Below are 125460 nucleotides of genomic sequence, written 5' to 3' on the forward strand. Positions count from 1 at the left end.
GCCCCCAGGGCACTTTTCCGACGTTTCCCGGTGTGGGAAGGAGTGAATAAAAGCTCCCCGTCAGTATATGGCTTTAACTAGGAGCAGGGCGACAAAAAAGGTGGTGGTGGAACAGAAGAAGGGAGGGAAGAAGCACAAAATGGCGGCGGGCGGAGACCAGGCAGCGTGGAGGCAGTGGGCGGAGGAGCAACAGGAGGGTATCCAGCGCTGCCTCAGAGAGATTGAAACGGACCTGCCAGAGCTGATGAAGGCTTCGATTGATAAACTGCTGTAGACACAGACGGCCCAGGGGATGGCGATCCGAGAGGCTCGACAAAAGATCTCTGACAACGAGGGCGAGATCTTAGGCCTGGCAGTAAAGGTGGAGGCGCACGAGGTGCTCCACAAGAAATGGCAGGAGTGGTTCGAGGAGATGGAGAATCAGTCGAGAGGAAGAATCTGCGGATTCTGGGCCTCCCGGAGGGGCTAGAGGAGCCGGGCGTGGGGGCCGATGTGGTCACCATGTTGAACTCGCTGATGGGAGCGGAGTCCTTCCAGGGGCCCCTGGAGCTGGAAGGGGCCCATAATGTGTTGGCGAGGAGGCCCAAGGCTAACGAGCCTCCGCGGGCGGTGCTGGTGCGGTTCCATCGGTTCGTCGATCGGGAGTGTGTGCTCAGGTGGGCCAAGAAGGAGAGGAGCAGCAGGTGGGAGAACGCGGAGGTTCGGATATATCAGGACTGGAGTGCGGAGGTGGCGAAGAGGCAGGCCGGGTACAATCGAGCGAAGGCGGTGCTGCACAGGAAGGGGGTGAAGTTTGGCATGTTGCAGCTGGCGCGACTGTGGGTTACCTACAAGGACCGGCACCATTATTTTGAGTCTCTGGAGGAGGCATGGGCCTTTGTTCACGCCGAGAAGCTGGATCAGACTGAGGGTCGGGATGGGCGATTGGGGACTGCGGTGGATATATTATGCCTATTTTTGGTTCGTGGGGGTGGGGGGGGGCCTTTGCATTGTTTTGGGTTTCTTTTTCTCTGTGTTTTTCTCTTTCGGTTGGGGAGGGTGGATGGGGCGAGTTGGCCAATGTTTTGGTTGGTGGCGGGGCCTGGTAGGTGGAGAGCGCGGGCTTTTTTCCGGCGCCGAAGACTGGGGGGCGGGGCCCGGCGGGGAAGTGAGGATTGTTTCCCGCGCTTAGAATGGAGGGGGGAGGGGGAGAGCCTCTTGATGGGGAGCGGGAGAGGAGGGTGTGCCACACAATGGGAGGAGTCGAATGGGAGGCGGGAGTGGCCGGGGTCAGCAGGAGTCAGCTGACTTGCGGAAGTGCAATGGGGGGGGAATAAACCTGCTAGGGTGGGTCCTAGCCGGGAGGGGGGGGCGGGAGGGTGGGGGGGGGGGGTGTCGGGGGGTGTGGGGTGGGGGTGTGGGTGGGGGGGGGGAATCGATTTGCTGCTGCTAAGGTCAGCGAGGAGCTGGAGCGAGTGGGGGGGGGGGGTCGAGACGGGGGTATGCCACTGTGGGGAACGGGCCGGGTGTGGGGCGCGTGGCTGGCCGAGGAGGGGGTCATGGTTAGTCGGCGGGGGAGGGGGGCGGGTAGCCCCCTGATCCGGCTGATAACCTGGAATGTAAGGGGACTGAATGGGCCAGTTAAGCGGGCCCGTATGTTCGCGCACCTGAAGGGGCTTAAGGCGGATGTGTTTATGCTCCAGGAGACACACCTGAAGGTGGCAGACCAGGTAAGACTGAGCAAAGGGTGGGTAGGTCAGGTGTTTCACTCGGGGCTAGATGCCAAAAATCGAGGGGTGGCGATCTTGGTGGGAAAGAAGGTGTCATTAGAGGCGTCGAGCATTGTGGCAGATAATGGCGGTAGGTACAGAATGGTAAGTGATAAGTTGCAGGGAGAGAGGGTGGTACTGGTCAATGTGTATGCTCCGAACTGGGACGATGCGGGTTTTATGCAGCGTATGTTGTGTCGGATCACAGACTTGGAAGTGGGGGGCCTGATAATGGGGGGAGACTTTAACAGGGTGTTGGATCCGGCACTGGATCGCTCCAGGGCGAGGACGGGTAGGAAGCCGGCGGCTAGAGTGTTGAGGAGATTTGTGGACCAAATGGGAGGGGTGGACCTTTGGAGATTTGCAAGGCCTGGGGCTGGGGAATTTTCATTCTTCTCACATGTCCATAAGGCTTATTCTCGAATCGACTTTTTCATTTTGAGTAGGGTGCTGATAGGGAGAGTAGAGGATACCGAGTATTCGGCAATAGCCATTTCGGATCACGCCCCGCATTGGGTGGACTTGGAGATGGGGGAGGAGAGGGACCAGCGCCCGCTGTGGCGCTTGGAGGTGGGGCTGTTGGCGGACGAGGAGGTGAGCGAGCGGGTCCGAGGAAGTATAGAGAGGTACCTGGAGGCCAACGATAACGGGGAGGTCCAAGTGGGGATGGTATGGGAGGCACTGAAGGCGGTGGAGAGGGGAGAACTGATCTCCATTAGGGCCCTCAAGGAGCGGAGGGAGCGGGGTGTGGGGGGGGGGGGGGGAGAGGGAGAGGCTGGTGCGGGAGATGGTGAGGGTAGACAGGAGGTATGCGGAAGAGCCTGAGGAAGGATTGTTGAGGAAGAGGCGCAGCCTCCAGGCCGAATTCGATCTGGTGACCACCAGGAAGGCGGAGGTGCAGTGGAAGAAGGCCCAGGGGGATGTCTGCGGGTATGAGGAAAAGCCAAGCTGGATGCTGGCGCATCTGGTTCGGAAGTGGGACGCAGCTAGGGAGATCGGGGGAGTTAAGGACAGGGGAGGGAGCGTGGTGCAGAGTGGGGTTGGCATCAATGGGGTCTTCAGGGACTTCTCGGAGGAATTGTACCAATCCGAGCCCCCACGGGAGGAGGGAGGGATTGGCCGTTTCCTGGACCAATTGAGGCTTCCAAAGGTGGAAGAGGGACTGGTGGCGGGACTGGGGGCCCGATTGGGCTGGAGGAGCTTATCAAAGAGATAGGAAGCATGCAGGCGGGGAAGGCACCGGGGCTGGACGTTTTCCCGGTCGAATTCTATAAAAAATATCTGGACCTGTTGGGCCCTCTGTTAGTTAGGACCCTTAATGAGGCAAGGGAGGGGGGGGAGCTTTACCCCCGACGATGTCCCGGGCACTGATCTCCTTGATCCTGAAGCGGGACAAGCATCCCCTGCAATGTGGGTCTTACAGACCGATTTCCTTGCTAAATGTAGATGCCAAGGTGCTGGCGAAGGTCTTAGCCATGAGGATTGAGGATTGTGTGCCGCCGATCATCCATGAAGACCAGACGTGGTTTGTAAAGGGGAGACAGTTGAACGCGAATGTGCGGAGGCTTTTGAACGTTATCATGATGCCGGCGAGGGAGGGGGATGCGGAGATAGTGGTGGCGATGGACGCTGAGAAAGCCTTTGATAGGGTAGAGTGGGGGTACCTGTGGGAGGTGCTGAAGAGGTTAGGGTTTGGGGAGGGGTTTGTCAGGTGGGTTAGGCTGTTGTATGAGGCCCTGATGGCGAGTGTGGCCACAAATGGGAGGAGGTCCGAGTAGATTTGGTTGCACCGAGGGATGAGACAGGGGTGTCCCCTGTCCCCCCTGCTCTTCGCACTGGCGATTGAACCCCTGGCTATGGCATTGAGAGAGTCGAGGAACTGGAGGGGGTTGGTGCGGGGTGGGGAGGAGCATAGGGTGTCGCTTTATGCGGTCGACCTGCTGCTGTATGTGGCGGACCCGGTGGGAGGAATGCCAGAGGTAATGAGGATCCTTAGGGAATTCGTGGACTTTTCGGGGTACAAGCTCAATATGGGGAAGAGCGAGCTGTTCGTAGTTCAGCTAGGGGACCAGGAGAAGGGGATTGGCGAGCTCCCACTAAAAAGGGCGGAGAGGAGCTTCAGATATTTGGGGGCCCAGGTGGCCAGGAGCTGGGGGGCCCTGCATAGGCTTAACTTTACAAGGCTGGTGGAGCAAATGGAGGAGGAGTTCAAGAGGTGGGACGTGTTGCCGCTGTCCTTGGCGGGTAGGGTGCAATCAATCAAAATGACGGTGCTCCCAAGGTTTTTGTTCCTGTTCCAATGCCTCCCCGTGTTTATCCCGAATGCTGTTTTCAGGCGGGTTAACAGGAGTATAATGGGGTTTGTGTGGGCGCGAGGGACTCCGAGGGTGAGAAGGGTGTTCCTGGAGTGGAGTAGAGATCGGGGGGGGGGGCCGCCCAACCTCTGTGGGTACTACTGGGCCGGCAATGCGACGATGGTGCGCAAGTGGGTGATGGAGGGGGAAGGGGCTGCATGGAAGAGGGTGGAGAAGGCGTCCTGTGTGGGTACGAGTCTGGGGGCGCTGGCAACAGAGCCGCTGCCGCTCCCTCCAAGGAGGTATACCATAAACCCGGTGGTGGTGGCAGCCCTCAAAATTTGGGGGCAGTGGAGGCAGCATAGGGGGGAAGTTGGGGCCTCGGCGTGGACCCCATTACCTGGGAACCACCGGTTCGCCCCAGGAAGAACAGGTGGAGGGTTTTCGGGGTGGCACAGGGCAGGGATACGAAAGTTGGGGGACCTGTTTGTGGACGGGAAGTTTGCGAGCTTGGGTGAGCTGGAGGAGAAGTACGGGCTCCCCCTGGGGAACACCTTCAGGTACTTACAGGTAAGGGCGTTTGCCAGACGGCAGGTAGTGGAATTCCCGCAGCTACTGCCACACACAGTACAGGACAGGGTGCTCTCGGGGGGGGGGGGGGGGGGCGGGGGCTGGGTGGGTGGGAGTGGCGAAGATCTCGGAAACTTACCAGGTGATGCAGGAGGAGGAGACCTCGGTGGTGGAGTTGAAAGGTAAGTGGGAGGAGGAGTTGGGAGAGGAGATCGAAGAGGGGACGTGGGCAGATGCCCTAGGGAGGGTGAATTCTTCCTCTTCGTGCGCGAGGCTCAGCCTCATACAGTTCAAGGTGCTGCACAGGGCACACATGACCGGGACAAGGATGAGCCGGTTCTTTGGGGGGTGAGGACAGGTGTGTTAAATGCTCAGGGAGCCCACCAAATCACATCCATATGTTCTGGGCATGCCCAGCGCTGGAGGAATTTTGGAAGGGCGTAGCGAGGACGGTGTCGAGGGTGGTAGGATCCAGGGTCAGACCGGGCTGGGGGCTCACAATATTTGGGGTGGCAGAGGAGCCGGGAGTGCAGGATGTGAAAGAGGCGGGAATTCTGGCCTTTGCATCCCTGGTAGCCCGGCGAAGGATTCTCCTTTAGTGGGAAGATGCGAGGCCCCCAAGCGTGAAATCCTGGATCAGCGATATGGCAGGGTTCATAAATTGGAGAGGGTGAAATTCGCCTTGAGAGGGTCGGTACAAGGGTTCATTAGGCGGTGGCAACCGTTCTTAGACTTTCTGGCAGAACGATAGACATTGGTCAATGGCAGCAGCAGCTCGGGGGGGGGGGGGTGGTGGGGGGGGGTTTACTTTATTTTTGTTTATGTTATTTACACTGGAGGGTCTGAGGGATTGTATGCACGTGTTGTGTTAAGTCGGGGTGTTAATGTTAATTTATTATTTAGGTACAGGGGGAGGGGGGTGGGGGGGAGGGGTTTGGGTGGTTGCTTTTTTAGATTTTGTTTTGTACTTAACCCTGTTGGGTTCTTTTTTTCTTTCTCATTTTGTTATTGATATTTTATGAAAACCTTTAATAAAAATTATTTTAAAAAAAAAAGATTATCCAGAGGATTGGGATAAAGGAATCCCATTAGTAATGTTTACAATTACGGATGCACCTAATGAGTCTACCAAATTTAGTCCTTTTGAATTAAGTTTTGGTCATGAGGTAAGAGGATCACATAAATTGATTAATGAAAAATTGGTGGGTGAGAAATCGGAATTTACACTGTTGGATTACGTGTCAAATTTTAGGAAACGATTAAATAGGGCACGTGAATTGGCTAGACATCATTTGAATGTTGCACAAATTGTGATGAAACGGTAGAGGACAAGAAATCCAAAGTACGTAGTTTTGCCAGTGGGGATAAAGTTTTAGTGTTGTTACCAGTGGTAGGGGAGCCTTTAAAAGTTAGGTTTTGTGGACCGTATCAGATTGAAAGGAAATTAAGTGAGGTGAATTCTGTGGTTAAAAACACCAGATAGAAGGAAGACTCACCCCGTGTGTCATGTGAATATGCTTAAAAGGTACTTTGAAAGGGAAGGAGAGAAAAAGGAGGTTTTAATGGTTCTAACTCAAAGTGACGAACCAAATCCAGATGACTCTGAATTTGACACACCTCAAATTAAATTGGAAAATGAGGATGTATTTAAAAATTGGGACAAATTGTTAAGTTACCTTCCAGAGAAAAAACGAACAAAGGTGAAAGAGTTATTGATATCACATGGGCAAGTTTGTGGAGATAATTTGGGAAGTACTAAAATAGCTATACATGATGTTGATGTGGGAAATGCTGTTCCTATCCAGCAACATCCAAAAAGACTTAACCCTTTAAAATTGACAGAGGTTAACAGAGAGATCGAGAGTATGTTGACGAATGTCATAATTAAAGTGGGGTGCAGTGTCGCCACCTGAGTTGGCCAAGTCCCGATTTAAAATAGAGAACAGCAAAGGCTGTAGGGAAATTCAGCCAACACAGGCAGAAACTGGCAGGTGCAAGTTACTATGTATTAAATTCTGCAAAAGCCCCGACAGCATCGATACCAGCGGCCATCGGCATAATAATGTAGCAGCCATCTACATACTAATGAGCAATCCCCGGGAACAATCGAAACATTTGGGATAAACAAAGCCAAATCAGACTCCCCGGCGCCAGCAGGAGCCAACACAAAAGAGGTTAACGGACACCTCAAGACCGCCCATCGATCAGGGAACCGCTCCAGTATTGGAGAAATCGAACCAAGCGATTGGAACGAAGTCCAATCACCAAGAACCAGATACAAGGACCGCCCCAAAAGGCGGTAAGCCCCTGGGGACTATAAAGTTAAGCCCCCAAGTTGAAATCGTCCTTCTTGATAGGGTCACTCAGCAACGCGAACAAACCTTTGAGAGTGAATTGTCCAAGCTGCCGCATCACTGAAGTAAGCCTCAAGTATTTGCTTGCTACGAGATCGGCGCTCCTAGCTATCAGTCCATACCGGCCTTGAATCCCTCAGTTTCAGAATCCGAATGAAAGGGCATTTGTTCCCCTGACCTGGTGGGCCATTCAAAGCTAAGTATAGGCCTGTTTGTTGTAGAAGTAGCTTAGAAGTAGAATTTATGCATGAGTAGCGATTTGCTGTGTATAATAAATTTTCTTTGATTTGAATCTTACTAACTGGTGTGTTGCGTTATTGATCATTAGTTGAACTTGAACCTCGTGGACGTATCATAAAGGGGCAGCACGGTAGCCTTGTGGATAGCACAATTGCTTCACAGCGCCAGGGTCCCAGGTTCGATTCTGGCTTGGGCCACTGTCTGTGCGGAGTCTGCACATCCTCCCCGCGTGTGCGTGGGTTTCCTCCGGGTGCTCCGGTTTCCTCCCACAGTCCAAAGATGTGCGGGTTAGGTGGATTGGCCATGATAAATTGCCTTAGTGTCCAAAATTGCCCTTAGTGTTGGGTGGGGTTACTGGGTAATGGGGATAGGGTGGCGGTGTTGACCTTGGGTAGGGTGCTCTTTCCAAGAGCCGGTGCAGACTCGATGGGCCGAATGGCCTCCTTCTGTACTGTAAATTCTATGATAATCTATGATAAGATACCTGGTGACTCGAGAGCAAAGGTAATAAAACAGAGCCAATTGAACCAACCAAAAGTTAGCAACATATTACTGACGACATCTGACGGGACCCGAACTAGAAGTGGCTTAACCACTCCGGGAGAACCCAAAAATTTGAATTAGAATTCCAATTGGGAACATGAACCCACAAGTGTTCAAGCAGGTCTGATCAATCCTCATAATTCGGAAGTGTATGTATGCCTGCGTAACTAACAGGACGATAAGGTAATACTGATAGATGTTTGTTGCGACATAACTGTTGGGAGTTTGTATTTCGGAAATTAGCGAAAACCGTACCCGTAATTACTGCACCGCCTTAGTCCCCCTTGTTCCAAATTTAAAAGAAGCATTCAGATAAGAAAGATGGCAATGCAACGCCTCATGAACCCGGGGGAATTTGCGGTCGCAGCGACAGCAGCAGTAGAGTAGGACAGTGTCCCGTATGGGAAGAAGAAATAAGGAAGTACCTCAATGGGAAAGGATGGCCCCTTTGCAGCGAATTCTGTAACAACGAGGAAACAGGTCCCGGCAGTATAGGACATACTTGGTGGGAGAACCTGAGCGAGATTCACAAGAAGAGCTTAGGAGAAGCTCGCAAGCCGATGGCAATCATGTCCTGCTTGGCACAATTGCGAGGCACAGAGAAGGTCATTAGGATGCTCCGGAAAGAGATAGAAGGCATACATCGAATGAGCAAGGTCGATGTTAGTGCGGTAGAAAGAGAGAACGTAGAATTGAGGAGGAAGTTGGCAGCAAAAGACGGAGAGGTGGATGATGCCAAGTGGGCACACCAGTCTTGTCTTGCGCAGTTTATAAATTATCATAGAATTTACAGTGCAGAAGGAAGCCATTCGGCCCATCGGGTCTGTACCCGCTCTTGGAAAGAGCACCCTACCCGAGGTCAACACCTCCACCCTATCCCCATTACCCAGTAACCCCACCCAACACTAAGGGCAATTTTGGACACTAAGGGGAATTTATCATGGCCAATCCACCTAACCTACACATTTTTGGACTGTGGGAGGAAACCAGAGCACCCGGAGGAAACCCACGCACACACGGGGAGGATGTGCAGACTCCGCACAGACAGTGACCCAAATCGGAATTGAACCTGGGACCTTGGAGCTGTGAAGCAATTGTGCTATCGATAATGCGACCGTGCTGCCCTCACAATATCCTTCCTGTAATAGGGAGACCAGAACTAAACATTACATGTGTGGGCTGACTAATATCTTGTACAATTTCAACAAGACGTCCCAACTCCTGTATTCAATATTCTGACCAATAAGACCTTAAGCAGCTTCCAGTCGCAGTATGAAAAGGCCTATCAGGACACGCAACATGCAGTCTTGGTACGAGAGGAAACCGAGAAGCAGGTAGAGGCAGTGTAGTGGCCTGAAGGCAGCGTTAAGAGCACTCCATGCTGCCACCACAGAGCAAAGACAAAGCTCACGAGACCACGCAAAGTGCCGGAAGCAGATTGCAGAGCTGCAATCTCTGCTTTCAGTTCAGAAAGGATTCCAGGAAATCTTTTGAGCAAAGTTAGATGAGGAAGATGGCCCTGATTGGGAAAAATTAAACGAGACAGCGCAGAGATATGGTCAAGGAACATGTGCGCAGGGAAAGCCACAGAAGATGAAAGCACCCCAACCCCCCACTGAGCACATAGTTCAGGCTCCAATTAACCCTGTAACCAACCACCGCACAGCCGCATTGGATGACATGGAATTTCTGTACACCACCCCTTTAATAGTGACCCAATTACGGGATGCGTGCGAGAAAATCACACCGTTCCTCGGCACCTCAGACCCCCACCACTTCTTTGCCAGAGTAAAGAAGCAGGCGACCACGTACGGCCTGGATGAGCGAGAGCACGTAAAGCTCACAGTTTTGAGTTTAGACCCTTCGGGCGTAGCAGCTCTTCCCGACCCACAGAATGTAGGAGGAGGCACCCTTGCAGAAATGCATACCGCGGTCCTAGATGCAATCGGGTATAACAGGGGTGACCTGGTAGATGGCCTCAATAAATGCAGGCAAAAGAAAACCGAGCACCCCGCAGCGTTTGCTGGACGCCTGTGGATCCATTTTGCAGCGTTTTTTGGAGACTTAGACCGCTCCCATTTGTCCCCAGCCAACATGGCCAAATGGACCCGCACCCTTATCTCCCATGCCACAGAAACAGGACAAAAACCTTGCGCGAATTATGATCCCTCAGAGGAGGCTCATAACGAGAAACAGGTCGTAAAAAGATTGTCCCGCGCTTGGGTGCAGTCGGTACAAAACAAACCCGCAGTTAAAAATCCCGAAGAAAAGCAGGCAGAAGCAGACATACAAGCAGTTAAATCACACCAGAAGCCCGCATGGGTAAATGAAGGGAAGAACAGCACACCACAAAAGTCACAGGAGTATTACAACTGTGGACAGTTGGGACACTTTGCAAGAGAGTGTCAGGCCCCACGAAAGCCACAGAGAGCCCAACAGATGGGCACTCTAAGTAAGAATAAGAAAGAGCCCATACATAGTGTGAGCAACCGTTTAGATCAGCCGGACTTGAACGGAACGGACTGACGGTGTTCGGGCTCCCCCAGTTGGGTATGCAACACCCTTTGGGATAGGTCCGGACGACCGGTAGTTGCAGCAAGAATTCGGGGAAAGCCCATCGAATTTCTATGGGACACAGGAGGGTCCTGCACCACAATAAATTCCTCCACCATGTTCCAAAAGGACACGTGGCCCACTACAGCCACTATCACCCTCAGCGGCTTTACAGGCCACTCACAGCAGGGACACATCACAGCCCCTGTACCCATTCAAATCGGCACCATCACCACCAAGCACCCCGTAGTCTTAGTCGATCTCCCCCACACAGCAGAACACATTCTGGGAATCGATTTTATGAATTCCCACAACCTATCCTTTGATCCAGTCAACCAATGTGTCTGGAAAATGGCAAAATCTGCAAGGGTCCCCGCAACGCTCAACATAGATGAATACGCCAACAAAACTAGCGCAGTAGGCGAATTTTGGTTTAACCCGACCACGCTTAGCACGGACAAGCAGGTTAGGGCAGTTCAGCAAAAGAACAGGACAGCATTCGCGACCCACAAACACGACTGTGGCCAGATGACTCGTTCAGTACAAATCACAGGACCTCACCCTCGACCCCAAAAACAATATGGATTTCCCCAAGAGGCAGAGGGAGAAATCGCAAAAGTAATCGACAGCTTATTAAAGCAGGGCGTACTTTGATCAGTAGCCTCCACTAATAATGCCCCGATTTGGCCAGTGAGAAAGCCCGATGGGTCATGGCGACTGACCAATGATTACCGGGAACTCAACAAAGTCACCCCCGCAGCAGCCCCCACGGTAGCCACAAGTCGCGAGACCATGCTCAAGCAGGGACTCAATTCCCGATACTTCACGGTTTTGGACATGAGTAATGGATTCTGGTCCATTCCATTGGCAAAGCCGTACCAATACAAATTTGCCTTCACCTTTAAAGCACAGCAGTACACGTGGACATGCCTCCCACAAGGATTCCACAACTCCCCCTCCATTTTCAACCGACAGCTGGCAAATGGTCTAGCCAAATTATCTTGCCCCGAATGTCTGGTCTAGTATGTAGACGACCTGCTACTGCAGACAGACACGAAGGAAGAGCACATCGAGCTTCTGGTTTTGCACTGAGTGCTGAATTTGGTGCATTTTGAGTGCTATAGTAAGAGTTTGGTGACCGAGGGAGTATAAGGCTTCATTTTTATCTAACGTTTAGTCTTTCTTTTATTTAGTTAATTAACTTAAAAGTTGCTGTTTGGTTTAGAAGAAGGCGAATTTTCAATCAGCTTTAAACAGGCTTCTACTTGTAGGCACTTGCAGCTGGAGCTTGTTAATTAGTTAATTGGATTAGGCCAGTTTTCAGAGGCTAGATTCACAATATAAAAGTGATCCCCTACAGTGCAGACTTTGTTTGCACTGAGTGCTGAATTTGGTGCTTTTTGAGTGCTATAGTAAGAGCTTGGTGACCGAGGGAGTTAGGTGAGGAGGGAGTAAGGTGCTCCTTTCATTTTGTTTCCGACATTTCCGCAAAGAGTGAGAAGAGAGCCAGGAGTTTACAGAAAGTGTAGCTAACTGGGAGCAGAGTCGGAGGGCGGAGATCTAGTTAGTCCACAGGGCAGCTATATTCTGTCAGGTAAGAGGGGATGGAGGTCAGGCCAGTTGCATGCTCCTCCTGTAGGATGTGGGTGGTGAGGGATACCACCGGTGTCCCCGCTGACTATACCTGCGCGAAGTGCACCCAACTTCAGCTCCTCAAAGACCGTGTTAGGGAACTGGAGCTGAAGATGGATGAACTTTGGATCATCCGGGAGGCAGAGGGGGTGATTGAGAAGAGTTACAGGGAGGTAACCACACCCAAGGTACAGGACAAGAATAGCTGGGTTACAGTCAGGGGGAAAAAAACAAACAGGCAGACAGTGCAGGGTTCCCTCGTGGCCATTCCCCTTCAAAACAAGTATACCGTTTTGGATGCTGTTGGGGGGGATGACCTACCGGGGGAAGGCCCTAGCGGCCAGGTCTCTGGCACTGAGTCTGGCTCTGGGGCTCAGAAGGGAAGGGGGGAGAATAGAAAAGCAATAGTTGTAGGAGATTCAATGGTTAGGGGAATAGATAGGAGATTCTGTGGTCACGAGCGAGACTCCCAAAAGGTATGTTGCCTCCCGGTTGCCAGGGTCAGGGATGTCTCGGATCGTGTCTTCAGGATCCTTAAGGGGGAGGGCGAGCAGCCAGAAGTCGTGGTGCACATTGGTACCAGCGACATAGGTAGGAAAAGGGGTGTGGAGGTAATAAACAAGTTTAGGGAGTTAGGCTGGAAGTTAAAAGCCAGGACAGACAGAGTTGTCATCTCTGGTTTGTTGCCGGTGCCACGTGATAGCGAGGCTAGGAATAGGGAGAGAGTGCAGTTGAACACGTGGCTGCAGAAATGGTGTAGGAGGGAGGGCTTCAGGTATTTGGATAATTGGAGCACATTCTGGGGAAGGTGGGACCTGTACAAGCAGGACGGGTTGCATCTGAACCAGAGGGGCACCAATATCCTGGGAGGGAGGTTTTCTAGTACTCTTCGGGAGGGTATAAACTAATTTGTCAGGGGAATGGGAACCGGATTTGTAGTCCAGCAACTAACGTAGCCGATATTCAGGACGCCAAAGCGTGTAATGAGGCAGTGGGGAAGGGAACACTGACAAAGGAGAGTACTTGCAGGCACGGCGATGGGTTGAAGTGTGTATACTTCAACGCAAGAAGCATCAGGAATAAGGTGGGTGAACTTAAGGCATGGATCGGTACTTGGGACTACGATGTGGTGGCCATCACGGAAACTTGGATAGAAGAGGGGCAGAAATGGTTGTTGGAGGTCCCTGGTTATAGATGTTTCAATAAGATTAGGGAGGGTGGTAAAAGAGGTGGGGGCGTGGCATTGTTAATTAGAGATAGTATAACAGCTGCAGAAAGACAGTTCGAGGAGTATCACCCTAATGAGGTAGTATGGGTTGAAGTCAGAAATAGGAAAGGAGCAGTCACCTTGTTAGGAGTTTTCGATAGGCCAATCAATAGTAGCAGAGATGTGGAGGAACAGATTGGGAAACAGATTTTGGAGAGGTGCAGAAGTCACAGGGTAGTAGTCATGGGTGACTTTAACTTCCCAAACATTGAGTGGAAACTCTTTAGATCAAATAGTTTGGATGGGGTGGTGATGGTGCAGTGTGTCCAGGAAGCTTTTCTAACACAGTACGTAGATTGTCCGACCAGAGGAGGGGCAATATTGGATTTAGAACTTGGTAATGAACCAGGGCAAGTGATAGATTTGTTAGTGGGGGAGCATTTTGGAGATAGTGACCACAATTCTGTGACTTTCACTTTAGTAATGGAGAGGGATAGGTGCGTGCAGCAGGGCAAGGTTTACAATTGGGGGAAGGGTAAATGCGATGTTGTCAGACAAGAATTGAAGTGCATAAGTTGGGAACATAGGCTGTCAGGGAAGGACACAAGTGAAATGTGGAACTTGTTCAAGGAACAGGTATTACGTGCCCTTGATATGTATGTCCCTGTCAGGCAGGGAAGCGATGGTCGAGTGAGGGAACCATGGTTGACAAGAGAGGTTGAATGTCTTGTTAAGAGGAAAAAGGAGACTTATGTAAGGCTGAGGAAACAAGGTTCAGACAGGGCATTGGAGGGATACAAGATAGCCAGGAGGGAACTGAAGAAAGGGATTAGGAGAGCTAAGAGAGGGCATGAACAATCTTTGGCGGGTAGGATCAAGGAAAACCCCAAGGCCTTTTACACATGTGAGAAATATGAGAATGACTAGAGCGAGGGTAGGTCCGATCAAGGACAGTAGCGGGAGATTGTGTATTGAGTCTGAAGAGATAGGAGAGGTCTTGAACGAGTACTTTTCTTCTGTATTTACAAATGAGAGGGGCGATATTGTTGGAGAGGACAGTGTGAAACAGACTGGTAAGCTCGAGGAAATACTTGTTAGGAAGGAAGATGTGTTGGGCATTTTGAAAAACTTGAGGATAGACAAGTCCCCCGGGCCTGACGGGATATATCCAAGGATTCTATGGGAAGCAAGAGATGAAATTGCAGAGCCGTTGGCAATGATCTTTTCGTCCTCACTGTCAAAAGGGGTGGTACCAGGGGATTGGAGAGTGGCGAATGTCGTGCCCCTGTTCAAAAAAGGGACTCGGGATAACCCTGGGAATTACAGGCCAGTTAGTCTTACTTCGGTGGTAGGCAAAGTAATGGAAAGGGTACTGAAGGATAGGATTTCTGAGCATCTGGAAAGACACTGCTTGATTAGGGATAGTCAGCACGGATTTGTGAGGGGTAGGTCTTGCCTTACAAATCTTATTGAATTCTTTGAGGAGGTGACCAAGCATGTGGATGAAGGTAAAGCAGTGGATGTAGCGTACATGGATTTTAGTAAGGCATTTGATAAGGTTCCCCATGGTAGGCTTCTGCAGGAAGTAAGGAGGCATGGGATAGTGGGAAATTTGGCCAGTTGGATAACGAACTGGCTAACCGATAGAAGTCAGAGAGTGGTGGTGGATGGCAAATATTCAGCCTGGATCCCAGTTACCAGTGGCGTACCGCAGGGATCAGTTCTGGGTCCTCTGCTGTTTGTGATTTTCATTAATGACTTGGATGAGGGAGTTGAATGGTGGGTCAGTAAATTTGCAGACGATACGAAGATTGGTGGAGTTGTGGATAGTAAGGAGGGCTGTTGTCGGCTGCAAAGAGACATAGATAGGATGCAGAGCTGGGCTGAGAAGTGGCAGATGGAGTTTAACCCTGAAAAGTGTGAGGTTGTCCATTTTGGAAGGACACATATGAATGCGGAATACAGGGTTAACTGTAGAGTTCTTGGCAATGTGGAGGAGCAGAGAGATCTTGGGGTCGATGTTCATACATCTTTGAAAGTTGCCACTCAAGTGGATAGAGCTGTGAAGAAGGCCTATGGTGTGCTCGCATTCATTAACAGAGGGATTGAATTTAAGAGCCGTGAGGTGATGATGCAGCTGTACAAAACTTTGGTAAGGCCACAATTGGAGAACTGTATACAGTTCTGGTCACCTCATTTTAGGAAGGATGTGGAAGCTTTGGAAAAGGTGCAAAGAAGATTTACCAGGATGTTACCTGGAATGGAGAGTAGGTCTTACGAGGAAAGGTTGAGGGTGCTAGGCCTTTTCTCATTAGAACGGGGAAGGCCGAGGGGTGACTTGATAGAGGTTTATAAGATGATCAGGGGACTAGATAGCGTAGACAGTCAGAGCCCCGGGTGGAAGAAACCTTTACAAGGGGACATAAATTTAAGGTGAAAGGTGGAAGATATAGGAGGGATATCAGAAGTAGGTTCTTTACCCAGAGAGTAGTGTGCGCATGGAATGCACTGCCTGTGGAAGTAGTTGAATCGGAAACATTAGGGACCTTCAAGCAGCTATTGGATAGGTACATGGATTACGGTAAAATGATATAGTGTAGATTTATTTGTTTTTAAGGGCAGCACGGTAGCATTGTGGATAGCACAATTGCTTCACAGCTCCAGGGTCCCAGGTTCGATTCCGGCTTGGGTCACTGTCTGTGCGGAGTCTCCACGTCCTCCCCGTGTCTGCGTGGGTTTCCTCCGGGTGCTCCGGTTTCCTCCCACAGTCCAAAGATGTGCAGGGTAGGTGGATTGGCCATGATAAATTGCACTTAGTGTCCAAAATTGCCCTTGGTGTTGGGTGGAGGTGTTGAGTTTGGGTGGGGTGCTCTTTCCAAGAGCCGGTGCAGACTCGGGGGGCCGAATGGCCTCCTTCTGCACTGTAAATTCAATGATAATCTATGATTAATCTAGGACAAAGGTTCGGCACAACATCGTGGGCCGAAGGGCCTGTTCTGTGCTGTATTTTCTATGTTCTATGTTCTATGTTCTATGTTGTCCGAACTCCTGCAACTCTTACATTCAATTGGTTGTAAAGTTAGTCCCAAAAAGGCCCAGATTTTGGAAGACAAAGTGATATATTTGGGTACAATTATCACGCACGGTAAACGCGAGATCGAGCATAAAAGGATTGACTCGATTGCTAAATTGCCCCTTCCCCAGAACGTTTCAGCTCTCCGGTTGTCTTTAGGACTGGTTGGCTACTGCCGAAACCACGTTGACAGTTTCGCCAGCAAGGCAGCACCCCTCTCAGACCTCCTAAAGAAAGGAGCCCCCTGGAAATGGCTTCCGCAGCATACGGATGCTGTGGACTTTTGAAACAAGCAGCCCCCGCACTCGGGCAGTATGGTCGGCACGGGCTTGGAGGGCCGAAGGGCCTGTTCCTGTGCTGTACATTTCTTTTTTCTTTGTTCTTTGTACAAGTTCCAAACGCGCTTTCCACTTACGCTACAGAGGTAGCAGGCACAGACCGCACCCTTTCACAGTGCTCCTTCAGGAACGGCACGAAAAGTTAAGGCCCGTGGCTTATGCCTCCAGAGTTTTAGATGCTGTGGAGCAGGGATTTTCAGCCTGTGAGAGACACCTGCTCGCAGTTTTTTGGGCAGTACAGTATTTTTCGTACATAACCGGACTGAACGCCATCAGAATCCTCACAGAAAATACCCCCACCCAACTTTTACTGGACGGGCGACTTAAGGACGGTATAGTTAGTCAGATAAGAGCAGCGAGATGGTCCTTTCCTTTGCAGGGACCGGACATCACTGCTAAAAGGACAAAGACCCACACCTTTTTAGCGGACAACCTCCAGTACCCCGAAACCCCCCATGAATATGAAATTATCTCTCCACACCACAACACAGGCCTCTTTATTGCGAGAACACCCCCAGAAAGATAGGTAGTTCAACCGCGAGCATCAAGCACACAGACACGTGCGAACCATTAGAATATATGTGCATGGGGAACTTCCGGGTGCGGCGATGACAAGCTAAGTCGTACTTTTCGGCACCTCCCGTTTCAATGGACGTTTGGGCTGTTATCGGGAGCCCCAACGGAAATTTTCAAAGGCTAAACCCAGTGTGAGGCGACATCGGAAGGGGTCCCCCCGAGTGTGGATGGAAAGAAGTGATAGTCGTGGCCAGATTGTGGAGGATCCTCTGGAGCAGTGGCAGAGAAGAGAAGGGAGAAACAAGATGGCGGCTGAGGGAGCCCAGTTGGTATGGGGACTGGAACAGCAGGAGTTCCTCCGGCGATGTGTGGAGGAGCTCAAGAAGGAGGTGCTGGCGCCGATGCTGCAGGTGATTGAGGGGCTGAAGGAGACGCAAAAGACCCAAGAGATGGAGCTCCTTGGAGTGAAGGCAAAGGCTGCCGAAAATGAGGACGAGATACAGGGCCTGGTGGTGAAGACGGAGACACACGAGGCGCTACAGAAGAGGTGTATAGAGATTTTGGAAGCCCTGGAAAATAGCTCGAGGAGGAAGAACTTAAGGATTTTGGGTGTCCCCGAAGGGGCAGAGGGAGCGGACGTTGGGGCGTACGTGAGCGTGATGCTCCATACCTTAATGGGAGCTGAGGCCCAGGCGGGCCCCCTGGAAGTGGAGGGAGCGTACCGGGTCCTCGTGAGAAGACCAAAGGCAGGGGAAATACCGTGATCAATAGTGGTGAGATTCCACCGCTATAAGGACAGGGAGATGGTCCCGAGATGGGCTAAGAAGACACGGAACAGCAGATGGGAGAACGCGGTGATCCGAGTCTACCAAGATTGGAGTGCGGAGGTGGCGAGAAGGAGGGCGAGTTTCAATCGGGCTAAGGCGGTGCTCCACAGGAAGAAAGTGAAATTCGGAATGTTGCAGCCGGCAAGACTGTGGGTTACACACCAGGGCAAACACCACTACTTCGAGACAGCAGAGGAGGCGTGGACATTCATTCAAGAGGAGAAGTTGGACTAGATTTGGGAAAGGATGTTTGGAATGAAGTAGCGAGGTGCTGGCAAGGAATTGTATATCAGATCGTGGAATTTTTTTGCCCTCGAAGGGGGGGGGACATGAAGAAATGTGGGCGCCAGTGGGGAAGGGGATGGGGAAGGAGAAGGGGAGCTGCGCCATTAGGGGCGGGGCCGAGAGGGAAGCGCGGGCTTTGTTCCCGTGCTATGGAAACTGTGGCGGGAAAAGGGGGCGTAGGAACGAGGGGGCCTCACACGCAGGGAAGCTAAGGATAAATGGGGGAAGCCGAGGTCAGCCAGAGTTTGCTGACTCCGGGAAGCAATATGGGGGGTGCAATCAAGCTAGAGCGGGATCTAGCGGGGACAGGGGGGGGGGGGTAACTCGGTTGCTGCTACTATGGGGAAGGGGGAGCTGCTGTGGTATGGGATGGTTAGGACGGGAGGGCGCCGTCTGGGGGACAAGCGGTTGCGTGGGAACCAGGTGAGGAGATGGTTTAAAAAAGGGGATGGCTAGTCGACGATGGAGGGGGTAAAGAGCCCCCCAACCCGGTTGATCACGTGGAACGTGAGTGGGTTGAATGGGCCGATTAAGAGGGCAAGGGTATTTGCGCACCTAAAGAAGTTAAAGGCAGACGTGGTTATGCTTCAGGAGACGCACCTGAAACTGGCGGATCAGGTCAGATTAAGAAAAGGATGGGTGGGACAGGTATTCCACTCGGGCTTGAATGCGAAACACAGAGGGGTGGCAATATTGGTGGGGAAACGGGTATCGTTTGAGGCGAAGACCATAGTGGCGGACAGTGGGGGTAGGTACGTGATGGTGAGTGCCAGATTGCAAGGTGAAGCGGTGGTGCTGGTGAATGCATATGCCCCGAACTGGGATGATGCGCCCTTTATGAAGCGTATGTTGGGGCGCGTCCTGGACCTGGAGATGGGAAAGTTGGTAATGGCGGGGGGGGGGGGGGGGGGGGGGGGGGGAGGGGGGGGGACTTCAATACGGTGCTGGACCCAGGGATGGAGCGGTCCAGATCTAGGACCGGGAGGAGGCCAGCAGCGGCCAAGGTGCTTAAGGGCTTTATGGAGCAGACGGTAGGAGTGGATCCCTGGACTTTTACTAGACCGAGGAGTAAAGAGTTTTCCTTCTTCTCCCACGTCCATAAAGTGTACTCCCGGATAGATTTCTTTGTCCTGGGAAAGGCGCTGATCCCGAAGGTTGCAGGAGTGGAGTACTCGGCTATAGCCATTTCAGATCATGCCCCACATTGGGTATATCTGGAACTAGGTGAGGAAAAGGAGCAACGCCCACTTTGGAGATTGGACATGGGACTGTTGGCGGACGAGGGGGTATGTGGAAGGGTGAGGGGATGTATTGAAAGATACCTAGAGGTCAATGATGACGGAGAGGTCCAGGTGGGAGTAGTCTGGGAGGCACTGAAGGCGGTGGTGAGAGGGGAGCTGATCTCCATAAGGGCCCATAAGGGCAAACAAGAGGGTAAAGAAAGGGAGAGACTGATTGGGGAGATTCTGACAGTGGATAGGCAATACGCAGAGGCTCCGGATGAAGGGCTATACAGGGAAAGACGGAGACTACACACGGACTTTGACTTGTTATCCATGGTTAAGGCGGAGACGCAGTGGAGGAAGGCACAGGAAGTACAGTATGAATACAGAGAGAAGGCGAGCCGACTGCTGGCCCAACAACTTAGGAAGAGGGGGGTGGCGAGAGAGATCGGAGGAGTTAGAGACGAGGAGGGAAGGATGGAACAGAGAGCGGAGAGTGTGAACGGGGTATTTAAGGTATTCTGCGAGAGGCTGTCTAAGGCCCAACCCCCGGAAGGGAAAGAGGGAATGATGCACTTCCTAGACCAGTTGGAGTTCCCGAAGGTTGAGGAGCAGGAGAGGACAGGACTGGGAGCGCAGATTGAGGTTGAGAAGGTGGTAAAAGGAATCGGGAGCATGCAGGCAGGGAAGGCCCCGGGACCAGATGGGTTCCCGGTGGAATTCTATAGGAAATATGTGGACCTGTTGGCCCCACTCCTGACGAGAACCTTTAATGAGGCTAAGGAAAGGGGGACACTACCCCCGACGATGTCGGAGGCGACAATATCGCTGATCCTGAAAAGAGACAAAGACCCGCTGAAGTGCGGGTCATACAGGCCTATCTCCCTCCTGAATGTAGATGCCAAGTTATTGGCCAAAGTGATGGCGACAAGGATAGAGGACTGTGTCCCTGGGGTGGTGCATGGTGATCAAACAGAATTTGTTAAAGGGAGGCAATTGAATACCAATATACGGAGGCTGCTGGGGGTGATGATGATGCCCCCACCGGAGGGGGAGGCGGAGATAGTGGTGGCTATGGATGCGGACAAGGCATTTGATAGAGTGGAATGGGACTACCTGTGGGAGGTGCTGGAAGAGATTTGGATTTGGAGAGGGGTTCATTAGCTGGGTTCGGCTCCTGTACGGGGCCCCGATGGCAAATGTGATTATGAACAGGTAATGATCCGACTACTTCCGACTATATAGGGGCACAAGACAGGGGTGCCCCCTGTCCCCGTTACTGTTTGCGTTGGCAATTGAGCCATTGGCCATAGCGCTGAGGGGCTCTAGGAAGTGGAGAGGGGTACTTAGAGGAGGAGAAGAACATCGGGTGTCACTATACGCGGATGATCTACTGTTATATGTCGCGGACCCAGTGGAGGGGATGCCTGAGATATTGCAGACACTCAGGGAGTTTGGAGAGTTTTCGGGATACAAACTGAATATGGGGAAGAGTGAACTGTTTGTGATGCACCCCGGGGAACAGGGCAGGGGAATAGATGAGCTGCCGCTGAGGAGGGTAACAAGAGTATTCCGGTATTTTGGGATCCAGGTGGCCAGGTACTGGGGAACCTTGCATAAGCTTAACTTGACACGACTGGTAGTGCAGATGGAGGAGGACTTTAAGAGGTGGGATATGGTGCCCCTGTCATTGGCGGGCAGGGTGCAGGCGGTTAAAATGATGGTCCTCCCGAGGTTTCTTTTTGTGTTTCAGTGCCTCCCCATACTGATTACAAAGACCTTTTTTAAGAAGGTAGACAGGAGCATCATGAGCTTTGTGTGGGCCGGAAAGACCCCAAGGGTAAAGAGGGGGTTCCTGCAGCGCAGTAGAGATAGAGGGGGATAGGTACTGCCGAGTCTGAGTGATTATTATTGGGCCGCTAACGTGTCTATGATATGTAAGTGGATGAGGGAAGAAGAAGGAGCGGCGTGGAAAAGGCTGGAGATGGCGTCCTGTAGGGGAACGAGCTTAAAAGCACTGGCGACGGCGCCGCTGCCATTCTCCCCGAAATGGTACACCACAAACCCAGTGGTGGTGGCGACTCTGAAGATTTGGGGGCAGTGGAGATGACATAGGGGAGTGACGGGGGCCTCAGTGTGGTCCCCGATAAGGAACAGCCACAGGTTCATTCCGGGAAGGATAGACGGGGGTTTTCAATCTTGGCAGCGAGCAGGAATTGCGAAACTGAAGGACTTGTTCTTGGACGGGACGTTCGTGAGTCTGGGAGGACTGACAGAAGAATATGGGTTGCTACCTGGGAATGCATTTCGTTATATACAAGTGAGGGCATTTGTGAGGCAACAGGTGAGGGAATTTCCGCAGCTCCCGGTGCAAGGGAGCCAGGACAGAGTGATTTCGGGGGCATGGGTGGGAGACGGTAAGGTGTCCGATATATACAGGGAAATGAGAGACAAGGGGGAGATGATGATAGAGGAATCGAAGGGAAAATGGGAGGAGGAGCTGGGGGAAGAGATTGAGGAGGGGCTGTGGGCAGATGCCCTAAGTAGGGTAAATTCCTCGTCCTCGTGTGCCAGGCTCAGCCTGATTCAATTCAAGGTACTACACAGAGCGCATATGACGGGAGCAAGATTAAACGGGTTTTTTGGAGTGGAGGATAGGTGCGGGAGGTGCGCGGGAAGCCCTGCGAACCACACCCACATGTTTTGGTCATGTCCGGTATTGCACAGGTTCTGGGTGGGTGTGGCAAAAGTGATTTCAAAGGTGGTGGGGATCCGGGTCGAACCAGGCTGGGGGTTGGCTATATTTGGGGTTGCAGATGAACCGGGAGTGCAGGAGGTGAGAGAGGCCGATGTTTTGGCCTTTGCGTCCCTAGTAGCCCAGCGAAGGATTCTACTTATGTGGAAAGAAGCTAAACCCCCGGGCATGGAGGCCTAGATAAACGACATGGCAGGGTTTATAAAATTGGAGCGGATAAAGTACACACTAAGAGGTTCGGCTCAAGGGTTCACCAGGCAGTGGCAACCGTTCCTCGACTATCTCGCCGAGCGATAAGGGAAAATAGGAAAGACAACAGCAGCAACCCAGGGGGAAGGGGGGGCAGGGTGCATTCAGGTCTTCGGGTTTTTTTTTGTGTGTTGTTATATATTTGCTGTTCATATTTATCTTTTCAATGTTAATATTTCTTTTTGTTTCTTATTTGTGTTGGCACTTACCGTTAGTTAATATATTATTTTAAAAAACGATCAATGTATATACTGTTACAAAGTTGTAAAAATGGAAAATTCCTGGTTGATCGAAAAACTTTAATAATATATATATTTTTTAAAAAAAGAATATATGTGGATGGATCTTCCACAATCTTAGAAGGGAAGCGCATAACAGGATGCGGCATTTATGTCGAGGACATGCAGGGATGCGCCCGAGAAGAAAGAGCAATAAAACTTCCAGGACACTTAGGCTCGCAGGCAGCAGAACCTGCGGCCATCGCATACATAGTGGAACACCCAGATTCCTTCCCCAGCCCGGCAGACATATATTCGGACAGCCTCGATGTCTGCAACAGCCTTACGGAATTCCTACCTCTGTGGAAAGCAAGAGGATTTGTTTCCGCAGACGGAAAACCCCTCCCCTCAGCCCCATTGCTCCGTCATATTTTAGAGAGAGCACAGAACAGGACTTTTGGAATAGTCAAAGAACGAAGTCGCCATCGTTCCCCCCCCTGGAAATGTAAAAGCCGACGCACTGGCTAAAGCAGGTTCCAGGCACGGATATTTTTGGACACCCCCCGAAAGTGCACCAGTGAATGCAGTTCAGGTCTCGCAGACTAAGATCGAGGATTTAGTGCAGGCCCAGAAGCAGGACAGCAATCTTAGGGAGATTTTAAAAGGAACATTCCCAGCACCTTTTGATAGGTTTAAGAATGCACTGACCACACATGACGGTGTGGTGTTAAAAGACACCCTTAATGTGGTTCCTGAACAGGACGGGAATCAACTGATTTGTTGTTTCCACGACAGTCATGGACATCAGGGAATCGATCCCACTACAGCCCACCTCAGGCAGCTCTGCTTGTGGCCGCGTTTAAAAGAAGATGTTCCTCACTACGTTGAGAATTGTCTTATCTGTGTCCAGAATAATCCGGACAGATATGCCAAAAAGGCTCAACTCAGTCACACCCGACCCGTTAATGGCCCGTAGACTAACCTCCAGATTGATTATATTGGACTATTGCCCCGTGCAGGAGTGTTATAAATATGTACTCGTGGTGATAGATACGTTTACAAAATGGGTGGAAGCATTCCCATCCAGAACAAACACTGCAAAGACCACAGCCAAGATTTTAACCCACCACATCTTTATGAGATGGGGACTCCACCGCAGCATTGAATCCGACCAAGGTTCCCATTTTACGGGACATGTCATGAAGAACGTCCTCACGATATTTGGCATTACCCAAAAATTCCACATCGCATACCACCCCCAGTCGAGTGGTATCGTGGAGCGCATGAATCGGACCCTAAAATCCACCCTCAGAAAAATGGTCCAGCAAAACAACACCACTTGGGACTCAGTCCTCCCTTTTGCGCTGATGTTTTTGTGAAATACAGTTTCAACTTCTACAGGTTACACCCCACACACCCTCATGACCAGACGCCCCATGAAAGGCACAGCATTTTTATTAGTTTTAGATTTCACCAGCCCCGAAGTGACGGCCCTCACACACGAGAAAACAGTAGAACAATTAGTGGCGAATGTTAAAACGGCTCAGCTAGCAGCCGCAGTGAAATTAGGCTCAAGAAAGAAACAGAGCAAGGTCTGTTTCGATAAGACAGTGCATGCGACTGAGTTCAGTGTAGGACAGTAAGTCATGCTCTCCGTATACAACCCCAGCACATTCCTGTCACCTAAGTATTTGGGTCCGTACTCCATTGCGGACAAAGTAAGCCCTTCCATCTACAAAATAAAGTATCCCAACGGAAAGACTGCGTGGTTCCATATTAAGGACATATGAAGGCATATGGAACACAGTCTAACCACGCACACCACGTCATGCTCGACGCAGCATACCACACCCCGCCCACAGCCAACGTAACCCTCCCCTCCCCAACACGTCCAGCCCAGCCACGGACTCAACCCCGACTCCACCCGCGAACTATAAACACCACCCTGGAACGCCCACAGACTGCAGCAGCAGAGACAGCGACTGCGACTCGGAAGATAGCCACAGCACGCCTCCCTATTATCCCCATGCAACAGGACCCACACCCAGCGAATCTGACCACGACTCGAGTGATCCCTTCACGATCACTTTCCTAAACACACCCCACCTCCGACCACCGACCTACAATTACGATCCCGATTCCATCCCCACACAACTAGACACCACCTTTTGGCACCGAGATAATTCGTACAAACTCGTCCGGAATGATGAGAGCGATCCAAAATCACACCAAGTAGCCCTATCCGCCCTGATACATTCGAGAGTTTGGCACCCGGGAGAAGATGATGACTTTGAGTCTGACTCCCAAAACGAGAACTACTTTGCGACCCTATTCCCAACCGATAACTAAGGTGTCCAGATGATGTTTTAAAAGGAACCGCTTGGGAGAAACGGTGTCCTTTCTGATGGAACCTGCAGCATGTTTGATGTTGTTTGTACTTGTTCTGTTAAATGTTGTATGTCAGACCGGAATTTTTTTTCCCGCGGCCCCAAGCCCTTTCGGCCGAAACCTCTGAGAACTTGCCCGCAGAGACTTGTTAATGTCTCAGACGCCAGTTCAGAGGAACTCGTCTGTCGATTGAAACGCAGACGCCCGTTCGTAATTGCCCTCCTGGTTCGAAGGTAGAACCAATACGGCAACCCCCCACGATGACTACATTTCTTGCCCGTTCTTGTCGGTTGCTCAGGCAGTGGAGAAACGGCATTGGGACCCGCCCTGACTGGGCACACACAGCATTGGTCGCTGCCCTACCAGGGGCCTCCATCCAACTCTTCCCCGTCGCGGCCCATACGCACCTCATTTTGGAAAGTTTGGTACAAAAAGTTTTGTTTTGTTTCAGGTAACTCTTAGGTTGCCAACCTTATGCTATTTACATCCTCAAACATTTGTATGGTAAACCGCACAGCCTGCGAGACGGCTCGCACTGGTTCAGTATTTGTACGTGTGTCTTGTCCTGAAATTCGGTTTTTGAAAAAAAAATGAGGGAGTCACACATAGTGACCAATTATAATGGGAGTAATTGGCACTAAAGGACAGAAAGGCTATCATACGAGATCTTAAACCAAGATAGTAACAGACACTATGCCTGATTGCACAGAACTCCAGAATCTCCACGACTAGAGAACTGAAGAGAAGAGAAGTGAAAGAAGTAGAACCATGAGGACATCTCCACGTTGCTCATCGTTATAATGGACATTTCTTTGCGCGCGAACGTGTACCCCCTGACCTCAACCCCCCCCCCCTCAGGCATTAATGATTCACTTCCCCACAGTACCCAGAGCCCAGTCACAAGCAACACCACACCATCTTGGTGTGACAGGTTTATAACCTGGTACTCCGTGTCCTACGTAATAGAATCCCTATTGGTATTGGCGATACTCTGCTGCATCGTGCAGACTATTCATCTGATAAAATGGAGAAGGAGAGCCTACCACGCTCGCACCCCGGTATATAGGATCAGATCCCCTATTTTCGGATATGACCAGACCCCCGACCCCCACGATCTATAATAAAGAGCATTCGTTTGCGATTTGTTATAAATAAAGAAATCTTCAAGAGCAATTGTACAATCCTGAGCTTGACTGCCAAGCCAGAAAAATGTGTATAATACTGGTATGATTTTGTTTGTATGGTTTAGGAAGTTAGTGTGATGAAATGTTTAAGTGAGTGTAGTTTATTAAGGATAGTTAGAGGTTCTGATTTTCTTGTTTTGTATTGCATGTCCCTGTTTGACATAGCGCCCCTTAGAATTGTCAGTTAAAATTTTTTGCATAGTTATGGTCAGTGTAGAGGCCATAGAAGAGTGCTCGCCGGGTCAGGGAATGAAAAACCACACAGTTATGTGATCCTTCACGCTTCGCGTTAGGATCCCAAGGAGGGTGTGTAGCCACCTGAGTTGGCCAAGTCCCGATTTAAAATGGAGAACAGCAAAGGTTGAAGGGAAATTCAGCCAACACAGGCAGAAACTGGCAGGTGCATGTTACTGTGTATTATACTCTGCAAAAGCCCAGACGGCATCGATACCAGCGACCATCGGCATAATAATGTGGCAGCCATCTACATACTAATGAGCAATCCCCGGGAACAATCGAATCATTTGGGATAAACAAAGCCAAGTCAGACTCCCCGGCGCCAGCAGGAGCCAACACAAAAGAGGTTAACGGAGACCTCAAGACCGCCCATCGATCAGGGAACCGCTCCAGTATTGGAGAAATCGAACCAAGCGATTGGAACGAAGTCCAATCACCTAGAACCAGCTACAGGGTCCGCCCTGAAAGGCGGTAAGCCCCTGGGGGCTATCAAGTTAAGCCCCCAAGTTCAAATCGTCCTTCTTGACAGGGTCACTCAGCAACGCGAACAAACCTTGAGAGTGAACTGTCCAAGCTACCGCATCACTGAAGTAAATCTCAAGTCGACGCTCGCTACGAGATTGGCGCTCCTAGCTACCAGTCCATACCGGCCTTGAATCCCGCAGTTTCAGAATCCGAACGAAAGGCCATTTGTTCCCCTGACTTGGTGGGCCAGTCCGAAGCTAAGTATAGGCCTGTTAGTTGCAGAAGTAGCTTAGAAGCGGAATTTATGCATGAGTAGCGATTTGCTGTGTATAATACATTTTCTTTGATTTGAATCTTACTAACTGGTGTGTTGAGTTATTGATCATTACTTGAACTTGTACCTCGTGGCGGTATCATAAAGATACCTGGCGGCTCGAGAGTAAAGGTAATAAAACAGAGCCAATTGAACCAACCAAAAGTTAACAACAGCAGCCAATGGAGTTCAGCCATAGTGATGGTACCTAAACCAGATGGTACCCAACGGTTGTGTGTGGACTACAGAAAGGTGAATGCATTTACAAGAACGGACTCTTCTCCTATCCCACGTTTGAAGGATTGCATTGAGAAAGTGGGACAATCTGCTTTTATATCCAACTTCCAGACATGGAAAGAACATTTTAAACATCGTATGGAGTTCTTCGATCGACTTCAGGAGGCGGGTTTGGTGATGAACCTAGCCGAAAGTGAATTTGGAGAAGCCCGAATCACTTACCTTGTGGAGTGTCCAATACCCTCAAGACGGAGGGAAATAATGCGATTTCTTAGCATGAGTGGATTTGATCGAACATTTGTGCAAATCTTTTGTGGCATGCTTACTCCACTGATGGAATTGCGAAAGAAAGCTAAAAACATTCAATGGACAGCGGACTTTCAACAGGCATTTGACTGCCTGAAAGCTGTGATCACCAATGTTCCTGTATTGGAGAATTGCAAGGGACTCTGTGGTCAGATTGAACTACAGTATCTGATTCTAAAGAGAAATCCCGAGGAGTAGAGGAATGGATGGATCGTGCAGAGACTTTGTTCAAAGAGACTGGCAATCGAGAATGATTTCGGTTGGAGGAAGAAGAACAAAGAAAAATGGACTATATTATTATACCTGTTTCAGTGTGTTGTTTTCTTTCAACGAAAGGTATATTTACTCTGTACATTTCTTAGTGGATGGTGCAAAAGTGAAAAAAGAAACCATCTTGAAGTTGATGGTTTATTTTGTTTTCTTGTCGGGAGGTGTCATGTGAGGGTACCTTTAAGACATGGATGTTTACGAAATGTACCTTTAAGAAAACAGCGATGTCATAGAGTGGGTGGAGCTTCACTCAGTTCAGGCATTTTGCAGTTTTGATTTTGCAGTTTGAAAAGTGCCTGGCTGGTTTTGCTGAGAGCAGCTAAAAAGTGCCTGGCTGGTTTTGCTGAGAGCAGTTTAAAAGTAGAAAGCCAGTATGAAACAGCAGCTTGAGAAGTTCTGGTTTGTTGTGATCTGCTGCAGGGGGAAAGCCAGGTTTGAGAAAGCAGCTTGGATGTGTCTGTGTGTTTCCAGAGAGTTTGAAGGAAGAAAGCAAGGTGCTGGAGCTGAAGGCAACCAAGCTAATATATCTCTGCCATTCTACAGAAAAAATATATATCCTTTAACCCGATGTGATACTGTTTAAAGGTGTTAAGTCTCTTGGAAGTTTGAAGGAACATTTTAAGGAGTTATTTGCTGTTGCAATATTTTCTGAGTTATCTTTGAATTGAGGAGTGTTAAGAGATCCAATGTTTATTTGAAATGTTAAGTTGAGTTCATGGAATAAACAGTGTTTTGTGTTTAAAAACCCACGTGTCCATAATTGCAATCCCACACCTAGGGAACAAGCCGTGTGCTAGGAAAAGCAACAAATCCATTAAAGGGAGAGGTTGGTTGAACTCCATGATGCATTTTGGGGTTCTGAAAACGCCTCGCCCATAGCATTTCAAATCTTTGGACTCTGGGATGAAATCGGCGCACCCGTAGGAAACCCACGCGGACACAGGGACAATGTGCAACATCCACAGAGTCACACAAGGCCGGAATTGAACCCCGGTTCCTGGCGCTGTCAGGCAACAGGACAAACCATTGTGCTACCTTGGCGGACATATCCTTGTTTTCTAAGAGGATTTAAGGCCAACCAATGTAACCTTGGTGGTGTGAAAGCTTGAAAGGGACAATAATTATGGACAGAATTGCAGTCACCTGGATAAATGTGTATCAATTAAGATAAATAAACCTGGATTTGTTAAAGGAGAATCCTATTCAACTAATCTTATTGACTATTTTCATGACGATACAGATGGTTGATGAACATAATTTGGTTGAGGTGGTGTCCTTTAACATCTAAACCGCGTTTGGTGAGGTGTTACATAACATACATGTCAGGAAAGTCAAAGCCCATGAAATAAAACGGACAGCCACAGTATGAATACGAAATTGGGTGGTTAAGCAGCTGGTTTTCGAACAGGAGGATAATATGTAAAGTGTTCCCCAGAGATCGTTGTTCAGACCCCTGCTTTGTATAGTCTATATCAATGATCGCGATCTGTGTGCGCGTGCCATAAATAAAACATTCTGATGACACAAAACGTGCAAACATTGTTAACTGTCCTGAGGATAGCCAATGTCCTCTTCAAATATTATAAGAGGATGAATGAAATTGATGCCGAGAAGTGTGAAGTGAGAAGATTTTGTTGGAAGAATGATGGAGTCAATTTAAAATAAAGGGTGCAATTCTAAAAGGGGTAGATCATGGAAGGTAGCATAATGGATTAACAACGCCAACAGGATCCTGGGCGTCACAAATTAAGGCATATAATTCAACCTAAAGAATGCTGAGCATTTCTAAATAGCTGGTTTGAGATACACCGGAGCATGGTATCCATTTCTGAGGCCAAGCTTTAGGAAAGATGTGAACGGATTAGGGCGGGTGCAAAAATCATTTATCAGAAGTGTTCGTAGCTGAGGACCTAGATGTGCGGGCAGGAAAATGTAGCGTCTGAACCTCTCTCCGTAGATAACAGGCGACTGAGAGAAGATTTTGTACAGCTGTTCAAGATTATGAGGGCACAGAAAAAGCTGTAAAACACTGTTCCCATCGGCTGAATGGTGGAGAACCTGGAGACATTGATTTATGGGAATTGGGAAAGTACCAAAGAGAAATCGAAGATGAACATTTCAGAGAGCGAATGGTTAGAATATGAATGACCTCAACGAATGAAAAGACAGATGAAATGAAATGAAAATCGCTTATTGTCACAAGAAGGCTTCAAATGAAGTTACTGTGAAAAGATCCCAGTCGCCATATTCCGGCGATGTCAGCATTGCTTTCAGAATTGGAAAGGAATGTGAATCGGGAAATATTGTAGATTGCTGGGTAACGGTAGGCAGTGGGACTAACTGAGTTGGAACTTGGCGAGCCGGCATGGAGACAACCCGATTAAAAGCTTCATGCTATTCTCTAAGCACTCTTTGCTTCTGCCATTGGTCCAGATGCTGATACTTCCTATAATGACACATCAGAGTCACGTGATGTTGATGTTGATCCTCTAATGTCAGAATAGGAGATGACGCAAAATTATATCGAGATATGAACAGTTCCACTCCGTTTGGGGCATGAGACTGAAGCTTTTTAAGCTGAGAGACAGAATTTCTCAGAAACTGCCTATACATCGAGTTCATCAACGATCATGAAATAAAATCATCCACCCCCACCATTAGTCTGAGTCTGGACTCCTGCAGTGACCTCAGGTCTCTCTTTCCACGTGCACTGAATTGATTCCCCCACAGCCTGGAACACATGAAGTAGAAATAAAACAGGTTTCACAACAGCTTAAATAATAAGGAGAGACGATTTTAGTACTATAAAAAGAGTTATAGATTAATATTACTCATCAAAATGATGTCTCAAACAGAATTATTAAATACTGACCCCACCCGCTCCAGAATCCTGCAGGTCAGTATGAGACGGCGGAGAGCGGGGATAGATTGGTCTGTGAAGAAGTTTGATTCCAGGGACAGCAACTTTAGTGACTGGTTTGTACTCAGAGCAGAGGCGAGATCCTCGGCACAAGAATCTGTGAGAGCGTTTTCATCCAACCTGGGATCAAAGAAAGAAAAGTAACATGAATCCGTGTAAATGATTGGCAAGCGTTTACAAGTGCATAGTGAAAGCAGTGTGGACCAGGTACAACATTCACTGCAGGAACTCACCAAGGTTCCTCCCACAACACCTTAAAAACCAACGCCATTTTACACCTCGAACGCTAAGGGCAGCGGACATGTGGGAAAACAACACATGTCGCCTTTCAAGCCATGCACCATCCTAATTTGGAACTAAAACGCCGTTCCTTCACTATTGTTGTGTAAACATGCACCAGATGTGCTGCAGCTCTCTAGGTCGGTAGCTCATTACTGCCCTTTTCAAGGGTGTTCACCAGTAACCAAAACGTTCTGGCCGTCCCTTGACTGAATGAAAAATTCGGCAATGGTTACTCATGGCGCTATTATTCATAGAAAGGTAGAATTTACAATGCAGAAGGAGGCCATTCGGCCCATCGAGACTGCACTGGTCGATGGAAAGAGCACCTTTCTTCACCCACGTCTCCACCCTATCCCGGTAGTTCAATATCCTCACCTAACCATTTGGATGCTAATGGGCAAATTATCATGGCCAGTCCACCTAACCTGCACATCTTTAGACTATTGGTCGTGGACTTTGGATTTTGGTGCTGAAAATAATGCAAATGGCGGGTTATTCGCGGGTAACCAGAATGCTGTAAAGAGATCTGAAAGCGTATCTATTATCAAATATGCTCCCCATTTATAGACCTCTCCTGCATCTCCCGTCTGTCCTGGGGTATGTGCGATTTTAATCATGCATTGGTGTAAGGATCCTTCCTTTTGTACTTGTTTATTCTCTCTTTCTTCCCCTTTTCCCCCTTTCTTTTACTTTTGTTGTTACATTTTTGAACTTTGGATGATTTATGAACATATATCTTTAAGGCAGACTAATTCTTTAGTTCAAGCTGAAGGAAGCAGTGCTTTGTGCCTTTAATTAAAATAGAACCTTCAAGAGGACTGTGCTTCTTTTAGATTGGCGATTGGTGATGACTGGACTTCATTGATTTGGCTGGTGGCCAATGAATGGGCCCAGACTATCTGTCTGGTAACAGGCGGTTATTGGATATTAACCCACTGGAATATTTTAGGTATCAAGAGGTTCCATTTTGGTTTCACATTTGATTCTGCATTTTGGATGGAGGAAAAAAACTAACTCTCTCCCAATGTGATCAATTAAACCTCTCCCTAAGGATACTTTGAGGGCTGCCTTTCTCTCCAGAAAATCTGTGTGTCGTTCTCTTCAGACTGCAAAGGTTGGCAATCAAACCACGAGCTGAATGCAAGGTTTAATTTGAAATAAAGTCTCTCTGCAGAACGATAAAAGCCTGATGGCGAACCTTGAGCCAAAGACACAGCTTGATAAGAAATAAAGTGTCTCCCTAGAAACCCTGCCACCTTTACGTACTGTTTGTTCTAACATGTGGGGACTCTGAAGTAATGATTCGTTGTAAACCAGAGATTTTGATCAACCAGCATACTGTGAACAAACACTCTTAACATATGACCTCCATCCTTATTATTTTTCCGCATTTTCACCCCTCTGTGTTTGTCTGTCTTGCGTGTGGGTAGAGGGTGGGACTGTTAAAGGGGTAGTAGGTATTAGCATGTTCTTATCCATTTGTTTTTACCTCATATTTCACGATAGTGTTTGCTATAAATAAATAGTATTCGTGCTTCAAGTCACAAACCTGGTATCTGTGATTATTGGGCAGCCAAGGGCAAAGACCTCGCACTTTCTAATAAGAGTTCTTGGTTAATTAATTTGTGTTGTGACTCCAGGGCATGTCGGGCGGAATTGGTCGCGCAATTGCCCAGGATAGCAATTGGTGTATTGATTTCTTCTGTCCCATCTATTGGACATTAAATGGCTCTCAAAGTGCTCTTAACATCGCTGCAAAATGGGCTCATTATCACGATAGTGCCATCCAAATATATTAGTGGTGTCCACACCTAGAAAGACCGATTCACAGAACCCAAAGCTTTGTTTGAAGATATGAAATCTTCCTTTTCTGCACATATTTCTAACTCTTATCGAACGCTGCCCATCAATTATTTGAGAGGACTCAGATTGCTTGCAATGCATAGCAGGTTCATTCCAGGCAACGTTTGTGACCTGGTCACCAGGGTATGCAAGTGGTCTATTGTGGAAGGAATGTTTATTTTTAGGAAGCTCTTGGATATTCGTGTCGTTTTCATCAGAGCAATCTTGATTTATTCAAGTTATGAGGCCAGCTAATTCTGTAGGGGCAGGTTTCAATTCATCTCACTCTTCTCAGTTAATTACTAACTATTGTTACACTACAACAGGAGACATTTGTTGATTGTGTCAAGACAACCAGGTGAGTTGGCACAAGCTGTGCTTGGGCCGTCTTTTCAAAGCCTGATTTCATTTGGAGACAGGAGTGCTATTTCGAGGGGAGGCTGCTTGGCCACTTATAGATATCGCAGATTAACTGGCAAAGAACGCTTGCTGCTGAATCCCACACGCAAGATTATCATAGCATTTACAGTGCAGAAGGAGGCCATTCGGCTCATCGAGTCTGCACCGGCTCCTGGAAAGAGCACCAGATTGACTGTGGTTGGTCAACACCTCCACCCTATCCATATAACCCAGTAACCCCACCCAACACTAAGGGCAATTTTGGACACTAAGGGCAATTTATCATGGCCAATCCACCAAACCTGCACATCTTTGGACTGTGGGAGGAAACCGGAAAACCCGGAGGAAACCCACGCACACACGGGGAGGATGTGCAGACTCCGCACAGACAGTGGCCCAAGCCGGAATCGAACCTGGGACCCTGGACCTGTGAAGCAATTGTGCTATCTACAATGCTACCGTGCTGCCGAAGAGTGAAGTTGCAGCTGCTACTGGCAGCTTGCTTGTCACACTTCCGCCTCTCCCATCCACTGAAGAATTTATATTCCCATCTGCGCCGGGTCTATTAAAAGTGAAAGTCAGACTAATCCCAGAAGGGCGATTTTCCACATCAAGGGATCGCTTCAAACACAAGGAACTGTTAGTCACATTTGAGCAAATAGCCGTTCTACCTTGAGGGCAGACTCATAACTAAAGGCAAGGAGGCGGGGACTCCGACAAAACATCTCTAGCTTTGCAGTTACTGTTGCCTCCTCAGCCTGCTGAAACACTGTGAAGAAACAATTAGCCTATAATAATAATGTATTATGCTTACTGATGACATATTTCCAGAAACTAATAAGAATGTTTATTGTCAGCTATCCGGTTGCTAAAAACGAAATCACTCTCATCTGGTACTTACCGCAGATCCTGTATCTTGCATTTCGGGTTCCTCAGAGTTTCAGACAATAATTTCATTCCTGAATCTCGCAGTTTATTGTAACTCAGGTTAATAACCATCAGTGACATGTTTACGCTGAGAGCAGAGGCGAGATCCATGGCACAAGAAGCTGTGAGACCAACCACAGTCAATCTGGATATCAGAGAGGGAGAGAAATAAAAACCAGTAAAATCACATTGCTAATGTATGGTTATAACACTATTCATAATGCAGTGACACACATCAGATCACTGTAAATGCACATTACAGTTTATCACTTACTGCAGGTCGTGTATTTTACACTTTGGGTTCCTTAGAGCCCTAGACAATGCTTTCACTCCAGAATCTCCGAGGTTATTATTACTCAGGTTCAGATCAGACAGCGACTGGTTTGTACTGAGAGCGGAGACGAGACCCTCAGCACCAGAGTGTGTGAGAGCAACAGCTTCCAGTCTGTGAAGCAGCGAATTGGGAAAATAACACAAATATTACGAAAGCAGCGTTTAAATACTTATAGTATACCGTGTTAAATAATCGATTTACAAATTATAATAACAGGAGACTGTTCTAGGCAACCAGTTATAATAAACACTATCTGACTCAGCATGGTACTTACTCCAGTTTCCTTATTTTACAATCAGGATGCCTCAGAGCCGCAGACAGTACTTTCATTCCCGCATCTCCCAGTTCATTATTACTCAACCTAAACACAGACGAACAATTTGCATCAACCCTCCAGTCACCTGAAAAGATCACTGGCTCCGATACCACAGGAAAATTGGAAGAAACATCGGGAAATCAACACAATAAATGTTCAACTCATGAACTGTTATCAAATTGCTGGCCTGGGGACTATCAGATCAACCTCCCATCATACACTGCATGATTAGCCTCTTGGTTCCACATTAGGCAATATAATCTTATCCACTACAAACCGACTGACAGACAGTTCACACTCGCAAGTTATTAATGGAGAACAATTTATAAGCAGGTTAGAACGATTAGAGAGGAGTTACCTACAAAAGTGTTCAGTCACCGGCGGTGGAGGTTTAGAACTCTCTGCCTGAAAATCGTGGCGAGGGAAGAAACCCACACTTAACTTAAAGGAGGACTTGATATGCAATTGAAGTGATGTAACATTATTGTGGGGCAAACACTAAAAGCAAGTCGCGGTTCGATAATTATTCTGGCTAACACAAACGCAAAGCATCATACAAAACATTTTCCGAGTTCTAACTTTCAGTAGTTCTAAATGTCGGCTGCATGAAAGCTCTTCGCTGATGATCAGAATTACCATCCTGCAATATTAGTGACCAGCCGTGTTATAATTCTGCAACTTTACTTAATTTCGGCTGTGAATTTGGGGGAATTGGGCGATTGTCAGTGAATCAAATGAGGAGCTGATCAGTAATTTACGAAATTAGTTGTGCATTACATGAATCTTTATCTTGCAAAGAGTTATGTCGTGAAGTAATGCCACATTTGGTGGCAAACTTGTCCTGCGACATTAAATGTGGCAAGGAGATTTATTTTGTCTGGCTACATGTCTTTATTGCCATCGAGCCCTCGATTTATAAGGAAGATGAATCTGTCAGTTTATCTCTTGTTGAAGTAGCTGGACTTTTATTAAAAGTCAGGCAGATTCGTGTTTAAAAATAAATTTAGAGTGCCCAATTTATTTTTTTCCATTTAAGGGGCAATTTATAGCGTGACCAATCCACCTACCCTGCACATCTTTGGGTTGTGGGGGTGAAACCCACGAAAACACGGGGAGAATGTGAAAAGTCCACACGGACTGTGACCCAGAGCCGGGATCGAACCTGGGACCTTGGCGCCGTGAGGCAGCAGTGTTAACCACTGCGCCACCGTGCTGCTCCGTCAGATTCTTTTAAAGGAACTTTAACGTGTTCTCTTCCTATTACTTTGCTCCTGGTGACTCATTGCACAAAAAAAACCAGATGACACGTGTTCACTCACTTCCACTCCAAACCTCATTTCATCTACTACATCCGTTACTTTGGGAAGATAATACTTGACAGCACATTGGTTGAATTTAATATTCCTTCTCCTTACAACAAATGTGAGCGAAGTAAATTACGGCTTTACAACAGGATGGTAGCTACATAAACAAATAAATAGTTACCTCAAAACTTGACACTTGTACAGTACTGATTCCAGCCGGTGGAGTACTTCATGCTGAATGTAGCAGTTCTGCAGATCAAAGTAACTGAGGGTATCACATAATCCAATAATTGGGGCCAGCACTGCACAGTCAATAGGGGTGAGTCGTAAAGATTTGTGTGGGTCTGAGTCTCCAAATTTAAGCATTTGTATATAACCCACTACGGCATGAGCCAGGGCATTGTTCTGAGACTCGAATAAGTAGTGCAGCGCATTCAAGAGGTTCCTTTTCCCGATTTTACTCTCTGCATTTCCCATATGTGCTACAAAATTCTCCTTCACCCAGTCGATCACTTCACAGGTTGCTTGGTGTAAAAAGGGACCCAGAATTTCTTCCAGAGGCCAAGCTGACTGTGATGAGGAAAGGCCAGCAGCGAAACGAAGAACGACCTCAAACCGTCCATCAGGCTTGCTGTAGGATTCACGGAAGAGGTGCTGGATGTCTTTGCGATCTGTGGCCAGGAATTGTGCGAGTGCAGCTACAAACTCCTGGATGGTGATGTGTGGGAATGTGTAAACCACACTCTGACCAGAATCATCTCTCTCTAAAAGTTCCATCAGGAACCCAGATAGGAACTGGGAAGGTAGCAAATTATTCTTGATAAAATCTCCATTTCGAAACACAACCTTCTTTTCGGAGACTCCTGTGAAGGCCATCTTACCAATCTTCAAAAGCATATCACGGGGGTTTTCAATCTTTCGGCCGTGATTTTTCAGAATGTTGTAAATGTAGTAGGAATACAGCTGGGTGATGGTCTTGGGAACTCTCTGTTGTTTCTTGTCTCCTTGTGTAAAGAAGGGACCCAGTGATAGTCCGAGGATCCAGCAGTAGGAAGGGTTGTAGCACATGGTGTACAGAATCTCGTTCTCCTCCACATGTCTGATAATTACTTCTGCCACTGCCTGGTGTTCGAAAAACTTCTTAAAATATTCCTTCCGTTCCGCACCAACAAATCCTAGGATTTCAGCCCAGACACTGACCTCAGCCTTTTCCAATAAATGGAGTGCAGTGGGGCGGCTGGTCACTAGCACTGAACATCCTGGGAGCAGCTTATGCTGTATTAAACTGTACACAATGTCAGACACTTCACACCAGCATTCGGGATCTGTGCACATGGACTGAGGTTTTGTATTTTTCCGATTTTCATCAAAATTGATGCTGTCCTTGAATTCATCCAAACCATCGAAAATAAACAGCAATCCCTCTGGGTTCTTCCAAAGGTCTTCCAGAACATCCCCAAAGTATGGGTAGTGATTCAGTATCAAATGCTTTAGGTTCGTTTTACAGTTAATATTGTTCAAATCCCGGAATTTAAAACTGAAAACAAATTGAAACTGTGGATATATTTTTCCAATAGACCAGTCATAAACAATCTTTTGAATCATCATTGTTTTTCCAATCCCGGGAATTCCACTTAATGCTGCTGAACTGCCAGAATTCGATCGATCAAAGAAATGTTTCATTTTCTGGAGCAAACAACCAAATTGAGAAAAACTGCTCTGGAACAATTGATCAATTCGGATTTTTTCCAGTTCTCTCCGGAGATGTTTCTCCCTCCATTCTTCATGGTCTCGGCCTCGTGCCAGAAGCTCGTGTTCTACAAGTGTCCGATCTCGAACAGTAGAAATAACCGTCAGTTCAACATATCGATCAATCAACTTGAAAACTTTAACCTTCGCTTTTATTAGAATAGTGTTCATTCTCAGTGTTTCAGTTTGTTTCCGCAGTCTCTCCTTGTGTTCTTGTTGAACATCTTCAATTGGAACAGAAATATTTGTTACGCTATTGCTTATAATATCATATAATATAAATGAAAGAAAATAATTAAATACAACTTTTCAATACAAGAAAAACATGATACAAATTATTTCTTGGTTTTAATGGAGGCGAGTGCAGAACCTTAACAGGCAATGGAAATGAAACTTTGGTGAGAGACTTGGTATAATTTAATTGCAAGACCGTGAAAAATGGGACATATTGTTTGGCACCAGTTATATTCCACTTCCACGACTCCAATTAACATGAAAGAAGAAATGTTTCAACTCTTCAGATGATGCAATTACCTGCTAAAAGTGAAGAGATGGGCAATGCCACATTTCATAGAATTTACAGTGCAGAAGGAGGCCATTCGGCCCATCGAGTCTGCACCGGCTCTTGGAAAGAGACCCTGCCCAAGGTCAACACCTCCACCCTATCCCCATAACCCAGTAACCCCACCCAACACGAAGGGCAATTTTGGACACTAAGGACAATTTATCATGGCCAATCCACCTAACCTGCGCACCTTTGGACTTTGGATTTCCATCTGAATGCAATAATATATTTTTATTCATTTACAGAATGTGGGCGTTGTTGTTATTGCCCATCCCTAGATGCTCTTCAGAAGGTGGTAGTGAGCTGCCCTCTTGAGACAATGCAGTCCCTGAGGTGCAGGAACACCTACAGTGCTGTTATGGAGTAAATTTCACGATCTTTCCCCAGTGACAGTGAAGGAACTGTGATATATTTCCATATCAGAGTGGTGAGTGACTTGGAGGGGAACGTCCAGGTGGCGGGGTTCCCATCTATCTGCTGCTCTTGACCTTCTGGATGTTAGTGGTCGTGGGTTTGGAAGGTGCTGTCTAAGGAACCTTAGTGAGTTACTGCAGTGCATCTTGTAGGTGGTACTCTGTTCGTCAGTGGCGGAGGGGTTGGATGTTTGTGGAATGGGGAGCAATCAGTTGGGCTGCTTTGTCCTGGATGGTGTCGAGCTTGTTGAGAATTGTTGGAGCACTACTCATCCAGGCAAGTGGAGAGTATCCAATTAAACTCCTGACTTGTGCCTTGTAGAAGTGGACAGGCTTTGGGGCTGAGGAGGTGAGTTACTCGTCGTAAGATTCTTAGACTTTGACTCGCCTCGGTGGCCACTGTATTAATATTACCAGTCCAGTTCAGTTTCTGATCAACCCCAGGATGTTTATTGTGAGGGATCCACTAATGGGAATGCCATTGAATGTCAAGGGACGATGGTTAGGTCCTCTCTTCTTGGAGCTGGCCATTGCCTGCCACTTGTGTAGCATGAAAGTGGAAACTTGCCACTTTTCAGCCCAAGCCTGGATATTGTCCAGCTCTCATTGCATTTGGATATCAACTACTTCATTATCTGAGCAGTCGCGAATGGTGCTGAACATTGTGCAGTCATTCGCAAACATCCCCACTTCTGACCTTTTGATGGAAGGGACGTCACTGATGAAGCAGCTGAAGATGGTTGGGCCCAGGGCACTATCCTGAGGAACTCCTGCAGTGATGTCCTGGAGCTGAGATGATTGACCTCCAATCACCACAACCATCTTCCTTTTTGCCAGGCATGATTGCAAGCAAGAGAGAATTTTCCCATTTACTACAGTTTAGCTAGGCTCCTTGATGCCATACCCAAATGCTGCCTTGCTGTCAAGGGCAGATATTCACACTTCACTTCTGGCATTCACCTCCTTTGTCCATGTTTGAACTAAGGCTGTAATGAGGTCAGAAGGTGAGTGCCCCTGGCGGAACCCATTGCAGAAGGAGGCAAATCAGAGCTGACCCTTGGAAAGAGCACACTACCTAAGCCCAACCACCTGCCCCGTAATCCCGGAATCCACCTGATATTTGGAGACCTAAGGGAAAGTTACCGTGTCCACCTGACCTGGACATGTTTGGACTGTTGGCGGAAACCCAGGCAGACAAGTGGAGAAAGTGTGAACACAGACAGTCAACATAGTTTTGAATCGATCCCGATTCTCTTGTATGGGGATGCAGCAGTGCTAACCACTGTGCCACCGTGCCGCCATTACTTTCCATCTACAATATATTCTGACTTGTGTTGGTTTCCTTTGAACGCTTCACTGACCATTGACACAGTGACTGTTCCATTTGAACTCTTTGGTCCAACTGTTCCTCTGTTTCAGTTTGATTTTCGTGCTCCATGCAGTAAATTAGTTTTTTAAAATCTTGGTGAAGTAAAATATACCTATGTGATCAAATTTATCGTTGGTTGTATGCCCATTCTGTTAGTTTTGTAACATCGTTTTACAATGCGTTGCAATTCTCATCAGTATAGATTACCAGCCAAACAACTACATCGCCAATCTGAGACAGTGTTCAAATTTAAAGATGGTGCTTCTGAATTCAAAGTTCAAATATTAAATATAAATTTTGAGCAACATCAAGTATTTTTCTTCATAAGGCCTGGGTCCTTATTGTCTACTGCTCTGGATAACTAACTTATACTCCTAACTTTGCATTCACTGCAGCCAACAAGTCTGTTACCGTGTGACCTTACCTTGTTCATCAGCCTAGAATGTTGGAACTAATCGATGACCACTCAGAAGTAAATTACATCAGCAATATTTTCCTTATCTGGTGTCTCTCTTTTTTAACCTTTCAATGAGCCTGGTCAAGCAAGAACTTTCCTTTTGAATGATAAGTTTTCTATCCATTAATATATTTCGCTTCAGAAATATGATTACAATGTTAGCTTTCTGAATTCCTCCGGCTGCGTGCAATTTAACAAATTATTTCATATGTATCATATTGTTTTTCTATTGATTTGCGAGAATCTTGCAGTCAGGCATTTCCTCCTCTTTGAGGTTGATTTATTTAAACACAAAGTAGCCTAAACACTATGAACAGGACTATGCCATGCGGCGCATGGAGCCGATTCCTTGGTTCAGGAATATTATGGTTTCTACATCAACTGCACTGTTTGGTGGCTGACTGGGATTCTGTGCTTCCCTTTATACCCAAGCCTCTTACGACTTCAGTCTTGAACATACTTTGCGTCTCTACTCATCTCCCTGGTAGAGAAGAAAAGGGATTTTTACCCAACTGAATGAAGAAGGTTCTCCTAAGACGATCTAGATTCTGCAGAAAATCACAATACTCTTTCAGCACCCACTCTATCAAGCACTTCAACAATTTTCCATGACTAATTTGCACAATATCCCACAACGCCAACTTAAATTCACAGATATTTGTTTAAAAATGCCTACACAGCGTATGATGGCTATCTGTCAGTTGGTTGAAATGTTGTTTTTTTTAGGTTTAAGAGATTCGTTTCTAGATTTATGTTGGAGTTCAGTTTGTTAGCAATCTGACAGCTCTGTATGGGGATATGGGCCCGTGTGATTGAGGATTCACAGTTTAGAAAGATGCTGACAGGTTTGACAGATATATATGCAATTCCAAAATGTGCCATTACTCTCACCACAGATAGATCAATGCATCTGCATTAACGGAGTAATGATACATCTGCAAATTTACTATGAACCTCTGAAATGCCTGTGCATTGGGAATGAACTCTGCACAGAAATTTTGGTTTGACATCAAGCTGTCTTGATTCAAGCCCTTGAACTTTGAACTCAAATATTTTGTCAATCTTTCGGAAAACGGACAGGTTCACTCATTTGGGTCCTCAGAAGTAAAATATCATGTTCAAAATGGAATCACACCACTTACCTTTCAATTGTTCAGAAACTTCCGATAGATTTTCATTAATATTTAAGTTTTCAAACGCTTCAAAACCTGATAAGACCAATTAGACCTCACGTTACAAGTTATAGGCAATAGAATAGCAATGGCATACATCAAATCTAAACCAATGGTATTTCACAGTACCAATTTCTTCCAGTTCGTTCAGTATTTTGTCCAACTTTGGGACTCCCTGGCGCATTTTCACAAATGATTTCCACATTACCCTTCTGGCCCCAGAGCCTTTCTCCATCACAAGCTTGAGGAGAAGTTTGGAACTGTCCGCTCTGTTTGTCTTCTCCGCGAGCTCTGTGATTTTCTGTAAAGAGCAATGGTAATATATTAAGGAGAGAGTAAAGAAAAACAACCGAGCGTAAGAACGAAGGGATGTGTACCCTGACTGGATTTCTCAATTTTTCAATCTGTAGAGAAAATGTTGAAGGAACTAAATAGTACATGACCACTGTTTTGTACTGCACGTTCAAATAATTAAGGAATGCAACGATCGCTGGTCGGCGTTGTCCAAAGTACTCAGTGCAGAATCACATGATCTCAGTTGTGCAAAACACACTCACTTAAGGCAGAACAAAACAATCTTCTTCGTCGATCATGCACTAACGGGTATGGTTTTCCACCTCAGAAACTCCGTGTTACTGTTCAGTGGGTCACTGAATGGCAGATCAGCCGATCCTGGAGCCGCGTCTTCGACCGCACACTTGTGTTTCCGAGGGGTGTGATTGGTCCTCAGGCTGCAGATCGCTGGGATTCCTTTCTTCTTTTTCAGGGCCTCGTCTTGCCGTCGGGTGTCCTCAAAGTATTGTGTCCCTTAAATCATAGGTTCGGCCAAGTAGATCTATTCTGAACAAGGGTCTCCAGGCGTTGACGTCCATATTGCATTTCTTGAGGTAAGCTTTCAGGACAATACCGGTAATTGATATTCAGCTTAACCAAAGAACTAACTCGATAATCATTTCGCACTGTACACTAAGCTATGCTAAATAATGGCCGCTGTTCTGGACTGTAGATGGTGACACTACTAAAATCGGTGATGGACAAGGGACAAAGTTGAAGGAGCGAAGAAATGTGGAAGTTTGCGAAATCGGAGAGGTGACAAAAACAGCAGTGGCAGCCGATGTCCTGCAAGATTTTTAAAACACGAATGCACCTGTTCAACTAAAGGGATTGTACAGCCGATGCAGCCAATATAAATCAGTGGCCACAGCCCTGATAGCTGAACGGAACTTGGTAAGTATTTTGATATGAGCAAGAGTGTCCCGGATGAGCTTTAATATATGAAGGCGATGATTCTCTTCAGCGGAAAACATTGAGAAGTGACCTAATTCAGACATATGCAATTCTACTTTGATGGACAGGGTAGATGAAGGAGCGACACAGTCCCAGGAAAATTGACAGTTCATACAGAACTGAGATAAGAAGGAATGTCTTTACTTAGAGGGTGGTGAACCTTTGGGATTATCTGTGCCAGAGGCAGTGATCGCACATTCGTTTAACTTGTGCAAGATTGAGGCTGATAGATTTCCACATATTACACACATCAAAGGATACCAGGATAGTGCAAGAAAATGGTGTTGAAGGAAAAGATTAGCCATCATCTTGGCTTGGATCATGGCGATAGTACAGTTGAACACGTGGCTAAAGAGCTGGTTTAGCAGTGAGGGCTTTAGATATATGCATCGCTGGGATGTCTTCTGGGGAGGTTGGGACCTATACAAGAAGAACGGGTTGTACCTGAACTGGAGGGGGACCAATATCCTGGGCGGGAGGTTTGCTGGCGCTGTTCGGGAGGTGTTAAACTAATGTGGTAGAACATAGAACATTGAACATACAGTACAGAAAGAGGACATTCAGCCCATCGAGTCTGCACCGACCCAGTTAAGCCCTCACTTCAACCCTCTGCCCTTAACCCAATAACCCCTCCTAACCTTTTTGGATATTCAGGGCAATTTAGCATAGCCAATCCACCTAATCTGCACGTCTTTGGACTGTGGGAGGAAACCGGAGCACCTGGAGTAAACCCACGCAGACACGGGGAGAACGTGCAGACTTCGCACAGACAGTCACCCAGCAGGGGGTGGAGGAGACCGGAACAGCAGGCCTGTAAGTGTAGAGACCGTGAAAAAAGTGAGACTGAGATAAACATAGCGCAAAGTAAAAGAAAGCTGAGGGACTGTAGGCCTGGAGTGCGTTTATTTCAATGCAAGAAGTATAACAGGTAAAACAGATGAACTGAAAGCCTGGATTATGGCATGGAACTAAAATGTAATTTCAATTACGGAGACATGGATAAAAGAGAGAATGGACGGGACAAAAGTGGAAACAAAAGAGTTGTGGGAGTTGCATGGCTGATTAGGGAGCAGATCACAGCGGTAGTGGGGGAGGACACATTGGAGGGATCTTGTAGTGAGTTATTATGGTTGGGGCTCAGGAATAAAAAGGGAGAAATCACAATGTTGGGTGTGTACTACAGACGTCCCAACAGCCCACAGGAGACAGAGAAGCAGTTGTCTAGTCTGATACTGAAAAGGTCTGAAAAACGCAGGGTAGTTGTGATGGGCGATTTAAATTTCCCCCATATTGACTGGGAATTATAGGCCTGACATCAGTGGGGGGGAAACTTTTGAAAAAGATGCTGCGGGACAGGATGTATGTACATTTGGAGGAAAATGGAAGAGTTGTGACAGGCAGCATGGTTTTGTACGGGGAAAATCATGTTTCATCAACTTGATTGAGTTTTTTTAAGAGATGACAAGGAAAATTGATGAGGGAAATTATGTGGATGTAGTTTATATAAACTTTAATAAGGCGTTTAACAAGGTCCCACATGGCAGACTGGTACAAAACTAAAATCTCATGGGATTCGAGGTGGGCTGGATAGATGGATGCAGAACTGGCTTGGTTACAGAAGACAGAGTAGCGGTGGAAGGGTGTTTTTCTGAATGGAGATCTGTAGCTAGTGGTATTCCACAGGGTTCAGTGCTGGGCCTCTGCTGTTTGTAGCATACACAAATGATATGGAGGAAAACGTGGGTAGTCTGATTAGTATGTTTGCGGATGACACAAAGATTGGTGGAGTTGCTGATAGTGCTGAGGATTGTCAGAGGATGCAACAGAGTATAGATTAATTAGAGACTTGGGCACAGAACTGGCAGATGGAGTTTAATCCAGTCAAATGCGAGGTGGTGCATTTTGAAGGGTCAAATCTAGCTATGAATGATACTGTAAATCACAGAACCCTTAGGAACATTAACACGCAGAGGGATCTGGGTGTGCAGATCCACAGTTCCCTAAAAGTAGCAACACAGGTGGCTAAAGAGATTATGAAGGCATATGGCATGCTTGAATTCATCAGCCGGAGAATTGAGTGTAATAGTTGAGAAAGCATTTTGCAACTATAAAACCTTGGTTACGCCGCATTTCGAATATTACGTGCAGTTCTGGTCACCCATTATCAGAAGGAGGTGGAGCTTTGGAGAGAGTACAAAGAAGGATCACCAGGATGCTGTCTGGTCTCGAGGGTGTCTACCATGAGGAGAGATTGAATAAACTGGGGATGTTTTCACTGAAAAGAAGGAGGCTGAGGGGAGATCTGATAGAATTCTACAAAATTATGAGAGGCATAGACAGAGTGGACAGTCAGAGGCTTTTTCCAAGGGAGGAAGTGTCAACTATAGGGGAAGGCAGCAGTAGCCAGGTTCATGGCACCGTGGCTGGTCTGCTGTACAGAAGGACAGGAAATAGAGTGGAAGGGCTATAGTCATAGGAGATTCAATTGTAAGGGGAGTAGATAGGCGGTTCTGTGGTCGAAAACGAGACTCCCGAATGGTATGTTGCCTCCCAGGTGCACGGGTCAGGGATGTCTCAGATCGGCTGCAGAACGTTCTGAAGGGGGAGGGTGAACAGCCAGTCGTCGTGGTGCATACAGGCACCAATATGATCGGTAAAAAACGGGATGAGGTCCTACAAACAGAATTTAGGGAGTTAGGAACCAAGTTAAAAAGTTGGACCTCAGAGGTAGTAATCTCAGGATTACTACCGGTGCCATGTAATAGTCAGAGTAGAAATGAAAACATGGGCAGGATGAATGCGTGGCTTGAGAGATGGTGCAGGAGGGAGGGGTTCAGATTTTTGGGACATTGGGACCGGTTCTGGCGGAGGTGGGACTACTACAAATTGGACGGTCTACACCATGGTCCGGACTGGAACCAGTGTCCTTGGGGATGCTTTTGCTAACGCTGTTGGGGAAGGTTGAAGCTAATGTGGCAGGGGGATGGGAACCAAACGAGGAGTTTAGTGGACAGTAAGAAGGTAGTAACTGAAGCCTGTAAGGAACCAGATCATGAAGTCAGCGTGACTAAGGGGAAGAGTAGGCAGGGAGCAGATGATGAACGCAAAGGGACTGGTGGTCTGCAGTGCATTTGTTTTAATGCAAGAAGTGTAGTAGGTAAGGCAGGTGAACTTAGGGCTTGGATTACTACGTGGGAGTATGATGTTATTGCTATTACTGAGACTTTGTTGAGGGAGGGGCATGATTGGCAACTAAACAACCCAGGATATCGATGCTTCAGGCGGGATAGAGAGGGAGGTAAAAGGGGTGGCGAAATTGCATTACTGGTCAGAGAGGATATCACAGCTGTGCTGAAGGTGGGCACTATGGAGGACTCGAGCAGTGAGGCGATATGGTCAGAGCTCAGAAATAGGAAGGGTGCGGTAACAATGTTGGGGCTGTACTACAGGCCTCCCAACAGCGAGCGTGAGATAGAGGTACAAATATGTAAACAGATTATGGAAAGATGTAGGAGCAACAGGGTGGTGGTGATAGGAGATTTTAATTTTCCCAACATTGACTAGGATACACTTTGTGTCAGAGGTCTAGATGGAGCAGAATTTGTTAGGAGCATCAAGGAGGGTTATCTGGAGCAGTATGTAAACAGTCCAACTCGGGAAGAGGCCATACTGGACCTGGTGTTGGGGAATGAGCCCGGGCAGGTGGTTGAAGTTTCAGTCGGGGATTACTTTGGAAATAGTGATCACAATTCCGTAAGTTTTAGAATACTCATGGACAAAGACGAGAGTGGTCCTAAAGGAAGAGTGCTAAATTGGGGGAAGGCCAATTACACCAAAATTCGGCAGGAGTTGGGGAATGTGGATTGGGAGCAGCTGTTTGAAGGTAAATCCACATTTGATATGTGGGAGGGTTCTAAAGAGAGATTGATTAGAGTGCAGGACAGACATGTCCCTGTGAAAATGAGGGACAGAAATGGCAAGATTAAGGAACCATGGATGACAGGTGAAATTGTGAGACGAGCTAAGAGGAAAAAGGAAGCATACATCAGGTCTAGGCGACTGAAGACAGACAAAGCTTTGGAAGAATATCGGGAATGTAGGACCAATCGTAAACGAGGAATCAAGAGAGCTAAAGGGGGTCATGAAATATCTTTACCAAACAGGGTTAAGGAAAATCCCAAAGCCTTTTATTCATACATAAGGAGCAAGAGGGTAACGAGATAAAGGGTTGGCCCACTCAAGGACAAAGGAGGAAAGTTATGCGTGGAGTCAGAGAAAATGGGTGAGATTCTTAACGGGTACTTTGCATCGGTATTCACCGAGGAGAGGGGCGTGACGAATATTGAGGTTAGGGATAGATGATTGATTACTCTAGGTCAAGTCGGCATAAGGAGGGAGGATGTTATGGGTATTCTAAAAGGCATTAAGGTGGACAAGTCCCCAGATCCGGATGGGATCTATCCCAGGTTACTGAGGGAAGTGAGATTGGAAATAGCTGGGGCCTCTTTGCAGCATCTTTGAACACAGGTGAGGTACCGGAGGACTGAAGAATTGCTAATGATGCCCCTTTGTTTAAGAAGGGTAGCAGGGATAATCCAGGTAATTATAGACTGGTGAGTCGGACGTCAGTGGTAAGGAAGCTGCTGAAGAAGATACTGAGGGATAGGATCTATTCCCATTTGGAAGAAAATGGGCCTATCAGTGAAAGGCAACATGGTTTTGTGCAGGGAACTTACCAACTTAATAGAACTCTTTGGGGAAGTGACCAAGTTGATTGATGAGGCAAGTGCTGTGGATGTCATACACATGGACTTCAGCAAGGCATTTGATCAGGTTCCCCATGGTAGGCTGATGGAGAAAGTGAAGTCCTATGGGGTTCAGGGTGTACTAGCTAGATGGATAGAGACCTGGCTGGGCAACAGGAGACAGCGAGTAGTAGTCGAAGGGAGTTTCTCAAAATCATAGATTATCATAGAATTTACAGTGCAGAAGGAAGCCGTTCGGCCCATCGAGTCTGCACCGGCTCTTGGAAAGAGCACCCTACCCAAGGTCAACACCTCCACCCTATCCCCATAACCCAGTAAACCCACCCAACACTAAGGGCAATTTTGGACGGCCAATCCACCTAACCTGCACATCTTTGGACTGTGGGAGGAAACCGGAGCACCCAGAGGAAACCCACGCCCACACGGGGAGAATGTGCAGTCTCCGCACAGACAGTCACCCAAGCCGGGAATCGAACCTGAAACCCTGGAGCTGTGAAGCAAGTGTGCTAACCATAATGCTACTGTGCTGCCCAATCCCAAATCCTGGGTATGTCCTGATTCACCGGCAGGATAGACCCAGCAGAGGTTGTGATACAGTGGTATACAGTCGGGAGGGCATTGCCCTGGGAGGCCACACCATCGACTCTGGACCACGTGAAGTCTCATGGTGTCAGGTTAAACATGGGCAAGGACACCTCCTGCTGGTTAGCACATACTGTCCACCATCAGCCAATGAATCAGTACTCCTCCATGTTGAACATCACTGTGACTGCAGCAGGTGGTGAGGGAACCAACAATCGAGAAAAACACACTTGACCTCATCGTCACCAATCTGCCTGCAGCAGATGCATCTGACCATGACAGTATCGGTAGAAGTGACCACTGCACAGTCCTTATGGAGACAAAGTCCCATCTTCATACTGAGGATACCCTCCATCGTGTTGTGTGGCACTACCACCGTGTTAAATGGGATAGACATAGAACAGATGTAGAAACTCAAGACTGGGCATTCATGCGGCTATGTGAGTCATCAGCAGCAGAATTGTACTCAGCCACAGTCTGAAACCTCATGGACCGGCATATCCCCCACTCTACGATTACCATCAAGTCAGGGATCAACCCCGGTTCAATGAAGAGTGCAGGACATCATGCCAGTAGCAACATCAGGCATAACAAGAAATGAGGTGTTAACGGCGTTAAGCTGCAACACAGGACTACTTGTGTGCCAAACAGCATAAGCAGCAAGTAATGGACAGAGCTACGTGATTGCACCACCAATGGATCAGATCTACGCTCTGTAGTCCGACCACATCCAGCCATGAATGGTGGTGAACATTTAAACAACTGGAACACCCTGCCTAACAGCACAGTGGGTGTACCTACACCTCAAGGACTGCAGTAGTTCAAGAAGGCAACTTACCATCACTTTCTGAAGGACACCTAGGGATGGGCAATAAATGTTGGCCTAACCAGCGACACCCACATTCCGTAAATGAATAAAAACAAATGTGACAGGAATCACTCCGCTCATCTAAATGATACTTAAATGTTGTGAGAGTTCCCATCTCTCCCACCATTTTAGGCAGTGAGTTCTAGATTACCATCAACCTGTGGATGAAAACTTGTTTTGGTCAAATCCCCTCTAAATCTCCCGCCTATTATCTTAAATCTATGCCCCCTAGTTAGTGACTCCTCAGGCGAGGGGAATGTTTCTATGTCCTTTCTATGTCTTCATTATTTCTACAGTTCAACCAGGGCCCTCTCAGCCTTCTCTACACTAAGGAGAAACCCCCAGCCTAACCCTCCTCTTTTTGCAGCTGAAACTTTCCAGCGCAGTCAACATCTTGGTGAAACTCTTCTGCACCCTTTCGAGTGAAATCACATCCTTCCTCTAGAATGACGACCAGAACTGCACAAAATACTCCAGCAATGGCCTAACGAGCATGTCATACAACTCCATCATAACTTGCCTGCGCTTTTATCCTATGCCTCGGCCAGTAAAAGATTCAGCGATGAAGGAGCTGCGGTCTGAAAGCTAGTGACTCCAAACAAACCTGTTGGGCTTTAACCTGGTGCTGTCAGACTTCTTACTCGTCTAATAAAGGCAAGAATCCCATTTGCCTGCTTCACCGTCTCTTGCTTTCGCCAGAGGTCTATGTACGGGCTCCCCAATGTTCCTCTGATCCTCTGTACTTCCTAGTGTCCTACCATTCATTGTGTATTCCGTTGCCATGTTAGCCCTCCCAAGCTTCAACATCTCACACTTTTGTGGGTTAAATTCCATTTGCCGCTGGCCATTTGACCAGCCCGCTTATATTATCCTGGAATGTAATGCGTTCCTCCTCGCTATTTTCCACACCAACAATTTTTCTGTCACCTGTGAACATACTGTTCATGCCACACACTTTCACACCTGAAAACAGCAAAGGATCCAGCACGCATACCAGCGGTACACCACTGTACATAGTCTTTCATTCACAAAAACAACCTTCATCCAGGGCGGCACCGTGGCGCAGTGGTTAGCACTGCTGTCTCATGGCGCTGAGGACCTGGGTTCGAGCAAGGTCCCGGATCACTGTCCCGGTCTCTGCATGGTTCGCACCTCCACAACCTAAATAGATGTTCAGGGTAGGTGAATTGGCCACTCTCATTGGAATAAAAGTATTGGATACCCTAAATTTTAAAAAATTCTTTTAGAGGGTCGGTGCAGACTCATTTGGCCGAATGGCCCGCTTTTGCACTGTAGGAATTCAATGATTCTATGAGTTGCACCAGAGTGTACAATATGCTCAGAGGCTGATGGATGAGCACATACCGGAAAATGCTAGGCATCTAATTTGTGAGGGTAATGTTTACACGTGTGTATCAGGGGAAGTATCATAAGGGATACAGGAACAAGTCAATCTTTAATGATGAAAGATAAGGAGATATGTAATTTCGAAGGCGTATTGGCAAAATGGTGCTAATATGTGACATTCATAGTGAGAGCCTGAGTGTGCCACTATGCAAAGTAAGATTAGAGAGTCCTCTGAAAAGTGGTAGTAGTACGAATAATAGCAAAACTACCATTTTCAGGGGAACAATTTATCCTGGTAATGATATAGCAGGGAGTGCAGCATACTGTGATTGAAAAGCCAGTGCAAAATTAGAGTGAAATGTTGCAAAGGTTATATCCAGGAGTGTTTGCAGATTGTGCGGCAACCAGATCACAAAGCCTCTGTCTGAGACAGGGGAAAGAGAACTTGAGGAATGCCGATAGGGAGGCTGAGGTTCACTTGTCAGAAACCTTGTTTGATCAGATGGTCAATTAAGACAAAGAGCAGGTGGATGAATTGTCAGAAACCATGTTTGATCAGATGGGTAATAAAAAATGAAACCAGATGGTGGATGAAGTGGATAAGGCGTGAATTGGCTTTGATCGATTGGGACACTTCAAGTGATGACGGTGGATAGGCATTGGCAAACATTCATGGAGAGCGTGGGGGAACTGCAACAATTGCTTATTCCTGTCTGGCACAAAAGTAAAATGGGAAATGTGGCCAATCCACGGCTTACAATGGAAATGAGAGATAATATTCGATCCAAGGATAAAGCATACACATTGACCAAGAAAAACAAGAGTCCTGAGGGCTGAGAGCATTTTAGTATTCAGCAAAGAAGAATTAAGGGATTGATTAAGAAGTGGAAAATAGAATATGAGAATAAGCTTGCAGGGAGCATAACAACTGACTGCAAACATTTCTATAGAAACGTGAGGAGAAAAATATTGGTGAAGATAATTCTAGGTCTCTTACAGTCAGAAATAGCAGAATGTATAATCGGGCACAAATAAACGACTGAGCAACTAAACACATACTTTGATTCTGTCTTCACAATCTTCACACATCAGATGCCAGAAATGTTGGGGAACGCAGGGTTTAGTGAGAGGGAGGAACTGAAGGAGATCAATACCACAAAGCAGGACGGTATCACAGTGGTTAGCACAGTTGCTTCACAGCTCCAGGGCCCCAGGTTCATTTCCCGGCTTGCGTCACTGTCTGTGTGGAGTCTGCACATTCGCCCCGTGTCTGCGTGGGAACCTGGGTGCTCCGGTTTCCTCCCACGGTCCAAATATGTCCAAAGATGTGCAGGTTAGGTGGATTGGCAATAACAAATTGCCGTTAGTGTCCAAAAAGGTTAGGTGGGGGTTACTGGGTTACGCGGATGGGTTGAGCTTATCTCGGGTGTTCTTTCCAAGGGCCGGTGTAGATTCGATGGGCCGAATTGCCTCCTTCTGCACTGTAAATTCTATGACTCTATGAATATTAGTAGATCCATGGTGTTGGGGAAATTGATGGGATTTAAGCCTGCTCAACCCCCAGGCCTGATAATATACATCCCCGAGCACTTCAGGGAGTTGGTCTAGATATAATGGATGCATTGGTGGTAATCGTCCACGATTCCATAGAATCTGTAAACTAATTCCACTATTTAAAAAGGGAGGTGGAGAGAAAACAGCGAAGTATGGATCAGGAAGCCTGATGTTGGTAGCGAGGAATATTTTAGAATCCATTATCAAAGATTTTGTAGCATTTCAAATGTAATGCCATTTTCACATACACTGAGATTCCATTCCACCATTTGAACTCTATAACTGCTTTATCACTGAATCATTTTGTTGTATCAAAAGTAACTCAATGAGATCAGGGATCCAATTTTGTGTTGAAGTAATTCAAGGAATATATGGATAGTTAGGAATAAAGCAGTTTAACTCAACTGACATGCCATTCGGAATCACAAGGGATATTAGAATGGTGCATCAAATGAATGGTATTGTTACCAATGGTAGGGGAACCAGTAACAGTAAGGTTTAGTGGGCCTTATAAGATTGAAAGGAAACTGAGTGAGATGAATGATTTGATAAGAACCCCACAAGGTGCACTCACAGAGCGTGTCACGTTAATATGCTCAGAAGGCAATTTGATAGAGAAGGAAAGAAGGAGGAAGTCTTAGTCGGTGGAACTCATTGAGAAGAGATATAATACAATCCCCACAGTGTGGAAGGAGGCCCTTCGGCCAATCGATGGTACACCGGTCCTCTGAAAGAGCACCTTATCTAGGCCAACTCCCCCGCCATATCTCTGTCACCACACGCCCTTCCCCCTTACCTTTGGAAACTAAGGGACGATTTAGCATGGTCAATCCACCTAACCAGCACATGTTTGGACAGTGGGAGAAAACCGGAGCACCCAGATGAAACCCACGCAGATACAGGGAGAACGTGCAAACTCCACCAGGTCGGATTCAAACCTGGTCCCTGCCGCTGTGAGGCAGTGGTGCTAACCACTGTACTATTGTGCCACTCTATGATGTAAATATCAGAAATGATTTTCCCATTAAACAAAGCCCATGCAGGCTCAATCCACTAAAGGTAGCATAGGTACAAACAGAGATGGCTGATTCATGTAAACGCAAAACGGAACTCTTTGACGGATTTAATGAGGAACTGAAGGCTAGGAGGCAGCTGGCATGGGAACGACATCCAACGGAAGATATCACTGATGGTTACATGGAAGAGAAAGCTAGCTTGGAAAGACAGATTTGGAAGAAAGCTGAGATCCTGCATCAAATTACGCAGAACCCCCAATATGCCATCAATCATCTGCATGAGATTGAAGACGCTGTCTCACCATTTCACAGAGTGAGTGGTGGAATACGGAATCTGGAGTCTGAAGAGCTGGCACAAATTTAGCCAGAATATCCCGCAAGCATTTAACATGCAATGACTGGTGTTTTACATTGTCTACCTGCATCACCTGTTACCTTTTACTTTTGGCTATCCACAGCAGAAAGCAAAGGAGGCAGAATACAAAACAGTTGATAAATGTGCAGGACTGATAATGAATGCTGAACCTTCGATCAGCAATCTGCCTTACAATAAAGTGGAAAACTCTGCGGGTAAAACCAGGCAACTGCATGTAATTTAATTGTTGATGAAGTTTTCTGTTGTGCAACAATCTGGAAACTATTACAGACACAACTTTTACGTTTAATAATGCCAGGACTACTTGGATTGAACTAGTACAAATGATTGTCCGAAAGAGAATGTGATTGTTGATGCCTTAACACGACTGCGTCATGGGACAAGACTACAACGGATTATATTCATGTGATGTTTGCTTGTTTAAAATTGTAAAATGATATATATTGTACAGAATGTAAATTGTATGTAATCTTAAGAAATTTTTAAAGTTGGAAAGTGTTCTGAAAATGAAGCCATTTGTGTATATTGACGTTTCATTGTTTTCTGTAGGCAGAAGGTCTTATTACAGGGAGATGTGAGGAAATTCGATCCAGGGCTTCACAGACTGAGGGTAAAACTGCTAGCACTGATCCAGAGGCATATACCCACACCTGGCCTGAGTTACATTGCCCATTCAGGCTTAAACTCGTTCATGGGAATAAACAGGGTAACCTAGTTCAGCTGAGGGGATTCACCCACGCTCTGTGTCCTCCAGAACACGCAGATCTGACCAGCTATGGGTCCATTGCAGAGTCTGGTGGCATATTTTGCCCGTAAATTTGAGTTTAATTGCATATTCATAGCATAGCCCTGTTCATTTGTGTAAATGGAAGTGAGTAATCAACAACCCAGATAGCAATGGTGAGGTGAAGTCTGGCCACCCAGGACACAACTATTGTTTGAGGGGCCGGGTGGAGTTTAGAAAGAGAAAGGAATCCTGTTCGAAAAGGTGTGGGCAAACGGATTTGAAAAGCCTCCAGAAGAAGGAAGAATATGTTCTGTGAATGCAAGTAACATTTCTGTCTATCTCTGTAAGTGGAGCATAGGTCTTTATGTTCATTTTACGTACTGTCTAATGGGAAATCTTTGGTGGGGTAAAATACATATAAGTGGTTCTTGTTAGGTTCGAAGTTTAAAAGTTTATGCATTTTTTTTTGTTTAATAAAGTTTCGTTCGTAAAAATAACCAAGCTCTATTTTTTATGCAATCACTCCTGGAGAGAACTGATTTTTCTGCACAGTCTTTAAAATAAAAAAACCCACTGTTGTTCTGCTCAAGCACACATGGCGCCGAGTAGGAGGCCACAAGTAGGGGAACCGCTGAGGTTGATGTTGGTGATGCTGTGTCATTTTGCCGATAAAGAGAAGATTATGAGGTGGGCGAGGAAGCCAAAGAAGTGCACATAGGAGGAGAACGAGCTGCATATCCATCAGGACCTATAATGAATAACGGGCTGTCGGTGGGAGTAGCCGATTCAAAGTATTTGGCAATCGTGGTCTCTGAGCATCACACTGGGTGGACTTGCGAGTGGCACAGGGAGAGGCCCAACAGCCACAGTGGAGATTGCATGTGGGATTTGTGGTGGATACGGTGGTGTGTTAAAGGTGAGGGTGGCCATCCCAAGTTATATAGAGCTGAACGACATGGAACACGTCACGGTCACCACACTGTGTGAGGCACTTAAGGGGCGAAGTTCTCTCGTTTCGGGCTCACAGCAAGATGGTGGAACGAGAGGAAGAGTGAGGCTGGTGGACGATATTTTGATAGTGGAGTGGAGTTACTCGGCTGCGTAAGATGAGGAGTTATTAAAGGAGAGACAGAGGCTCAAGATGGACCTTGGGTTGGTTTGAAAGGTGGTAACGAAATTGCGGAGGCCAGCGGGACAGTGTATGGGTATGGGGAAAAAGCGAGTAGTATGTTGGCGCACCAATTGAGGAAGCAAGGAGCGACGAGGCAGATTGGAGGGGTGAGGGATGAGTGAGACAAGATGGTGTAAGACCAAGAGTGACTGAATGGGGTATTTGAGGCCTTTGACAGAAGACTGTATGAGTCGGAGCCTCTGCAATCGTTGTTGGATGGGTTCCCAGGAGTGCATGAGAAGATGCAGGGGTTTGCGGCCCCAATTGGGCTGTGGGAGGTGATGGAAGCGTAAGCTCGATGCAGGTGCGAAAGGTCCCGGGGCGAGATGGGTTTCCAGCTGAGTTCAATAAGAGGTTGCTGCGAGTCAGGGACACCTGATGGTGGGGATGCATAATGAGTCGAGGTTAAGGAGGTTGCTTCCCCATACATTGTCGCAGGTGCCCATTTCGCTGGATTTAAAGAAGGATAAGGACCCGGAGCAGTGTGGGTCACACACCTGGTTTCGCTGTTAAATGTGGATACGAAAGTGTTAGTGTCGCAGATAGAGGAATGTGTACCCGGGCTGATAGGCGAGGACAGGGCGGGCTTTGTGAAGGGGATGCACTTGCTGACAAATGTGCACATTTTTCAATGTCATTATGAAGCCCTCGGAGGGACAGGAGGCGGAAGCAGTGGTGACAATGAATGTGGAGAAGACTTTCGATCGAGTTGAATGGGCGTATTTGATGGAGGTGCTGGAGTGGTTTGGGTTTGGGTTTGGCCAGGGTTTCATGGATTGGGTCCAGCTGTTGTATAGTATGCCGATGGCTAGTGTCTGGACGAATAGGTCTAATTCGGGGTAACTCGGTTTGAATCACGGGAAGGTGAATGGATGCCCGTTCTCCCTGCTGCTTTTTGCTCTGGCAATAGAGCCAGATAGGTAATGGCACTAAGGCCGTCGAGAGGTTGGAGAGGGATTAAGAGGGAGGGGTCGAGCACAGAGTTTCATTGTATGCAGATGATCTTCTGCTTTTTATACCTGGGACCCAGAGGAGAATTGTGATAGGATTATGGATATCCAGCTGGACTATGACCATTTCTCGAGTACACATTGAACATGGGGAATAGTGAGGTGTTCCCGATTAATGCCAGAAGGCAGGAGAGGAGGCCAGGGTAGTTGCCGTTCCGGGTGGTGGGCATGAGCTTTCGGTATCTCGGGATACAGGTGGCATGGAGCTGGGCCCAGCTTTTCAAATTGAATTTGAAGCGGTTGGTTTAGAGTTTGAAGACGGTCTTCAGGAGGTGGGATGCGTTGCCTTTGTCATTGGCTGGGCGCATGCAGACGGTTAAAGTGACAGTGCTGCCCAAGTTCCTGTTTGTGTTCCAGAACTTCACTATCTTTCTTACAAAGTCCTTTCTTAGGAAGGAAAATGGGATAATTTCGAGGTTTGTGTGGGCGGGGAAATCCCTGCGGGTGAGGAGGGTATTTTTGTGAGGGGAGGAGGGAGGCTGATAATGCCTAGTTTGCTGAATTACTATTGGCCCACAAACATTGCAATGGTCAGGAAATGGCAGTCGAGGAGGGGTCGGGTTGGGGCTGGATGGAGGCAGCATCATGTAGGGGAATGAGTCTGAGGACACTTTTATCGGCGTGCCTCCCGTTCTTGGCAGCCCGATATTCTGTGAGCCCAGTGGTTGTCTGATCGCTCCAGTCTGGACCCAGTGAAGGCAAACATCGCGCATGACCCTGTGGGCACCGATATGTGATATTCATTGGTTTGTGTTGGCTGGGCTGAATGCGAGGTACGGGGATGGTGGCCGTGGGGATAGAGTACTTCTGGGATTTGTTTGGAGGCCTGGAAGAACTTGAGGAAAGTATCAATTGCTTAAGGGGAATGGGTTCAGGTGCCTGCCAGTGAGGGATTTTAAGAGGAGAGAGGTACCACCCATCCTGGGGCTGCCACCTCCGGTGTTGCAAGATAAGATGATGTCCAAAGAGGACATTGGGGAGCAGAGAGTGACAAACATTTATTTTTTTGTAATATAAATTTAGAGTACCCAATTGTTTTTTTTCAATTCATGGACAATTTAACCTGGTCAATCCATCTACCCTGCACATCTTCGGGTTGTGAGGGTGAGACCAACGCAGACACGAGGAGAATGTGCAAACTCCACACAGACAGGGTCCTCAGGCCCTGCTAAGCACTGCGCCACCATGCCGCATTTATGGAGAACTGATGGAGAGGGAGGGTGGCAGGCATCCGGCGCAAATGGGAGGAGTTAGGTGGGGAGGTGAGGGCCAGGCTCTGGAAGGGAGCCCTGCACAGGTGAATGCATTCTCATCGTTTGTGAGGTTAAAAATCATCTAATTTAAGGTGTTGCACAAGGCCCACATGCCGGGGATGAACCAGCTCTTTGCAGGGGTGGAGGATCGGTGTGGGCGGTGTGCGGGGGCGGGGGGACGGGAGGGGAGAGGCGGGGATGGTCGGCCACGTATAACGCCCACTCGGCTTGTCCAAAGTGAGGAGGGGTTCTGGGATGTTCTGTCCGAGATTTTGTGTGTAGCGGCGGCCCCTGGTCCAGAGGTGGCGATATTCAAACGAGGCCGAGAGATGCCGATGTCTTGGCCTTTGCCTGCTTGATAGCCCGGAGACAGATTCTCTCGAGATTGCGGGACTTGGAGCCGCTAAAGGCGGAGGTGAGGGTGAGCGGCCTGGTAGAATGCCTGCACTTGCAAAAAGGTAAGCTCACCTTACGGGGAACGGAGGAGGGATTCACCTGGAGGTGGAAACCGTTTATCGGCTTATTTAAAGTGCACTAAAGTATCAGCGGGAAGGGGGGTTACTAAGGATTTTTCATCTTTTCTTTGTTTTGGGTGTGGATGGGGCGCTATGGAGGAAAACCTAAGGGGGCGGTGTGACGCGTGGGCTTGTTAACAGTTGCTGCAGTTTGCTTGAGTTTTTGCGTCTGGGTTTTTGGGTTTCTGATATTTTTCTGTATGTATGCAAAATATCTTTAATACATTTTTCTACAGAAAAAGGTTTATACCAAAACAGTTCCCTCAGATACCATGAGTACTTATGCGGTTGCTGGGTATTTGCACTGCTTGTATTATGTCAGGTTTACACAGCACAATTCTACAGTCCTTGTATCCTATGTCTTGTATTCCTGATGAAGCTGCCTGAACTCTGTCTATTATAATATTGCTAAAAACAGAGATGGCACAGAAATTATCTTTTGAAACTTGGCATTCTTGCATTTGTCCTGATGAGTATAAGTCACAAAGCTTTGTCAAAAAGTATTTTGTCTGCAATATTGGCACCATTTCGTTTCACCTCCTACTTACCCGATGTTCTTCTCCATTGAATTGATTCTCGTATGTTAACAATGAGCTGACTCCATCCACTCCCATTTCAATCGCCTGTTCCAGTCTGTCCCGGTAGAATTTCGTCAACTGGGAGAGTTGGTAATCGTTGCACTTTTTGAGGATTTCACTGATTGAAGAGATTCGCTCTGAGCAAACAAAATGAAACGAATATACAACATAGAACATTACAGCGCAGTACAGGCCCTTCGGCCCTCGATGTTGCGCCAACCTGTGAAACCACTCTAAAGTCCATCTACACTATTCCCTTATTGTCCATATGTCTAGCCAATGACCATTTCAATGTCCTTAGTGTTGGCGAGTCCACGACTGATGCAGGCAAGGCATTCCACGCCCTTACTACTCTGATTAAAGAACCTACCTCTGACATCTGTGTTATATCTATCTCCCCTCAATTTAAAGGTATGTCCCCTCGTGCTAGACATCACCATCCGAGGAAAAGGCTCTCATTGTCCACCCTATCCAATCCTCTGATCATCTTGTATGCCTCAATTAAGTCACTTCTTAACCTTCTTCTCTCTAACGAAAACAGCCTCAAGTCCCTCAGCCTTTCCTCATAAGATCTCCCCTCCATACCAGGCAACATTCTGGTAAATCTCCTCGGCGCCTTTTCCAATGCTTCCACATCCTTCCTATAATGCGGCGACCAGAATTGCACGCAATACTCCAAATGCGGCCGCACCAGAGTGTTGTATAGCTGCAACATGACCTCATGGCTCCTAAACTCAATCCCTCTACCAATAAAAGCTAACACACCGTACGCCTTCTTAACAACCCTCTCAACCTGGGTGGCAACTTTCAGGGATCTATGCATATGGACACCGAGATCTCTCTGCTCAGCCACACTGCCAATAATCTTACCAATAGCCCAGTACTCAGTCTTCCTGTTATTCCTTCCAAAATGAATCACCTCACACTTTTCTACATTAAACTCCATTTGCCACCTCTCAGCCCAGCGCTGCAGCTTATCTATGTCCCTCTGGAACTTGTAACATCCTTCCGCACTGTCCACAACTCCACCGACTTTACTGTCATCTGGAAATTTACTCACCCATCCTTCTACGCCCTCCTCCAGGTCAATTATAAAAATGACAAACAGCAGTGGCCCCAAAACAGATCCTTGTGCTCCACCACTAGTCACCGGACTTCAGTCTGCACATTTCCCATCAACCACTACCTTTTGTCTTCTTCCAGCTGGCCAATTTCTGATCCAAACTGCTAAATTACCCTGAATCCCATGCCTCCGTATTTTCTGTAGTAGCCTACCGTGGGGAACCTGAGCAAATGCTTTACTGAAATACATATACACCACATCAACTGCTTTACCCTCATCCACCTGTTTGGTCACCTTCTCAAAGAACTCTATAAGGTTTGTGATGCGCGACCCACCCTTCAGAAAACCGTGTTGACTATCTCTAATCAAATTGTTCCTTTCCAGATGATTATACATCCTATCACTTATAAACCTTTCCAAGATTTTTCCCACAACAGAAGTAAGGCTCACTGGTCTATAGTTACCGGGGTTATCTCTACTCCCCTTCTTGAACAAGGGGACAACATTTGCTATCCTCCAGTCTTCTGGCACTATTCCTGTAGACAAAGATGACTTAAAGATCAAGGCCAAAGGCTCAGCAATCTCCTCCCTAGCTTCCCAGAGAATCCTAGGATAAATCCCATCCAGCCAAGGTGGCTTATCTATTTTCACACTTTCCAGAATTGCTAACACCTCCTCCTTATGAACCTCAAGCCCTTCTAGTCTAGTGGCCTGAATCTCACTATTCTCCTCGACAACATTGTCTTTTTCCTGTGTGAACACTGACGAAAAATATTCATTTAGCACCTCTCCTATCTCCTCGGACTCCAAGCACAACTTCCCACTCCTGTCCTTGACTGGCCCTACTCTTCCCCGAGTCATTCTTTTATTCCTGACATATCTATAGAAATCTTTCGGGCTATCCTTGATCCTACCTGCCAAAGACTTCTCATGTCCCCTCCTGGCTCTTCTTAGCTCTCTCTTTAGGTCCTTCCTAGCTAACTTATAACTCTCGAGCGCCCTAACTGAACCTTCATGTCTCATCTTTACATAAGTCTCCTTCTTCCTCTTGACAAGTGTTTCGACTGCTTTAGTAAACCACGGTTCACTCACTCGACCACTCCCTCCCTGCCTGACAGGTACATACTTATCAAGGACACACAGTAGCTGTTTCTTGAATAAGCTCCACATTTCCATTGTGCCCATCCCCTGCAGTTGTCCTCTCCATCCGATGTATGCTAAGTCTTGCCTCATCGCATCATAATTGTCTTTCCCCCAGATATAACTCTTGCCCTGCGGCATATACCTATCCCTTTCCATCACTAAAGTAAACGTAATCGAATTGTGGTCACGATCACCAAAGTGCTCACCTACCTCCAAATCTAACACCTGTCCTGGTTCATTACACAGTACCAAATCCAATATGGCCTCGCCTCTCATTGGCCTATCTACATACTGTGTCAGGAAACCCTCCTGCACACTTAGGACAAAAACGGACCCGTCTAATGTACTGGAACTATAGCGTTTCCAGTCAATATTTGGAAAGTTAAAGTCCCCCATAACAACTACCCTGTTGCTTTCGTTCCTATCCAGAATCATCTTTATAATCCTCTCCTTTACATCTCTGGAACTTTTCGGAGGCCTATAGACAACCCCTAACAGGGTGACCTCTCCTTTCCTGTTTCTTTTTTTAAAAAAATAATTTTTATTAAAGGTTTTCATAAAATATCAATAACAAAATGAGAATGAAAAAAGAACCCAACAGGGGTAAGTACAAAACACAATCTAAAAAAGCAACCCGCCCAAACCTCTCCCGCCCGTACCTAAATAATAAATTAACATTAACACCCTGACTTAAGACAACAGGTGTATACAGCCCCTCAGACCCTTCCAGTGTAAATAACATAAACAAAAATAAAGTAAACCCCACCCCTCGAGCAGCAGCCGCCATTGACCAATGTCTAGTGTTCTGCCAGAAAGTCTAAGAACGGTTGGCACCGCCTAAAGAACCCTTGTACCAATCCTCTCAAGGCGAATTTCACCCTCACCAATTTAATGAACCCTGCCGTATCGCTGATCCTGGATTCCACACTTGGGGGGCCTCGTATCTTTCCACTGAAGGAGAATCCTCCGCCGGGCTACCAGGGACGCAAAGGCCAGAATTCCAGCCTCTTTCGCCTCCTGCACTCCCGGCTCCTCTGCCACCCCAAATATTGCGAGCCCCCAGCCCGGTTTGACCCTGGATCCTACCACCCTCGACACCGTCCTCACTACGCCCTTCCAAAATTCCTCCAGCTCTGGGCATGCCCAGAACATATGGGTGTGATTTGCTGGGCTCCCTGAGCACCTAACACACCTGTCCTCACCCCCAAAGAACCTGCTCATCCTTGTCCCTGTCATGTGTGCCCTGTGCAGCACCTTACACTGTATGAGGCTGAGCCTCGCGCATGAAGAGGAAGAGTTCACCCTCCCTAGGGCATCTGCCCACGTCCCCTCTTCGATCTCCTCTCCCAACTCCTCCTCCCACTTACCTTTCAACTCCACCACCGAGGCCTCCTCCTCCTCCTGCATCACCTGGTAAGTTTCCGAGATCTTCCCCAATCCCACCCACCCCCCCGAGAGCACCCTGTCCTGTACTGTGTGTGGCAGTAGCCGTGGGAATTCCACCGCCTGCCATCTGGCAAACGCCCTTACCTGTAAGTACCTGAAGGTGTTCCCCGGGGGGGAGCCCGTACTTCTCCTCCAGCTCACCGAAGCTTGCGAACTTTCTGTCCACAAACAGGTCCCCTAACTTTCATATGCCTGCCCTGTGCCACCCCGAAAACCCTCCACCTGTTCTTCCTGAGTGGTTCCCCCGTAATGGGGTCCACGCCGAGGCCCTAACTTCCCCCCTATGCCACCTCCACTGCCCCCAAATTTTGAGGGCCGGCACCACCACCGGGCTCGTAGTATACCTCCTTGGAGGGAGCAGCAGCGGCGACGTTGCCAGCACCCCCAGATTCGAACCCACACAGGACGCCGTCTCCAGCCTCTCCCATGCAGACCCCTCCCCCTCCATCACCCACGTGCACACCATTGTCGCATTGGTGGCCCAGTAGTACCCACAGAGGTTGGGCAGCACCAGCCCCCCCCTATCTCTACTCCGCTCCAGGAACACCCTTCTCACCCTCGGAGTCCCTCGTGCCCACACAAACCCCATTATACTCCTGTTAACCCGCCTGAAAAAAGCCTTCGGGATAAACACGGGGAGGCACTGGAACAGGAACAAAAACCTTGGGAGCACCGTCATTTTGATTGACTGCACCCTACCCGCTAGGGACAGCAGCAACGCGTCCCACCTCTTGAACTCCTCCTCCATTTGCTCCACCAGCCTTGTAAAGTTAAGTCTATGCAGGGCCCCCCAGCTCCTGGTCACCTGGACACCCAAATATCTGAAACTCCTCTCCGCCCTTTTTAGTGGGAGCTCGCCAATCCCCCTCTCCTGGTCCCCTAGCTGAACTACGAACAGCTCGCTCTTCCCCATATTGAGCTTGTACCCCAAAAAGTCCCCGAATTCCCTAAGCATCCTCATTACCTCTGGCATTCCTCCCACCGGGTCCGCCACATACAGCAGCAGGTCGTCTGCAGAAAGCGACACCCTGTGCTCCTCCCCACCCCGCACCAACCTCCTCCAGTTCCTCGACTCTCTTAGTGCCATAGCCAGAGGTTCAATCGCCAGTGCGAAGAGCAGGGGGGACAGGGGACACCCCTGTCTCGTCCCTCGGTGCAACCGAAAGTACTCGGACCTCCTCCTATTTGTGGTCACACTCGCCATCGGGACCTCGTACAACAGCCTAACCCACCTGACAAACCCCTCCCCAAACCCGAACCTCTTCAGCACCTTCCACAGGTACCCCCACTCTACCCTATCAAAGGCTTTCTCAGCGTCCATCGTCACCACTATCTCCGCCTCCCCCTCCCTCGCCGGCATCATGATAACGTTCAAAGGCCTCCGCACATTCGCGTTCAACTGTCTCCCCTTCACAAACCCCTTCTGGTCTTCATGGATGATATGCGGCACACAATCCTCAATCCTCGTGGCTAAGACCTTCGCCAGCACCTTGGCATCTATATTTAGCAAGGAAATCGGTCTGTAAGACTCATATTGCAGGGGATCATTGTCCTGCTTCAGGATCAAGGAGATCAGTGCCCGGGACATCGTCGGGGTTAAAGCCCCCCCCCCCCTCCCTTGCCTCATTAAAGTTCCTAACTAACAGCGGGCCCAACAGGTCCATATATTTTTTATAGAACTCGACCGGGAAACCATCCGGCCCCGGTGCCTTCCCCGCCTGCATGCTTCCTATCCCTTTGATCAGCTCCTCCAGCCCAATCGCGTGCCCCAGTCCCGCCACCAGTCCCTCTTCCACATTTGGAAACCTCAATTGGTCCAGGAAACGGCCCATCCCTCCCTCCTCCCGTGGGGGCTCGGATCGGTACATTTCCTCGTAAAAGTCCCTGAAGACCCCATTGATGCCAACCCCACTCCGCACCACGCTCCCTCCCCTGTCCTTAACTCCCCCGATCTCCCTAGCTGCCAAAGCTGATGCGCCAGCATCCGGCTTGCCTTTTCCCCATACTCGTAGACCGCCTATGGGCCTTCCTCCACTGCACCTCCGCCTTCCTGGTGGTCACCAGGTCGAATTCGGCCTGGAGGCTGCGCCTCTTCCTCAACAATCCTTCCTCAGGTTCTTCCGCATACCTCCTGTCTACCCTCACCATCTCCCTCACCAGCCTCACCCTCTCCCCCCGCTCCCTCCACTCCTTGTGGGCCCTGATGGAGATCAGCTCTCCCCTCACCACCGCCTTCAGTGCCTCCCATACCATCCCCACTCGGACCTCCCCGTTGTCGTTGGTCTCCAAGTACCTCTCTATACTTCCTCGGATCCGCTCGCTCACCTCCTCGTCCACCAACAGCCCCACCTCCAAGCGCCACAGCGGGCGCTGGTCCCTCTCCTCCCCCATCTCGAAGTCCACCCAATGCGGGGTGTGGACCGAAATGGCTATTGCTGAATACTCGGTATCCTCTACTCTCGCTATCAGAGCCCTACTCAAAATGAAAAAGTCAATTCGAGAATAAGCCTGATGGACATGTGAGAAGAATGAAAATTCCCTAGCCCTCGGCCTTGCAAATCTCCAAGGGTCCACCCCTCCCATTTGGTCCATAAATCCCCTCAACACTCTAGCCGCCGCCGGCTTCCGACCCGACCTAGACCTGGAGCGATCCAGTGCAGGATCCAACACCGTGTTAAAGTCTCCCCCCATTATCAGGCCCCCCACTTCCAAGTCTGGGATCCGACCCAACATACGCCGCATAAAACCCGCAATGTTCCAGTTTGGAGCATACACATTGACCAGAACTACCCTCTCTCCCTGCAACTTACCACTTACCATTATGTACCTACCGCCATTATCTGCCACAATGCTCAGCGCCTCGAATATCACCTTCTTTCCCACCAAGTTCGCCACCCCTCGATTTTTGGCATCTAGCCCCAAGTGAAACGCCTGACCTACCCACCCTTTCCTCAGTCGTACCTGGTCTGCCACCTTCAGGTGTGTCTCCTGGAGCATAACCACATCCGCCTTGAGCCCCTTCAGGTGCGTGAACATGCGGGCCCGCTTAACCGGCCCATTCAGTCCCCTTACATTCCAAGTTATCAGCCGGATTAGGGGGCTGCCCGCCCCCCCCCTTCCCCGCCAACTAGCCATGACCCCTCCTCGGCCAGCCACGCGCCCGCACCCCACACCCAGCCCCTTCCCCACAGCGGCATACCCCCGTCTTGACCCACCCCACTCGCTCCAGCTCCTCCTTGATCTTACCAGTAGCATCTCGATTCCCCCCCCCCCCCCACCCCCACCCCCACCCACCCCCGGCTAGGACCCATCCTATCTGGTTTGCTCCCCCCATTGCACTTCCACAAGTCAGCTGACTCCTGCTGACCCCGGCCACTCCCGCCTCCCCTTCGACACTTCCCATTGTGTGGCACACCCTCCTCTCCCGCTCCCCATTCACAGGCTCTCCCCCTCTGTTTTAAGTGCAGGAAACAATCCTCGCTTCCCTGCCCCTGTCCCGTCCCCCCCAGTCTTCGGCGCGGGAAGAAAAATCCCACGCTCTCCACCTACCAGGCCCCGCCACCAACGAAAACAGTGCCCAACCCGCCCCATCCACCCTCCCCAACACGAAAGAGAAAAACACAGAGAAAAAGAAACCCAAAACAATGCAAAGGCCCCCCCCGAATCAAAAATAGGCATAACATATCCACCGCAGTCCCTAATCGCCCAGCCCGACCCTCATTCTGTGTCCAGCTTCTCGGCCTGAACAAAGGCCCATGCCTTCTCCAGAGACTCAAAATAATGGTGCCGGTCCTTGTAGGTAACCCACAATCGCGCCGGCTGCAGCATGCCAAACTTCACCCCCTTCCTGTGCAGCACAGCTTTCGCTCGATTGTACCCGGCCCTCCTCTTTGCCACCTCCGCCCTCCAGTCCTGATATATCCGAACCTCCGCGTTCTCCCACCTGCTGCTCCTCTCCTTCTTGGCCCACCTGAGCACACACTCCCAATCGACGAACCGATGGAACTGCACCAGCACCGCCCGCGGATGCTCGTTAGCCTTGGGCCTCCTCGCCAACACTCTATGGGCCCCTTCCAGCTCCAGGGGCCCCTGGAAGGACCCCGCTCCCACCAGCGAGTTTAACATGGTGACCACATAGGCCCCCACGTCCGGCCCCTCCAGCCCCTCCGGGAGGCCCAGAATCCGCAGATTCTTCTGCCTCGACCGATTCTCCATCTCCTCGAACCGCTCCTGCCATTTCTTGTGGAGCGCCTCATGCGCCTCCACCTTTACCGCCAGGACTAAGGTCTCGTCCTCATTGACAGAGATCTTTTGTTGAGCCTCTCGGATCGCCACCCCCTGGGCCGTCTGTGGCCCCAGCAGCTTATCAATAGAAGCCTTCATCGGCTCTAGCAGGTCCTTTTTAATCTCTCTGAGACAGCGCTGGATACCCTCCTGTTGCTCCACCGCCCACTGCCTCCACGCTGCCTGGTCTCCCCCCGCCGCCATTTTGTCCTTCTTCCCTCCCTTCTTCTGGTCCACCACCACCTTTTTTGTCACCCCGCTCCTAGTTAAAGCCATATACTGATGGGAACTATTATTAACTCCTTCCCACACCGGGAAACGTTGAAAAAGTGCCCTTGGGGGCCCTGAAAAGAGCCCAAAGGTCTCGAAAGGGTATCCTTTTGGCAGTATTCGCTTCACCAATCTGCCCCAAAATGTCCGTGGAAACTCCTGAGAAAGGTCTAAGTGTCCGTTCCAGGCGGCAGCTGCCGAATGCGTGACCTACTCCTCCATGGCCGCCACCGGAAGCCTCGTCCCCGCTTCTTCAGTGGCCCTGGTGAGATCTTTTCACAGTTGTTCCCTCTGCTGTTAGAATTCACCTGTGATAAAGGTCCTCAGGACTGTTTGTAGCTTTAAGCTTGCCCTTCCCCCGCTTGCATGCTGCAAACTGCTGCAAATGCTATTTATCCTGTTGCTGCCGAATCTTCCACTGCTTCTGCCGGGCCTGGCAGCCAAAATACACAACACTCTTGGGGGACACCGTCAGGGGAGTGTTGCAGTCCTCTTGCCACACCGGGAAATGTCAAACAAATGCCGTGGGGTCCCTGCAAAAGAGCCCAAAAGCCCGTTCCAAGCGGGAGCTACCGAATATGCGACCTAGCTCTGCATAGCCGCACCCGGAAGACTCTCCTTTCCTGTTTCTAACCTCAGCCCATACTACCTCAGTAGACGGGTCCTCATCAAACGTCCTTTCTGCCACTGTAATACTGTCCTTGACCAGCAATGCCACCCCTCCCCCTCTTTTACCACCTTCCCTGAGCTTACTGAAATATATAAATCCTGGCACCTGCAAAAACCATTCCTGTCCCTGCTCTATCCATGTCTCCGAAATGGCCACAACAAAATATATTCTTCAGCTGATTTTTTAAGGATGTGGATTGGAATGCAGCCTTTTCATTTGCATTCCAATCCACATCCTTAAAAAATCAGCTGAAGAATATATTTTGTTGTGGCCATTTCGGATATGCATTTGCATTTATCAATGTCAGGCCTGGGGCTGTAAAGTTGCCCAAATTCTTCCATCAGTCTTCCCTCAAAGCTTTTCGTAAGCCAGACATCTTTTCTTATCAATTGACAGGTTGATTCCTGTATTGTATACAATGCTGTCAATATATACAACTGACTATTCGCTCTGTGTCCGTCTATCTCTTTATCCACGTCGGGTTGAAGAGCTCAACTCCGCAGATCCAGACTGAAAAGTGGACAATGCAAATGAAAAACATCGTGACGTGCACGTATCTGAATTACGGGGTGTACAACAACAGGGACAGGAATGGGAATACAACACTTCAGGTGAATGTAAACTCTGTGTCTGCGAGTGCTCATGTCCGTTAAAGGAAACTCGAGGAGTCGATCTTCAAAAGCTACTGTGTAAGAGAAAATGTAAGACATATTGATCATCTTTCGTAATATTTGGTATATCGTGCCTGAGAGCAGTGACGTGTCTGCTGCCAGCTGAACTGGCTCTGTACACAACCCTGTGTATTCTGAAATATCTGCCTTAAGCTGAAATGGTTCTGTCCGACAAGGCTGAGAGGACTGAACTATCTGCCTTGAGCTGAAGTGGCTCTGTCCGACACGGCTGAGAGACTGAAATATCTGCCTTGAGCTGAAATGGCTCTGCCCGACAGCATGGCGCTTTTCGTCAGTTCGTGGCATGGTCATTATGTCACTGCACTCACAAAACAACTCTCTGAGAACATTGGTTCAAATTGCACCACGGTAGATGTTAGAGTTAAAATAAAATCTTTAAATAACGACTTGACAAAATAACCTTGAAACTGTTTTTCAGTGTTGAAAACCACCGAATCTGGTTCATTACATGTGACCGCGGATCTACGGCCACGTGGCTAACTCTTATTTGCTCTCTTTAATCGCAAAGCAATCCACTCTTTTCCAGAACAATTAAAAATTGTCACATTATTCCGGCCCCATCAGCGACGTCCATGTCGCATGGAATAATTAAAAATACTACGCAGTCTATCAATTGCTGTTGATCCCTATGTGAGCGGTAATTGAGCTTTGGATTGCTGGTGGTGATAAAGCTAATATTTCGGTCTTATTCTTCTTACCTGTGACTTTTTTTGTTCTTGAGAAAAATCTTGCATTATCGTTCCGATTCCGACCTTCAGCCATTGTCGCAATAGACCGTATATTCCAATCGACTGAAATAAATCAAAGTTATAGGACGCTTTGATAGAGAAATTAAAATCCCTATCAATGGAGAAACAATTGGCGCGGTAGAGAACCTCCCGGTCGATAGGTGACTAACCCACTTTAGGTGCGTCCCAGCAAACCGCAGAGTAAGAATATCCCAGAAGGGAACCTTCAGATACAAGGCATCGTCACTAGCAGCGGAGTTCTGTGACATTTTCTCCTGGAGTACAGCCAACATCACCACCCCCCCCCCCCCCCACCCCGCGTCCCCCACCCCACCCCGCGCCAGAACTAGTAAGTGTTCCGTGTTCGCCACTGAAATATGGTCAAATATCATGGGCAAAATACGAACTTTTGTGACACCATAGATAACTCACTGGAATCAATGGGTCTGGAATCCATTTATTACCTCTTGTAGGCTAAGGTTGGGAAGGCCATTCACAAATATCAACAATGTTAAAGTGTGTGTATAGACTGTTTGGAAGCACGGTAACACAGGGCGGCACGGTAGCTTCACAGCGCCAGGGTCACAGGTTCTATACTCGTCTTGGCCCACCGTCTGTGCGGAATCTGCACGTTCTCCCTGTGTCTGCGTGGGTTTCCTCCGGGTGCTCCGGGTTCCTCCCACAAGTACCGAAAGACGTGCTACATACAGTGCAGAAGGGGGCCATTCGGCCCATCGAGTCTGCACCGACCTACTTAAATCCTCACTTCCACGCTATCCCCATAACCCAATAGCCCCATCTAACCTTTTTTTCGACACGAAGGGCAATTCAGCATGGCCACTCCACCTAATTTGCCCACCTTTGGACTGTGGGAGGAAATGGGAGCACCCGGAGGAAACCCACGCAGTCACGGGGACAACGTGCAAACTCTGCACCGACAGTGACCCAGCGGGGAATCGAACCTGGGACCGTGGCGCTGTGAAGCCACAGTGCTAGCAAAGTGTGCTACTGTACTGCCATCTTTTTTTTCTTTTTGATTAGGTGATAAAATGCTGTTAGGTGAATTGGACATTCTGAATACTCCCTCAGTGAACCCGAACAGGCGCCGAAATCTGGCGACTAGGGGCTTTTCACAAGAACTTCATTGCAGTGTTAATGAAAGCCTACTTGTGACAATGAAGATTATTAGAATTAGAAAATTCATCCCATTATTTCACCTCGATCTATAAACGATTGAAATTCAAAATCTCCGCTAACCTTCTCAAACATTTGCTTTCTCCGTGAATCAAAGGGTTTTATCTATAGGATACTACTGATGCAATTAGAGCCGAAGAACCCTGCACTCCAATACAGAAAAAAACGACATTCTCTGTCAGTGTGGAAGGGATCCAAGATTCGATGTGTTGATAGTTGTATTGCCAGAGGAAAGTGGAGCGAAAGACACAGGACAAACTACCGGAACAACAGATGACCTTCTCAGGAAGAAATATTTCATATGCAGGCTCGGTGGACTGCAGCAAGAATGAAAGCCAAGGGAGACTCAGGGATCGAAGAGCGATTCCCCTCCCCTGCCTGCCTCCCTTTTCCAATTCCTCCACCCCTCACTCGCATTCCAAACTTTGTATTGCCCTGCTGGAAAGGGATTGTGCTGAACCATTTGCTTAAAATACATTAATTGGGGTGCATTTTTGAGAGTCAAATGATATTTAAATGGTGCTGTTCCAGAAGTTAATTTTTGGATAAAATGACATTTTTCTGATAGTTACAACATTGAACAACAGTACTGAACAAATGCACAAATAAACGGTGATGGGCCAATTCCGATGAGGTAAAATACTGTAATTCTGCTCAATATATTTATCGTCCTTACCTTGCGTCTCAGAATTCGGTGAATTAGCGTTGTGTGCCATTTACACGCCCTGGTCAAAGATCAGTTACGAAATACACTCATAAACACGACCTTCAGACTAATCATTGCAACCGCAATTCGCCCTGCAATGTTGGAGCAAGGATAAATCTGAACCTGACACTGTCTCCTACACGCTAAACAGCCTTCATAAATTACGGTATCCAATGTCGTTGGATCGTTGTATGGTAAAAATGACTCACTTCCACATCCACGCCCAGCCCTAAATCTTCCACCTGTGTTTTAGTGGACTGCAGAAAATAAAATCCCTTCTATACTCAGATGTACTTCCGTGTCCACAACCCGATTTTTAAAAAAAAAAAACTTTTTATGACAGGACTATAAAATGAGACATTCAGAATGGGGCAAAAATCTCCTGAACAAAACCTGAGAACAAAGGCCGAGTTAACTCTGTTCGTTAACAGTATTTCCTTGAAATAGTCTACGTTGCAACCAAAGCTGCCTCTTTGACCTGGATCTTGTGTAAATGTGATTCCCATCTACTAGACAATCAGTGAAGTTAATGTAGGAACAAAGCTGTAGTTTAGGGTTTGGGATCAAGGAACGTTAGGAGGGAGCTGAAGAGACTAACAAATTATCAGAGGAAGAAGACTAAAAGATTGGCGAGGAGGAAGAGAGAGGAATATAATAATAGTGATCTTTATTAGTGTCACAAGTAGGCTTACATTATCAATGAAGTTACTGTGAAAATCCCCTAGTCGCCACACTCTGGCGCCTGTTCGGATACACAGAAGGAGAATTCAGAATGTCCAAATCACCTAACAAGCACGTCTTTTGGGACTTGAAGGAGGAGACAGGAACACCGGAGCAAACCCACGAAGGGGTGCACCACCTATAACAGTTTACTCAATGGAAGATCCAAAGAGAAAAGCATCCTGTGTCAGAGACTCGAAAAAAGAAAAGAAATTAGGTGAATCCTGGTGTTTACTGAGGGAGAGGGAATGGGATCAGTAAATAAACAATATATGGGGCTTATTATAGAATCCCTACAGTACAGAAGTGTGTGTGTGTGTGTGGGGGGGGGGGGGGGGGGTCATTCGGAACATCGAGTCTGCACCAACCCTCTGAAAGAGCACCCTACCCAGGTCCATTCCTTTACCCCTTCCCCGTCGCCCCATAACCACACCTAAACTTTGGACACTACAAGGAAATTTTAGCATGGCCAATCCACATCGTTGGACGGTGAAGGATAACAGAGGCGGTCCGGTCGCCGAAGCAAAAAAGGTCAACAAAGCATTCAAGGCCTTCTAGCAGATGCTTTATATCACCTAGCCCCCTGGCGGGGACTCTGGGATGAAAGGACATGCCAGTTGTTTGGGGAGATAGGGGGAGGGAGCTGGAGGCACCACCGGGACTGGGAGAGGTCATGGAAAGCGTCAGCTCCATGCAGGTGGGTAAGGTGCCAGGACCCGATGGGTTCCCGGTGAACCTCCACAAAAACTTCACGACCGCACTGGCCCCACACCTGCGGGAGATGTTCAGAGACTTGATGGCGATGGGCATCCTTCCTCCAACGCTAACACAAGCCACTATTCCGCTGATACCCAAAAAGGACAAAGACCCAATGAAATGCAGATCATAAAGACGCATGTTGGTGCTCAATATGGACGCGAATATACTTGCAAAAACTCTTGCTCAGCTGGTAGAAAGCTGTGCAGACGGACGTTGACAATGGTAGGCACCTAACAACGAACATCAGCCGAATGCTGAATGTGTTCATGACTCTACCCAGGGAAGGAGGACGAGAATTGATCATCTTCCTGGACGCAGAGAAGTATTCAACAGAGTCGAGTGGAGGCACCTCACTGAGGTACGAGAGCAGTTTGCGCTAGGGACAGGGTTCACCTCATGGGTGAAACGCCTGTACAACGCCCCCAAGGCGAGTGCACGGACTAACACCACTAGATATCAATACTTAATTGCACAGAGGCACAAGGCAGGGATGCCCGCTGTTTCCACTCTTTTTCGCCCTAACAATTGAGAAATTGGTGATCGCCCTCAGAATGGTGAGAAGCTGGAACGGAATCCGAAGAGGAGACAGAGAGCACAGAGTCTTCCTCTATCTGGATGACCTGCTCCTCTACATCGTGGACCCGCAAAGCTACATGGAAGGGATAATATAGCTACACTGAGAGATGTTGGAGCCTTCTCGGGTTTCAAGCTCAACTTGAGCAAGAGTGAAGTATTCCCTGTGAACCCGAGAGGGGGAGGAGCAGAGTTCAATGGACTATCAGGTCAAACTAGTCCAAAGGAGCTCACTATCTGGGGATCCAGAGATTCCCTGACTGGACATGGCCCACGAGTGGAATCTCAACAGTCGGCGGAAGCAGCAAAATAAAACCTAAAGAAATGGGATACACTTCCGCTTTCCCTGGTGGGGAGGGTAAAGACAATCAAGGTGAATGCAATGCCCAGGTTCCTCGACGTGCTCAGATCCATTCCGATCTTTACCCCAAGGCCTTTTTCAACACGGAAAATTGGATGATTATGGCGTTTGCGCGCGCGTGTGTGTGTGTGTGTGTGTGAGTGTGGGTATGGGGGTGGGGGGTGGGGGGGCGGGGGTGGGGGGGGGGGGGTGGGGGGGGGGGGAGAATCCAAGGATCCCAAAAGAAGTCCTATTAGGAAGAAGAAAGATGGGGCGCCTGGCCCTCCCAAATCTACAAAACCTACAGAACTACCACTGGGCAGCCACGGCATTAAGCGTGAAGAGGGTTGGTTGAAAGAACCAAACATGTAATGGGTGAGGATGGAGAAGAACTCCTGTACAGAGAGGACCCTCAGAACCCTCACCATAGCAGCACTCCAATCTCCAACAGCAAAACACTCAACAGGCCCAGGGGTGGTAGGCACCCTCAGATCCTGGAACCCGATGAGGCAGCATTTCGGCTTCACCAAAATGACGACATGGCCACTGCATCTCTGGCAGCATACGTTCGCACCAGCCATGCCTGACGCCATCTTTAAGAGATGGAGGCAGAACGAGGGACACTGACTGTTACACAGGACAGGCTAGCGACATTGGGGGAACTGATGGTGAGACTGCAGGTAGGTAAACGGAACGGATTCTGACACATACAGGTTAATAACTTTCTCCGCAAGGAGACGACAGCACACCCATGGACCCCGAGGCACACCCATGGACACCAAGATACGCAGGAGCTATTGGACGCGGACAATCTGGGTGGGTGGCAGAAATTCCGGCGACCTATACGGACGAATATTAGAAAGGACACACTCCCCCAGTGGACGAAATATTGGGAAAATGGGAGAAACAACGAGGGGTGGAAATAGGGTGGGGTCTCTGTAGAGAATCATTGAACAGGACCGACTTCAACTCCTCATGTGCAAGGCTAAGCCTCATCCAGCTTACCGTCTTGCACAGATCACACACGACAAGAACCCGAATGAGCAGGTTCTTCCCCACAGTGGAGAATAAACGTGAAGTGCCAGGAAGGCCTGGCCACCCACACCCACATGTTGTGGACTTGCCCCAGACTTTTCAGGTTTTGATCAGCCTTCTTTGAGGTGATGGTCAAGGTTGTGGGACTGACAGTGGGGCCGTGCCCAAAGGTTGCAGTCTTTGGGACATTGGACAAGCCAGAAGTATTGCTGGGAAGAGGGTCGATGCCCTTGCCGTTGCTTCTGTCGTCATCCACCGGAGAATCCTATTGGACTGGTCATTTGCAGCACCACCCATAGGTGCAGACTGGCTGGCGGACCTATCGTAACTTCTCCACCTGGAGAAGATCAAATTCGCTACCCGACGGTCAGAGGATGGCTGTCAGAAAGCATGGAAGCCTTTCACCAACTTGTTTCAGGACCTCGTCGAGGCCAAAACTCATAGCACGAGCGGAGGGGGTGAGGCACACGGGAGCTAACGAGACTGCAAGGAAAATACAGGGAAGGGAGGGAACGGATGGGGGACAGCGAGAGTGGAGGGGGAAGCTGGTGAACGGCCGAAACGGATATCAGGGGGCCCAGAGCAAGGCCACAGGGAACGGAACACCCAAAGAAACACTGAAAATAAGGTGGTGTGCAAGGGGGTGGGACCAATATACAAATTGTGTCTGTGGAGGGGGGGGGGGGGGGGTACTGCCGCATACATGTAAATAAAGGATAATTGCCCACTGTATAATTTGTGACCTAAGAAAATATCTTAAAATAACGAAGGGAAGAGGGTGGGGTACCAGGGAAGGAGAGGGTGGGTCGATACCAAGGGAAATGTTTTGTATATTGTCCCCGATGCAAATACCCTTGTTCATTGTACTGTGTATAAAATGACAAACTTCAAGAAAAACATTTTAAAAAATAGGTTTGCTCTTTATTGCTGCTGATGATAGTTTTTCCTGAATCGTATTGTGGATCCGGGATAGAATTAGGGAGATTCCGTGAAATTCACTGATTGTCTAAATCTTTTCCCTCTGCTGCTCCCCATTTCTATATGAAGATCGATTCCCGCACAGGAATTGTTTTATTGTTCAAAACGTTATGCTGGGTATCTGAAATAATGCCAGAAGGTTCTGGAATCACTCAACAGGTTTAAAGATCAGACCCGCTAATTGAAACTGTCAGAGGGGCTGAGTTTTTACATTATGGTCCGTTCTATTTGAAATGAGTAATTTCTGTCTGCAGCCATTTGATTTGTTTTCTGTAAAAGTTTCAATGTTGCACTTCGCTCTTTGCCTTTTGATGTTTGATTTGAAGCGCTGCAAATCGTTCTTCTGTGAAATTAGACTCAAATACTGCTCAAAACAAAATACTGCGGATGGTGGAAATCTGAATCAGTCTGATGCCCAACTTTAGTGATGATGTGGAGATGCCAGCGTTGGACTGGGGTGAGCACAGTACGAAGTCGTACAACACCAGGTTAAAGTCCAACAGATTTGATTCAAACACTAGCTTTCGGCGCACTGCTCTTTCCCCAGGTGAATGAAGAGGTATATTCCAGAAACATATATATAGACAAAGTCAAAGACGCAAGACAATGCTTTGAATGCGAGCATTTGCACGTAATTAAGTCCTTACAGATCCAGAGATAAAGGTAACCCAGGTAATAGAGGTGTGAATCGTCTCAAGCCAGGACAGTTGGTAGGATTTTGCAAGCACAGGCCAGATGGTGGGATGAATGTAATGCAACATGAATCCAAGGTTCCGGTTGAGGCCGTACTCATGTGTGCGGAATTTGGCTATAAGTTTCTACTCAGCTTTTTTGCATTGTCACGCATCCTGAAGGCCGCTTTGGAGAACGATTGTCGCGCGATGTCCATTGTCGGAGAGTCAGCATGGTCTCACCAAATGTACCACGCAGACATCGCGCGACAATTGCCATGCAGGATTGTTCCCTTCCAGTCGGGGAACGCTTCAGCAGTCAAGGGCATTCAGCCTCTGATCTCCGGGTAGGCATTCTCCAAGCGTTCTCTGGTAGCTCATTCCTGATGCTCACCACCCTCTGTGTCTACATCATTTATGTACACTACAAACTGCAAGGGGCCCAGCACCGATCCCTGCAGTACACCACTGGACACTGGATTTCAGTCACAAAATCAACGTTAGACCATTAGCCTCTGCGTCCTGCATAATGGTCATTTAGAATCCAATTTATCAAATTTCCCTGGATCCCATGGACTTTCATCTTCTTGACCAGTCGCCCATGCGGGACCTTGTCAAATGCCTTACTGAGGTCCATGTAGACTATATCAACTACATTGCCCTCACCTACACACCTAGTCACCGGCTCGAAATATTCAAGCAAATTTGTCAGACATGATCTTCCCCCTCCCTTAGCCATGCTGACTATCCTCGAATAATCCCTGCCTCTCCAAGTGGAGGTGAATGCTGTACCGCAGGCATTTTCCAAGAATTTCCCTACCACTGACGCTAAAATCACTGGCCTGTAGTTACCTGTTTTCCCCTACTTCAATACTGGTACAACTTTAGCACTCGTCCAGTTCTCTGACAACTCTCCTTGGCCAGAGAGGATTTGAAAATTAGCACCAGACTGCCTGTAACCTCCTATTTTGCATCAGACAACTGTCTCTAAACATCTCATCCGGGCATTGGGATTCATCCTCTGTTAAGTCAGCCAAATAATTATCTCCTCCTGCATCTCAATGCTGATCTGTTCAATTATTTCACAACCATCCAATATGAAAACAGATGCGATGTACGCATTTAATACTTCATCTAGGTTTCAGCTGCACGCAGGAGGTTGCCCCTTTCATTACTAATGGGTCGTACCCTTTCCATGTGTATCCCTTTGCCCATAATATACTATAAATCACCTTGTGATTTTCCTTTACTTGGCCCACGAGTGCTTTTGAATGCTCCCTCTTGGCTCTCCCAATTTCCTTTTCAAGTACTCCTTTGCACTTTAGATATTCTTCGAGAGCATCCACTCTTTTGAGCTCTCTGAATCTGCCATAAGCCTCTCTTTCATTCCTTATCCAATGCTGAATATCCCTTGGCTTCGAGGGTTATCTGGATTTGTTAATCCCAACTATTACCTTTACGGGCAGATGGTATTTGAATGCGAGTATTTGCAGATAATTAAGTCTTAAACCTGATATCAGTGTATATGTGCGCGATCTTCATCGAGATCCTCTCCACTTTGTACTGACATGTTGCGGTGTCGATGGGAGCCATGATGTGACAACAAGTTTAAGACTTAATTACCTGCAAAGACTCGCATTCAAAGTAGATTCTTGCATCATTGATTTTGTCTTAATATGCTGTGTTTGTGTAATCTACCTCTTCACTCACCCGATGAAGGAGCTAGTGATTCAAAAAAACCTGTTGGACTTTAACCTGATGTTGTAAGACTTCTTACTGTCACAATTTACGGCCTCCACCATCGTACACAGTAGCAGGACTTAACGCTTTGCACAAAATGCACGGCAGCAACTCGTCCATATTAATTCGACCCAATTTACCATAACTACAACCCAAACCAGTTAGCAAAAGGGAAGCACAAAAGAGCCATGTTAAAACCAGAAGCTTCTGGATCCTCTCTGAGTCACGCACCATTCGGACCGGAAAACTCCCTGCTTCATTCTTGCTCAAACATCCTGAAATCGTTTACACTACACAGGATCGGTTGCATATGTTCCGGAAGAAGCTTAACGGAACCTCAGGGTCAATCAAGAATGTAATACGTGCCAGCCATGCGAGTGATCATATCCCAAACCCAAATATTAGAATGTGCATTATACTGAAAACAACGATAGAGGAAGAAGTCATAAGACACGATAAGTGAAATTAAGTAATAACTTAAATTAAAACTGATCGTAATGAAAGGTTCGGGACAGAGTTAACCATATAATGATATTTTAGTGAATCAGTAGAGCTATCGTTGAAATAATATCTTGTCGCTTGGCGGTAAAAGATATTGATTATCAAACTCATGAATCTGCACACTGGACACACATGGTGACTCACTTCCGCTGCTCTACGATTTACAACAAATATGCTTGACCCTTGTTTTCGCACAGAAAGTGTTATATTCATGTAGCTTTTATGTAGCTGTGGGTCGGCACCGCGGCACAGTCGTTAGCACTGCTGCCTCACAGCTCCAGGGTCCCGGGTTCTGTCTGTGTGGAGTTTGAAGTTTCTCCCCGTGTCTGCTTGGGTTTCTCCTGGGTGCTCCGGTTTCCTCCCACAGTCCAAAGATGTGCAGATTAGATGGATTGGTCATGCTAAGTTGCCCCTGAGTGTGCAAAGGTTAGGTTGGGCTACTGGAATAGGGTGGAGGCGTGGGGCTTGTGTATGGTGCTCTTTCCGCAAGGGGGTGGACGGTACAGAGTCGATGGGCCGAATGGCCTCCTTCTGCACTGTAAATTCTAAACTTTATGTATGTGAACTGTGTATTTATTTTCATACAACAATTCATAATCAATCTAAATGCTCATAATTATCAGCAAAACATTTCCGACGGTTGTGAAATATAAATCCACGAGATTGTTGCTTTGTATTTGCGTGAGAGAGTGAAGTCGTCGTCTCGGGGGAGAGAAAGACAAAGAAAGAGATACATGAGCAGTGACTTTCCTATAGGAAAAGACCAGAAGGCGGAATATTAAGGTTATACTCAGGGGAGATATAATTATAGACAATAGTCAAACCAAATTGGATTTCCATATTTATCACAAGAAAGCTCTAATTCAAAATGCAACTAAACAATGACGAGCATTATATAAATGCACAAAAATCAACTTAAAACATAAACAGAACAGGAATTACATAACTGGACGTTGACTACATATTTACTGTTGTATTAATATTGAGAATATGGGCTAAGAAAATTTTATGTCTTTTACTTCAGGTTTGCCGAGAAATTGGTCGTGCAGGTTCGTCTGCATAACTGTATTTCGTTCCATACACCTGGGCCGGCGTGTCTTGCCAATTTATAGGCTGAATCAGGTTTTCAATTGGTTTGATGTGCAATATATTAATTTCTGGTGGTTTAGTTCCCAATGAAATAATTGAATGGAATAATTCAACACATGGGAATGCCCCAGTTTTAATAAATGATGCCTCCACCTTGGCAGTGGAACTGAGAAGAATACTCCAGCTTTAAAATACCTTTCGTCAGGGGAAGTGTGCGCCTCCGATTAGATTATCATAGATTATCATAGAATTTACAGTGCAGAAGGATGCCATTCGGCCCATCGAGTCTGCACCGGCTCTTGGAAAGAGCACCCGACCCAAGGTCAACACTTCCACCCTATCCCCATACCCAGTAACCCCACCCAACACTAAGGGCAATTTTGGACACTAAGGGCAATTTATCATGGCCAATCCACCTAACCTGCACATCTTTGGACTGTGGGAGGGAAAAGGAGCACCCGGAGGAAACCCACGCACACACGGGGAGGATGTGCAGACTCCGCACAGACAATGACCCAAGCCGGAATCGAACCTGGGACCCTGGAGCTGTGAAGCAATTGTGCTATCCACAATGCTACCGTGCTGCATTTATTACCTATCTCTTATTGCTGGTGAAAATGTGGTGATGAGCTGCCTTCTTCAACAGTTGCAGTCCATGTGATTTAGCCACACCAAGCCTGCTGTCAGGAAGAGAGTTATAGGAATTTTAACGCGGTGGAGCTAATAGTATATCTTTTGCTTTACTTTTTTTAAAGATCATACGTGAACATGATCCTGCATTATTATTCAGAAGATTTCTTCGTTTAACAATCTTCATTTAGTCATTTTTGCAGTCCCGCCTGCTGCCTCGGGTTCATTTATAGTCACTGATTCTGAAATCGTGTTTCATTAATCACTTTGGATCGGACATATTCCTCCATGCATTGCACAGCTATGTTGTCCAGTTGAGGATCGAACTTATTGGCGAACAGGCGTTCCTGTTGGACAATCCAGTGTAGGTCTCCAGATCCATAAACACAGAGTAGATGGCGGTACCTTCCTGTGCAAGGCGGGTATGGTGCTCCTTTCGCTACGTCACCAGCCTCAAAAGACCATTTGACTGCTCGGGTAACAACCGGGTCACTCTTGTAGTGCCCTGGAATGTACGGTGTGGAGCCTGGCATCTCAGGCATTCTCTGCAGGGTTGCCCAGATGTGTTCGTCGGGGCTGTAGGTGTCCTCGGACCACTTGAAAAACGCCTGAATTTCCGTGTTTGCAAAGAGAGCACTCACGAATTTTCTAGTGACAAGAATATATGCACCTCCCACGTACATGGGGCTGCCTATGGGTGGGAGGCTTTTCTTTCGACCTGTTCGGACGACACTTCGGCGTACATCATGATGAAATTGCCATCGGCTCTGAAAGAGAACACAAAGGGTAAATGCTTATCATTTCCCAATTGAATCTTCATTTTGCTAACACATCAGGACTGGCAACGATAACCATAACGTCCCATAGTCTCAGCTACTTTGTATTCTATCTATTTTATTTGTTCATGAGAAATATGCGTAGTTCATACTGATATGCAGAAGAGTCGAAAGTGGAATTATCGGCGAAACGACAAGACGGCGGCACATCGCACTGTCAGTAATGGCTGATTTAAGAGCAATGATAGAAGACGTGTCGCGACGCAAGCACAGAACCGATCCTCACAATTAGACTGAAATAAAATAAGCCAATTATCCGCCATAATTGGAAGGCATGTGCTTATAAACAAGGTATTAAACAATAAGGTTTATCTCCCCTGGTCTTTAGTTGTCTGGAAATGGCTAAGAACACGGTAACTACCCTGCTCTTGTGTCCATATTAAATGACCCCAATTATGACGAATCCAGCGACCGTTCCCCATATTTAAGTCAGGACAATACAGTGAAAGTACAGTAAAACCACTTAAAGGAGATAGTTTGAGAATCATTGTGCTGCTTTGAGGAAAGTGCTGAAACGTACTAGAACAAAGAACAAAGAAATGTACAGCACAGGAACAGGCCCTTCGGCCCTCCAAGCCCGTGCCGACCATGCTGCCCGACTAAACTACAATCTTCTACACTTCCTGGGTCCGTATCCCTCTATTCCCATCCTATTCATGTATTTGTCAAGATGCCCCTTAAATGTCACTATCGTCCCTGCTTCCACCACCTCCTCCGGTAGTGAGTTCCAGGCACCCACTACCCTCTGCGTCAAAAACTTGCCTCGTACATCTGCTCTAAACCTTGCCCCTCTCACCTTAAACCTATGCCCCCTAGCAATTGACCCCTCTACCCTGGGGAAAAGCCTCTGACTATCCACTCTGTCTATGCCCCTCATAATTTTGTATACCTCTATCAGGTCTCCCCTCAACCTCCTTCGTTCCAGTGAGAACAAACCGAGTTTATTCAACCGCTCCTCATAGCTAATGCCCTCCATACCAGGCAACATTCTGGTAAATCTCTTCTGCACCCTCTCTAAAGCCTCCACATCCTTCTGGTAGTGTGGCGACCAGAATTAAACACTATACTCCAAGTGTGGCCTAACTAAGGTTCCATACAGCTGCAACATGACTTGCCAATTCTTATACTCAATGCCCCGGCCAATGAAGGCAAGCATGCCGTATGCCTTCTTGATTACCTTCTCCACCTGTGTTGCCCCTTTCAATGACCCGTGGACCTGTACTCCTAGATCTCTTTGACTTTCAATACTCTTGAGGGTTCTACCATTCACCGTCTATTCCCTACCTGCATTAGACCTTCCAAAATGCATTACCTCACGTTTGTCCGGATTAAACTCCATCTGCCATCTCTCTGCCTAAGTCTCCAAACAATCGAAATTCTGCTGTATCCTCCGACAGTCCTCATCGCTATCCGCAATTCCACCAACCTTTGTGTCGTCTGCAAACTTACTAATCAGAACAGTTACATTTTCCTCCAAATCATTTATATATACTACAAAGAGCAAAGGTCCCAGCACTGATCCCTGTGGAACACCACTGGTCACAGCCCTCCAATTAGAAAAGCATCCTTCCATTGCTACTCTCTGCCTTCTATGGCCTAGCCAGTTCTGTATCCACCTTGCCAGCTCACCCCTGATCCCGTGTGACTTCACCTTTTGTACTAGTCTACCATGAGGGACCTTGTCAAAGGCCTTACTGAAGTCCATATAGACAACATCCACTGCCCTACCTGCATCAATCATCTTAGTGACCTCCTCGAAAAACTCTATCAAGTTAGTGAGACACGACCTCCCCTTCACAAAACCGTGCTGCCTCTCACTAATACGTCCATTTGCTTCCAAATGGGAGTAGATCCTGTCTCGAAGAATTCTCTCCAGTAATTTCCCTACCACTGAAGTAAGGCACACCGGCCTGTAGTTCCCGGGATTATCCTTGCTACCCTTCTTAAACAGAGGAACAACATTGGCTATTCTCCAGTCCTCCGGGACATCCCCTGAAGACAGCGAGGATCCAAAGATTTCTGTCAAGGCCTCAGCAATTTCCTCTCCAGCCTCCTTCAGTATTCTGGGGTAGATCCCATCAGGCCCTGGGGACTTATCTACCTTAATATTTTTTAAGACACCCAACACCTCTTCTTTTTGGATCTCAATGTGACCCAGGCTATCTACACACCCTTCTGCAGACTCAACATCTACCAATTTCTTCTCTTTGGTGAATACTGATGCAAAGTATTCATTTAGTACCTCGCCCATTTCCTCTGGCTCCACACATAGATTCCCTTGCCTATCCTTCAGTGGGCCAACCCTTTCCCTGGCTACCCTTTTGCTTTTTATGTACGTGTAAAAAGCCTTGGGATTTTCCTTAACCCTATTTGCCAATGACTTTTCGTGACCCCTTCTAGCCCTCCTGACTCCTTGCTTAAGTTCATTCCTACTGTCCTTATATTCCACGCAGGCTTCGTCTGTTCCCAGCCTTTTAGCCCTGACAAATGCCTCCTTTTTCTTTTTGACGAGGCCTACAATATCTCTCGTCATCCAAGGTTCCCGAAAATTGCCGTATTTATCCTTCTTCCTCACAGGAACATGCCGGTCCTGAATTCCTTTCAACTGCCACTTGAAAGCCTCCCACATGTCAGATGTTGATTTGCCCTCAAACATCCGCCCCCAATCTATGTTCTTCAGTTCCCGCCTAATATTGTTATAATTAGCCTTCCCCCAATTTAGCACATTCATCCTAGGACCACTCTTATCCTTGTCCAGCAGTACTTTAAAACTTACTGAATTGTGGTCACTGTTACCGAAATGCTCCCCTACTGAAACATCTACCACCTGGCCGGGCTCATTCCCCAATACCAGGTCCAGTACCGCCCCTTCCCTAGTTGGACTGTCTACATATTGTTTTAAGAAGCCCTCTTGGATGCTCCTTACAAACTCCGCCCCGTCTAAGCCCCTGGCACTAAGTGAGTCCCAGTCAATATTGGGGTCCCAGTGAGTCCCAGTCAAATACTACAAAGGAAGTCTAGAACATGAACATGCGAAAATGCGTGTATTAAGGTAAAACCTATTTGACAAATGTATTGGAGTTTTGAGGATATAACTATAAGAATACATAAAAGGAATTGGCGGATGTGGAATACATGGATCTGCAAACAGTATTTGATAGGCTTGTAGAACACAGGAGACAAAGGGTCAGGACAAGGTCGGGTCATTTAGGAATGAAATGACGAGAAATGTCTTCACACAAAGGGTTTTAAATATTTGGGATTCGCTACACCGAGGGCTATGGATGCCCCATCACTGAATATATTTAAGGCTGGAATAGACAGATTGTTGGTCTATCGGGGTACTATGAGATATGGAGAGGGGCGATAGGATGTATTTGAATACCAGAATAAGGCACGGCCATATTGAATAATTGAGCAGGCTCGATGGGGCATGTCGTCTCCTCCTGCTGCTATTTTATATGTGCTTACACAACTGGAGCCAGACGATCAGCACCTTTCAATAATCCGCCACTTCAAACATATAATCAATTATGTTTTGTTATTTCATAGAATTTACAGTGCAGAAGGAGGCCAATCAGCCCATCGAGTCTGCACCGGCTCTTGGAAAGAGCACCCTACCCAAGGTCAACACCTCCACCCTATCCACATAACCCAGTAACCCCACCCAACACTAAGGGCAATTTTGGACACTAAGGGCAATTTATCATGGCCAATCCACCTAACCTGCACATCTTTGGACTGTGGGAGGAAACCGGAATATTTAACTACAACCACATCCTGCAAGGAGGTTCTTCCAATACTTAAACGAATTCGTATGATCAAAAAGCTGAGATATATCGGGCAAAACAGCAACAGGCTCTGCCTTTGTAAGGGAGAAGAAGGGAGCGAGGGAGGGCGTCAGACAAGCAGAGAGAGCTGGACATATGGATGGATGGATAAATGGATGGATGGATGGATGAATGAATGGACGGACGGACGAACGGATGGCTGGACAGATGGACGAATCAGATGGATGGATGGGTGGATAGATGGACGGAGGGAGTGTTGTGCGGATTGAGGGAAGGAAGGACGGAAGGAGGTAGGAATGGAATGACGGATAGACGCAGAGGGAGGGCGAGGAAGGAAGGAAGGAAGGAAAGAAGGAAGGAAGGAAGCAAGGAGGAAGGAAGATGGGAAGAAAGACTAGGACAATTAATAGATGCATCACGTGAGCTCAGATATTTACCTTTTTGAAATTTGGTGGAACTACTGAGTCCATAATATTTGAGCCGTTCATGGCCATGAGACTGTTGACTATCTCCTTGTTGGTTCTGGCTGGAAAGTCTTGTCCGCAGACATTGATTAGGTATCTCCAGGGAACAGGGCTCTGTAGCAGCTCTTCCATGCAGTTAAGGTCGGCCTGAACTCGGGACCATGAGGCATATATCACCGACTCTGATTTCCCGGCAATGAATACATTATTGAAACAGGAAGCGATGGCCCGAACCGCCGAGTGAAATGACTTTGGAGACTTCCTGTCCACATGGACACAATACACATTCTGTGGAACATAAATGCTTCTCAGGAGCCTCTCAAACATCTCAATGTTGGTATGAATCACCATAGAATAGGCGAGTGGGAAGTCACTTTCCTCCGTACTTAAGGGAAAAGTGATATATTTGCGGTTTTTAATGAAATGGCGACAGTCTCGGGTCATTGTTAAATAATCGGTTTCGGTGAAGATATTATGTTTGTTTGCGATTGTGATCGATTTTAAACGAGCTTCTCCAATGGCTTCTGGGTCACCACTAATAATCTTCCAACAACTCGAGTTCTTTTCTGCCAGGTCTAAGGGTTCATATCGCACAACATAGTTTAGTTTAACTGGTTTCCAATAGTTTTCGAATGAATTATCCCTCAAACTAAAATATCCACAAAGAAAAGTCAAAGAGAGTCCACTCACTATATATAGTCCTTTCATTCTCCAGCAAAAGTACTGATCCAACATTGTTATTGTTCTTCCACCGGTATTTTAAAGATCCTGATTCTCAGATATAATTGATATTAAGATGGTTTTTGGCTTTAGAAACAATTTATTCAGCAATTAGAATCAATTGAGCGCCAAAAGTGAAGGCAGTGAGTAATTGAAATCCGATGCTTCTCGGTGAAGACAGGAACTTCGCATTCATCCGGATTCAAGTGACAGATCCCACCTTCTCCTCGGCTCTGGAGCTCCTTTCTGACGAGTCTTTGTGTTTGGTCAGACTTCCTCTCACTCTCGCACTCTCTGTGCCCTTTGAATCTCTGGTTTGTTTAACGGCCCTTTTGCTAATCACAGAGGTTCGATTCTTCCTTCGCAAAAATGTCGATAACAATTGGTTGTCTTCTCATGTGTTGATAAGTGTTCACGTAGACATTGTCTACTGCCTTTTCTATAATTTAAACATTTTGTTCAAACTTTTCTCAGAGAAGTAGCAGGAATTTTAGGTGGATCTCCCAAAATAATCCAGGTCCTATTCAATAAATAGAAGAAACGTGGTAATAGTTTAACAAAATTCAGAACCATGTATCTTATTCTCAACTATGGGAATTAAAATGTAGAATAAATTTCATTAATTTTGCGCGATTGAAATTTTGCGCATCACAAAACGGTTTTAAAGCTAATGAAGTATTTTTAAAAATATCGCTTCTGTTGTGGTGCAGTGCACAGTATCATCCTTCGGGAAGCGGACTCCGTGCTGAACAAAGAAGAGTGCAGCTCAGTCTCATTCATAAGACCATAAGTCCATAAAGACATAGGAGCAGAATTAGGCCACTCAGCACATCGAGACTGCTCCGATATTCAATCATGGATGATATTTTTCTCATCCCCATTCTCCTGCATTTTCCCCATAACCCCGGATCCCCTTATTGATCAAAAACCTATCTATCTGTGCCTTAAAGACACTCAGTGGCACAGCGAATCTCAAGCAAGTTTGCCAAAAATATTTTTCGCAAAACCTCATCAGGTTAATCAGGACAAAAGTTAGCATAAAATATTGTGTCGAAATTAATTACCCCTCGCCCCGCCCCCCCCCCCCCCCCCCACCACCCCACCACCCGCACACACGCACACAAACGCCATGTTCATTTTAGGTATTGCGTTAAAATAAGGTCTTGGGGATGTAGATCGGTATGGATCTGAACAGGAAGCAGGGCCTGGGCAGTACATTCATTTTGATACTCTGCACCCTCCAGGCTAGGGAAAGTACGAGTTTGTCCCATCTCTGCACGTCCTTCTTTACCTCCACCACCAGGCGAGTCAGGTTCCATTTGTGGTACCATGTCCAGTCATGGGCACTTTGGATCCCCAGGGAGTGACATTTATATTGGGCTTGTTTAAATGGTTGTCCCTCCAGTTCTGCCGTTCTCCCTTTCGCATTCACTGGGAAGATTTCAGTTTTGCTCAAGTTGATTTTGTAGCCCGAGAAGGTTCCAAATATTTTAAACGGAGCCATAATCCGCTCCATGCTGCTTTGGCGGTCCGAAACATAGAGGAGGACGTCATCCGGATAGAGTGAGACTCTGTGCTCTCTCTCCCCTCTCTGGATCTCCTTCCAACCTTTTCCGTTCTGAGGGCGATCACCAATGGTTAGATCTCCAGGGCAAATAGGAGTGAGGACACTGGGCATCTCTGCCTTGTACCCCTGTGCAGCTGGAAGTATTTAGAGCTGGTGATGTTGGTCTGCATACTCGCCATGGAAGTGCTGTACAGTGGTTTCACCAGGTGGTGAACACTGCCCTAACCGTGCCAAACCGTTCCCATACCTCTATGAGGTACTTCCATTTGACACTGCTGAAGGGCCTTTCTGCGTGCAGGGAGCTGATTGCCTGTGTACTCTCCCCTGGTGGGGTCATTATCACGGAGGCACCTAATGTTCGATGTTCGCTCTCTACCCATAAAAAAGCCCGGCTGATCATCTGCGACCACCTCTGGCATGCAGTTTCCCAATCGCCTGGCCAATATTTTGGCCAATGTTTTCGCTCGTTTACATTGAGCAGCAAAATGGGACTGTCGTACCCGCAAACAGTCGGTCCATTGTCTTTCTTGGGTATGACCGAGGTTGAGGCTTGTGCTAGCATTGGTGGCAGAGTGACCCTTGCTATCTGCACATCTTCCACAGGTGTAGGGCCAGTGCTGCCACAATGTGTTTGTGGAAGTCTGCCAGAACTACGTCTGGTCCTGGGGCCTTCCCCATCTGCATGTTGTTGATGATCTCCGTTCGAACTGTCCCCAGTTCTAATGGTGTTTCAGGCCCGGTTTACTATTCTCCAAAACGACTGGCATTTCCAGTCGATCGATGAACTGCTTCATTATCAAATCCTCTTCAGGGGCCTTGGAGTCCCCCGAAAAAGGCCTCAAATGATTTATTTACCTTTTTAGGTTCTTACTAGCTTGTCATTGTTGTCCCTAATTTGAGCTATTTCCCTCGTGGCTGCCTGATTTCTCAGCTGGTGAGTCAGCAGACTTTGTCTCCGTGTTCGTAGTAGACCCCCCTTGTCTTAAAGAGCGGGTGCATTACCTGCCGAGCAGAGAGCAGGTCAAAGTCCATTTGTCGCTTTTAGCTCTCTGTCAGAAGTTCTATGGTTGGAGCCACAGAGTATACCAGTCCACCTCCAGCCGGGAGTCGACCAGCTGTTGACGAGCCACTCTCTCCTCTCTGTCTGTACGTGATTTGTAGGCTACAATTTCACTTCTGATCACTGTATTCAGCATGTCCCAGAAAGTGGAGGGTGAGACCTCCCCATTCCGGTTGTCGGAAATGTACCCGTCTATGGCCTGTGATATATTCTCACAAAATGCCTTATCCGCAAGGCGAGCCATGCCCAACCTTCATGGGGCTGTTGGGGACGGCCCAACTGCAACCTCATATCCATGTAGTATGGAGCGTGGAATGAGATTATGATTCTGCTCCTACTATCCCTGGAAGCACCGCTTTCCCCACTACAAAGAAGTCACTGTGTGTGCACACCCAGTGTACTTGGGAAAACAAGGTGAACTCTTTCTCCCCTGGGGTTGGGAACTTGCATGGATTTATATGCCCCCAACTGCTCCATAAATGTGTCCAGTTATTTCGCCAGTTTTGACGTCTTCCACAATTTGTGGTTTGAATGGTGCAATGAGAGAGGATTAATTGCGGTGCGAGACCATTCAGGAAAGAGTGACCATAATATTACTGCACAGTATGTTCAATTACAGAATTCATCATTAAGAGGAAGAGTTAAGGCCCTGAACTTAAAGAAAGCTAACTTTGATAGTATGAGACCTATAAATTGGCTAGGAGAAACTGGCAAAGGTTGATCGTGAAGAGGCAATGGCAAACATTTCAATAACACATGGATGAACTTCAGCAATTGTACATCCCTGTCTGGCACAAGAGTAAGACGAGGAAGGTGGCTCAACCATGGATAACAAGGGGAATCGGGGATAGTGTTGAAGCCAAACAGGAGGCACATAATTTGGGCAGAAAAAGCTGCAAGCCTGAAGACTGGGAGAAATTTAAAATTCAGCTGCTGAAGACAAAAGGTTTAATTCGGAAGGGGGAAAAAGAATACGAGAGTAAGCTTGCAGAAAACATAAAAAGTGACTGCAAACCCTCCTATAGATATATGACGAGCAATTGACTGGTAACAGGAAATGTAGGTCCCTTGCAGTTAGAATCAGATGGATTCACAATGGGCAACACAGATGGCAGATAATTTGAACAATTCATAGATTCATAGAATTTACAGTGCAGAAGGAGGCCATTCGGCCCATAGAGTCTGCACCGGCTCTTGGAAAGAGCACCCTACCCAACCGCACACCGCCACCCTATCCCCATAACCCAGTAACACCACCCAACACTAAGGGCAATTTTGGACACTAAGGGCAATTTTGGACACTAAGGGCAATTTAACATGGCCAAATCACCTAACCTGCACATGTTTGGCCTGTGGGAGGAAACCGGAGCACCCAGAGGAAACCCACGCACACACGGGGAGAACGTGCAGACTCCGCACAGACAGTGACCCAAGCCGGGAATAGAACCTGGGACCCTGGAGCTGTGAAGCAATTGTGCTAACCACAATGCTACCGTGGTGCCCTACAGTGCTACCGTGCTGCCCTACAATGCCACCGTGCTGCCCTTTGGATCTGTCTTAACTAAGGAGGACACAAATAACATTCCAGAAATGGTAATGATCAGAGTGTCTAGCGTGAAGGAGGAACTGAAAGAAATCCTCATTAGTCAGGAAAATGTATTTGGGAGATTGATGGGATTAAAACCCGGGATGTCCCCAGGGGCTGACACTCTGCATCCCACAATACTTAAGGAAGTGACCCTAGAAATAGTGGACGCACTGGTGATCACTTTCCAGCATTCTATAGACTCTGGACGAATTCCAATGGACTGGAGGGCAGCTAATGTACCCCTCCTTTTTTTAAGATGGGGGTTAGCCTGACATCAGTGGTGGGGAAAATGCGGGTGCCAATTATTAAGGATGAAATAATACAACATTGGAAAGCGGAAACAGGATCGGTACAAAATAGCATGGATTCACTAAAGGGAAATCATGCTTTTGACAAATCTTCTGGGAATTCTTGAGCATGTGACCAGTAGAGTTGACAAGGGTGAATGTTTTGTATCTGGACTTTCAAAAGACTTATGGCAAGGTCCCACACAAGAAATTCGTTAGCAAAATTAAGGCCCACGATATTGGGGGTAATGTATTGACGTGGATAGAGAACTGGTTGGCAGACAGGAAGCAGAGTGGGAATAAACGGGTCCTTTTCAGAGTGGCAAGCAGTGACTAGTGGGGTACCGCAGGGTTCAGTGCTGGGACCTCAGCTGTTCACAATACATGATTTGGACGAAAGAAGTGCATGCAATATCTCAAATTTGCAGACGGCTCTAAGGTGGGTGGCGGTGTGCGCTGTGAGGAACAAAGAACAAAGAACAAAGAAATGTGCAGCACAGGAACAGGCCCTTCGGTCCTCCAAGCCCGTGCCTACCATGCTGCCCGACTAAACTACAATCTTCCACACTTCCTGGGTCCGTATCCCTCTATTCCCATCCTATTCATGTATTTGTCAAGATGCCCCTTAAATGTCACTATCGTCCCTGCTTCCACCACCTCCTCCGGTAGCGAGTTCCAGGCACCCACTACCCTCTGCGTACAAAACTTGCCTCGTACATCTACTCTAAACCTTGCCCCTCTCACCTTAAACCTATGCCCCCTAGTAATTGACCCCTCTACCCCGGGGAAAAGCCTCTGGCTATCCACTCTGTCTATGCCCCTCATAATTTTGTAGACCTCTATCAGGTCGCCCCTCAACCTCCTTCGTTCCAGTGAGAACAAACCGAGTTTATTCAACCGCTCCTCGTAGCTAATGCCCTCCATACCAGGCAACATTCTGGTAAATCTCTTCTGCACCCTCTCTAAAGCCTCCACATCCTTCTGGTAGTGTGGCGACCGGAATTCAACAGGAGACTCCAAGTGTGGCCTAACTAAGGTTCTATACAGCTGCAACATGACTTGCCAATTCTTATACTCAATGCCCCGGCCAATGAAGGCAAGCATGCCGTATGCCTTCTTAACTACCTTCTCCATCTGTGTTGCCCCTTTCAGTGACCTGTGGACCTGTACTCCTAGATCTCTTTGACTTTCAATACTCCTGAGGGTTCTACCATTCACTGTATATTCCCTACCTGCATTAGACCTTCCAAAATGCATTACCTCACATTTGTCCGGATTAAACTCCATCTGCCATCTCTCCACCCAAGTCTCCAAACAAGCTAAATCCTGCTGTATCCTCTGACAGTCCTCATCTCTATCCGCAATTCCACCAACCTTTGTGTCGTCTGCAAACTTACTAATCAGACCAGTTACATTTTCCTCCAAATCATTTATATATACTACAAACAGCAAAGGTCCCAGCACTGATCCCTGTGACCACTGGTCACAGCCCTCCAATTAGAAAAGCATCCTTCCATTGCTACTCTCTGCCTTCTATGACCTAGCCAGTTCTGTATCCACCTTGCCAGATCACCCCTGATCCCGTGTGACTTCACCTTTTGTACTAGTCTACCATAAGGGACCTTGTTAAAGGCCTTACTGAAGTCCATATCGACAACATCCACTGCCCTACCTGCATCAATCATCTTCGTGACCTCCACGAAAAACTCTATCAAGTTAGTGAGACACGACCTCCCCTTCACAAAACCATGCTGCCTCTCACTAATACGTCCATTTGCTTCCAAATGGGAGTAGATCCTGTCTCGAAGAATTCTCTCCAGTAATTTCCCTACCACTGAAGTAAGGCTCACCTGCCTGTAGTTCCCGGGATTATTCTTGCTACCCTTCTTAAACAGAGGAACAACATTGGCTATTCTCCAGTCCTCCGGGACATCCCCTGAAGACAGTGAGGATCCAAAGATTTCTGTCAAGGCCTCAGCAATTTGCTCTCCAGCCTCCTTCAGTATTCTGGGGTAGATCCCATCAGGCCCTGGGGATTCATCTACCTTAATATTTTTAAGACACCCAACACCTTGTCTTTTGGGATCACAATGTGAACCAGGCTATCTACACACCCTTCTCCAGACTCAACATCTACCAATTTCTTCTCTTTGGTGAATACTGATGCAAAGTATTCATTTAGTACTTCGCCCATTTCCTCTGGCTCCACACATAGATTCCCTTGCCTATCCTTCAGTGGGCCAACCCTTCTTCTGGCTACCGTCTTGCTTTTTATGTCCGTGTAAAAAGACTTGGGACTTTCCTTAACCCTATTTGCCAATGACTTTTCGTGGCCCCTTCTAGCCCTCCTGACTCCTTGCTTAAGATCCTTCCTACTTTCCTTATATTCCACGCAGGCTTCGTCTGTTCCCAGCCTTTTAGCCCTGACAAATGCCTCCTTTTTCTTTTTGACGAGTCCTACAATATCTCTCGTTATCCAAGGTTCCCGAAAATTGCCGTATTTATCCTTCTTCCTCACAGGAACATGCCGGTCCTGAATTCCTTTCAACTGACATTTGAAAGCCTCCCACATGTCAGATGTTGATTTGCCCTCAAACATCCGCCCCCAAGGAGTCTGCAAAGAGGCTGCAGGATGACTTGGACAGGCTGGCCGAGGGGGCAAATATTTGGCAAATGCAATAAAATGTGGGTAAATATCGAGTTTGGTGGCAAAAGCAGGAATGCAGATTATTATTTGAATGGTGACAGTTTGAGAAAAGGGTAAGTGCAACGAGACCTGGGTGTCAAGGTGGAACAGTCGCTGACGGTTGACATGAAGGCATAGCAGGCAATGAGGAAAGCTAATGGCATGCGGACCTTCATAGCCAGTCGATTTGAGTAAGTTGGCTGCAGTTATATAGGGCCTTGATGAGGCCACACCTTGAGTATTGTGTTCATTTGTGGTCTTCTAGTTTGAGGAAGGGCATTCTTGCTATGGAGGGTGTCCAGCCAAGGTTCATCTGGGATGGCCGGACTGACATATGAAGAAAGATTGGATCGACGGGGCGTGTGCTCACTGTAGTTCAGAGGAATGAGAGGGGGTCTCATAGAAACAAATAAATTCCTGATGGGACTGGACAGGCTAGATGCAGAAAGAATGTTCCCGATGTTGGGGCCGGCTGGAACTAGGGGTCACGACATAAGAATAAGGAGTAAGCCATTTAGGGCAGGTATGGGGAAGATCTTTTTCTCTGATAGTTTCAAACTTGTGGAATTCGCTATCACAGAAAGTTTTTAGGGCCAGTTCGTTGGATATATTTAAGAGGGGTTGGACGTGACCCTTGCGGCGAAAGGAACCAGGGGTATGGAGAAAAAGTGGTAGTGGGAGACTGAGTCTGCATGGTCGGCCATGATCATATTGAATGGTGGTGCAGGCTCCAAGGACAGAATGGCCTATTCCTGCACCTATTTTCTATGTTTCTATGAATTCCTCCTTGATCTCCAAGTGCCCTCTTGCGAGGAACTTCCTCCATCCACCCTCCGGTGCAGCTCGTCGGTCCCCATGATCTGGCCTGGCCGCGTTCCCTCGCCTCCTGCGTCCGCCACCTCAGCCACTCGTGGCTTCCGCCATTATTTCTTTCGTTGCCGGCTCTAATGTTGCTCTGCATCATCTCTTGTGACGTTAAATAGGATGAGGGGATACTTATCCCTGCTCTAGCAGACTATTTTGAGTATCAGAGCAAAATTTCGGGTTCTTAAGAGGAAAGGCACCTTTCCTTTGTCCGCTTAGCACATCCCCGTGACTGGAAGATGGAAAGATTAAGTTTGATGGGACATTACATAGGCAAATAATCAATTTTCTGAGCAAAAGTAAATAAATAAAGGTCAGCATTCCAGTATAATAGGTTGGATGTATTACTCCGCCTCACTCCCCGTTTAAGGTGCCCATACTCATCCTTACACATTGTCAGAATGGATGAGGTTACATGATTGTGGGTGAAAGGGGAGGAGAACACTGATATAAGAAGTGAGCAAGATTTATGAAATGGACACACCCTGCCCCCACAAACATCTATCCCCCAAAATACACTGTACCCACATACACACTCTGCCGCCGCACGAATTCTGTTCCCACACACAAACATTCCCATCACATGCCATAACTAATTCAAAGCTCCACAGCTTAGCCACTTCGTTCTTCCTCTAACACTGACCCATCTAACTCACAGTCTCTGAGCCCCTCACACTCTATTCCAACACCACCCTAGCACCACACGTCCAATCTCCCCCATACACTGACTGTTTCAAACGGCCTCCAGTCCCTCACTTACTCGGGTTTTGATGGGTTCCACTACCTCTTCGACATATCCCATTGCGTCCCGTCAGGATCCCACTCCCCGGAACCTCCACTCCTCGGCAGCTCTTCTCCTCTGTTCCCCACACCGCTTTAGCTCCCCATTCAGCTTTCATCGGCGGCCGGAGTCTCCGTCCTTCTTAGCTACCCAGCAGCCCATCCCCTATGTAATGTCCCTCCCCCGCCCCCGCCCGCCCATTTCCATACCTCCCTTCCCTTGACTCCTCGGGACCACTCCTCAGCCCCCCCGCAATGCCCCTCATCAGCTTACTGCACCGTCCCTCCAGCGTCCCAGCACCTCCACGCGTCAGCTCCCAGGCACCCTCTCGATTGGGTCTAGCCCTCTCGCTATCCCAAACCCGCCACGCGCCCCGAGGGCCCAGGCTCACCGTCGCTGCACATCTAATCACAGTTCATGCATCTCCCACATTTGCTAGCGAATGGGCGGCATGGCAGCATTCACGCTCCAGTGTCCCAAGTTCGATTCCCGACTTGGTCCACTGGCTGTGCGGAGTCTGCACGTTCTCCCCGTGTCTGCGTGGGTTTCCTCCGGAAGCTACGTGCTGTTAGGTGTATTGGACATTCTGAATTCGCCCTCTGTGTACCCGAACAGGCGCCGGAATTTGGCGACTGGGGGGTTTTCACAGTAACTTCATTGCAGTGCTAAGGTAAGCCTACTTTCATAGAATTTACAGTGCAGAAGGAGGCCATTTGACCCATTGTCTGCACTGGCTCTTGATAAGTGCACCCTACCCAAGATCCACACCTCCACCCTATCCCTATAACTCAGTAACCCCACCCAACACTAAGGGCAATTTTGGACACTAGGGGCAATTTATCATGGCCAATCCACCTAACCTGCACATCTTTGGACTGTGGGAGGAAACCGGAGCACCCGGAGGAAACCCACGCACACACGGGGAGGACGTGCAGACTCTGCACAGACAGTGACCCAAGCCGAAATCGAACCTGGGACCCTGGAGCTGTGAAGCAATTGTGCTATCCACCATGCTACCGTGCTGCCCATTTGTGACAAGGAAGATTATCATTATTATCATACAACCTATGAGCAAAAAACACGGATGGGAAACGACCTGTAATTGGAGAAGCATCTGCATGCTGAATTGTCCAATCACTTTATCTGGTTGACTGGCATTTTGAAAACTACCTCTACGGACGGCAAGAAGGATTTTGCGGGCTACATCCGCATTGTACATTGGGCAAGCCTGGCCTAAACGAACACGCATAACTCGTTGACCACCACCATATTCTCGTCCCGCCAACATGTGACAATCCCCACGGGGATTATGAGGAATCATTCATTGATTTCCAAGTTGGTTGGGCTTCACTCAGCTCGTAAACATGGGAACTCGTAATCAACGAGCCCCAGAGGCGGATCAATGTGTGATTCCTCGTGATCATCGTGAGGGTTATGACACCAAACACCTCCACATCACCGGATGAGCCAAACATCGAAACACCACCAGGACGTTCAAAACACCCGACCAACAAAATCCGCACCACTACCTAGTAAGCTGAGGCACACACTATTCACTGAGCCCCAAATTCAATCAGACCAACTCCACCGACACAGCATCACACACACAGAACAACATTCTTTAGCCACAATACCTGCCGCACAGCCATACACAATAAACCAGCAACACATCTACATATCGATCCCAAAACTGAACCCATTGACTCAGCCACAAAACCACAACATAATAACCCAACCCCACCCTGTACGACACTGACCCAGCCACCCAGAGGCGGAATTACAGCACATGGTGCCCTGTGCACAGCGTCATTTGTGTCCCCCACCCCACCCAGGGATCTGCGGGCAAAGACCACCCCTCGCAAACACGGTCTCTTCCTCCCCACCCCTCGCACACACTCTCACTTTCTCCTGCACCTCTCGCAGACACTCTCTATTCCACTTCATCCCTCGCACATTTCCTCTCTACCCCCTTCCACACCACCAACATCAGAAGTGTAGTAGGAAGTGTTGAGGTGCAGGAGCTATAAGACAATGTGTTGGCCATGTAATTTCTCAATATTTCATAACGTTGTTTTCTTATGACGTTATCATTTGAGTCATTAAAATTACGCTTTTTATGTAAATTATTTGAGCGCTGTTTGGTATTTTATTTCAACCCATGAATTAATGGATCATTATTCTTTAGCATAGCTAGAAAATCATCCTGCAAACGTTCAATTATGTAATTAAAGCCGATTAAAACTTGAATTATACAGCTTTACCAATAAGATATGCGCGTTTATTGTGTATGGCACAGTGGTTAGCATTGCTGCCTCACAGCTCAAGGGACCCAGGTTCAATTCCGGCCTAGGGTGACAGTGTGGAGTTTGCACTTTCTCCCCGTGTGTGCGTGGGTTTCCTCCGAACGCTCCGGTTTCTTCCATAGTCTAAAGATGTGCAGGGTTGGCCATGATAAATTGCCCATAGTGTCCAAAATGTTGTGTGGGATTACGGAGATGGCGTGAAGGGATGGGCTGAAGTGGGATGCTCTTTCGAAGGGCGGTGCAGACTCGGTGGGTCGAATGGCCTCCTGCTGCATTGTAAATTCTATGATACAGAAGAAAACTAGGTAAACTCATCTGTTAAGATACAGATCAGTCATAAGGACAGAAAAAGATCAAGAGGCTTAACAGCCCAATCTTGTTCATATATTCCGATCTACATATTAATTAATGTGTGCAATAATTCATGCAGCAAGCTCTTTGTTCTGTCAATTCAAGCTACTGCAAATCTAAAAGAACTCTTGGGCTAATAAATTAATGGCTTATATAGTACCTCTCCGAATTTCTACAGTATTCGAGGATGTTCTAGCAACCGGATCAATCGTCAAATGAATCTAAGGCCATTTATGCATGTACATTCAAGAGTCGATATCTAATGCAATTATACCTACCGCTATATCACTCTCAGGACTGAAAATGAATACAAAACACAAAAATTTACATTTAAGCTATGTGCCACTCACCATTCCTAACCCTCATGCTAACTCTTTCAAATAACCCGTGTGGCTCTTCTGGTCACTATCAGAACACAGAAAGCTTTACCGTGGGACTGCATCTTGATCAGATTATTCCAATTTTTTTGACATTCAATTGTGACTGTGGTTAACTTTCGTATATCTGACACCTATACATGTAATATTGTCAATGCTTTATACTTCGGCAATTCTTACTTTTGATCTTATTTTCCCATTATTTATGGAAATCATTTTATTTCCTTCTTTATAACTTTTTTCGATCAACCAGCGCGCCCAAATCGCAATTTGTGAAACCTTTCTTTATACCTGAAAATTGAGCCCATTCTTACACCAGATACTAGGTTGATAAAATTACTATTGATATAAATTCAGAGGTTATTAGGGCATGGAATGTTCCGACCCTATCTAGTAGCAGGAATAGATTACATACCAAGTTTAATATCTGACCGCATTCGATGTGAACTATGCAAAATAGTGCACAGTTCTTTCTGAGAGATGTACAATGACGACGATGGGACAATAAACTTCATCGATGCTGTGAAATTCTACGGCTTCCACATGGAAATTGGATACCATTTCAGGAATACATCGACTGATGAAATTCATTAGTTCGCAACATATTAAGTAAGGAAAGACATTCTTATCTGTTTCCTCAACTTTCTTCTCCTTCCTGTATTATCTTTTGATCAAGGTAACATACTCTCATATCTGATCAATCATCATCGTTTAACAATATACATAAGCTAAGTTTAACATTTACGACTATGCTTCAAATAGGATAAAGCAATTGATAAAACCTCTTTAAGCTTGGAGAATTTGGCTTTACATGATCATTATAAAATAATTATTAGGTTGGAAAGCCTAAAGAGGTCGTGTCCCTGGTGCTAACATTATATTATAGAGGCGATTGGCTTAATTCACTCTTGGTTGCAATAACACAAAGGACGAAAGGACATTAATCAAAAAGTGGATTGCCTTGTTCTATCTGAGGGCATGAGCTTTAAAGTGTACTGATGACCTACTCTCTGTGCTAGGGTGGGGTATTTACGCTCCAAATGTGCTTCTATCTTCTGGTAAACTACTTGTGCTCTCCTGGTGCTCATCCTAAGACGATGGTTGCTGCCCCTAGAGCACTTAAAGGGGCAGTTGGCACCTCTCCGGATGGAGGCTACTATCAAGGTCAGTTTACTCCTGAAGGAGCCTGAATACACTTGTCTCCCGCAAAACAGTCAATCCTACACAATCAGCGTTGTTTTACTGGGGGATAAGGGGTGAAGGAGAGTGAATGGGGTGGGTGAAGGCGGGGTGGGGGGGAGGAATGAGGTTGAGGGAGGAAGTGTGGGGATTGCGAGAGGTGCGATTAGTGGGTGAGGGAGGGATGGGGTGAGGGAGGAGGGATGGCTAGGTAAGGGAGAGGGTTGGGGTGAGGAACATGGGCTGGGGGTGGGGGTGGGTGGATGGTAGTGTGAGGATGGGCGCTAGTAGATAAGCGTGGGAGTGTGGCTATGTTATGGGTTTGAGGGTGGGTAAATGAGTGGTAAGGGGATGACGGTGGAGAATAGAGGGTGAGGAATGGTGATGGGGAAACGAGGGAGAGAGATAGGCAAGTGAGGAAGGGGATATGGGGAGGCGAAAGAAGGGGGATGGGAGATTGAAGAAAATGATGGGAGTGAGGGAGTGGGGATGGGAGTTAAATGACTGAGGTCTTCGTTCCCGCCATCCGGGACTGCGATTTATAAGTGCGCCCTTCCATCTTTAGCCCCGCACACGTGGGTCTCGCGCTTTCTCAAATTCAGACGTCCGAAAGCTGGGCGCCAATCGCTGATGCACGCCTCAGAACTACAACTCCCATCAGACACCGCGGATTGGGCGCCTGATTGCTGCCACTCTTTACCGCCAAATGCCGCATGGGTAATGTCGTTCTCCCCTTGATTGTGTCATGAAAAAGCTGCCACTCCTTAGGGATTGGCTCAGCAGAATGATTGACATGTACATTCTGGAAGGGATTTCAAGAGAGTCCTGTCTCTTTGAGAAAGAGTCAATTTTAGCCCCCTTCTCTCTCCGCAGATGCTGTTAAACCTGCTGCGATTGCCCAGTATGTTCTCTTCTAGCTCTCTGTCTGCTTGGCTGTGAGAGATTATCTCAATATTTTGGAGCCCCTGTCGTTTGGGAGCCCTGTGCCAGGCACGGTGTGATTGATTGTAAATCATTCTTACCAGCCCAGCACATACATGCCACTGACCAAGGGCTGCACGCATTCCCCACTTAGCCAGCCCGGTACCCACATCCCACTGAACCAGCCCCAAATCCATACCCTACACAACCAGTTCCAAACCTATAACCACTTTCAAAGCCCCACAACTCACTTAGCGACCCGGCAAACGGACACCACTGGATCAACTCCGCACCCGCATCCCACTGATCCAGCCCCACACCCGCATCTCACTGACCCAGCTCCAAACCCACACACCAATGACCCATTCGTTTCCAAACCCCACTGACCCAGCCAACACCCACGTCCCACAGAAGAAGCCCCAAATCCACGCTCCACTGACCAAGGTGCAACTCACACACTATTCGCACATGCAGAAACCCACTCCCCACTGATCCAGCCCTGTATCCACACACCACTGGCCAAGCAACACAGAGATACCTCACAGGCTCACCCGCACCTTATTGACCCAACCCCACACTCGCACGTTACTCAGCCAATCCCAGCAACATCCCACAGCCACACCCACTGAATCATCCCAGACCCACAAACCACTGACCAACCGAACACCCAAACATCACTGGCAGAGCCCTCACAGAATCACCCTACTGGCTCAGTCCCACACCCACAGTTCACTGACCCAGTCCCGAAACCACACCCAATGATCCAGGTCCGCTTCCTACACCCCACTGACCTAATACGTCAACCACAAACCACTGATCCAACCCAACACACACACATCACTGACACAGCCCTCATACAATCACCCTACTGACTCAGCCCCACACACACAGCCTACTGACCCAGTCTCCAAACCACACCCAATAATCCAGTCCTGCATCCTACACCCCACTGACCTAATAAGTCAACCACACCGCACTGAAACAGATCCGCACGCACGCAGTCGAATGAACCAGTCCTCGTCAACACTCCTCCAGGCGAAGCTCATTCCCACAGATACTGACAGGTCTTAACCCGCAAACCTCAATGATCTATCCCCTCATCCCTGTTCCTCCCGATATCTCATTTACTCAATTTTAGAAAAAATTCTTTACTGACCAGCTGTCACATCCAACTGACCAACTGATGATATCTCATCTATTACACTAACCCACGGCTAAACCACCACATCTACACAACAGCGATCCACCCCCACTTATGAGTATCCTGTCTCACAAGCGATCTCCTTGCCGCATCTTTCGAAGTGTAGTGAACAGAACAGCGACTTACTCTACTGATCAAATCCCATAACCCATCAGAAGCCGCAATACATCTCTCTCAACAGACACATTGCATTCACCCAGCATTACACCCACACTTAATTTTCTCAGCCACGGGACCAAACGCCCATCCACAAATCGTTCACTTCTCTCTCTCTCTCTCCCTCGCTCCCTCAGACATGCGCACGACTGACCCAGCAGCGGCATCCACGCTTCAATTACCCAGCCTTAAATACACAACCTACTGTCCCGATCTCACAAATGGAGCCCGCTGCCAAAACCGCACACGGACATCCCACTGACACAGCTCCACAGAGTTCTGTTCTTTCAGCCCCACGTCCCTAGTCCAGTTGCATGACCAGTCGTGCCACTGCCCTACTCATCCACATACACAAATCATTAACACGACCCTGATCCCTACCCTACAGGACTTGTAAAGATTAGCTGATTAGAAAGATTCTACGTCACTACTGTTTGCCTTGGGATCCTTCAACACTGTATTCCCGGTCTCATGGCCCCACTCCCTTCCTACCCCTCACTAACCAAACCCCAAGCGTGGGCAGGACAGAGTGTACTTTATCTGTTTGCATCTATGATGTGGAGTGGCATCCGGTTAATGACGAAACTATTTGTTCCATTTTATTGCAGTTTCTGTTGATAAATCTCCTCAGTAAAACCAGGTTCTCTCATTAAAATCAGAAATATTTCCTCATTGCTGAGCAATGTCTTGCCATAAAACTTGTTAATAATTGACATATGTTCTGCCCCGCAGGGATGAAACTCTATTTTATTAAGGATAAACCAGGACAGGTAAAATGAAAAAGAAACCGCTTGAATTGTACATCTTGATGTTTTACATGCGAAATTAAACTGACACTCAAGGCGGATAGTTCAGGATGGGTTGTCATACTGAGAATCCACATTGAGAAATTGCACATACAAACCTGATGTATAGTCCCTCTGCAGTAAAAATAATAGGTCACACTAAGAACCTTGTGGAGAATATAGCCTAGCTTGTACTACAAACTTTTCTGAGAGTACCCGAGCTGGGTAAAACTTGCTGGTTATTATTTTACAGAAATTGTGAAAGAGACACTAAATAGATCGAGGATTAATAAGACTACTGCATTTGAATAGGGCATGTTTAGTATCTTGGTCCTATTTCGGATTATTTTCAGTTGAAGTTACCTGGAAACACGAAGGATAATCACCCTGCTTTAGCACTCAGGTGCAGATAAGATGCAGTTCCGTTAGATTAGTTTATATGCGTCCTTGCATCCCATTCATCTTATACAACGTTCTGGCTGTCTCATAACAGCACAAAATAAAATAACTCATCGAGCGAGAGACGGAGAATACAGTTTATAGGATTCCAGGGATCATTCTTGTGAACCTCCTCTGGACCCTTTCCAAAGGCAGCACATCCTTCCTTAGATACGGGGTCAAAAACTGTTCACATCCCAAACGGGGTCTGACCAGAGCTTGATACGGCCTCAGAAGTACATCACTGCCCTTGTATTCGAGCGCTCTCGACATGAATGCTAACATTGCATTACCCTTCCTAACTGCCGACTGAACCTTCACGTTAACCTTAAGAGAATCTTGAACAAGGACTCCCAAGTCCCTTTGTGCTTCTGATTTCCGAAGCATTTCCCCATTTAGAAAATTGTCTGTGCCTCCATTCATTCTTCCAAAGTGCATAACCTCACACCTTTCCACATTGTATTCAATCTGCCACTTCTTTGCCCACTCTTCTAACCTGTCTAAGTCTGCCTGCAGCCCCCCTGCTTACTTAACACTACCTGTCCCTCTACAGATCTAATTCCGCATGTCCACACTGACTCTTACCACCTTTTACAGACGCACCATAGAAAGCGTCCTACCTGACTGCATCACAGCCTGTTATGGCAACTGTTCGGCCCAAGATCGCAAGAAACTTCAGAGAGTCGTGAGAGTCCATCACACGAATCCACCTCCCATCTATTGACTCAATCTACATCTCCCGCTGCTAGGGAAGGTGGGCAGTATAATAAAAGACCCCTCCCACCTGGCTTACTCATTCTTCCAACTTCTTCCATCGGGCAGGAGAGTCTGAGAACACGGACGAACAGATTAAAAAACAACTTCTTTTCCGCTGTTAACAGACTCCTAAACGACCCACATATGGACTGACCTGATTACACTCCGGTATGCTTCACCCGGTGCCGGTGTCTATGTATTTACATTGTGTACCTTGTGTTGCCCTATCATGTATTTTCTGTTTATTTTATTTTCATGTACTAAATGATCTGTTTGAGCTGCTCACAGAAAAATACGTTTCACTGTACCTCGGTGCACGTGACAATACAAAAATCCAATGCAAACAATGCCTTCATTTCCTTCTTCCAGAACATTAATGTATATTGTGAAAAGTTGTGGTCCCAGCACAGACTCCTTAGGCACATCACGAGTCACCGACTGCTACCTTGAAAAAAAATCTTTATCCCCACTCTCTGCCTTCTGCCGGTCATGCAATCCTCCATCCATGCCAGGATCTTACGCTTAACACCATGGGTTCTTAATGTATTTAACAGTCTCCTATGAGGCACATTGTCAAAGATCTTCTGGAAATCTAAATAAATCAGGTACGCTGGTTCTCCTTTGTCTAACTTCCTTGTTACCTCCTGTCATGTGAGAGTACCTTTAAGAAATGGGTGTTTATAAATGGGTGTGTATATAGATATCTGTAGTGAGAGTACCTTTAAGAAATGGGTGTTTATTACTGCAGTGATGTCAGAGAATGGATGGAGCTGGGATGCCTGTCAGCTTTTTACTTTCGCTTTAGGCTTTTTGCTGCAGGGTGGGTTTGGTTTCATTTTAGTTCTGGAGAAGCTGCAATCACAGCAGGATGTGTGTGAATCTCTGCAAGCTCATGAATGTCCATTTGCTGATTTCAACGTGGTAACTGTACTCAGTAGTGAAGTTAAACCTGAGGTGCTTCTGTTAAATGTTTTGTTTTAAGTCTTATGGATGTTAAAAGGAAAGCTCAAGGATGACTTAGTGTTGTATACTTTGGGGGGTGTATTTGAATTAATGGTTGCTAAGATGTTCACTGTATGTTTTTAAAATGTTAACTTGAGTTCATAGAATAAACATTGTTTTGCTTTAAAAAATATTTTTCCATTTCTGCTGCACCACACCTGTAGAGTGGGCCGTATGCTCCCCATACCACAATCTATTAAAAGTTGTGGGTCAGGTGAACTCCATGATACACTTTGGGGTTCTCTAAACCCTGGCCCATAACACTCCTCAAAGAACTCTAACACGTTTGTCAGACATGACCTCCCCTTGTCGAAGCCGTGCTGACTCAGTCCAATTTTATCATGCACTTCCAGGTACTCCACGACCTCATCTTTAAATAATAGACTCTAAAATCTTACCAATGACCTAAGTCAGGCTAACCGGCCTATAATTTCCCGTCTTCAGCCTCCCTCCCTTCTTAAACAGCGGTGTTACATTAGACACTTTCCAGTCCTCTGGGACCCTCCCTGCCCCCAGTGATTCCCTTTCTAATATAATGTGCGAGTTTCGTCTATTTATCTTTCCACAGGTGCTGCCAGACCTGGTGTGTTTTTTCAGTCTTTTCTATTTTCTTTGCAGCTTTCTAGCATCCGCAGTGTTTGCTTTTATTATTATGGTGATATTTTCCTCACACGGACTGCAACCGTTCAAGGAGTGGGCAATGAATGCTGGCCTTACTAATGGCGCCCACGTCACGTGAGTGACAGAATGACACGGCCCTTTCAGTCGTGATGGTATTCTTTTACAGCCGTGTTTGAATCGGCATCAATAGAATGTCTGTTCGCAAATAACTTCTCAGTGATAAGATAGTGCGTTGCATGAAAGGTTAAGCACTGCAATTCACTCAATGGGCGCTAGCGGCAATGTCTGTTCCACCCGCTGGCTTCTGTTCATTGTCCGAGATGATATCTTGCACCAAACAATGGAAACAGAAGTTCCACCTTCCATCCTCTCCCTCATATTGCTCAACTGCTAAATGTGTTTTTTTTCTATAACTATTCGGTCACATCAATTCTTTCAGGTAATGTTTACATCACATATTATATTTTCAAATAGCCCATATTATTTCTCTGGCAACTAGAACCCCGTGCTTGGATGAAGCACTATTTCTCATTTAGAACTGGCAGTAACACTTTCAGAAACTCTCGAACACATGAAATATACAGGATTGCTCTGCTTTAGTAATATTTATACAGCTGCATTGAATCAGAAATTTCAAGCATTACGTGGGAGATTTAAATTGGAAAGTAAGGTAAAAATTCAGGAACTTTCCGATCATTCAATATCTACTTTCTCATTGTGTATCAATATCACATCTTGAATTCAGAGGAACAGTCTGCCAAGAACAAGGGTATGTTTTTGGATAATGTTCCTACATAGAGATGTTGCAAAACTGAACACTCAGGTCCTTACTCAGGGTTAGTTTTGTTTACGGTCAATGTTAGAGATTCGGAAATGGAAATCCACCAATATCTGAACAACCTTCATATTGATTTTGTTAAATAACATTAGTAGGTTAAACGGTAATATAATTTATAGCTATTACAGCTAAACATTTCCCATTTCCGATTTAAAAAAAATGTTTACCTTGCAGAGGTAGAAAACCAAATGGCGAACAACTTTGTCCGGCTTATTTAAAAGATGTCCGTATATTATTCAGTCTTACCTTGTGTAGTGGCGTCTGATTCTCGACTGGAATTGTCAGAATCAGTCTTTACGGTGTTGTACAGATTGTGAAATCGCTTCAGGAAATGTTCAGTTACACATCACAGCTGTGCAATAATACTGTGATCGGAATGAGAGCTGTGCCATATGTTGCATGTGCATTGCGTTGGAAAATGCCAGGTATTTAAAAATAATTTTAGGCTGAAGTCCAACCGTGTAACAGGAAGCGAACTTAATCTTCGTGTGTGTTGGGAAGGTCAATCTTGGTTAAGGGTACCTGAGTAACGTTCTTACTGGGCTGTTACTGTAGGGAATCAGTGTAATATGCTGGCGACGCAACTTCAAATCCCGCCATGGCTACTGGCAGAGTTTAAATTCAATTGATTCATTTTTTTTTAATGGATTGCAATAAATAAGTTAGATTAACCAAGGTGCGCCCTAAGATTTAAATGCAATATGAAAGCTACCCCTGGGCATTCTAATTCTCTTTCGTTAAAAGTCAGCATTCCATTCATTTCAACATGATTTTATACCTGTTTCAATCACCCTTTCAGATTATAGCGACACAAGAAAAAAAATAAACCTTCACTCCTCTGCTTCTTTTACCAAATACCTTAAATCTGCATTCTCTACTCAGCAACCATTAGGCCATTGAAAAAGAATGCCTGTCAATAACTCTTCAAAACATTTTAGGATTTTGAACTGCTTTGTTAAATTTCTCATTATTCTTTCTTCCCGCCTCTACGGCATAACGCCCTCGTGGGGAATCGGGATGGTGATGTGTTGCAACTGTCCAGAACAGTGTATGGAATTATAACCTTCACACGCCACTTCAACTACAAACATTATCTGCCAGCAACTATATACATATGAGATGTTCGGATCAACAATTAATTTCAGAACAGCAGGTGCGACCTTGCAGGAAACACCACCGCGAGCACAGGGCGAAGAAGAGGCTTTTCTCTCCCTCGTGGCGAACCACACTCCAATGAGATCATTACTGATCTTTTTAGAATTTACAGTGCAGAAGGACGCCACTCGGCCCACCAAGTCTGCACTGGCCCTTGGAAAAAGCACCCTATTTGAGCCCACTCCTCCACACTATCCGCTTCACACAGTAACCCCACCTCACTTTTCGTTGACACTCAGGGCAGTTTAGCATGGTCAATCCACCTAACCTGCACATCTGTGGACTCGTGGGAGGAAAGCGGAGCACCCGGAGGAGACCCATGCAGATCTGTGACGTAACGACGCACACCCGCCATTAGCCTAATAACTTTGCTTAACAAAGGTCTATAAATATCAGATTTGAAATGAGCCTTTTTTTTTGCCACTGTTGGTTTGTAAAGATTCTAACTACAGTTCTCAAATGCCTCCATCCACTTTTTAGTTTCTGTCGCTTTGCATTGGTCTCCCCGAGCAGCAGCACATCTCGTCTGTTTTATATCTTTAAAAAATCAATTACTCCATTTACCTTTTTAAATTTCAGTGCCTGGAATCATATCTTGTATGATCTCGCCTGGCAAATAAATTCTGGAGATAAGGTATCATTGTGCTAAGCCCATGTTCCAATCCCGCCACGTCAAATATTAACTCTGTCCCAATTAATTCCTCAGAGCTACCATTTTCCATTGCCCACTTCCTCGTTGAGCCAGAGACATACGACTCCAGTAAAATCCCCTGAACATGTTTCAGAAACACTTCCTCCTCTTTATATTTTGAATATTGCTATTCTAGTTTATATGAGCATAACTGAAGTCCCATGGAAGCACAACTCTGTAGTTTTCGTGTCTCTCTAATGTCCCTGCAACTCTGCTCCTTATTATCTATACGACGAGCTATACAAACAACGTAATATCTGGAACGTTTGTTTGCTGTGAAGAACATGTCCGAAATATGATGAATCATCTAATAAGTGTGTTATCGGCTGTCATGTTGAGTACAGAGTGTTCTGAAAGCTGGCGTAGTTTTGCCACGTGGTTCTCTACCGATTGGCCTGCTTTTCGAAAATGCTATGAAATTCGAATACTTGAACAGAGGGCTTTGCTTTGTGGTGATTCTGGTCCAGGGCAACTAAATCTGCAAATAAAATACCTTCTAGCTTCCATGGCTTCAAGTGGTAGCTACTTGGTGAGCATCGCACAGTATCCCGCTAGTATACTTGATTTTGACTCATTATGGGTGATTCTTTTGGAGGAAATTGATATTGATATCGTTTAATGGAATAAGATGTCCTTGTTGGAGTAATATCCAGGAAATATAGCTCAATGCAGGAGACGGCAAGTGATCCCGGTCAGACCCAAAGGTTTCTCAAACCGTAGCAGGGGGAACATGGCGGCGGATTCTGCTGAGTCGCTGGCCCCTCTGTGAACGATTGGGAAGTTGGCTGGCTTCTTGACCGACGAATTTAAGAAGCAACAATAGGCGCTTGCTGAGGTTCTGGGGAAGGCAATCAAATTTTGGCCCCATTTTGGGGAAGGCAATCAAATTTTGGCCCCATTTTGAGCGGCAAGATGGACGGCAGATTGAGGTACAAAATGCGACGCTACAGAAGGTGGAGGTGGCCTCTCTGACCGCAGTGATTGAATTATCTCCCGGGATGCATAGATTCATAGAATTTACAGTGCAGAAGGAGACCATTCGGCCCATAGAGTCTACACCAGCACTTGGAAAGAGCACCCTACCTAATATCACGCCTCCACCCTATCCCCGTAACCTATGACCCCACCTAACCTTTTTGGGCACTAACGGCAATTTAGCATGGCCAGTCCACCTAACCTGCACATCTTTGGTGTTGCTGGCTGAGAACCGTAAAGTGTTAAAGGATAAGTTTGATGATCTGGTCAATCGCAAAATGTAAGGATCATTGGGCTGCAAGAGGACATTAAGTGCTCCAACTCCACAGACCATATGCCCAAGATGTTCAGGAAGTTGGTGCAGGAGGAAGTGTTTCCGACCCTGCCTGAGTTGGACTAGGCCCACAGCTCTCTTACATCGCTGAGGCAGAAGTCCAGATCTAGGGTGTCACCGTGGCCAATCATAGTCATGTTTCATGGATACTTGGGTAAGGAGCGGGTCCTGAGATGGGTGAAGAACTATCTAGACTGTAGATGGAGGACCAATCCATCAGAACATACAAAGATGTTGGGGCAGAGCTTCCCAAAAGGCGTGCGGCATTTAACAAGGCCAAGGCTGCACTGTACAACAGCAACGTGAGGTTTTGTGTGGTGTACCCGGTTCATCTTCGAGTGACTTTCAGGACAGAGATGATCACTTTGATGTGCAAGAGGATGTGAATGGGTTTGCCAAGAAAAATGGACTGTGGGTGTACTAATGCGCTTCAGTGCTATCAAGTTTGTTGTTTTTGCTTTAAGTTCACCTCTATCTGTATTTTCTTGAGAAGTTTGGAATGTGGGGGAGGGCTTGAGATTGTGCCTGGGCTTGTTGAGTGTGTTTTTCTGGGCGAATTTCGGGTTTGAATCCTGCACTGTTGGAGTTTTTTTTATGTGGGAGAGGAGGGGCTGGGTGTTTATTTTCCTCGATGGTTCTCTATTAAATTTTGGTTGGGCAGGGAGGCTGATCGTTGATATACTATTTAGTTGACTTTGATTTCTACCCTGTGTGGGGTCATCTGTTATCAGCTTAGTTAGTTAACGTGAGCGGCGAGGGGGTGTTGCGGGCAGCTGGTTGCCATGGGGGTGGTTGTTTATATATTTTTTAAGGTAACGAGCTTTCAACAAAAAATTCTTTGTAAATGCAAGTATCACCTTTGCCTCCCTGTGGAAGTGGAGCGAGAGCTACATGTTCCTTTGAAGTATTGTTGAACTGGTGTGTTGGGTTAAGAAACTGCATTGTGAGGCAGTGGTATAGTGGTAATGTCACTGGACTAATAATCCAGGGTCCCAGGGTAATGCTCTGGAGATCCGGGCTCGAATTCAATAAAAATGTGGAATTAAAAGTCAAATGATGACCATGAAACGATTGTTGTAAAAACCCATCATAGAGATTTTCAGCATGGAAACAGGCCCTTCGGTCCAACTTGTCCATGCTGCCTAGTTTTTATCACTAAGCTAATCCCAATTACCCGCACTGGGTCCATATCCATCTATACCAACCTTACCCATATAACTGTTTAAATGCTTTTTAAAGTCTTAAATTGTACCCGCCTCTACTACTGCCTCTGGGAGTTCGTTCCATGCACTCACAGCCTCCTGAGTGAAAAACTTGCCCTGTGGAACCTTTTGTAACTCTCCCTCACCTTAAACCTATGCCCTCTCGGTTTAGATTCCCCTACCTTTGGGAAAAGATGTTGACTATCTACCTTATGAACGCCCCTCATTTTATAGACCTCTGTAAGATCACCCCTCAGCCTATTCCGCTACAGGGAAAAAAATCCCAATCTATTCAGCCTCTCCTTGTAAATCAAACTAATGTCCTTTAGGGAATAATATCTGCCATTTTACCTGGTTTGACCTTTATGTGACTCCTAACCCACAGCATTGTGGTTGATTCTTAAAAACCCTCAGGAATGGGTAATAAATGCTGACCCGGCGACGCCCACTTTCCATGAATAAAGAAAAAAATGTAATCTGCAATTGTTAGGGTTGAAGAGTATTTTTTTTTTGTTGCAGTTTATCTATAAAATAACCAAGCCCCATTTATTATGTTGTCATTCATGGGCCGAATCGATCATTCTGCGCCTCGTTATAACTTAAAAACGTTATGGTTCTGGACCAGTACCTTAGCCACTCCTGAGAGTTGAGCAAGTGTCCGTAACAAGATCCCAGAGCAAATGTGAGCAGGAGACAAGAGAAGGAAAAGGAGGGATATGACTGCCACGCCAAAGAGAGGCTGGGCAAACCGGATGATCAGGGTTACGTTATGAACTTTGGTAATAACCAGAGGTGGTTTCTGAGAAAAATTGTTAAAAAGTGTGGTCCAGTATCTTGGGTCATAAGATTTCAAACTGGAAGAGTTCTCCACAGACACCAAGACCATATGCGTTTACCTTATGACTCAGTGTTAGGAAACGTTTCAGGGTCAGCAACCGCGACAGATAACATGGCAGTCAGCGATGCTGCTTGGGGCATTCATTAGGAAGTGGTCCCTGTTTGTGCAGGTTTGGCAATTGACTCTGTTTGGAAAATGGAAAGGGAACTTTCAGATACAGATTCTCAAGCTACCTCTTCGCCTACAATTCCAGATCAACTATTACATAATTTATTTGCGGTATTGTGTCGGCCTCAACACACCCACAAGGCCCCTGACAGATTTTTGTATAGACATTACTTTTGCTGTATTTTTTCGGGATCGAGGATTGAAAGTTAAGGAGGTAGAAGTGTTACCGTGACATGTTGACGACAGATTTCTTACAAGCCTCACTTCTGTGGAACTGTTTTGTTAGTGTATGTTGAGGATTCTGAGCAGCTGTGGGTTTTTGCCAGGCTTTTTCAGTCTGCAAGCGAATTATTCAAGCAAAAGCTATGTGCCAGTTGCTCCAGAAAAACGGGCACCGTTAATACAGGATTGGAACAATACTTCAGTCAGAGAGGATCTTTGATAAGAAGGTACAGATGTCCAATCAGTTTATGTAGAACTAAGAAACAGAAACGGGAAGCAATTTTTTTTGGACGAACAAAGAGTAGCGACATTGCAGGATGGGATTAATCGGGAAATGCAAAGAGCTTCTTAACAAAGGTTTATACCAACTCGAGAATGGGCGATTATACACCTAATGTTCTGCAATGAGAATGGGTTAGTTAATAATCTTTTTGTAAAAGAGCCTTTTGGGGAAAAGTGACCACAATATGGTAGAATTAAGTGTGACTTTTGAAGGTGACATAGTTTACTCCGAAACTAGCGTACTTAATCTAAACAAAAGGAACGATGAAAGCAAGAGGGCCACGTTGGTAAAGGCAAATTGGAGGATGGCATTAACGGTGTTAAGCCAGTACGGTGGCACAGTGGTTAGCCCTGCTGTCTTACAGTGATCGGGGCCCAAATTCAATTCCGGCCTTGGGTGACTGGTTGTGTGGTATTTGCACGTTCATCCCGTGTGTACGTGGATTTCCTCCGGGTGCTCCCGTTTCCCCCCACCGTCCAAAGATATGCAGGTTATGTTGATTGACCATGTTGAGTCGTCCTTTAGTGCGCCACGGTTAGGTCGTACTATGGGATTGCAGGGGAGAGGGTGCCTAGGTGGAATGCTCTTTCGGGGGGTCAGTGCGGACTCGATGGCCTCCTCTGCACTGGAGGGATTCCATTATTCTTTTCTATGATTAAAATATATGATGGTAGAGAATCATTGAAATAATTAACGCATGGGTTGTAACACATTTATATTCTTTTGAGCTACAAAAATAGTATTAAAGGCATTTATGAGCCCATTGCAGACTGAACGGATAATTTATAATTAGCAATAATGAATGGCAGAGAAACTAACAAATGCTTTTTATCTGTCCTCATGGAGCGAGAGACAAAACACGCTAAAACATTAAGGGCCAAGGGACGAATAACGTTGAGCAACCGCGAAATAATTCTTTATTGTTTTAAAAAAACTGCAGTGCTGGAGTACGGGACTGAAATTCAGTAACTACCTTGGAGTAAATGCTTTACATTCCAAGATGTTGCAATAGGTGGTTGGGACTTCATTGGTGATCATCTTTCACAGTTTCATAGTTTCTGAAAATGTGTCTGCTGATTGGAAGATGACAAATGGCAGCACGGTAGCATTCTAGATAGCACAATTGCTTCACAGCTCCAGGGTCCCAGGTTCGATTCCGGCTTGGGTCACTGTCTGTGCGGAGTCTGCACGTTCTCCCCGTGTGTGCGTGGGTTTTCTCCGGGTGCTCCGGTTTCCTCCCACAGTCCAAATATGTGCAGGTTAGGTGGATTGGCCATGATGAATTGCCCTTAGTGTCCAAAATTGCCCTTAGTGTTGGGTGGGGTTACTGGGTAATGGGGATAGGGTGGAGGTGTTGACCTTGGGTAGGGTGCTCTTTCCAAGAGCCGGTGCAGACTTGATGGGCTAAATGGCCTCCTTCTGCACTGTAAATTCTATGAAATGACCCCCACACTAGGTAAGAAAGCAGGAGAAGAGGAAACAGGAAATAACAGACCTGCTAACATTTCATCAGTAGAAGGAAAATTCTAGAGTCTATTCTGACGGATGTAGTGACTAAACACTCAGACGATATTGATGGGATTGTGATGAGTCATCCTGCATTTCTGAAAGGTAAACTTGTGTTTGTGAAACCTTTTGACGTTTTTCGAATATGTTACTAACAAAATAGATAAGGGAGATCAAGTGAATTTGGTACATTTGAACATTCTGAAGGCCTTCGATAAGATCCAATACAGGCGATTAGTGAGTAAAATTAGACAACATGGGATTGGCGGAAATATACTGACTTGGATTAAGGATTGGCTAATGAACAGAAAACAAGAATAGGGATAAACAAATTATTCTCATATTGGCAGGCGAAGATTATAGACATTCCACACGGATCAGTGCTTGGCCCCCATCTATTCAGAATCTAAATTAATGATTTTGATGTGGTGAATAAATATATTATTCTAACTTTGCTGGTGACTCATATTTTGGTGAGAATTTTCGTTGTTGCAACGACACTTCAAGGATAATTAGACAGTGAAAGTCACGAGTCAGCCACGTGGCCGTTGGAATGCAATGTGGAAAATGTGAGGTTCTCCACTTGGTTCGGAGAAAGAGAAATACGGAGAATGTCGTAAATGGGGAGAGATTTGGAGATGTCGATGTCCAAATAAAACTGGATGATCTTGTTCATAAGTAAATGATGCTAACCTGGAGGTGAAACATGAAATTAGGGAAGTAAATATTATGTTAGCCTCTATTTCAATGTGATTTTTAGTACAGGGTAAGCGAATTTTTCTGCAACTGGAAAGAGCCTAGCTGAGACCAGACCAGGAGCATTCTGTAGAATTTCCCCCCTTGCCTACAGATGGATAGATATTCCCTCGGCTAAATTTGTTTCTGGTCCGCCAAAGTCATAATTTTAAAATGTTCAATTCCCTCCAAATCTGGAATCAGCTTTCTCAATTTCTCCAAACCCCTCACTGTCTCCTTTAATAAAATGTTGCAGCCTCAATAGCCCCTCCCCCACCCATTATCTCTATACCTACTACAAATAATAAAACATGCTGATGGATGGAGGGGAAGGGAGAGCAGGAGTTGATTCGCACCGAGCATGAACACTGGTAGGAACTGCAAAGATCGGATAGCAGAGTTTAGTTCTGTAAATTGTATATATTTTATAATCAGAAGAAAGCTTCGGGGTATCCTGCGATCTGAAATGCACGGTACATGCAACTTCATTCAAACGTCTGAAAAACAGGGTCGGGTTATGCCTTCAGCCGCCTGGCTGAAGCGTCGGATGAGGGTGGAGGGAGTGCGGGCAGAGATTGGCCGAGATGCAGTGATTGTATGCTGGATGGAGAGAGATCGAGACAAAGAGTGAGATGGAGAGTGATAATGGTGGGAAATAGGAAATGTGATGCTGGGAAAGGCTCCAAAACAAGTTTTATTGGCATGCCGATCACCACTGTAACTCAATTAAATTGCTGACTGCAAATTCTCAGCACCTGAAATTCAGCCAGTCACACTGTGAGATTGATTGAAACATTATATTCAGGGTGGATGTGGAGAGTATGTTTTCTTTCGTGGTGAAGTCTAGAGCTAAGGAGAGTCACTGATGATAAAAAAATCTGGTCACCCATTCAAAGCAGAGGTGAGACGAAATAATTTCTCTCAGAGTGTCATGAGTCTTTGGAACTCTCATTCGGAACGAGAATGGAAACAGAATCTTTGACTTTTCTTAACTGTTGTGGATACATTCATGGCCAGCAAGGCGGTGGTAAGTTATCGGGGAAGCAGATTATTGGTGATGCAAAGCAGGCTTGAGGGGCTGAATGGTCTACTTCGTATTCAGATCAGTTGAACCCTTGATAAAGGACCTAGATAGAAGTTGGTGCGGGCATCCAGACCCTCAGGTGCTCTGGCACTAAAGCAGAATCTCAAGGAAAATAATCCCTCAAACTAACACATCATCACAACGCTCTCGTCTCCCCCTCCTGCCCCACCACCGAGCCCCCAACACACAAACACTCATCGTGGATGCCAAACTTGATCTCATTCCTCATCCACTTCCTGTGCCACTATCAGCAATGAAACAAAGAGATGGAAACAAATTTCTTTTATTGTGTGTTAGGAGAAGTCATTGCCATCAAATAGCTTCAGTAAAAGCAACATGTTTTTCGAGAGCCGTGCAGAGGTGCTAAAGACATTCACCACATTAACTTCCTTTCAGCTAGGTATGCTGCTCTGGAAATAGTCATAGTTTCCTATACATCAATGGCCTACTGCCACATCGATGTACTATTATGCGTTTTTTTTTGTTTTCCCCATTGAGAGTTCAGAGAGCAAATGCGATTACATTCCAGGGTTTGAAACCCTTCGTTTCGTACTCTGATTTAATAACTTAACAATGAGATTGAATGGGTATTTCACCGCATTCTTTAGTTCCTCTCGGAACTTAGCCTGAGTGACAGCATAAATGCACGTGTTGCTGCAGCAACTGAGGAGCTGCAGCATCCTTCCCGCGCGGTCCATGATAAAACGAGGGTCAGTGTAGGAGGAGTAACTCTGAGTACGGACAATTCGTGCGTACATGTTATACCCCATATCGACCGCCCACAACAATATAAAACTGCCAGATATACTGAAGAGCAAAATGATGGATTTCCTTCGCTTATCCAGCTCTGGATCCTTCTGATTCTCTTTATTGCTGTGCCCTCGGAGTCTGCTGCGGACTCGATTGGTTATCAAAATACGTCTAACTGTCAGAGAATTGAGCAGCAAAATTAGAAAGAACGGGAGACAAGGGGTTACAATGAAGTGAAACAATTGATATGCGCCCCATGCAGGGGAAGTAAAGAAGTTCGGTGTGTTCATACAAGACCAGGGAACATTATTAATTATGAAATAGGGTTGGATCGTAAAGTACCAGGGGAGAGATTCTAAACAGCCCAACACACTGACTGTTCCAAGAACAACAACTGCCATTGTCTTGGTACAATATTTTGTTTTCAGCTTCTCGCAGCAAATGGCCACAAATCGATCAAAGGTGAAAGCGACTGTGAGCCTCACAGAAACCACAGTCACTGCAAAACGCAGGAAGAAAATAAGAGCACACACGGGTGTAATTCGCAGGAATGAATATGGGAAAAACATCACAGCAATGCAAGTCAATATGGGATCCATTATAACCACCAAGAGATCGGCCATTGCCATTACCATCAGGTAGCAAGTGATGCATTTGGAGACACCACACTTTCCTCTGGACAAGATCGCAATCGTCACCACGTTAACTGTAAGAAAGTAAAAATGGTGCAGAGACATGACTGATCAGGCCTAAAGCAACAGTGGCTGTTCAATAAGATTTGAGGAATAACAATTGGCGTTTTTATATTTGCTGCATTGAGAGATGCAAACTGATTCATTGGTATGTGCATGTACATTTAAAGAGCAACATGTGCAAAGGTCAATTATTGATACCGAATTGAGAAATCGGTAAAGAAACTGAACAAAGGCAGCATATGATCCATTGAAAGAGACTTGGGCGGAGAGATGGCAGATGGAGTTTAATCCGGACAAATGTGAGGTAATGTATTTTGGAAGGTCAATGCAGGTAGGGAATATACAGTGAATGGTAGAACCCTCAAGAGTATTGAAAGTCAGAGAGATCTAGGTTAACAGGTCCACAGGTCACTGAAAGGGGCAACACAGGTGGAGAAGGTAGTCAAGAAGGCATACGGCATGACACGGGACTCATTTCCGTTAAATCGCGTTCTCTGTCTCTCCATTAATTTCTCTCTTTGAGCCACCATCTCTCCCTCCTCTGTCTTAGTCCCCCACTCTCTCTCTGTCCCTCCCTCACGCCTCTGTCTCTCTCAGTCTCTGCCTATCTCCACCTCTTTCTCTCTCCCTTTGTATCTGTCTTGTTCCTTCTTGGTAGTCAAAAGGCATACGGCATGCTTGCCTTCATCGGCCGGGGCATTGAGTATAAGAATTGGAAAGTCATGTTGCAGCTGTATAGAACCTTTGTTAGGCCACACTTGGAGTATAGTGTTCAATTCTGGTCGCCGCACGACCAGAAGGATGTGGAGGCTTTAGAGAGGGTGCAGAAGGGATTTACCAGGATATTGCCTGGTATGGAGGGCATTAGCTATGAGCAGCGGTTGAATAAACTCGGTGTGTTCTCACTGGAACGACAGAGGTTGAGGGGCGACCTGATAGAGGCGTACAAAATTATGAGGGGCATAGACAGAGTGGATAGTAAGAGGCTTTTCCCCAGAGTAGAGTCGTCAATTACTAGGGGGAATAGGTTTAAGGTGTGAGGGGCAAGGTTTAGAGGAGATGTACGAGGCGTTTTTTACACAGAGGGTAGTGGGTGCCTGGAACTCGCTGCCGGAGAAGGTGGTGGAAGCAGGGACGATAGTGACATTTAAGGGGCATCTTGACAAATACATGAATAGGATGGGAATAGAAGGAAACGGACCCAGGAAGTGTAGAATATTTTAGCTTAGTCGGGCAGCATGGTCGGCATGGGTTAGAGGGCCGAAGGGCCAGTTCCTGTGCTGTACTTTTCTTTGTTCTTTGAAAGAGCTGAGTCAAGGTTCAGCAATGTGAAGAAGCTAGAAGTGGGGCAGAGTTTTACAAAGCTGGATCCAAGTGAGGTAACACTAGTTTATTTCTCAAGATTGTCGGGAATGAGGTTGCCATGGGCGGTGAAGCTACGGTGTTGCTCTTGGTCAAGAGAGCAAACAGGCGCTGTGCAAAACGGGAAGGCTGAGAGCTATGGTGGTGAGCTTGAGGGTTCAGGTCAGATTGTATGAAACATTTGAAAGTTGAGTCAATTATTGAGATCGGATACGGCTGCTATTATATTCCTCCTGCCAAATTGGAGAAGTGCACGTTTTCGCACATTACATTTAATCTACCAAAATTTGCCCACCCTCCAGCTGTGCATATCCCTTTGTAGACTTTACCTCCTCTTAACAACTTACTTTACTACCTAACTTGACTACATTGGCAAATTAGCTAACGTTGGTTCGGTCTCTTAATCCAAGTCATGAATACTGATCAGAAGTAGTTGAGATGGGGGACTTCCAGTAGCGGCCAGAACTCAGTGGTCGCACATTTGGTAGCTCCCACACGTGGCGGTCTTTTTTGTGCTCCCCCCCCCCCCCCCCCCCCCGGCTTTCAAGCGGAAGTGAGACGGAAAAATGTGTAGCGTGAGTAGAGAAGATTGACCCTCTATTTTATGGAGCTGAGGACCAGAAGTTCCCGTAAAAGAAGGAATAAGTCGGTCGAAGAGGGTGTGGAGCTGGCAACGCACGTAGAGATGATGGAGGCGCAGGGAGTGGCCCTGCCGGCTCAATGGTCGACGGAGCAGTTGGTGAACTTCTTGAATGAGAATTTCACCCAGCAACAAAAGGAGAGTCTGGAGGACCTGGCTAAGGTGGTGGACTCGATCAAGGCGGTGGTTGACAGCGGGGAGGCGAGGCTGGCAGCCCAGGGTCAGGCAATCCAGATGTTGGAGGAGCTGACGGGGGATCATGATGAACAGTTCGCTTCGATGGTAGAGTGATGGAGCTCATGCGGGACCACCAAAAGCAGTTGGAGGAGAAGATGGAGGACTTGGAGAACTGGTCATGCAGACAGAATATTCTGATCGTGTGTCTGCCAGGGGGGTTCAAAGGAACCGATGCTGGCGTGTATGTGGGGAAGATGCGCAAGAAGCTACTTGGTGAAGGTGCGCTTGACCGGCCATTGGAGGGCGAGAGCAGACGGCACGGTAGCACAGTCCTTAGCCCAGTTGCTTCACAGCTCCAGGGTCCCAGATTCAATGCCTACTTTGGGTCACTGCCTGTGCAGAGTCTGCACGTTTTCCCTGTATCTGCGTGGGTTTCCTCCGGGTGCTCCGGTTTACTCCCACAGTCCAAAGATGTGCAGGTTAGGTGGATTGGCCATGCTAAATTGCTCTTAGTGTCCAATAAGGGGTTGGGCTACAGGGATACAGTGGAGGTGTCAGCTTAGGGAGGGGTCACTTTCCAGGGGCCGGTGCAGACTTGATGGGCTGAATGGCCTCCTTCTTCACTGTAGATTCTATGATTCAATGACCGAGCACACAAGGCATTGATAAGGAGGCCCCAGAGGAACAGGTCGCTGAGAGAAATGATGGTGCAATTGCCCCGGTTCCTTGATAAGGAACGAATCGGGGGGAAACGTCCCCATCATGGTGAGGCGCTGCACCTGGGAGGGCAGTGAGATTTGCATGTACCAGGACCTGAGTGCAGAGCTGGCCAAGAAGAGGGCAAGTTTTAATAAGGTCGAGGTGGTCCTCCTCAAGAAGGGGGTGAAGTTTGGACTATTGTACCCTGAGGGCCTATGGGTGACTTATGGGGGCCGGGAGCTCTATTATGGATCTTCGGAGGAGGCAGCGGAGTTTATGAGAGATAATAGGCTGGCAGGAGCAGGTGGACCTTGAACTTTGGTGGAGGAGTTGTGATGCTGCACTAAAAACATTTGTTCAGAGCCATTTCTTTCTTCCCTTGTTTTTGGCTTCAGTTCTATCTTTCTTTTTTGTTCTTTGTCAAGGGATGGGTGGCGCTTTCTTGTTTCTGTTCCTATTGATTGTTTGTACTAATGTTTGAGCGGGGCTAAAGGGAATCAGTGGGCGTTTGGATGCTAGGCGCCAGGGGCGGGAGCTGCCAGGCTAGCTGGACGGGCTAGTTCACTGAAGCACAGTGGGGGTGAACTGAAGGTTGGCAAGCGGAGAGGGAATGGGGGGATCTGGGATACAGGGGGTGAGTAGTATTGCTGACAGGGGTGCGGCATTTAAAATGGAGGAGGAGGAAGGTTGATGACCATGGACGCCTGAGGGTGGGCCAAGGGATGCGCGGGGCACGGGATGGAGGCGGGCCCAATTGGGGCAATGGCTGCTTGGTAGGAGGGGGTGGGGTGCCCCCCGGCCAGGCTGGTCACCTGGAACGTTCAAGGGTTGAATGGGCTGGTCAAGGGGGCCCGTGTGTTTGCACACTTGAGACGACTGAAGGCGGATGTGGCCATGATGCAAAATACACACCTAAAGGTGGGGGGGGGGGGGGGGGGGGGCAGATCAGGTTGAGGAAGGGATGCATTGATCAAGTATTCCACTCGGGGTTGGACTTTAAAATGAAGGGGTTGGCGATTTTGGTCAATAAGCGGGTGGCGTTCGAGGTGGGGAATTTAGATGTGGATCCGGGGGTGGGCAGGCGGTGGGGATATGGCACGGTTAGTGGGAAACTGATGGGAATTCTGGTAGTGTTGGTGAATATTTTTGCCCCGAACTGGGACAAAGTGGAAATTGTGAGGCGGGTGCTGGGGAGGATTCCAAACCTGGAGTCTCATCTGCTGATTATGGGTGGAGACTTCAATACGGTCCTGGATTCAAGACTGGACCGGTTGAGCCCTAGGTCGGGGAAGGTATCAGCTATCGCTAAGGAACTCTAGGGGTTAATGGAGCACAAAATGGGGGGGGGGGGTCGATCTGTGGAGATTCGGGAGGCTGAGGGTGGAAGAATTTTAGTTCTACTCACATGTGCACAAGCTGTATTCCCGAATAGATTTCTTTGTGCTGGATAAAACTCTGCTGTCAGAGGTGATGGATGCCGAATATTCAGAAATAGTGTTGTTGGTCCATGCCCCACATTGACTGGACCTGCAAGTGAGCAAAGGAAGGGCCCAACGCCCACAATGGAGGTTTGATGTGGGACTGTTAGTGGAGGAAGAGGAGTGTGAGCGGGTGAGGAAAGCCATCTGGGGGTATATTAAGGTCAACGATGCGGGACAGTTGTCGCTGGGTTCAGTCTGGGAGGCACTGAAATAAGTTATGGGGGGGGGGGGGTGGGATTTATTTCTATTCGGGCACACAAGGAGAAGGCGGAGCGAGTGGAGATAGGAAGACTGGTGGGAGAAATCCTGTTTTTCAGTGTCTCCCAATTTTTATCCCCAAATTGTATTTTAGGAGGATGAATGTGGAATTTCGGGATTTACTTGGACCGGTAAAACCCCGCAGACGAGGAAGGTGCTGCAGGAATGGGGGCATGGGGAGGGACGCGGGGGTCTGGCTCTTCTGAACTTTATTAACTATAACTGGGCGACGAATATATCGTTGGTCAGGAAGCGGGTAGTGGGGGAGAGGTCGGTGTGGGAGCGAGTGACATTGTGTAAAGGCACGAGTTTGAGGGCATTGTTAATAGCACCACTGCCGTTCACGCCGGCTCGGTACTCCACAGGCCCGGCAGTAGTGCCAGCATGAGGGTGTGGGGACAGTAGCGGCAGGACAAGGATTTTGGAGGACAAGGAGGGGAGCGTCAGTGTGGGCACCGATATTCGATAACCATCGGTTTGCTCGGGGGGGGGGGGGGGGTTCTGTATAGAGGGTTTCAGAGGAGGCAGCGGGCAGGGACTGAGAGATTTGGGGATCTATTTATTTATGAGAGTGTCCGAGTTTGGAGGAGGTGGAGGAGGAATTTTAGTTGCCAGGTGGGAACGCGTTTCTGTCCCTGCAAGTGAGGGATTTTGTATGGAGGCGGGTCTTGATCTTTCCACGCCTCTCGCAAAGGGGGTTACCAGGATAAGATGATTTCGAGAACAGGAGTTCGAGAGGGGAAGGTCTCGTAAATCTATCAGGTGCTGATGGAGTGAGAGGCAGCCCCAATAGAGGGGGTGAAGAGAAAGTATCAAGAAGATTCGGGGGGGGGGGGGGGGGGGCTGGTGGTGGAGTTTGAGGCTGGGTTATGGGAGGAGGCCCTATGGAGAGTTAACACATCCTCGTTGTGTGCTCGGCTCAGCCTGATCCAATTCAAGGTGGTTCACAGGGCTCATATGACTGTCGCCCGGTTGAGCAGGTTCTTTCAGGAGGCAGAGGACAGGTGTGGACGATGTGGGGGAAGTCCTATGAATCGTGTACATATCTTCTGGGCGTGTCCGAGGCTGCGGGATTTTTGGCAGAGATTTGTGGACATCATCCCAGAGGTCCTGCAAGGGAGCGTGGCTCCGAGTCTAGAGGTGGCGATCTTTGGACTGTAAGAAGACCCGGCAGCCCAGGGTGGGAGCGAAGCCGACGTTTTGGCCTTTGCTCCCCTGGTGGCCTGGAGACGGATTGTACTGGAATGGAGGGACCCGGAGCCCACGAAGTCGGGGTGTGGGTAAGCGACATGGTGGGGTTCCTCAGGCTGGAGAAAATTAAATTCGCCTTGAGTGGTTCATTACAGGGGTTCGCTGGGAGGTGGCAGCCATTCATCGGCTTCTTCGAGAAAAATTAGACTGTTAGCAGGGGGAGGGAAGGGGTTAGTTGAGGGGGAAAAAGAGGAGGCATGGAAGTGACGAATATGGGTAGGAAAACAAATGGCGGGAGGGGCGAGAATGACTGGCAGTGTGTTTTTATAAGCCATGTTGGTTGGGGTTTGTGTTTGGGGGGGAATGATGGTTATTTTGTTGTGTGTTCTGTTGGATGGTATTACTGAAAAGTGTTAAAATTATAAATGCCTCGATAAAATATTTTCCAAAAAGGTAAATAGTTGAAATATCATTCCACCCTGTGGCGCTACATTTGCTCAGCTTACAACACAAAATATATTTGTCGCTACGTTCTGCTTCCTGTTAGCTAACAAAACCGTTATCTATGCCAATGTGTTATTCTGCAGTCTGCAAATTTGTGAAGTAGCTTTGCCGCTCTCGCTTCCATCCGTACATACTGTAAGAAATTGGAATCTGCGGGGCATGTAAGGGCCGAGGCCCGTAACCTTCTATGTTTTGTGTTCCCATGCCTATCTCATTCACGGTCACGATGTGATATCCTTGACCATCGCCAATTTAGAAGGGCTATCATAATGTGTGTGACCATCTCCTGGTGCAAAATGTCCAGATAATGTTCCCTTCCCTACCCCACCACCAGGCATCGCAGTGCCGGCGGCTGGACATGCTTCTCAAGAAATCTGAGCTAAATCTCCTCCTAAAGCAGCCGACATTTTCTGCAGAGAAGCTTGAACTGGACAACGCTGGCATCAAAGAGCACCCACATTATACGGTCGCAACACAGTACATTCCATGTCTTCTCTATCGTATCTTAATTACATTTTCTAAATACATCCATTATCATTATGTGCTACTACTTATTTATATCAATAAAACAATACAATTACCAATATATTATCCGAACATTTCCACAAGAATAACTAAATATTCGCCAACTAATCATTTACCTGTTTCCCTATCATCACAGGCATTGATTTATTTTTCAGAACGTCCTTGGTCCACTCTGCATGCTCACTGTGTTCCAATCGCAGCCTACTTGTAGTCTCGCCGCTCTCTATCTTCCGCCTCTAAACACCTGACGTTCTCTCTCCCCTTCTTTCCTTTGCTGGTCTAGTTTGTAATCATTGTGCTCTCTCACTCGCTGCTTTGAGTTCTCGTCTTCGTCGCGCTCACCCCACACTCGTCGCTCTGTCTCCCCCCCACTGTCACCAATTTAAATTCACTCCTCTATCACCGGCCTCTCACCCGTCACTCAACCTGTTTAAGTTATCAGGAGTGAGGAGAGGCTGAGATTCAAAGGGAGAGGCCATAGTACACTATGATTGCAAATCCAATCTGTAGGCCCAAGGTAACAGCTGAATTCAAGCATCCAGTGATTAATCACTATAGTTGGAGTTACAAGGGAACAGCTCATATCGTGTACATGCATTTATCACATGTAATTGAGGCACTCAATTATATTTGAATCTATTCATGAGTGCAACGCCAGATTCGTTGAATTGAATGGCCAAAGAGATTTCAAAATTCAGATTTGAAGCTTTCAATGGATGACTATTTTATTCTGTTTACATTCTCCATCATTAAGTAAAGGAACAGAATTTCTTCAAACTCATTGAGTAATTGACAGATTGACAGAAAGAGAGCGAGACAATGATAAAACTCTCTTATTCGTTAATAACGACTTCAAATTGTAGTTTACTTTGCTGCCTGCGTAAAAGATGTCAGCATGTTATGCCCGGAAATTATGGCATTTCTGCTTCCCTATCTACCTGTACAGGGCTTTTCAGCAGGCTATCCTTGTAAATTACAGACACTGCTGCTTCCTCTCTATCTGTACTGGGCATTCCAGGGTGTTACCCTTGAAAATCACCGTCACTGCTGGTTTCTCGCTCCACCTGCATTAGACATGTCAGCATGTTCTCCTAGTTATTACAAACATTGCTGTATCCCATTCTACCTGGACTGGACATTTCAGCATGTTACCCTTGGAAATTACGCAAACTCCTTCTCCCATTCCCAGTGTAATGAACACTTCAGCATATTTTCCGTAACTTACTGACAATGCTGCTTCATTTTGTACCTGTACTGGATGTTTGAGCATGTTTTGCTCATAAAGTATTGACACTGCCGTTCACTTCTCTAACTCTACTGGGATTTCATCATGTTATACTTGCAAATTGTTGACACTCTTGCTCCCCTCTTTACCAGTTCTAACTACTGACACTGCTGCTTCCCTCATGACGTGTACTGGACATTTCAGCATGTTACCCTTGTAATTTAATGACACTGCTGCTTCCCTCTCTCGCTGTCATACATCTTTCACCATGCAATCCTTTTAATTGATGACACGGTTGGTTTCATATATGCCTGTGCTGGACATTTCTGCTCGTTATCCTTGTAAATTACTGACACTGCTGCTTCACTCTCTATCTGTACTGGACATTTTAGCTCGTTATCCTTGTATATTACTGACACTGCTGCTTCCCTCTCTCCCCAAAGTGGACATTTCAGCCTGTAGTCCCAGTATATTACTGACACTGTTTCTTCCCTCACTGCTGTAGAGGAGATTTCAGCTTGTCGTCCTTGTAAATTACTGACCCTGCTGCTTCCCCCTCTAGCCATACTGGACATTTCAGCATTTTGCCTGGTAAATTACTGACACTTTCTTCTCTCACTCATGTACAGAACATTTCAGCAGGTTATATATGAAACGTCCTGCCACTTCTGCTTCCCTCTCTACCTCTAGTGGACATTTCAGCATGGCAGCATTGGAATTACTGACACTGCAGCTTCCTTTGCTACCTGTGCTGGACCATTCAGAATGTTACCCCTGTAATTTACTGACACTTCTACTTCGCTCTCTACCTGTACTGAATATTGCAGCATGG

General features: G+C 47.2%; 2 protein-coding genes across 9 annotated transcripts; both read right to left on the reverse strand.

Annotated features, from left to right (window-relative positions):
- Window positions 1-25895: 25895 nt before the first annotated feature.
- Window positions 25896-69468, reverse strand: LOC140410285 (NACHT, LRR and PYD domains-containing protein 3-like). Its single transcript, XM_072498259.1, has 10 exons — window positions 69391-69468; window positions 59095-59261; window positions 42204-42375; window positions 42045-42110; window positions 36531-38322; window positions 35004-35090; window positions 34670-34840; window positions 34370-34540; window positions 30898-31065; window positions 25896-30756 (listed from the first exon to the last, which is right to left on the reverse strand). Exons 1-10 carry the CDS (start codon window positions 69452-69454, stop codon window positions 30654-30656), a joined length of 2961 nt encoding a protein of 986 aa, XP_072354360.1. The 5' UTR covers window positions 69455-69468; the 3' UTR covers window positions 25896-30653.
- Window positions 69469-78696: 9228 nt separating this feature from the next.
- On the reverse strand, window positions 78697-106255 carry LOC140410286 (beta-1,3-galactosyl-O-glycosyl-glycoprotein beta-1,6-N-acetylglucosaminyltransferase 3-like). Of its 8 annotated transcripts, none has more exons than XM_072498263.1 (3): window positions 106175-106255; window positions 85421-86687; window positions 78697-81123 (listed from the first exon to the last, which is right to left on the reverse strand). In XM_072498263.1, exons 2-3 carry the CDS (start codon window positions 86180-86182, stop codon window positions 80590-80592), a joined length of 1296 nt encoding a protein of 431 aa, XP_072354364.1. In that variant the 5' UTR covers window positions 86183-86687; window positions 106175-106255; the 3' UTR covers window positions 78697-80589. The 8 variants fall into 8 exon arrangements, with proteins under 8 accessions (XP_072354364.1, XP_072354369.1, XP_072354365.1 ...); XM_072498268.1 differs by lacking the exon at window positions 106175-106255 and adding an exon at window positions 106096-106151; XM_072498264.1 differs by lacking the exon at window positions 106175-106255 and adding an exon at window positions 103776-104106.
- Window positions 106256-125460: the final 19205 nt, after the last annotated feature.

The sequence above is a fragment of the Scyliorhinus torazame genome, chromosome 4 (genome assembly GCF_047496885.1).
Source record: "Scyliorhinus torazame isolate Kashiwa2021f chromosome 4, sScyTor2.1, whole genome shotgun sequence".
In the NCBI taxonomy this organism is placed as follows: Eukaryota; Metazoa; Chordata; class Chondrichthyes; order Carcharhiniformes; family Scyliorhinidae; genus Scyliorhinus; species Scyliorhinus torazame.

Excerpts from the sequence above, each read along its gene's own strand:
- LOC140410285 (XM_072498259.1), bottom strand. The coding sequence starts at position 69,454 with ATGGCTGAAGGTCGGAATCGGAACGATAATGCAAGATTTTTCTCAAGA. Across the intron at positions 34,841-35,003 it reads TGTAAAATAAGGAAACTGGA|ACTGGAAGCTGTTGCTCTCA; the intron begins GTAAGTACCATG and ends GCTGCTTCACAG. Across the intron at positions 30,757-30,897 it reads AGGATTCTGGAGCGGGTGGG|GCTGTGGGGGAATCAATTCA; the intron begins GTCAGTATTTAA and ends CATGTGTTCCAG.
- LOC140410286 (XM_072498263.1), bottom strand. The coding sequence starts at position 86,182 with ATGTTGGATCAGTACTTTTGCTGGAGAATGAAAGGACTATATATAGTG. Across the intron at positions 81,124-85,420 it reads TTCCACCAAATTTCAAAAAG|AGCCGATGGCAATTTCATCA; the intron begins GTAAATATCTGA and ends GTTCTCTTTCAG.